General features: G+C 36.3%; 4 protein-coding genes across 8 annotated transcripts; 2 read left to right on the top strand and 2 right to left on the bottom strand.

Moving 5' to 3' along the window:
* Positions 1-11,744: 11,744 nt before the first annotated feature.
* Positions 11,745-41,787, bottom strand: kdr (kinase insert domain receptor (a type III receptor tyrosine kinase)). The gene is made up of 30 exons (XM_051875330.1): positions 41,476-41,787; positions 39,027-39,123; positions 38,609-38,823; positions 37,348-37,469; positions 35,957-36,125; positions 35,537-35,673; positions 33,687-33,879; positions 33,375-33,492; positions 33,085-33,257; positions 32,852-33,008; positions 27,462-27,573; positions 26,780-26,888; positions 26,336-26,680; positions 25,070-25,216; positions 24,017-24,148; positions 21,240-21,346; positions 20,696-20,831; positions 19,344-19,448; positions 19,142-19,255; positions 18,801-18,889; positions 18,352-18,520; positions 17,226-17,317; positions 16,991-17,113; positions 16,785-16,896; positions 16,575-16,674; positions 16,175-16,280; positions 14,198-14,340; positions 13,876-13,960; positions 13,664-13,749; positions 11,745-13,581 (listed from the first exon to the last, which is right to left on the bottom strand). The coding sequence occupies exons 1-30, from the start codon at positions 41,537-41,539 to the stop codon at positions 13,365-13,367; spliced, it is 4,074 nt and encodes a 1,357-aa protein (XP_051731290.1). The 5' UTR covers positions 41,540-41,787; the 3' UTR covers positions 11,745-13,364.
* A 10,215-nt stretch (positions 41,788-52,002) lies between these two features.
* srd5a3 (steroid 5 alpha-reductase 3) lies at positions 52,003-53,935 on the top strand. Its single transcript, XM_051874120.1, has 5 exons — positions 52,003-52,352; positions 52,457-52,608; positions 52,888-53,079; positions 53,296-53,421; positions 53,605-53,935. The coding sequence occupies exons 1-5, from the start codon at positions 52,018-52,020 to the stop codon at positions 53,862-53,864; spliced, it is 1,065 nt and encodes a 354-aa protein (XP_051730080.1). The 5' UTR covers positions 52,003-52,017; the 3' UTR covers positions 53,865-53,935.
* Positions 53,936-54,491: 556 nt separating this feature from the next.
* tmem165 (transmembrane protein 165) lies at positions 54,492-65,179 on the top strand. The gene is made up of 6 exons (XM_051874121.1): positions 54,492-54,810; positions 55,641-55,872; positions 58,011-58,186; positions 58,300-58,485; positions 63,654-63,759; positions 63,868-65,179. The coding sequence occupies exons 1-6, from the start codon at positions 54,670-54,672 to the stop codon at positions 63,942-63,944; spliced, it is 918 nt and encodes a 305-aa protein (XP_051730081.1). The 5' UTR covers positions 54,492-54,669; the 3' UTR covers positions 63,945-65,179.
* clocka (clock circadian regulator a) lies at positions 65,034-143,467 on the bottom strand. Of its 5 annotated transcripts, none has more exons than XM_051874118.1 (24): positions 143,021-143,467; positions 128,764-128,862; positions 106,335-106,396; positions 105,384-105,617; positions 104,354-104,446; positions 95,019-95,078; positions 94,401-94,549; positions 92,799-92,890; positions 92,589-92,678; positions 91,515-91,635; positions 91,205-91,318; positions 89,332-89,450; positions 88,930-89,012; positions 85,675-85,781; positions 85,393-85,540; positions 85,122-85,197; positions 83,356-83,500; positions 83,145-83,245; positions 82,878-82,967; positions 80,842-81,000; positions 80,526-80,765; positions 79,921-80,102; positions 75,790-76,063; positions 65,034-73,343 (listed from the first exon to the last, which is right to left on the bottom strand). In XM_051874118.1, exons 5-24 carry the CDS (start codon positions 104,371-104,373, stop codon positions 73,026-73,028), a joined length of 2,688 nt encoding a protein of 895 aa, XP_051730078.1. In that variant the 5' UTR covers positions 104,374-104,446; positions 105,384-105,617; positions 106,335-106,396; positions 128,764-128,862; positions 143,021-143,467; the 3' UTR covers positions 65,034-73,025. The 5 variants fall into 5 exon arrangements, with proteins under 5 accessions (XP_051730078.1, XP_051730079.1, XP_051730075.1 ...); XM_051874119.1 differs by having other exon boundaries at positions 79,921-80,105; positions 80,842-80,976; positions 143,021-143,462; XM_051874115.1 differs by having other exon boundaries at positions 79,921-80,105; positions 143,021-143,459.
* Positions 143,468-144,179: the final 712 nt, after the last annotated feature.

Below are 144,179 nucleotides of genomic sequence, written 5' to 3'. Positions count from 1 at the left end.
TGAGTAAATTATCAGGAAATTTTCATTCAGAAGTGAACTAATCCTTTAAACGTTACATTATTGAACCCTAAGCTTTTTCCTTGCAGTTATGCTATTTTAAAATACATTACATTCTCCAAGCATGTGTTTTGGTGGACCAACAGTCTTTCATCCATGCAAATGCACACTAAGTCAACGTGCCTCCATGACGTATGTTTATACCGTAAATTACATTTTTCAAACGAGATAAAGAAAATACACAGCCACAAAAAAACATCCTCTAAGGCATCCTGGTTACATGCAGTATATTGTAGACTCATCAGACACACTCAGAAGAAGAGTGTCACCTTTTATCATATCACTGAGCATTCTTATAGAGATCATACAAACATCCTGTTTCTCTGGATCCACACAGGACAAGGAAATCAACTTTCCTTCCTCCACAATCTATTCACAAGCGGTCCACCATCACAGACGCTAACACACGAGCACAAATAAACATCGGAAGAAAAACTTCTCATTCTTGTGCACGCACATGTTACTAACTCTTCAGCCAGTAAAAAGACATTTCTTTTCACATAAATTGCAGGGTTACAGTCTATAGATGTCTAATTTTTCTTGAAATCTCCGTAGCCCTTTTTCTTGTCATAAACAATTGACTTGTTCATCCATAACAAAGCTAATCCAAAGAAATCAGTATAACAGTCTCACACTCGCTTCATATTCAAATTCCTAGTTGTCACATCCTGCTTTGCAAATGCAGAACAAAAAAAAAATCTTATTGTTTCCAGTCCATTCATGCTCAAATAGAGTCAGTTTCTGTACTCACAACTCACACAAATGTCTTTCTCAAACAATAAGCTCTTTTTTGTCTGCTAACAGTTAACCCACATATGTGATTAGTCTTAATGACAAATAAATTGTACTTGGCAGCGATTACCTCACCAACAACTTTCACACACTGACAATGGTCTCACAATGCCAGGCCATGACTAACACGCAGAAAAAGCTTACATACACAAATCAGAAATGAGTTTTCATGTCTGTTCACTGTCTAATGCCTAGTAAAATCAGTGGATCTAAATAAAACAAGGGAATTTACTCAATTGTCCACACACAGAAGGTCAAAAGAGTGTGTATGCGTATAAGCGGAGCTGTGGGGGAGGGCTATTGTCTCTTCATTAGTTTGCTTGTCTTTTCCGTTCAAGATTGTTTTTCTCAAACACAGCTGTGGATGAGTGGAATGTGACGTGGGAGACTCACACTCGTGGAATTGACAACCTGAGAGCTACCACTTCCTGTACAGCTGGAGAGGCACTGCACAAGCACTCAATACTCACACACACACACACAGGTATAAGCTCCATTCACTATGTCCGTTTGTCCTCAGGGAGAGACTGACTGTTCATTTATGAATTAAAAACAAACATCCTGAAATCCAACAACTCTCTCCAGATCCTTAAAACCTTATTCAGATGTATGACATCATATTCAAGATTTGAATCTTATCACTGACGAGTCTTATCACTCCCTACAGACCTCCTCGAACCAGCTGTGGCAACACACTCCCGAAGCCGAGAGAGAGAGGACACATCCTGTCCAACTCGCTGCACTTACTGTAACCTGTGGATTTGTATTGTATGTGGAGCATAATTGCATCAGTCTGATTGAGGTAATCCCTAGATCGCAGCTGCTGATAGTTGGAATAACACGAATTGTTTATAGAGAACCTAATTAGTTCAGTGTTGTGACAGATATTCAATGTGATGTCATTGTGTTTACTATAGGCTATAAAGGAGATCTGAAATCAAAATCTGGCCATTTTTATTTGAGGTACACAATGTATTGGACGGCAGCTGATAAGTTATTTATTAATAATTGTCTTCTAATTTATCAGCAAATAAGAAAGCAGACATTTTGAGGTCACTTATATGAATCGTAAAGTCCAGATTATAAGATTAAATGACACCGATATTTTTTTCCAGGATGACAATGTCAAGATTCATCAGGCTCAAACTGTGAAAGAATGGTTGGGCGGGAGCATGAAGAATTATTTTCACAAATGAATTGGCACCTCTGAGTCCAGACCTTAAATTTATTGAAAGTTTTTGGGATGTGCTGGAGGAGACTTTACAGAGTGCTCACCTCTTGCATTGTCAATACAAGATCTTGACCAAAAATTGCTAACCTCTTGATGGAAATAAATGTTGTGATGTTATTTCTATCAGGAGGTGCATCAATTTTTGGTCAAGATCTTGTATTGACAATGCAAGAGGTGAGCACTCTGTAAAGTCTCCTCCAGCACATCCCAAAAACTTTCAATAAATTTAAGGTCTGGATTCAGAGGTGCCAATTCATGTGTGAAAATGATTCTTCATGCTCTCTGAACCATTTTTTCACAGTTTTAACCCTGATGAATATTAGCATTGTCATCCTGGATTATGGCCATGATACATATTCCAACATGGTTGTTTAAGAAATGAAAAGCTACACACTCCATCTTTTAGGGTTAAAAGAACCGTTGCCAAACATAAAAAATGCTAGAAACATAATAATCACTGTAATAATGATCGCTTCATAGATTCTTAAGTATTTGCCTATTAAAATCCAAACAGTGACCTTTTTTTTTGGCGGGGCAGTGTGTATGAGTTATATGTTTTTGTTTTTTTATTTGAAGTGGTGGTTCATTATGATTTCACTTTTTTTAACTTTAGTTAGTGTGTAATGTTGCTGTTTGAGCATAAACAACATCTGCAAAGTTACGACGCTCAAAGTTCAATGCAAAGGAAGATATTTTCTTTTAGAGAATTCGCTGTTTAAGGACTACAACAAACAGCTGGTAGGGACTACAACGAGCTTCTTCCTGGGTTGGTGGCATCACTAACCCTAAAATTTACATAAACCCTGCCCCTGAGAACACACAACAAAGGGGATGAGGCCATGTTGGGCTGCTTTAGAGAAGAGGTAGAGTTGTTGTAGTAGAGTGTTGTTGCCATGCCGTCATTTTACGCCGGACTACTTCACAAACTGGTACATTGCTCAACTGGATGGATCCCATTGGGATTATTATGATTCAGGCAGCTATCATAAAGCACTGTTCGCTGTTGGCCAGAGGAGAACTGGCCCCCCGACTGAGCCTGGTTTCTCCCAAGGTTTTTTTCTCCATTTTAACACCTGTTTGCCACCTGTTTGCCACCTGATGTCATCTGTTGGAGTTTGGGTTCCTTGCCACTGTCGCCTTTGGCTTGCTTAGTTGGGGACACTTGACATTTGATATTCAACAGTGTTTTGATCTGCCTGCACTGACACCATTGTATGCGAACTGAACTGAGCTGGATGATGACATCACTGTTTACTCCAGTGATGATATAGATAAATTAACTAAATTAATAACTATTGATTCTTACATCGGAATGAGTCAATACTGAATTTACTTAAGATGGATAATGACACCATTTTCTTTAAGAGCTGCTGTGCAGCCAAAATTATATACCAGTTATCACTGTAAAGCTGCTTTGACACAATCTGCATTGTTAAAAGCGCTATATAAATAAAGGTGACTTGACTTGACAAACGAGGGTCAATTCAACACTGGATTTGCACAAAAGATTAACATGACGGCACATGCTAGTCGATGAGTTGAATCAACTCCACAGCAACTACATAAATTTATCCACTAACCATTCAGAAACATCCAGTTGAATTCTAAAAGTTGACTCTTCCTGAGTCTCTCCATCAGTGTCTGACTCCGGTTTGAACAATGTAAGGCTGAACACTGTTATTGACGATTGTCAAAAGGGGCATTATAGGTCCCCTTTAAAACCATGCCACTTTTGAAACTGAAGTGTGTACAGAGGGTAAAGTCCCAATCATACATAATTAAAAACATCACCAAAACATCCCAATGAGTAATAGCCCATTAAAAGATAAAACCCTGTATTTATCTGAAACCATCTGTCCATTGCTCCATGTTGCATTCCCAATTTAATATCTTTTCCAATTTAGCTTTTGGGACTTATTCAATTATCGTGTGATTCATGCAGTCCTAACAAACATTAATGTCAGGATGTCATTTGAAATGTATCTTCTTTGCATCATGTCTTCAGCTAAAAGATTGTTACTACTGAGATACTGTTTCTGCTTTTTTTTCCATCATACAAATTAATATTTCCATATCAGTGACTGATTATTTTAATTTGACATGATGGATGGAACGTATTCCTTTTACATCTGCTAGTTTTAAAGGTTTTGCTCAAGCAAAAACAAGCATTTTCACTTACCAACATAACAGGGAGGCTATGGAATAAAAAAGTGAGTAGTACTTTGCTGGTCATGCGAACATGGTGCTCCATTAAAAAAAATAAACAGCTTTTATTAAGCTATATTATAACGGGAGTTATATGATGTGACATTAAATATTTTCAAAAACACTTCATTTCTTCGTGTGTAATACTAAATGCAGCTCGAAATTCCATTTGTGGGTGAAAAAAGCAGATTAAAAGATGGAATATTTTTCAGTTTCCTCCACAATGTGGTTTTGACTATAAAGAAGCCGACGGAGTGATTTCCATCTTAAACTCTTCAAAACATCACCTTTTTACACTAGGCTGCATTCTAAACTCTAAACAGACCATCACAATGTGGAACCATAACACAACTGAGTCAAGGTGCAGTTTCTGGATGATACCTCGAGCTTCACATACAAAGTGAAGAATTCAGGAATATTTTAAAGGGGTTTAGGTCCTGTTAATGTACAAATATTACTTTGGAATGGAATTTAATTTGCATGCTTTTATGTTAATATGGCTGAACAAGGGAAGCCTCTAATAATTCATGGTGATAATCATCTGCAGTCTTGCCTGTTTCAGAGTTTAAACTGGTGAGCCACTGTTGGATTAAAGCTTTAAATTGTGTCTGTTTCTGTCTACATATTTCCCAGATAGTTTTACAGATGGTCCTCATGGCAGATCAGTCTCTTAAAGTGGATAAAAAGAATATTGCTTTGGGCAAATTTTTTAAAAATGATTTATATCGTAATGCATGTAAACGTTTCTGTTCTTGATGTGAAAAACAATCCAAGAACAAGTCTGCTTATGCAAAACATTAAAGCTCAACATAATTCACATATCCTCTTGTGTGTTCTATAGTGTCTTACAAAATTTGCCTAAAGGTCTTGGTGTGTCATCTTCTGTGCTAATGTAATACTCATATCTGAAAAAATTAGGAGCAAGACTAGCTCTCCATGCACAGCATTTCACTGGAGTAAAGAAGCCTGCTGTGGAAAGTGAGATACAAACTCCCCCTAAAGGCTGCAGAATGTTTGGCTGCTGCTCAGGCTGAGCTCCGCATCCATCTTGGCATCTCTCACCACCTTCTTTTCATTTTTTTATTGTTTATCTTCATAAACTTTCTATGACTACTTTAATCTTGTCCATATAGGTGTGCATTAACACAACTATTATCCAACATATACTTTTAAATTACACAGGGCTGATAACAGGTTGAGCGTGTATGTGTGCATACATGGACCACCCAGCATAATTACACATTACACATGTCCCTATCTGCTTTCATTCATTCATTCATTTATTCGTTCATTTTCACTATAAAGAATCCGACAGAGTAATACCATCTTAAACTCTTTTAAACATTAATTCATTCGTTCATTCAGATGAAAAGGAAAGTAAGTGAAAGAAAGCAGGATTTGGTCTGATAACAGTGACTTTCATTTTTTGCTCTGAGGCATGTCACGTCAAAGTCTTTTATGTCTTTGCTGTCTTGAATGGAAGAAATGAAATACGTTGACATGAATTACGTAGGAACAAGACTAGTGGCTTCTCTGTTTTTCAACCGACTTGTTTTACATTCCTTACACAACAACAGCAGTGATTTGTTTTATGCCAAAATTGTAACCTGTTATGTTGAGCTCATGAATGATTTATTAAGCTACATTTTAATTTTCAAATTCAAATTAATCATTTTCTTTTATGCCCTTAGTTTAGCAAAAAAAAATTGAAAATTCTGTAATCATTTACTCACCCTCATGTCATTTCAAATGTGTATGACTTACTTTCTTCTGTGTAGCTTTTTTTCATACCATGGATGGATGTCAATGGTCACCAGAATGGTCACCTGATTGCCAACTGTCATATATTCCCCATGTCTTGTCTGGACTTTTGTTGTATTTCCTGTCTTAGTGCCATGTTTGTAGTTCATTGTAGTTTTTTTATTATTATTATTAGTCCAAGTGTATCTTGTTTCCTCGGTAAGCTTGTTTTTTCCTTGTGTATATATAGCCCTTGTGTTTCACTTGTTACTTTGTCAGTTGTTGTACATGTAATGGTTCCTTCTGGTATCCTTGTGGTTTTGTTCTTTTGCTCCTTGAGTTTTTTGTTATCTGTCCACTGTGTTACTTTATTAAAAACACCTGCTTATTACACTGACATTCTTCAAAATGTCTTTTTTTGTGTTCAACAGAAGAGAAATACAGGTTTTGAATGACATGACGTTGTGTAAATTTTCACTTTTAGCTGAACTATCCCTTTAAGGGCATAAATGAATCATTTGATTACAATTCTAAAATGTAGCTTAATAAATCATTCATGACTTCAACACATGGTGAAGCAAGATGTGAAAAGAATGACATTACAAAGTGGCAATGGCAAATGAGTGCCCCTCTGCTGCCATCTACTGGTTATAGTGGTAATTTCTTAATGTCATTTTCATTTTAAAAGTCTTTGTTTTCCACCAGGTGACAGAAATCGTCCACTAAATTAAAGCTTGGCATATTTCCCTTATCTCCATGAATGAAAATGAGAATTGTAGATCTTTAAAGTTAATTTTACAAAATTATTTTATTGTTCTGGGTCCAAACATCAGTGTTTGCGGTTTTCCCACAGAATTGGGCTACTTTAACACTGTTGCCGCAGGTTGTTTTTCATGTCCGCAGGTTAAGGTGACCCCAAATAACATGATATTTATCCCCTGGAATTCAAATTTTGCCAGGGGAACCCTGCCAAAAACGGGACTTTTACCCCAGGAACGTGATTTTTACCGGGGACCCCCGAGACGTGATTGGGCTAGATTTGAGTAACAATTTGGCGGGTTTTGTTGTGAAAACCTGGCAACCTTGCCAAACATCCCAAGTGTGCGCCATAGAGGAACGGCCCCGATTGCGCAGACCTCCGCGATTGAAGATAAAAGAGTTCAGCATTTTAGCATGAAAAGGCAGCTTAATTTGCTGGCATTTTCAGATATCCGAAAAGAAGCAGGTATACTGATGATCTGAGTAATATTACATCTCTGATCTGTTTTAGCCTAGGCTACTCATTTGTAATACAGTGAGTCAATTAATTAATACCTTAAAGTATTATTTTTGGGATAAGGGGCTAAACAGACAGTCTAACTAATGCTAACCTGTGGTAGTTTTGTAACCTGGTTTAAAATTATATCAAATTGACCGATTTCACATAAAAGATCTACAAACAGTTTATCAGTATAAATAAAGATAGTGTATTGTTCTTTTAAATAATTGACAATATTGATTTAAAACATTTACACATTTGTCTACGAAACTTCTGGTATGCAAATGAAATAAATTCTTTGGGCAACATAATAACCTGAAAAATTATTTCAGACCAGAGTTGCACCACTGGTTTAGTTCATCTTAAGCCACCATCAGCTCTGCTAGACCGTCAAGATGATTCAGATACAAACAAACACGTCAACAACATGCCTGTATACCGCAAGGAGTCACAACAGTCCTAGACGCAGTCAGGCCCGCCCTAATTCACAGAAAGTATTATGACTGCCCCTGTGGCCCATATAAGATGAAAATCTTATATGTCCTAAAGCAAAAAACCTTGATAGTGTATTTAGGTTATCAAACACCCATACTGAAATGATATTGAAATGATATAAGTATTTATCTTTGCTTCTCTCCCTCAGCACCACGTCCACCACACGGTATTTTTGTCTCTTCTGTTTTCGTCCTCCATCTTTTTGTAAATATATATTCATAAACTCTCTGGTGGTCAATTTTTTTGTTTTTGTTTTTTGTTTGTTTGTTTGTTTGTTTGTTTCTTTCTTTTTCTTTCTTCTTTCATTGAAATTATTCGAGGCCTGTGTTAGCTCACCAACGATTACTTTTTAGAAAAGTAGGCTAAGAGCGTGGCTAGTGTACTTCCCGCCACGGAACTACTAGGTAGATCATATGTACACTATATTTCATATTAAAACACTTAGTTTATTTATTTATTTAAATGTATTTTTGCTGTTTCGTAGAAGGACTGCTCCTGCCGTCACCCAATGTACCACTTGGTGGCGGCAGAACTTAATTTTCTTTCTTTTCTGTTTTCCTCCTTTTTTAGAACCTGGGTGCATGGATTTATTGCTCCAAGGAAAAAGTGCTTGTGTATATACATAATATATAACAAATAAGATCATCTGATCATATTAGTTGATTATATGGATCACAAATATTAAAGAGGTGGTACAGTTTGTTTTGTAGGAATACCCTATTGTTGTTTTTCAGTTAAACCCTACGTTATGGTGACAAAATGTCCTCACAAAGATGGCAATATCTGATATCCTTGCCCTTGTGGGGACTTTTTTTTTTTTTTTTTGGTCCACATGAGGAACACAGCTAATAAATCATAGGCCTACTTTTTAATCTAAAAATCTATGTTCTTGTATATATGGTTTATGACATGGGTATTACTTCCTTCAAACGGCTTAAAAAACATACTAAACAGTGTTTTTTTATTATTATTATTATTAAAAAAAGAACAATACAGAAGTTTTCTGTGATGGGTATTTAGGGGTAGGGTTAGTGTAGGGGGAAAGAATACAGTTTGTACAGTATAAAAACCATTACACCCATTACAAATATTCAAGTGTGTGTGTGTGTGTGTGTGTGTGTGTATCCACTGCTTTCCACATTACCCACTTGTGCCAGTTTGTGTTTAAAGATATTTCCTGGCATTGCAGATCATTGCAGGACATATCCCCCATTCCAAAGGAAATGAGATTGAGTTCCTGCAGCTAAGAAGGATACACTTTTATCATGAAAGATAAATATATAATGGCAGTTTTTGATCATCCCCAACTATTTCAATAATCTCAAATACAGACTGGTTTTAAAAATGCAATGTTACTTAAAAGAGCAAACATCCATACTGAAATAATATAGGTACTGTATTAGGTACACAGATTTCCTTTATAGCAGCATGTGGAGCCATTTCTAATCTCTAGGTGGTGCTAGTGAGAATATCATAACTAAAACATCTTAACTGTAAAAATGAGTGCTCGCATCATACAGCCTAAATACAGCAGGCTAATGGAAAAGAAATCAGTCTTCTTCTTTTTTTTTTTCTTTTTTTTTTTTTTTTTTTACATATTTGTTTTGTCTCCAAAGATTTTTAACATTTCATTTTTCCATCTTAATTGTGATCATTTTGCTCTGGAACAAAACATGCTTTGTAAGTGTATTTATGTGTGTGTGTGTGTGTGTGTGTGTGTGTGTGTGTGTGTGTGTGTGTGTGTGTGTGTGTGTGTGTATTTCAGGTAAACCCTATGTTTATGAGGACAAAACGTTATACAAAATCCTTGTCCTTGTGGGGACATTTTTGGTCCCAATGAGGAAAACAGCTTTTGTAGCAGTTTGTACAGTATAAAAATCATTATGTCTATGGAAAGTCCCCATAAAACATGAAAACCCAACATGTGTGTGTGCATGGCTCAAGGGCAACCACTGTAAAATCACATGTACTTAAGTGTGCCAGTATTTGGCAGTGGGACTGTGGTTAGTCCTTTGATGTTGAGGTTCTCAGGAGTTGCAGGCACCAGTTAAGAGTAAGTTAATGTAAGCACAGCTTCCTCACACAGTGGGAATCAGAGCAGCTCCAATTCAGTTACACAAACACCAGATATCAAATGCATACAGAGGTTGACAGGGTGTTTTAGGGACATTGAAAATCTAAATAATTCTCATTACAAAATGTACACTGTGAAACATTTCATTTATACCAGGAAATAAAGTTTTAAAATTTTGAATATATATAGAGAGAGAGAGAGAGAGAGAGAGGGATGAATTTAGGTTGAATTCAGGTTGAATGCTCGATTGGATTGAGATCTGGGGAATTTGGAGGCCAAGTCAACACCTCAAACTCGTTGTTGTGCTCCTCAAACCATTCCTGAACCATTTTTGCTTTGTGGCAGGGCGCATTATCCTGATGAAAGAGGCCAAAGCCACCAGGGAATACCATTTCCATGAAAGGGTGTACATGGTCTGCAACAATGCTTAGGTAGGTGGTACGTGTCAAAGTAACATCCACATGGATGGCAGGACCCAAGGCTTCCCAGCAGAACATTGCCCAAAGCATCACATTGCCTCCGCCGGCTTGCCTTCTTCCCATAGTGCATCCTGGTGCCACGTGTTCCCCAGGTAAGCGACGCACACGCACCCGGCCATCCACGTGATGTAAAAGAAAACGTGATTCATCAGACCAGGCCACCTTCTTCCATTGCTCCGTGGTCCAGTTCTGATGCTCACGTGCCCACTGTTGGCGCTTTCGGCGGTGGACAGGGGTCAGCATGGGCACCCTGACTGGTCTGCAGCTATGCAGCCCCATACGCAACAAACTGCGATGCACTGTGTATTCTGACACCTTTCTATGAGGACCAGCATTAACTTCTTGAGCAATTTGAGCTACAGTAGCTCGTCTGTTGGATTGGATCACCTGGGCCAGCCTTCGCTCTCCATGTGCATCAATGAGCCTCGGCCGCCCATGACCCTGTCGCCGGTTCACAATAGCCCTTGTTAAACTCCTTACGCTTGCCCATTTTTCCTGCTTCTAACACATCAATTTTGGGAACAAAATGTTCACTTGCTGCCTAATATATCCCACCCACTAACAGGTGCCGTGATGAAAAGTACACGTGTTATTCACTTCACCTGTCAATGGTCATAATGTTATGCCTGATCTGTGTATATATGTAAATATATATGTGTGTGTGTGTGATAAATGTTGTTTGTGAAATTAAATATATTTTAAATATTTTAAATAATCAGTACTATTACTATTATATACTACTTCTAGGTCACCATTCACATTTGTGACAGCTGGTTATTTGATTCTTTGTACATACAGTAACATGTTCTTGATTTCACTGAGGCTCAATATGCTGTTTTGAATGATCTCAAATCATGCTGGAGTAAACTTTTACATGAAACATTTCACCACCAAATATTATTTGATCAAAAATGTACATTTTTAAAGAAGCATTTTCACTTATATTAATAAGTTTGTTTCCACCAAGGGAGAGGCACATAAATCCAACTGACCTAGGTTTTCATTAACATTAATACAATAATAAATGTAAACAATAGCTGGATGAAAAGTCAGGCCCAAGGCGCAGAGCTCACTGTGCTTTGATGGCCTTGTGCATGCTATTCTGGGCAGCCATTTTGAAACCAGGACTCCTAGGAAAACAACCAAGGCTGCGTGAGCATTGTTTCCTCAGGCCCGATTGTTCACACCCACACATACACAAAAATATAAATGCATGAAACCCAAAATGCAAAGTAAGTCCAGTTCACAGGCTAGCATGCATTGTCCCGTTCTCTCAGACACACAAATAGCGTGGAAAATAACTGGAGATATGCGTGCATTGTCTCATCAGGGTCACTGAGAAACAGATAGAGGAAGAGAGGGTCACAAAAGATCAGCGCACTCTTGTGCATTCAAACACGCACACATAAACAGTGATTTTAACTGGCAAGAGTGTTTATTTTAAAAAACTAATTACATTAATGGACGTGTAACTGAAATAATAATCATAATAGCAAAATACTGGCATTTTTCTTACAAAGACAAAGAAGGCCCTCATTATAAACTGTACAATCAAAAGGCCAACCAAGAAACAAAGCTGAAAAAAAAAAAGAATTCAGACAGACTGTTGCTTGGGGAGAATAAGTCTGGTCACGATTCGTTTAAAGACAATACAAAAGATGAAGACAAAAAATGGAAAACATTCACACACTCAATTGTCTGACATTCCAGTTGCTATTTCCTGTGCAGTAGGAAGAGGGCATGCCTCTGCTCAGGAAGTGGCGTGGACACACTGAGAGACCACTCTTGCTCCGCAGTCTGTGTAAACATGATTGTATTGCTAAGGCTTTCTCACTCTCCAAACTCCCCTGACATTTAGAAGAATAATACTAAAACATACATCTTATCCGCTCCAAAACAGTCTGTTCCAACACAATATATTACATTTATTTCAAAAAATGAGTATGATAAAAGAAACAGTTAACAGTTCCGATGAGTCAGGGATTTCTTTACGCACACAATTACAAACGAAGTGACAACGGTGCACCTTAACTGAAGCTCGAGGGCCAATTAAACTCTTTGTTGGTTTTGGATCATGCAGTCATGTGGTTGCGATACTGGAGTCATTATGAGTAATGGCAGGAAATACCTAATACGGGACGAAAAGTGAGAAGGTTGCTACTCATTTTAGGTAGGGAAACGGCTGCTCTGTGGCATGAGCATGAAAGGAAAGTTCACAAAAAAATAAAATAAAAAAGTAATCATTTGCTCACCTTCATTTTGTATTTTTCCAGGAAACCAAAAAAAAAAAAAAAGCATTTTACTAGACAATGAAAGTGGATGGTGACCAAGGGATGGCAAGCTCCAAAATGAACAAAAACATCGTAAAAATAGCCCATAGGTCTTGTATTACTTTAAAGTTTAGTTTAAAGTTAAAACTTTAAAGGGTTAGTTCAAACAAAAATAAAAATTCTGTCGTTAATTACTCACCCTCATGTCGTTCCAGACCCGTAAGACCTTCGTTCATCTTCGGAACACAAATTAAGGTATTTTTCATAAAATCCAATGCCCCATTGCCAGCAAGACAACTAACACTTTCAATGCCCAGAAAGCTACTAAAGACATATTTAAAACAGTTCATGTGACTACAGTGGTTCAACCTTAATGTTATGAAGCGACGAGAATACTTTTTGTGCACCAAAAAAAACAAAATAACGACTTTATTCAACAATATCTAGCGATAGGCGATTTCAAAACACTGCTTCATGAAGCTTTAAAGTTGACATGAGGGTGAGTAATTAATGACAGAATTTTCTTTTTTGAGTGAACTAACCCTTTAAGTTGTTGTCCTATGATCATGTAGTGGTCACTATTCATTTTCATTGTTCAAGTGCAGCTTGTACATTCTTATAAATAACTCCTTTTGTGTTGCACAGAAGAAAGAAAGTCTTCTGAGGGTGAGAGAATGATGTCTGAATTTTCATTTTTGTCTGAACTATTACATTAAAATTCTGAATAACATAAAGAGGAAGACTGTTTGAAGCTCTATAGATGTTAAACTGGAGGTGCACTATAACGGACCTCTGCACTGAACTTGTCGTTTCTCTTGGGCAGTGGAGGTTTCTTCCGAATGTCTCTCTTCAGGATCATCTCCTCGTTGGCATATATCGGGGCTTCGGCATCATCAGAGTGGTAACCAGACTGATAACCACTGGTCTGATTGGACGATTCAGAAGCTAAAGACTCCTTACTTTTGCATCGCAGTAGTGGGCTGTGGATGAAAGCATGAACATGTTTGCATGACTGTGGAATTGTCCTGATTTGTAACTACTGAGATCAGGATGAATGGTCACCTGAAATTGATTGGTCTTTGCACCTGCCTATCCAAAGCTTTCATCTGCTCACGTGATAAGCCCACTCCACAGTCCATGTGACCATTCTGTAGGAAGGAAGATCATTTAAAATTGACTAAATTGACTGCTTTCATCATTAAAAAAGGATTTCTGGGACGCAAGAATACTCTTTTAATGGATTTTTGACCTAGTAGTACGTAGAGTTTATTTACCATTACAGCAGTGTGCTCCAGGGGAATGTTCACAAAAGTCATCATACTTATTGGCACACCACAACTGTCTAACTGATGTGGGAACCTGTCAGAAGAGACATGGGTGGGACCATTGTTGCATTAGTTTGTCAAAGGAGAGGTTAAGCACGTTATATCCTCAAATGTCAGCTCTTTAGTGTTTTGTGGACACAACAAAAGTCAGATAACTCAGGCAGGGATAAGTATTAGTGCTTGCAAGGATATAATTAAATCTGATTAATTTGATGTCTATGATGCCAACAACAGCACTAAAACACCAGACAGAACAGTTATTTTAACTAACCCCAGAGCTGGAGCATTGTCATAGTGGAGCTGGGCCTCTGTGTTGCCTGCACAGTGTGTTCTTTTAGATGTCACACTGACGTGAGGAGCCCCTGATTCCTCTTCCATCTCTCCGTTTGTCAGTGGGATGTAATCCTTTCCATCCTAAAACACAAGCAACAAATTATAGTTCAATTCAAAGATTTAAATTTGTCACATGAAAAATGTAATCATGTTCCATTATGTGGAAAAGTCACTTTCTTAACTTTCTTAAAAACATTTTTGTCTTGTTTTCCAGTAAAGATATCTAACTGTCCTTAAACGTGAGAAATTTCATAAGATATTATAGTAACACTTTACAATGCTTCATTTGTTAACATTAGTTAAAGGTGGGGTATCCATTTTTTCAACTACACTGTTTGGAAATTAGTCGGGCCGATACCAACAACAAATGTCTAACCAATCAGCGTTAGGGGGCGTATGACGGTCGCGGAGACAGAACGAGCAAGAGGGGGATTTGAAAAAAAAAAAAAAAACACGCAGAAAGAGAAATGATGAGAAACAATACAAAAGACCTCAAAAGAATATCACTGGAATGAAGGTTTATGACAGGGCAAGTGCTTTAGGACCCGCGTTAATATTAGAAAAGCTTTCAAGCGCTGGAGAGAACAAAGTGGGAAGGCCTAAAAACAGACGCAGAGGCTCCTTTGACTCCTTCTCATGTGAGTAACACCGGGTTTGAGTGTCATTGATTGTCTGGAGCTGCTGTGCTGTTGGCAACCAACAACAAACACTGTTTGTATTTACTCTTGTGTACTGTACGTTCATGTTTTGTGCTTCCTTGTCGTTCGTTCATCGACTGCGCTTTATATTTCGTGAAGCATTTTGTTGCGCGTCAGTTGTGATACACAGACATCCACTCTCGTATTGCGTGTGTAACAGTGGCTAGATAGTGAGAGTTGTGCAGGTAAACCACTGCACACTGACGACCGCTAGAGAATGCGGTGTTTAACGTCATTGATAGTGCACTGGTCTCGCATGCCAGCAGTGAACGGGCTGGGGTTCGAGACCGACTCGGAGCAGGGTGGTTAGGATTGGAGTGTAAGTTTTGGAGGCGGAGCAATGAAGAGAGGGGTGGGTTTGTTTGGGTTGATTTCAAATATCAACAATGTCCAACAGCGTAGTTGAAAAAATGGATATCCCACCTTTAACTACATCAGTTAATATGAACTAACAATGAAAAATATTTCTAAAGCATTTATTAATCTCAGTTCATTTTAATCTCAACATTTACTAATACATGATTAAAATCAAAAGTTGTATCTGTTAACATTAGTTAATGAACCTGAACTAACATAAACTAACAACGAACAGTTGCATTTTTATTAAATAATGTTAACAAAGATTATTAAGTACTGTAACAAATGTATTGCTCATTGTTAGTTAATATTAGTTAATGCATTAACTAACCTTGACTAATGGAACCTTATTGTGAAGTGTTACTGTTATTATTTTTTCACAGAACATATCTTTATTTGTACATCTAACTACAAAGGTTTGCAAAGGTTTAAAACTAACTGAAATAAGTTTAAGTTCAAGTACCAAAAGTACTAAAACTAAAATAAAAATAAATATATACATTATATATTTATATATTTAAAGTATAAAAATAATACTAAAATAACTTGCCAAAACAGGAGAAAACCATTTGCCAATGTAGTAAGGAAAATAATAATTCAATTTACAAATTAAAAAGCAAGTATTAATATGTACTTATGTATTATGTATATGTAATATGTACTCAAGTAAATGTATCTTGGTTTAAGGATGTTTAGAGATTTTTTACTGGAAAACAAGATAAAAATACCAATGAAAAAAGTTTTTTTTTTTTTTTTTACTTTGACTGAATACTTAAATTACTGATTACTAAATACTTAAATTACTGATTACTAAAACATAAATTAAAGAAAAAATGTATATACTTGGAGTCAAGTCTAACCTGTTGAGCGCTAGCCTGTAGCAGATTGCCCAGATGCTCAACTAACTGGGTAAATGTTGGCCTGTCTGTAGGTCGATCAAGCCAGCAGTCCAGCATGGTCTGGTACCTGGAAGAATTTCACATTAACATGGAAGAGTTGATTACATATTTTAGCTTTCAACTGGTTGCTACATCTCTGATTTCATTATTAAGAATAGGGCCCAATTGTACAAAAAAATAAAAAAATAAAAACAGTATGAAAATACTTCTGTATTTCCTACAGAATTAAACAAATTTACTTACACCTATTCTCTGTTGGAAACACTATGACTGGCCAGGACTACAAAAACCTAGATTAACTATCGTCAAAGATGATTTTCACAGATTTTACATCAATAGTAAAAATGTGTAGTGTATTTACATCTCAGGTGTGGCGTAATCTGGAGCTCTCATTCTGGTTCCCTCCTTCAGTCGCCTACAGAAAGACTCATCAATGCACACACCTGGGTATGGAGACGCACCTGCACCAAAGTAGATGGGCCATCAGAACATGTCAGCTAACTAGAGTAGGTTTATTCTAGTATCTAGTAAGTGCTGTGATAATATTATGTTTATATCAATATTGTGTTACCAAGTGAGAAGATTTCCCATAGCAGTACGCCAAAAGACCAAACATCACTCTGCGTGGTGTACACGCGGTCAAAAATGGTCTCAGGAGCCATCCACTTGAGAGGAAGACGAGCCTGTAATGATAGAGAGGAAATGCTCAAGTGTAAGTTGGTCTGTTTTGATAAACAATGGAACGAAGTTGTCCATGCTTGTAATAAGAGTCCTCACATCTCCTTTACGGACGTAATCAGGGTCTTTATAAACGTCTCTAGCCAGCCCAAAATCACATATCTTCACCACATTGTTCTCAGAAAGTAGGATGTTTCTGGCTGCCAAGTCCCGGTGGATACACTGCAAACACAAAGTAACATTATGACTGAAGCAATTATCTTTAATGAATAGTAAATGCTCAAGATCAATGTATACACACACAAGTAGACCCTGATTGTGTGTTCAGTTTTACCTTTCGAGAGGCTAGGAACTCCATGCCTTTGGCCACCTGAAAGCTATAGCTGATGAGATCCTCCATTGTCAGGTGATCCCAGTCTGAACTCTCTATACACAAGCAGATGACACATAATATATATAAATCTTAGATCTAGTAAATGTTTTTAATAATCTTTTTGTGTTCATAAATTAAATTAAATAAGTATGTATATATATATATATATATATATATATATATATATATATATATATATATATATATATATTAGTATAAATGAGGGCTTGATTATGGGAGTAAAAATATTCCATACAGTTTTTCAAATAATGAGCTTATTGAAGCTGCTTATTAATTAGAATAATTATTATTAATAATAAAATAATTATCTTGTTTATTTTATTTATTTTTATTATTAATTTATTTGCAGTTATTGCAGTTTGCAGTAATTCTATTTTAATAGTTTTTAATTAATTTACCATGTTACAAATTAATTTTAAAAGTACAAATATTCCATCTATTTTCTCAAACAATATGAGCTCATTAAAGCTAATATTTAATATTTAATATCTATTTAATATATTTAATATTTAATATATATATATATATATATATATATATATATATATATAATATTTAATAATAATAATAATAAATAATGCTGTTTATTTATGTATTTATTTGTTTGTTTGTTTATTTTGGAGTTAATTTTATTTTTCATTTCTTTATTAATTCATTTATTTATTAATTTAAAAGTACAAATTTCCATGTAGTTTCTCAAATAATGAGCTCATTAAAGCTGCTTAGTAATTAGAATAATTATCTATCAATAATAAAATAATTTTCCTGTTTATTTATCTTATCTTTTTTATTTTGCTGTTAAATAAGTTTCAGATGAAATACAGCATCAAACACTCAAATGTATTTCATGTCACTTACAATAAAAAGGTTTTTGTCATGTAACCTAAAAAATGTGCTTCATGTGGTAACATCTGAATGACAAAACTAAATGACAATACTAATTAAAACATTTTACATAGTTTCCATAACTTTACTGCCATCTTTGGCTGTAGTAGCTGTGAGTACATAAACTTACAATAAGTGTCCAAAGAGAGTACAGAGTATCCAACAAACTAATGTACTGTACCTTGTTCATCTTGAAGCTGGGTTGTGGAGGTCTGTTCTCCCATCCTGGTGCACACTGCAGTGCCAGTGCAGATGTCCAGTCGAGTGCTGGTTCCCAGACCCAGATCCCCCTCATGTAAATCCTCTTCCTGTTTTACCTCCCTTTTGCACGGCATCCGTGGCATCCGCTTCTGAGAAACAAGACACGTGTGGATCAGTTTCCGCTGCTGTCAGGGTAGTTTAAGTTAGTAGGGTTGTCAGGGTCAAGTAGTGACACATTCACAACACCTTTAACCTTGAACAACATTTACAGGCCAAGCCAGGTAAGCTCAATATGTCTTACATAAGGCTCTTGAATCAATCTGACCACATCAGAACACACCAGAACATTGTTAAAAGGAAGAACTGAGATCTTCGAAACCACATCACAGCTTGATTTTACAAGATACACTAGGTTATGATGGAATTTACCTTGTAGGGACTGTACTCTCCTCGTTTGCTTTTTAAATAGCTGGAGAGGTTACCGTGTTTACAGTACTCTACAATCACCATCAAGGGTCCTGAAGGAGTAAGAAAGAGAGAGAGGAAGAAGAGAAGAGGCCTTTAATGTTAGCACATTGTGTTTTTCTCAACAATGCACAACAATGCATTGTTGTTTTTCTCAACAATGTTTTTGACACATTTCTTACTATGACTGTACATTTTGTCACCTATAAACATTTACACACTTCCTGAACAGGAAGTTCACAGGAAAGGAAATATTACAGAAGTCATTTCTGTCAATATCTGAGGGTTTTAAAATGGGAACTCACCCCCTGGTTTAGTGCAGGCGCCTAGAAGGTTGACCACATTGAGATGGTGACCAATATGGATGAGGATCTTCAGCTCAGACATCAGAGCACGGTACTCGCTGGAAGTAGCGCCCTCTGTCGGAGATTGAGAATACTGTAGTCAGTTGTGTTATATGAAAGATATCTGAAGTCAGTTTAAGGTCAGTGAACAGATGCTTCATACCCTTGAGCATCTTCACTGCTACTGTTGTACAGGTGGTGGCCTTCTCAATACCATATGCGGTCGCCTCCACAACTTGACCAAATGCTCCTCTGCCCAGAGGCTCTCCTGGAGAACATGGTATACATTTGTGAACACTTGCGTCTCCATGTATGGTAACATTTTTGTACAAAGATTTTAGCTGTTTGCAGAGGTTAAATTGGTACTTTAAAGATGTTGAAAGCCTAAAATCTGATGGTGATTCTAGGCAAGTTATGATATGCTCCCCTCCCCATGTTCCAAAACATTTTGACACCCTGTTATGATACTAAATGCATATATTTGCTTATATGAAAAAATAGAATAAATTATAATTCAAAATTAAATACATGGATATACAGATAAATATAGATAAATAAAAACATATCACTTAAGTCTGTTACATATCTGTATACATTGGTCCAGTGGTAGATTCTTCCTTTTCATGTTAATGTAATGAACTTCAAATATAAACTCATTAAATGAAGACATGAGTGTTTCTAACTGCAGCATGAGAATCATGTTTTTTCTTTTTTAAATCAAAATTACTGAAAAGTCATTCAGGATTGTTCCTGTCCAATTTAATTTCAAGGGTTAGTTCACCCAAAAATGAAAATTCTGTCATTAATTACTCACCCTTATGTCGTTCCAAACCTGTAAGACCTTTAAGATATTTTTGATGAAATCCAAGAGCTCTATGACTCCTCCATAGACAGCAATTTAACCACCACTTTTTGTGCGCAATAACAAAACAAAAATAATGACTTTATTCAACAATATCTTCTCTTCTGTGTCATTCTCGTACACTGTTTACGTTGTAGCACTTCTAGGTTCTACGTCAAATCTCCAGCTCAGTATTGGCCGACGTTGATCATGTGAGCAGCACGACACATGCGTGTGATGCTGACACAGGAGCCGGCCGTAATAAGTCGCCGTTCTGACGTAGAACCTGGAAGCGCTGAACGTAAACAGCATATGAGAAGATATTGTTGAATAAAGTAATTATTTTTGTTTTGTTTTTGCGCACAAAAAGTATTCTCATCGCTTCATAAAATTAAGGTTGAACCACTGTAGTCACATGGACTATTTTAATGATGTCTTTAGTAACTTTATGGACCTTGAAAGTGGTGGTTAAATTGCTGTCAATGGAGACAGACAGCTCTCGGATTTCATCAAAAACATCTTAATTTGTGTTCTGAAGATGAACGAAGGTCTTACGGGTTTGGAACAACATGAGGGTGAGTAATTAATGACAGAATTTTCATTTTTGTGTGAACTAACCCTTTAATTTAATATATTTGGGTTTGTTTTATTTCTCACGTTTAGCCAAGTCTCACCTAGCTTCAGTCTATCACGCGGGAATTCCCACTTGCTTGCATCATAGGTCAGTCTCTCACAGTGCTCATCCATTGGCATATCATCTGAGTCCAGAATGATTGACAGGTAGCCAGTTTTCAGATCTCCATCATTAGGCTGTGAGAGAGGGAAGAGGGAAGGATGGAAAGGGTGAGTGTATGACATAATGGAATGAGGGTCAAAAGGGGAGAAAGAGCTTGTCTGAATGAGACCTCCACCTCTATCCTGCTTGAGTCTCCCAGAATCAAGCCCTCATTATAAAGACACCCACTAATGAGTTTCTGGAAGCCACTATCATACTCGGAGACAGAATTAAGGCTGGGGTACAGTGGGCACTGGGGCCCATGGCTGGCTGGTGTACGTGACGCATTGCAGCAGAATGTGTGCTGAGCATACAATAGAGATGGCATAAGCAAAATGCGGGTGGTCAGATCTGATCAATCAGAGGACAGTGGAGAGTGTGCCTGTGTGTGTAAAAGAGAGAGGGGGAGAAAACAAGAAAAAGGGAAAGAGACGGAATGTTACCCGCTTCCTGTTGCGGATGACAAAGACGATGAGGAGCCAGAGGAACATGGCGATGACCACGGCACCAATAGGCATGATCAATTCCACATTCATCTTTTCTTCTGCACCTATGGGATGGGTCACATGATCAATCAGAAATCACAAAGATGACACACAAAGGCATTTTAAAAAAAAAGATTTAACCCATATAACCTAAATAGAACGAGAGATGGAACGACCCCGATAGATAGATAGATAGATAGATAGATAGATAGATAGATAGATAGACGGGTGGATGGATATTTTAATAAATATTAATACTGAAGATATGACATGAATTGACATATTTGTGTGCTTGTTTGGTACCAATTTGCCAAAAAATAATTAGAAAAATTGTATTTAACCAGATAAATATTTTATTTTGAAGAGGAACTGGAAAAATGCTTCTTCGTTTTATGTTATTAGCAAAGGAAGGCTCAAATTGCCTGGACAAACCTAGTTTACAGGAAATATTTGTTGTTGGGCGTGTATGATGGCTCCAAGTGCAAGGAATGTGAATTGTTTGCTGACCTGATATTACATCCAATCAAAATAAGCCAGAAGACCAACATGAAGCCAAAGTCCACCAGCAGGAATTAGATAAAAAGTACCATGTTCTCTTTTCTAACATAGAACAAGCAACTGGTCAATCGATCACTACATGTAGATTATTGAGTTTATTTCTCTCTCCCTTCCTTTCTTTTACTCTTTCTTTCTCCTTCTGGGAACGGTGCTGTCAGTGAATACGACTGCTGCCTGACAGTCGTATATGCAGTGACAAGGAGAAACAGTGATGCCGAGAGAGTAGTCACGTACACATGGAGTATGTCTTTGTTATTTGTGTGCCTCAATGCTCTCTGTCCTTCATGTGTGTGAGGCAAGAGGCGGAACCATACCAAGATGTGTGTGTCAGAGAGTGTATATGTATACATATATAGTGTATATATATATATATATATATATATATATATATATATATATATATATATATATATATATATATATATATATATACACATACATACATACAGAGAGAGAGAGAGAGAGAGAGAGAGAGATTGAGAGGGTGGGTGGGACGTCCCTCTCTTTTGTGTTCTGGGATTTTGCTTTGTTTTCTTTTAGCACTCCCTAAAGGATGTACACTAACAGAGCCCCCTTCCTGGCTGACTAAAAAGAGAGCTATTTTTGCCACAGGGCCTTGATTAAAACAAAATCTCAATGAGGATAAAAGTAAGTGGAAGACTGAGCTTGCCTCACACCCATGACTTAAAATGGGATCTTTAATACTACGTGGCTACTACGTGATGTTTTGCATTTCCCTTCATAACTGACAAACTACTATGAATCTACCTGCCATCTTTTGGTATAAGAAACATTTACACTACTGTTATATATATATATATATATATATATATATATATATATATATATATATATATTAAAGTTAATTAATACTTTTATTAATCAAGGATGCATTAAATTGATAAAAAGTGAAAGTAAAGAGCGTGTTTTTAGAATGGCGTGTCATGCGTGAGATGCTGCAAATGATGCAAGACACAAGCGCAACGGTCAAACACGTCCACATGTTTACATAGAAAAACAATGGGCCCTATTTTAACTATCTAAGCGCATGATCTAAAGCGCACAGCGCAAGTGCACTTAGGGCGTGTCCGAATCCACTTTTGCTAGTTTAAGGATGGGAAAAATGGTTGGGCCGGCACATTGTCTAAAAGGGTTGTTCCTATTCTCTTAATGAGTCATGGGTGTGTTTTGGGCGTAAGATGCAATAAACCAACCAGAGTCTCATCTACCATCTCCCCTGTTGCGCTCGCGCCATGGCGTATTCGCTATTTACAAGGCGGAATTTGCAAGTGGAATAACTGAATGCGTCTATAGTGAGGAAACGGATCTGCTCATGCGCGAGGTTAAAGCATGCGAGCAGACCATCTACGGGAAAAGTCTTATCTTTATGCACACAATAATAATCTTTTACATTGTAATCCTTTTATTTTTAATATTTGGCATGTTTGTGTGCTGCTGCGCTTCCCTGTGTGTATAGTAAGTAGAATGTACACACGTTGTGCACCCGCATATAGGCACATATTACTAACGCGCTCTTTAAATAACAAAACAAATATTGCGCCATTGACTTCACACCAGGTTTCAATTAGTCAATGGCGCAGTCTATTTCAGTTGCCTCAAAATAGTAACGCGCCAACAATGCACCTGAACACACCTCGTTTTCAGACCAGCACGACCATGGGTGCACAAATTGGCGCAAATGCATTTGCTGATTAAACAACGTGGTGCAGGACGTGAAAATGATAACTGCGTCGGGCTGAAACTAGCAAAAAACACTTGCGTCACACCTGGCACCACATTGCACCAGGTGTATGATAGGGCCCAATGGAAAAGCAGCGCAGAATGTGAATGCAAAAATGTTTTCTGTGTGAAAGGATGCTGAGTGAGTATGAGAGACTTCTTTCATAACATTAAAACAATCTTACAACCCCCAACCTTTGAACGGTAGTGTATATGTGGCAAAAATAACTACCATTAATAGATTTGCAAAAATAAAGACTAAATCATAATATCAAGATCTAGGAGTGTTAGATGTCAAGGCCAATTGTAACATTCTAAAAATAAATTTCATTAAAATTCTGCACAACTTTACAGAAAAAATGTCTTTTAATCTCCTACAAACCAAAACTAAAAATAAAATAAAATAAATCAAGAAGTGACATTATTTACAGACTCACCATCCACAGTGATACGAGCCTCATTATAGTCACAGCCTTGCTTGTTACAGGCCGTACATACATAAAGTCCACTGTCCTCTTTTTTCACCCGTTGGATGGTCAAGACACGATTTGACTCTTTCAGAATCACACCTGACAACAGAAAAGCATGAACATTACTGTCACTGTTCTGTCAGCTTAACATGGTAACGTAAAATGACCTGGTTTCACTGGATACACCTGACTATTTACACTAATAAAAGTCATTACTAGTCACTAAACTAGTCACCTCACAGAGACAGTTACAGTCATTCATTTTTGTCTGTAAAGCAAACACTAACACCAAACTGATTTTACGATGAGACTCAGTGTAACTTTGTTAATTGCTGTTTCAAGCCTGAGAACAGTGGTAAAACAAAAATAGTTCAAATTATTTTAAATCAGATTTGCCTCCAACATGTGAAACAGAGCTGAGAAGCAAACTGGAATACACTACATGAATGAACTGATCATACACTTACTGACTTAGAGAACTTATTTACCGGTTACAGAGAAAAACTGGGCATCATACACTAAACGACCAAAGATAGCACACCACCATACTTTAAAGTCGTCCCAAACACAGCAAACTCATGCAGAAACATATGCATCAGGGCAAGGAGATGCATGACAAATGAAAACAATTTCTGTTTTAAAATCCTAGCAAAAGATCAAACATGTTGAATATCCTCCAACTGTATGGATTCATAGACTAAAGATTACAATAGAAAAAAATAGTCTTTACCCATCATACACTCTCTCAACAATCTCTCAACTCCAACTCTTCAAAAATCTGCAGACTGGCTCTGGCTGTCGGCAACTAGTGTCGACTCATCCACAGTGTTATTTTAGTATTATTCATATAGCATTATGATAGCACTGCTTGTTCATACTGTAAATTGGGGCAAAAATCCATGCAAAAGCCATGTAATGTATTCCAGCCTTAAGAGATTTGTTAAGGACAAATCTTCAGGACAATCCTGAGGGTTGTTTAATAATGTTTTTGTACTTCTATAGATGTTTTGTTTTGCGCACCTGATCCCTCCATGACGGTCTGGTTGTCTTTAGTCCAAACTACAGAAGGGGTTGGTGTGCCGGTCACCTCACACACTAGTGTGGTAGAGTCACTCACATTCACTCTCTGGTTAGTCAGATTGGTCACAATTCTTGACATCTCAAGAGCTGCAGAAAGATATAAACTGATGTACATTCAAGCATGCACATGACTTCTGCAAAATATACCATGTGAACAATCAAACTGAAGCAAGCGCGAACTAAATATAGTCCATTAGAGGGATAGTTCACCCAAAAATGTAAATTATCCCATGATTTACTCACCCTCAACCCATCCTAGTTGTATCTTCTTTCAGAAGGCTCTTACAAGCTTTATAATGGTAGTGAATGGGAGGCCACATTTTAAAGCCCCCAAAAATGCATCCGTCCATTATAAATATAATCCATACGGCTCCAGGGGGTTAATAAAGGCATTCAGAAGTGAAGCTTTGGGTTTTTGTAAGAAAAATATACATATATAAAACTTTATAAACTAAAATAACTAGCTTCCACCAGACGACCATACGCATACTGCCTGCAACCCCTGGCATGATGTATGACGCAGGATGTAGGAATAGTGTAAGATTAGACACCTCTCGTGGTTTAAACAAATAAGGCTGTGGAACAAACTGAAGCTCCTCTACTCTTATATCGAAATCCTCAGAAATTTCTCTTTAAAATTTGTTGTTTTACACTTATAATTCATGACTAGTGTTTTGTTTTGCTCTATCCTCTGCGCTTCCGCATTCGTCATTACACAGAGGTTACTCTTCCGTTGCAAATTGATGTGTACGGCCGGTTATTATAATAGATAAAGTTTTACATATGGATATTTTTCTTACAAAAACCCATCAAATCACTTCAGAAGGCCTTTATTAACCCCTGGAGCCGTATGGGTTATTTTTTTATGATGGATAGATGCATTTTTGGGGGGCTTTAAAACACCCCCATTCACTACCATTATAAAGATTGGAAGAGCCAGGATATTTTTAAATATATCCCCGATTTTGTGTGTCTGAAAGAAGATCGTATACACCTAAGAGTCATATATACCTAGGATGGCTTGAGGGTGAGTAAATCATGGGATAATTTTAATTTTTGGGTGAACTATCCCTATAAGTGTGTAGTTTCTACACCACCAGCATCACCAAACTAGTTAAATTACAAAAATAATGATTTCAAACATAAATACAAAATAATTTTCAAACATGTTTCTTGAACACTCTTTATGTAAAGCTATAGACTAACCTCTGAGCCTGAGGTTGTGAAGTAAGCAGGTTCTCTCATTGTTGCCCACGTTTTCCACTTGGCAAGCGTACATGCCTTGGTCCATCAAAGTGGCATTGGGTATGGGTAGGTCCAGCGTTGCATTGGTGCCCTGCAGGCCTGATATGGTGACATTGGGCTGGTGGAAAGGTGACAGGGTGAGGGTATCACAGGGCACGGCCGCTGGAGGGGCCTCAGGGTTAGCTACGTTTGTTACCCGATACCAACGTAAGTTAGAGTACAGCAGTCGATCGGCTACACAGCGCATTACCACGTCCTCTCCCTCAATAGGGCTGCTGGAGGGGAGGACGCTTAGGTTGAGGAAACCTATGAGGAATAACAAAAAGTTGAGATTTGATCACTTCAGTTGCAATAGTTTAATTTGGGATGTACAGTGGAGATTGTCCCTGGTTTGGAAGCACTCACGAGTTACTTGAAACACAATGACTCGCTCTTCTTCTCCCATCTTATTGGTGGCAAGACACCTGTAGAGGGCATGATCAACTGCTTTCTGGATCTTCAGTGTGCTGATGGTCTATGGGAGAACACGCAAGTACATCAAAACAGCATCAAAGGCAGTGGATGATTTTAATAATATAATTATAACCAGATTCACAAAGATTAATCATTAATTCAGTGGGGTCCAAAGGTCTCAGACCACTTTTGCATTTTTATTACAAATTGAAAAATTAATTTGAATTTTTTTTTTTTAAATGTCTTCATATTTGTTTTGTCTTTTGGCTTTTATAACAGCTGCACTCGAGCTGCGTGAACTCAACAAGTTTGTGTAAAACCTGATGATCATGTTTTCCAGCATGACTTGAGATTATCTAAAGAGCCTCTTGAGCTTCGATTGAAGCAAGTACATCTTACTGTCTGTACAAAGCAGAATACATTTACTTGTTTGATTAATGACCTAGAAATAGTGCATGAGTCTTAAATATTTCTTATTTACTTAACATCTTAATTTGTTTCAGGTTTATTACCAGGTTTAAATTACATTTTGAATCCCAGTATGAAACATATACCCAACTGTATATTTTATGCTTATTTTTTGCATGTTTAAATGCTAAGCTAAACACAGCACAGTACTGGTATTAATGTTTACCTTAAGAGACCGTTCAATGACAGATGTGGGGCTGATGATGGGATTCTTTCCTGTGTTGTTTGATATCTCCCTCCACTTGTCACACTTCACCACACTCTGGTCTGACTTTGGTCTGTGAGTAACAGTTTTTACACAGTCAAAATAAATAAATTATATATATATATATATATATATATATATATATATATATATATATACACACACACATACATACTATATTGCCAAAAGTATTGGGACACCCATCCAAATCATTGAATTCAGGTGTTCCAATCACTTCCATGGCCACAGGTGTATAAAATCAAGCACCTAGGCATGCAGACTGCTTCTACAAACATTCGTGAAACAATGGTTCGCTCTCAGGAGCTCAGTGAATTCAAGCATGGTACTGTGATAGGTTGCCACCTGTGCAATAAGTCCATTCGTTAAATTTCCTCACTACTAAGTATTCCACAGTCAACTGTTAGTGATATCATAAGAAAGTGGAAGCAATTGGGAACAACAGCAACTCAACCACGAAGTGGTAGACCATGTAAAATCACAGAGCGGGTCAGCGCATGCTGAGGGGCACAGTGCGCAGAAGTCTCCAACTTTCTGCAGAGTCAATAGCTACAGACCTCCAAACTTCATGTGGTCTTCAGATTAGCTCAAGAACAGTGTGTAGAGAGCTTCATGGAATGGGTTTCCATGGCCGAGCAGCTGCATCCAAGCCTTACATCAAGTGCAATGCAAAGCGTCGGATGCAGTGGTGTAAAGCACGCCGCTACTGGACTCTAGAGCAGTGGAGACGTGTTCTCTGGAGCGACCAATCACGCTTCTCTGTCTGGCAATCCGATGGACGAGTTTGGGTTTGGCGGTTGCCAGGAGAACGGTACTTGCCTGACTGCATTGTGCCAAGTGTAAAGTTTGATAGAGGGGGATTACGGTGTGGGGTTGTTTTCCAGGGGTTGGGCTTGGCCCCTTAGTTCCAGTGAAAGGAACTCTTAATGCTTCAGCATACCAAGACATTTTGGACAATTTCATGCTCCCAACTTTTTGGGAACAGTTTGGGGATGGCCCCTTCCTGTTCCAACATGACTGCGCACCAGTGCACAAAGCAAGGTCCATAAAAACATGGATGAGCGAGTTTGGTGTGGAGGAACTTGACTGCGCTGCACAGAGTCCTGACCTCAACCCGACAGAACAGCTTGGGATGAATTAGAGTGGAGACTGTGAGCCAGGCCTTCTCGTCAACATCACTGCCTGACCTCACAAATGCGCTTCTAGAAGAATGGTCAAAAATTCCCATAAACACACTCCTAAACCTTGTGGAAAGCCTTTCCAGAAGAATTGAAGCTGTTATAGCTGCAAAGGGTGGGCCAACTCCATATTTAACCCTATGGATTAAGAATGGGATGTCATTAAAGTTCATGTGCACGTAAAGGCAGGCATCCCAAAACTTCTGGCAATATAGTGTGTGTGTGTGTATATATATATATATATATATATATATATATACAGTACATATAAGTAATGTATAAAAATATATATATTATTAGTAGTAGTAGTACTAGTAGTTGCTTATGGTCCTCTGGTGCAAGTCACTTTTATAAAATTGTCTCTTAAATGCATAAATGTAAATACTATCGTTCAAAAGTTTGGGATCGTTAAGTTTAAAAAAAAAAAAAAAAAAAGAAAATTAACTTTTATTCAGCAAGGATGCATTAAATTGATCAAAAGTGATAAAGACATTTATGTTACAAAAAAAAAAAAAAAAAACTTATTTCAAATTGATGCTGGTCTTTCTATTAACTTTTTATTCATTAAAGGATTAAAATAGTCAATGTGACTACAGTGGTTCAACCGTAATTTTTTTGTAGCGACAAGAATACTTTTTGTCAGAGCGCCGGCTCATTATTGGCCGGCTCCTGCGTCAGCATCACACAAATGCATTGTGCTGCTCATGTGAACAGCGTCAGCCAATACTGAGCAGGTGTTCGGATGTAGAACTCGGAAGCGCTGCACTGTGTTTACTACGTCAACACCGTAGGAGACTGACAGGGAAGAGAAGAAACTGTTGAATAAAGTCATTATTTTTGTTTGTTTTTTGTGCACAAAAAGTATTCTCGTCGCTTCATAACATTAAGGTTGAACCACTGTAGTCACGTGGACTATTTTAACGATGTCTTTAAAACCTTTCTGGGGCTTGAAAGTGGTAGTTGTGTTGCAGTCTATCGGAGGCCAGATAGCTCACGGATTTCAATAAAAATATCTTAATTTGTGTTCTGAAGATGAACAAAGGTCTTATGGGTTTGGAGTGACATGAGGGTGAGTAATTAATGACAGAATTTTCATTTTTGGGTGAACCCTGTAAGCCAAAAAAAAAAAAAAAAAATCATTATGAAAAAAAAACAAGCATTTTATATTATAACATTTTAAAATTGAGGATCCATATCTCAAAAGAGAAAACACGCTCAAAAATAAACACCTATATCTATCTACATATCTCCAGCAGGAACAGGAAAAACGGAATTGAATCCTAAACAACAATGCATCTATTATTAACGGTCTAAATTTAGACCATCCCATAACTCAGTTCTCAGATCTACAGTAATTTCACTTCTGCCACACATATTTATGAGCAAAGGGAATTAACATAAATGTCAATAAACAGACATTGGGTTTATACTTAGGTTTAACATCAGCACCTCATGTAGGCCAGCCAGAGAAGATGAGACAGAAAGAGGAAAAAGGAAAAAAAGAGGGGGAAACAGACAAACACAAAAATAGGTCACATAAAAGCTGTAATGAAAGGTGAGGACGAGGCTGAACTCTTGTTAGTAGGACACAGTGACAGACATTGTGTTATTTTCATGTCTGATCAAGGACACAAGTTTTGAACGCGTCTGCTTTTAGAACAACAGGAAGTTGTGATGAGGACTACGGAAGTAGTCCTCGGGGGTGCAATCTGAAGATAAGGATTCGCGTAATGCCTGGCCCTGAACACTCATTGCATGATCACAACATCTTTGGAAGTGATGTTCTGTGAACGCAGGCTGCCAATCAAAGTCACAAGTCAACAAAACTCACAGTAGCTGATTTCTTAGTCCTCTCTAACCCAAGCAGTCATACTTTTTGGCCCAATCACAACAGTTGTTTCAGGATGAATGCCCAATTAGAGCACAAAATGCTAATGAATTGCACTGTGGGACACACTTGAACAGCAGAAACAAATATGCTAGCACAGTTCTCATACGTCTTCTATTGGAATGAATAGACCACACAAATATGCCAAAGCACTGAGCAAACCGGGACCTGCAAACATTCTTATTCAGTGCATATTTTGCCAGCAAAAACAATGACTAACGATATTTTCATCAACCTAAATAAAACAGTAAACGACTTCCCATACAAATACAGGAAGAAATATTTAATTTTTAGCTTTCTTTCTGCATGACAGGTTGGTAAATGCCGAATTGTTTCGTTTCTGCTGCGTCCTAGCAAGCTGTTTTTTGGGGCCATGAGATAATTTCATTTCAGCATTTGCATTACGTTTCATCAAGGAATGTACAAATAAGGAATTTCACAAACAATTTGTCATACAAGAGAAAAAATATTTACAGTAATATACATGCAGAGTAGATGTGAAAATGCAGGAAAGCAAAGAAAAGAGAGAACATGAAACATACTCTACATATGTTTAGGTATATTGGTACATACACAGATCAGGCATAACATTATGACCACCTTCCTAATATTGTGTTGGTCCCACTTTTGCTGCCAAAACAGCCCTGACACGTCGAGGCATGGACTCCACTAGACCCCTGAAGGTGTGCTGTGGTATCTGGCACCAAGATGTTAGCAGCAGATCCTTTAAGTCCTGTAAGTTGCGAGGTGGGGCCTCCATGGATCGGACTTGTTTGTTCAGCACATCCCACAGATGCTCGATTGGATTGAGATCTGGGGAATTTGGAGGCCAAGTTAACACCTCAAACTCGTTGTTGTGCTCCTTAAACCATTCCTGAACCATTTTTGCTTTGTGGCAGGGTGCATTATCCTGCTAAAAGAGTCCACAGCCACCAGGGAATACCGTTTCCATGAAAGGGTGTACATGGTCTGCAACAATGCTTAGGTAGGTGGTACGTGTCAAAGTAACATACACATGGATGGCAGGACCCAAGACTGGACCCAAGACTCACACTGCCTCCTCCGGCTTGCCTTCTTCCCATAGTGCATCCTGGTGCCATGTGTTCCCCAGGTAAGCGACGCACACGCACCCGGCCATCCACGTAATGTAAAAGAAAACGTGATTTATCAGACCAGGCCACCTTCTTCCATTGCTCCGTGGTCCAGTTCTGATGCTCACGTGCCCACTGTTGGCACTTTCAGCGGTGGACAGGGGTCAGCATGGGCACCCTGACTGGTCTGCGGCTATGCAGCCCCATACGCAACAAACTGCGATGCACTGTGTATTCTGACACCTTTCTAACAGAACTAGAATTAACTTCTTGAGCAATTTGAGCTATAGTAGCTCGTCTGTTGGACTGGACTACACGGGCCAGCCTTCGCTCCCTACATGCGTCAATGAGCCTTGGTCGCCCATGACCCTGTCGCTGGTTCACCACTGTTCCTTCCTTGGACCACTTTTGATAGATACTGACCACTGCAGACCGGGAACACCCCACAAGAGCTGCAGTTTTGGAGATGCTCTGACCCAGTCGTCTAACCATCACAATTTGGCTCTTGTCAAACCTGTTCAAATCCTTACGCTTGCCCATTTTTCCTGCTTCTAACACATCAACTTTGAGGACAAAATGTTTACTTGCTGCCTAATATATCCCACCCACTAACAGGTGCCGTGATGAATCACGAGACAATCAGTGTTATTCACTTCACCTGTCAGTGGTCATAATGTTATGCCTGATTGGTGTATGTACAATATGTCACACAGTATTATTTTTTACCACAGCATAAGATGTTAGATATTTTTGTATTTCTTTCATAATATAATACAATACAATTAAAGAGAACTGAAACAAATATATGTTGGTAAATAACAAAAAAAAACAAAAAAAACATGTATTTTAAAATGACATGTATGTATGTATGTATGTATGTATGCATGTGTGTATAACATGTAAAACGTGGTGACGTGCAATTGATATCTTAAGGATAATTTTTTTTACATACTTTATCTACCCTTAAAATGACTTTCATTTGACTAACCTAATTTATTCATGTTAATTGAGTTATATTAATTAATATTTTGACTTAGTTTATTTAGATGAAGCATATTTATCTGACATTATCTGGGAAAACCATTTTTTAACCATCTAAATACTTAGCTGTATTAAACAGGTTACATTTGAAACAAAACAAGAAGACAGCATCAAATCATGTGGCATACGACTTACAGAAATCTGATTGGGCAGTCCTCTCTGGGCATCCACTGCCATTTTATTGTGACAGGGCTGGATCCTCCGCTAGCAGTGCATCTGAGTGTAGGGCTACTTCCATACATATGAACATCACGATCCAATGGCACTTCCTTCTCAAAGATCTTAGGGTGAACTGTACATATAAACACACGTTAAAACAGTCAGAGAAGAAGAGAAGAGAAGAGAAGAGAAGAGAAGAGATTCACTACCATGAACCAATAGTTGAAATGTTCTTTTCTGCTCCTCCTTGGTAATCTTATTTGTCATGACAACAGTATAATTCCCAGCATCCTTCTCAGTAACACCATATATAGTGAGAGATCCTCTGTTAGGCTTCATCCTGTACTCATCCTTCCACACTATCTGTTGATCATTCTTATACCTGGATGGACAAGAGTGGAAGAAAGCTTAATGAAAGTTCAGTCTGATTTGCACAGACAGTTCTAATCTATTTTATTTTATATAGTCACACTTTATTAACCACTCATTAACCACTTACCACTTGACAGAAGGCTCTGGATAAGCATCATATTTAACAAGGATTTTTGCCTCTTCCTGGCCAGCATTAGCCTCCACAGTCTGCAACAACTGATCATTGAGCGCTACAAATGGTTTCTCTGAAATATCAATAGATATGTTAGCAAATGCTAGTAAAACATTGTATTTTTGTATTATTTGCATTGTAAAACATATGGTCTTTATGCTACCATATGTTTATGCTGCCCTTGTTGTGCCAGCATCACTAATGTTTTACATTACATATAATGCTCCATTTCATTCCTAAGTTGTGGTTATTCCTAAAAGCACATACCATAGACGATGAGGGATGCTCGGGCAATTTTGTGCATCTGACCACTAGAGGCTGTGCAGATATACTCTCCAGTGTCATTTATGGTCACATTCTCTACAATGAGGGTATTGGACAGTTCTAAGGAGTTCCACAGCTTCTTCTTGTAGGACCTGGTCTCATAGCGTGACCTTGGCATTGAGCTGTTGACACTTCTCTGCAGGAGGTGAGAGAGACGGTTTAAAATTCACCAGAGAAAAGCAAGATGTTATTTATGAAATTGCAGTTCAACAAAATTAGCTGAACTGGTCTGGACTGGACTGATTTGAATTGAGCTTTTGCTTCTAGTGTCTTAAAGGGTTAGTTCTCCCAAAAATAAAAATTCTGTCATTAATTACTCACCCTCGTGTCGTTCCAAACCCGTAAGACTTTCGTTCATCTTCGAAACACAAATGAAGATCTTTTTGGTTGAAATATGCAAGCTTTCTCTCTTTCCCTCTATAGACAGCTACAGAATTACCACTTTGACGCTTTAAAAATTTCATAAAGAGATCGTAAAACGAATCCATATGTAAATCACTTTATATGATGAACAGATTTAATTTAGGCTTTTATTCATATGTAAACTTTGATCAGCAAACATAAACAGAAGCTCAACTGAAACTGCTTGACGCACAAGAACAAATCCCTTCAGGAAGCTCAAACGTGCTGCATAACACGAGAATGAACCTCTTTGTTCCTTGCATGCATCAAGCAAACATGCTTGAGCTTCCATTTACCACAACGGCTGTGTTAGTTGATGAATGATTATATGTGAATATAAGCCTAAATTCAATCTGTTCATCATATAAAGCGAACGAGTCTCTTCAGAAAATTTGGACTAAACCACTCAATTCATGTGGATTAGTTTTACGATCTCTTTATGAACTTTTTGAAGCATCAAAGTGGTAGTTCTGTAGCTGTCTATGGAGGGACAGAAAGCTCTCCGATTTCATCAAAAAGATCTTCATTTGTGTTCCGAAGATGAACGAAGGTCTTACGGGTTTGGAACGACATGAGGATGAGTAAATGATGACAGAATTTTCATTTTGGGGTGAACTAACCCTTTAAGTAAAACATAAATGCCAGCATAACTAAGTAGCCAGATATCGACAGTCACACAGAAGATTGACTGATGTGATGATCCATTTTAAAGGATGATTTGGGGTCAGTACAAGTCAATTGTGTTGCATAGTGTCAATTACCACAGAAATAATAGAAAGAAATAGAAATTAGAAATGCTTTCCATTAAAAAGAAATGTGACAAAAGATTTCTATTTCAAATAAAAGCTGTTCTTCTGAACTTTCTATTGATCAAAAAATCCTTTAAAAAGTATAACATTTTCCATAAAAATATTAAGCAGAACAACTGTTTTCAACATTGATCATAATAAATGTTTCTTGAGCACCAAATCAGCATATTAGATTGATTTCTAAAGGACCATGTGACACTGAAGACTGGAGTAACGACAGCTTAAGATTCAGCTTTGCCATCACAGAAATAAATGACAATTTAAAATATATTAAAACAGAAAACAGGTATTTTTAAATTGTAATAATATTTCTCAAAATTACTAATTTTACTGTATTTTTGATACTAACCAAAACGTTTGTCACACACCTGCTATCAAATAAAGACATAGCAGACAGCTTTTGTTTTGACTGTTTCTGGCTGTTTTTCATCACCGGACATTGCAAACTTACGTAGAGAACAGGAAGGAGACAACAAGAAGAAAAAAACAGGGGCTGGTCTAGTTCTTTTCTTTTGTAATCAAGATTGTGTCACAAATACTGTCGATTGAGGTTAACTGGTATTGAACATTTCAGTCACTGACCTTCTCATGTGGGAAGGTCCACTGAAAGTCGATTCCCACATTGAGCTCGGTGTGAGCGGTGCAGTTCAACATTAGCCTCTCCCCTACCGTCAGCCTCTCATGAGCTGGACTCAGGGTGAGGTCATGGATCTTGTATCCTGCGGAAGAGGGAAGGGGTGTAAGGGACGTGCCGGGTGGAGCATTGTTCTCTTGAGACCAGGGCAGCTGATCTCACACCACACTGTTCTACAGTCTCAACAAATGATTCTGAAACATGCAATCTCGCCTCCTCAAAAACAAAAGTTTTATCAATTTCTGACACACTTGCAAAACTGAAATAAATGATAAGTCAGATGCACAAAACATGTACTTCATGCAACATTCACTTGCCCAAATAAAATAATAAAAAAATAAATACTTTTTTTTTTTTTTTTGGCTTACCTACAACAGCCACAATGTACGGTGATGACTGATAAGTCTCGTTTCGAATTATGGTTTGGCAGTAGACCACGCCAGCATAGCTGACCACATGACTAGGCAGGATGAAACCCCTCTTGCTATCCCAGATGACTTCTTTCCCATCAGTGGCCAGTTCTTTTACTGGATACTTCTGTTGAAGGCAGACACCATAAACATTCTTCACATCATATCACCAGCAGTGAATCACACAACACAGGGATGAGTAAACATTTAACGTTTTATAGTCATACATTTCACATTTATTATGGATCTGAAGTCAACAGAAAAGACCTATAGATAATGTCCATGTCCTATACATTCAATTCAATTTGAAAAGAAAACCAAAAACTCCCCATAAAAAGCAATTTTCACAATGTTCACTACTGTTCAAAAGTTTGGGGTCAGTTAAAGGGATAGTTCACCCAAAAATGAAAATTCTGTCATCATTTACTCACCCTCAAGTTGTTCCTAACCTGTGTACATTTTTTTGTTTTACTGAACACAAAGGAAGATAATTGGAAGAATGTTTGTAACCAAGCAGATCTCGCCCCGCATTTACTACCACATTTTTCTAAATATCTTCCTTTGTGTTCAGCAGAACAAAGAAATTTACACAGGCTTGGAACAACTTGACGGTGAGTAAATGATGACAGAATTTTCATTTTTGGGTGAACTATCCCTGTAAAATTGTTGTTTTTCAAGGAAATAAGCATTTGTATTCAGTAAGAACGCGAAAATGTTACACTGTTGCAAAAATTTCAAATAAACGCAGTTCTTTTGAACTTTCTACTCATAAAAGAATGAAAAAAAATGTATCATGCTTTCCACAAATATATTATAATATCATAATATCAACATTGATAGTATAACTAAATGTTTCTTGAGCACCAGATAAGCATATTAGAATGATTTCTGAGGGATCATGTGACACTGAAGACTGGAGAAATGATGCTGAAAATTCAGCTTTGACATCACAGGAGTAAATAATATTTTAAAATATATTAAAATAGAAAACAGTTCTTTTAAATTGTATTATTATTTCACAATATTACTGTTTTAACTGTATCAAATAAATGCAGCCATGGTAAGCATGAGACACTTCTTTCAAAAACAATAAAATATCTTACAGAACCCAAAATTCTGAACAATAGTGTAGTTTGTATGATTTGGATGATTCTGAACTCACAAAGTTATGTACACAACATAACATTTTATTTATTATTTAACATCACTGAATGATCCTAAATACCAACAAAACTCAATTTAGAGTTAGCTCAAAAAGAAATAGCTCCTTGGAAATAGAAGGTAACATTTGCAGATCACCACTTTTTACAGTATAGGGTAGGGGAATATGTCTGTGTTGAAATACTCACTGTGTACAGTGTGACATTTAGATCCTCCAGAGATACCAGACAGGGAATAACCACATGTTCTCCCTCCCGAATGAACACGACATCATAATCTTGAGCCATTCGGACAAATGGCGTACGATAATCTAAAAACATAGATATGTCTGGTATTTATATTTAACCAACAACCAGATATTTACAAATCACATGCAGAAATGATGAAGTTGCCATAATCTAGTATAATTTGACTGGTAACACTTTAGTATAGGGAACACATATAAACTATTAACTATGACTTTTCCCTCAATTAACTCCTAATGTACTGCTTATTAAAGGGATAGTTCATCCAATAATGAAAATTCTGTCATCATTTACTCACCCTCAAGTTGTTCCAAATCTGTATAAATTTCTTTGTTCTGCTGAACACAAAGGAAGATATTTTGAAGAATGTTTTTAACCAGGCTGCTTTGGGGCACTATTGACTTCCATAGTAGGAAAAAAAATACTATGGAAGTCAATGGTGCCCCAAAACTGTTCCGTTTCCCACATTCTTCGAAATATCTTTCTTTGTGTTCAACAGAACAAAGAAATTTATACAGGTTTGGAACAACTTGATGGTGAGTAAATGATGACAGAATTTTTCATTTTTGGGTGAACTATCCCTTTAATAGTTAGTAAGGTAGTTGTTAAGTTTATGTATTGGGTAGGATTAAGAATGTAGAATAAGGTCATGCAGAATAAGGCATCTATATGTGCTTAATAAGTACAAATAAATAGCCAATATTCTAGTAATATGCATGCTAATAAGCAACTAGTTAAAAGACATTAAAATAAAGTGTTACCATTTGACCTATCTCTACTAAATACACTCTTTAGATAGCATAAGAGATATAACACTACTTACAAACAGTTATGAAACCTGATTATCAAAAGTGCAAGTTCACACAACCACACTTACACTAACCATTACTTAAAAACCATTAACTCAAAACAAACCAATTCCTATATTTTGTCTGTCTGGACAAACAGTTTACAGCTATAATGATGAAAATGGGAAGTCAAATGTGGTGGTGCCACCAGAATGAAGAGGTTATGAAGAATGAAGAGGTCAGAAGGTTATCCTGAAAGACAACAAAGGAAGTATGCGCCAAACATTTTTGTAACATTCCCACTGTCTCTCCCACTTTCTCTGGAAGACAGTGGGAGAAAGAGTCGAACACTATGAAAAATGTGCTTATCTTTTTGTTGAAAACTTGTCCAACAAAATTACACGTGAAAATCATACCTTGTATGAAGACATACACAGCTACAGAAGTCTTCCCATCCTCTATAGGCAGGCTTTTATAGAAGCAGCGGTACTCTCCCGTCTCATTGGCTACTGCTTTGGAAAGGGTTAAAGTGCTACAGAATAGTCCATCACCACTACAGTCTGATGTGGTGAGCCGGGTTTCAGAACGGGTTCGGTTGTGAGGTGTAGACCACTCCAGGATCTGCCGCCCCCTGTGTAACAGGCAGAAAAGACTAGCGTCAGCAATGTAATCTGACAAAAAAGACAGTCTGTTTTTACCATCAAAAATCAAATAGTTAACAAAAACGGCACCCTTTTCTTAGCTTGTGAGAAAAAAGTGCTGTAGCATCACAATGAAAATGAAAGTTAATTTTATTAGAAAACAGAACTGCTCTTCTCCAGAAGCAAAGCTTACTTGCATGTGATCTCCAGTGTACTTGAAGCATTGATTTTGAGAGTTTTCTCAGTGATGTTTAAGGTTGGAGGATCCGGCACAAACCTGAGCTCTATTGCTACAAGAAAAAAAATACACCCAGAATGCTTTGTTAAAGAAAAAGCTGCTTATATTCACATGAATACTTGCAAAAAATATAAAATCACTGTGTGATTTAAATGGATTTAATGGATATGATATTCACATACTCTTACACTGGCCTAAATCCTGAGAAATTTATTACTGATGCAAATAACCTATTTTTTATATAATATATGAATATTATGCTATAAAATGCTATGTAAAGAAACAAATGTTACCAGATTTCTGATGTTTATCTTATTAAATTGAATTAAACCAACTTAAACCAAAAAAGACAAAAAACATCCAGTGTAAATTTGAATCTAGACAACATATAACAATATTTCACATTAAAACTAAACACTGGATAGTAGGACCGCCATCTTCAGAGCAATAAACCTCTGAGAATACAGCTGTAATATATCACATTAACATCAAGACTAAATAAATTTTAAGAGGTACAACATGCACCTTTCCTAGGATCTCCCTAAAGTACTTTCAACATGGTTAATATTAATCCCAGAATAATTTAGCTTATTCACAAACTCAACTTTATCTCCATCTTCATCTGAAAGCAGCTCCCTTTTCTCTTTTTATCTTTATGTAAGTCCACTTATAACACACACAACGTGAGCCATCTTGACAGCTTTAGCTCGACCATCAGGTTAAATCTACAGCTTCATTTTCAACAAACCACAACGATTTATGTCTTAAAAAGGTGCAGTCAAAAAATTGTGCTGCTCAGCTCAAACCACTGCTTCTCTCTGTGCATAAGCATGGATTCCCATAGTCAATCAGGAGTTTGGGACAGCACAAGATATAAGGGATGCAGACGTGTAGAACAACACAGAATGGCACAGTGCATTGTGGCATAGAGCAGTGTGATGTGGGACCCTGGGATATTTTTCCATTGGAGCTGCAAGTGCAGCACAGAGGCCTGGATGTATCAAAACAGGAAGCCTGGGCAGATGGGCCAGGGCTAAATGGCCCCACGCTCCAAAGCCTGAGGTGGGATTCCTGCTCCAGAGGAACTAACTGGGAACACACATACTCGAATCTTATGGGCACACACAATAATGCTACACATGCACTCCATGGAGACTAACTTATTCAACTGTTTGTTTTAACATTTAAACGGCCAGACACTGAAAGCACTTGAAACAACAATGGTGGTGAGGGCTTGATTGTATCTGATGAATAAGAGTGAACTGAAGGAATTACAAGATAAGGGCAAGAAAGAATAGGAAGATTTGGTAACACTTTATTTTAGGGCCGTTTAACTAGTTGCTTATTAGCTTGCATATTACTAAATTATTGGCTATTTATTAGTACTAATTAAGCACATATTAATACCTTATTTTATATTCTTAATCCTACCCTATACCTAAACTTAACAACTACCTTACTAACTATTAATAAGCAGTAAATTAGGAGTTTATTGAGGGAAAAGATGTAGTTAATAGTTTATATGTGTTCCCTATATTAAGTGTTCCCAAAGTTTTATTTAGATCCCATCTTGTATACAATTTTTAAATTTTATACTGAAACAACTCTTAGTCTGTATTGCACATTTATTACATATATAAATGTTAGCTCCTAAATCTGTTAGGCCTATATAAATTTAAGCTCTGGCTCTTTACTTTAAAAAGCAACGATTTTGCCACTATAAAATGTACTGATAATAATATTGATTAAATTATGTAAAACCAAAATATGACATATCTTATCTAAACTGACTTCTAGAACTGAAACCAAACATTAAGACAGAGCACAATGTTCCCACACAAACACAAAACACCATTAGAAAAACACAACACTAAAATAATGCTATAGCTAAATAACATAAATGCAACATAAAACAATAACTGTAACTCATAAGAATAATCTAAACAAATGTTATAATTTGCGCATGGAATTCTGGGAATGCTTATTCCCGTTATTTTATCTGTAGTAAATATTTTTTTGAATAGTAAAAAAAATAGACTATGAATGACCGATTTTTAAAATAAATAAAAAGTATAAATCGCTTTATAATGTAGGCATATAGCAATAGGAGCATTTACATTTTTTTTTACTATTCTTAAAATATATACTATTTAGCCTACTACAGATACAATAACGGGGAAAAGTGAGAAAAAAATCATAGCTACAGTTGTTTCAAATCAGTAACAGGTGTACACTTTAACATTTTAATACGAGTTTTTTTAATGCGTAGCTTATGACGAACTGAAACTCAGCAATCGTGAGATCAATTATCAATTAACAATGAGTTGACTGTAGCTAATGATGAGAAAGATAATGATAATGTGAGCATTTGTAGCTTATATTTGATTAGATGTTCATTTCATACCTATAACCAAGTTGATGGTAAAGAGGATGTCGACGAGAGAAAGCACATAAGATGTCTTTGCCATCGCCCGACAGTAACGCTGGACCGTCCCGGCATGAAACCAAAATTCAGACTCCTTAACTCCTCATCACGATTATACGACACAGCTGTGCACTTTAAGATAGATTTTTAAAAATCCTTAACCCTGAAAAAAAGGATAAAGAACAGACTATTTAAAGAACATAAATCCTTGTGCTGTTCTGAGTTTTTTCCCTGATAGAGACCTGTTGCGCGCTCACTGATGGATTCGTGCGCTGGATGGGCGCGTGACTGAAGTGCGCTGATAGGGAGGAAGACGAGGGAGGGGCGCGAAACACACTTACTAATCAAACACATTACCGTTCATTTAATGTCTATAGACTCCAGAGGCCGAAGGTCCGAAGAACATAGACCTTCAGGACTTAAAGGAACAGTCACTTTATCAGAGAGCAATTACGATAGGGACCTAACTCAATCAAGAACAATTTCCACTAAACAAACTGCCTTTAATGCAGGGTGAGAATTATAGTGGGTGTGGGTTCTAACCCCTAAATTAAGGCTTAATCCTTCACAATCAAAAGAAAGTTGGATATAGAGTCTTAAAAGTATTGCAATGGATTTTTTTAATGGAGAATGACGTGTATTCTTCAAAAGATTGTTATTAAAAGTGAATATGGATTATGGAAATACTGTTTTATTCATTTAATCAATTCCTATTTTAATCTTGAAAGTTTTATGTTGCAATTTTTGAAAACTGCATCATATGACACTAAAAATCTGAAGTTGAAATAATGGTTTTTGGATGCTTATCAGGCATTTTAGGGAGACATAATAAGTCGATAGGAAAGAAATTATATATCAATATTTCTATGATATAAGAGATATTATGAAAATGTTGCAAAGTTATTACTCTTATTATTATAGCTACTTCTTTTTTCATTACATATTGCCCAAAGAACATATTAATATGCAAATTAGAGTCAATGAATAGATACATTGTATATAATACGTCAAAAATGGGCCAAGTTTAAACACATATTGTGTAAAGTGAAATAGTAGGCCTATGTCAAATCATTCTCTAATATCTTTCATGCCATAGTTGAAAATCTACTTTGTACAAATCTTTGTGCATAGTTTGATTCAGTTGGAAGTTTCCTGGAGCTGTTGGAGTTCTCAAAACCCTGATTTACATTACAGGCACTATAGGATGTGTACAAATACAGGCACTAGTACGCGTACAAAATGCAAAATATAAACATTTCCAGCATTATTCTCATCTGAGGAGAAGTTATAGGAAAATATAGCCTGGAACCTAAAAATTGACTGGTATACTGAACATAATAATAATAAAAATAATAATAATAATAATAACCTGGTTTTTGGTTATAGAGTCTTGTTTTTATTTTCTTATTAACTGAGACCTGGTATCCTCTACATAGGATGACATATAAAATATTGCAAAAAAAAAAAAAAAAAAAATCATATTTTTTTTCCTGCCATTTGTTTCTTATACTCCAAACAATGATGTATAAAATGTTATGGCAGTTTAATGCCTACAAAAACGACCGGTTTGGACTACAACGAGCTTCTTCCTGGGTTGGTGACATCATAAACCCTGCAATTAACATAAACCCTGCCCACGGGAACACACAACAAAGTGGCCATGTCGCGCGGCATTATGAAAGCGGAAGAGTTGTCTACACTGGATGCGCGCAACGCGTCAATAGATAACAGAACCCATTATAATCAGTGATACGGTCTACACTGGATACGGCGCTGAAGACAGCTTCCAGAATCTACACAAGTTCAATGCTGAATTTGCACAAAGGCTATTACTGAAAGATGAAGCAGTTCCCACTTTAAAAGCAGAAGCTGCTGCTTATGGGCCCCTAACTGTAAGTACTTGAAAGCTAACAAACAGCAGTAACATTTACAAGTGACAGCATATCTAAACACTTTGACACAAATACAAACGGAAATACTTACCATTCATAAACGTCCTTTAAAAACCGTGCTTGCAAAGGTTCTGCTTGACCCTCTTCATCATTACTGTTATCTGGGTCTGATTCGGGCTTTATTTGATACGGCAATATAGACGCCGTTATTTACATTTCCACTGAAGCACATGTAACAACTAATGGTATAAACATTTCCAGCATTATTCTCATCTGAGGAGAAGTTATAGGAAAATATAGCCTGGAACCTAAAAATTGACTGGTATACTGAACATAATAATAATAATAATAATAATAATAATAACCTGGATTTTGGTTATAGAGTCTTGTTTTTATTTTCTTATTAACTGAGACCTGGTATCCTCTACATAGGATGACATATAAAATATTGCAAAAAAAAAAAAAAAATCATAATTTTTTTCCTGCCATTTGTTTCTTATACTCCAAACAATGATGTATAAAAAAAAATCAATTTACAAAACTTTTTTTTCTATGTGTCTCAGGAGGATAGAGCTAAAACATATTAATTCTGAAAGACAAATATTTATGTCATCCTAAGTCCACATTCTTTAACCAAAAACACAAATTATTCAAGGGATTAAAGATTGGGCAAGTCCAAGCTGGGGGTAACGGGAGACCACTTCTGGTCAGATTTTTTTAATGGAAATTTCTATGACAGTATATTCTGTGCGTAAAGAAGCACGAAAATAAAAAAATAAATACAAAGACGCAAGATTCATTACAAGTTTTTTGAGTGTGCGAAATACTATATTTTGGCTTATGTGTAAACGACTATTAATTTTGCAGAGGAAGACACTTTGACCATTCCATTGTCTGTAAACAATCTGTGTGGCCATGTTTCCTGGACTGTAAAGTGTTACAGGACAACAATCATTAACAGTATTTCTTTTCCCCCTCTCTGGAGGTAAGGAGGCTGGCGGAACAGTGGTAACCTCCCTTGTTTTTCCAGCAAGCTGAGATAGAATGTCCCAGAGAAGCTGCCAGTGGGATATGGGTGTATCCAAAGGATAAAACTGGAAAGGGGGGGTGGGGGTGGGTACCTTTTGTTGTGTAACAGTAAGCCGCCGTATGACACAGGACATCTCCAGGCAAACAATGCACTAAGGCCAAGTATTGTGTAAGTGACGGACAAAATCAAGTCTTGGGTCAACTGTTGGTTGTTTACAGTGCTTACACAATATATGGAGAACAGTGGTACTTGTAAACATTTACAGTTATGGCAACCTTACATTTCCCTGTTATTGTTGCTGTGTGACTGTATGGATCAGTGAAAAGTTGTGCATATGTAATGGGAGGCTTAATTATGAAGACACTCTTTAAAATAAAGGTTCCAAAAAGTGGTTTCACAGTGATGCCATAGAATGATCATTTTGGGTTTTCCAAAGAACCTTTCATTAATCAGTTCTTAAAGGGGTGGTTCATTGCGATTTCACTTTTTAACTTTAGTTAGTGTGTAATGTTGCTGCTTGAGCATAAACAGTATCTGCAAAGTTACAGCGCTGAAAGTTCAATGCAAACGGAGATATTGTCTTTTAAAGTTATGGCAGTTTAATGCCTACAAAAACGACCGGTTTGGACTACAACGAGCTTCTTCCCAGGTTGGTGACATCATAAACCCTGCAATTAACATAAACCCTGCCCACGGGAACACACAACAAAGTGGCCATGTCGCGCGGCATTATGAAAGCGGAAGAGTTGTCTACACCGGATGCGCACAACGCGTCAATAGATAACAGAACCCATTATAATCAGTGATACTGTCTACACTGGATACAGCGCTAAAGACAGCTTCCAGAATCTACACAAGTTCAATGCTGAATTTGCACAAAGGCTATTACTGAAAGATGAAGCAGTTCCCACTTTAAAAGCAGAAGCTGCTGCTTATGGGCCCCTAACTGTAAGTACTTGAAAGCTAACAAACAGCAGTAACATTTACAAGTGACAGCATATCTAAACACTTTGACACAAATACAAACGGAAATACTTACCATTCATAAACGTCCTTTAAAAACCGTGCTTGCAAAGGTTCTGCTTGACCCTCTTCATCATTACTGTTATCTGGGTCTGATTCGGGCTTAATTTGATACGGCAATATAGACGCCGTTATTTACATTTCCACTGAAGCACATGTAACAACTAATGGTTGTTACATGTCTACTGTTGTTTTCCTGTTACATGTCTTACTGTTGTTGTCACTATGGACCCTGCTGTTGCCCTACTATGCCTGGAGCAGAAGGACCGCTCCCTGGAGTCACACACCATGGATTTTTTGGAGTTGGCGTGCCGTACACACTATCCTCTGGTCCTCCTTGTCAAGATTTCGCAGCATGTGTGGAGTGGGTGCTGATAAACAACAACTCGGCATTCTCCATCGGCCCAGCAGAGCCTATCAGCACCTCTCCACCTAAGCCAGCGCCCAGTCAGCTTACACCCTGCCAGACGGAGCTAAAGCCTGATTCTACTGCAGACACGGAGCCTGCGCCTGCCGCGGAGAAAGTGCCAGCGAGCACTGCTGAGCCGTTTTTCACCCCGGAGCCTGAGCCCAATATGATGTCTGACCAGGTGCGCGAGTCGGCAACAACGCCCGTCCCCGAGGGAGATTTAGTGGAGCTTAAGGACTTGGATGGAAGCCCCGCCCACACTCCCACCACTGCGTGTGAGTACAATATGGACCCTGGGAAACTATTTGGTTATTTAGAGGAGGATTTAATAGACTGGTTTACTGAGGCTATTTCTGCAGACACCCCTGTATCTCCTGTGCTCTAAGTATCTCCAGCGCCCCCTGTATCTCCTGTGCTCTAAGTATCTCCAGCGCCCCCTGTATCTCCTGTGCTCCAAGTATCTCCAGTGCCCCCTGTATCTCCTATGTCTGCAGATTGCCCGCCCAGCCTCCCTCTCCCCCTCCTTTATTTGACCAGCTTATTTCTACAGCTGCTACTACTCCTCTGGTTCCTGTCTGCCCCTCATCTCCTCCTCAGCCGTCTCTTCGCAGTACTGCAGATTCGCCGGGGGGCTTCCAGTCTCCAGCATGGCCTTGGCGTGAGGATCCCCTGTCTTCGTCCTTCAGCCACAGAGCCCCAGACTCCACCTCGGTCCTTTGATCCATCGGTTTCGCCCTGGCTCAATGTGCCCTCAGCGCCACTGTGGCCCGTCATCCCACCACCCGCTCCACCAGCCTTCCTCATCTCACCGGCTGCGCCTTGGTCAGGCATCACCCTGGTTCCACCTTGGGATTTCTGGCTGCCGGTTGCACCTCTGCCTTCCATCCCTCCGGCTCCACCGGGCTCTGCCTTCCCTCCAGTTCCTTCGTTATCCTCGGTCGCACTGGCTCCACAGCAGTCTTCCGTATCCCCATCTCCGCCTCTGTCTCATGAGCCGTCAGCTCCACCTTGGCCCTCCGGACCTTCGGCATCACCCAGGCTCTGTGTCTTTTCGGCTCCGTATGGTTCTCCACCGCACCGCAGCACCCCTGGTTCATTCCACCAAGTCTCCTCCATGGCTCCTCCCTCCTGCGCCGCCACCAAGGAACATCTTGCTGACTGTGGCCTGGGTCATCATCTGGCTCCCTCTGCTCCTGGCTGTCCCCTGGCTCCTCCCACCCTCCACTCCCCCTTGGACTGTTTTTGTTTATGCCTTGGACTCTAGTTGTTTTTCCTCTGCCCTTCACCCTCCTCCAGAGCCCCCACCCCCCTCCTCAGTTGGACTCATTACGGCACAAGGAACCGCCTTCCCAGGAGGGGGCAATCTGTTACATGTCTACTGTTGTTTTCCTCAGTTTGACCTAGTTTTCCCCATTCTGTTTAATTAGTCATTTCATTCACCTGTGTCCAGTTAATTATCTTGTTAAGTTCCCTTTGTTTGCTACGTATATTTATACCCTGTGTTCTCCTTCATTCCTTGTCCGTTCTCGTTGATGTTTAGTTGTGTATATTGAGTTTCCTGCCTGTTTCTGTGATTAAATTCTACTCCTCATATTCTCCGTCGTCCTTGAGCCTTCATATACACACGTGTTGTAACAATGGTAAGGGGCGTGGCGTTTCCAGACTTTTCAGCGAATCACAATACACTGGGCCAGCTAACCAATCTGAGCCCATTGCTATTTCGGAGGGAGTGGTATCATAGAATCAGGAAGTCAAACCGGCATGGAAACACCGGTGTAGAACAAAGGTAAAATATATTAAAAATACAGCATTTTTTAAAAACGAAGCATTAAGACATGTTAAACTGCGCCCCATAAACACAATCAAGCCCAGAAAAAAAACAGTGAACCACCTCTTTAAAAGAACCATTTTTTCTTATTGTGAAAAACATTTAAATAATCCGAACAACCTTTTTCCACTATAAAAAAACCTTTTGTGCATTTAAAAGATTCCATGGATGTTAAAGGTTCTTCATAGAACAATAGATGCCAATAAAGAACCTTTATTTTTAAGAGTGTGCTTAACAATATAGTAGAAAAATAGACAGCAATTGGTGTCCAGAAAGTGTTCTATAAATGTACCTGTGCATGTGACAGCAAGTTAAGTCTTGTAAGAAAGATACAGAATAAGGATTTGGTTTCAACAAACCACTAAACTTATAAGTATTGCATTAAAATGAACCTTCTCTGAGAAGATCAGAACAATTTCTGAACCTATGTCTGTTTTATACTTTAAAACCAGCAACTTTACAGTTTGGCATGCTTATTTAGTCTCTATTCGGTTGTTGTTGCAGGGACTGTGAACTGATGCATTATGGGTTATGGCTGTTCATTTGGGGATTTGATTGAAAGGGTTAGAGTTTGAGTCTCCAACCACCACATGTTTCCTGTCCTGGTCATTTCTGCTGGGAGTCGAAGCACCTAAAACACTTCCCCCTCTGAGCAGGGGATCAGGAAAAAGAAAGCACTTCCTATCTTTTGGACTCGTGCTAACAGCAGGCATGGAAAAGCCCTCAAAGGGAACTCTTTGTGTTGGTTTGTTCAATATAGGAAAGAGCAAAACATTATTATAAAAAAATAATGAATGGTGTATAAAAAACAGATAGAGTAAAATGTATAATTTATTAGCATAAGTTCATGTAATATTTTAAGAAAGATGCAGGTGAGCATATGATGGGTTATAAATCTAAGCTAGGTTAGCTCTAAACAAACTAAATTTATTTCTTTGATATTAAGATTTTTCTATCACAGTTTAATAAATAAAGCTACAAGTAAGCCATTAAGTTGATTTGTCTAAAGGTGTAAATATTGTTTATTTGAGCTTTATTTAAAATTTAGTGTTTGGGAGGAACTATTTGTTTTTCCAACCAATGAAAGATGGTGAAGTCTTTTGCAAACCAGTTTGAAACAATCAAATCAATTTCACTTGGTGAAACAAAAGGTGCAGAAATACACACTTCAGTTTCAAATACATTCAAAATCTCCTTTTAAGTTTCAGATTCTGATCTGACTATGTTTAAGTTAAAATATTCTTTCTCTCTATCTCTGGGTGTATTTTTAACCATGATACAATAATTGAATACTCTATTGCCTACCACATCCCAATGGGTCTGGCCAAGGTGTGCCAGTTCCTGCTCTGTCATCAGCACTGGACACTGGAAAAGAAAACACAGGGAAAGCCATGGAAAATCAACCTATTCAGCCAACCAGAACAAGACAATAAAGAGTGAGAGAACAATATGATATACACAATCTAACCATATTAGCACTTTAAATCACTAATGAATCATATAAATGCACAATTATAACTACCACGTTTATGTTCTTATTAAAAGGTTAGTTCACCCAAAAATAAAAATTCTGTCATTAAGTACTCACCCTTATGTCGTTCCACACCCGCAAGACTTTTGTTCATCTTCGGAACACAAATTAAGATATTTTTGATAAAATCCGATGGCTCAGTGAGGCCTCCATTGCCAGCAAGATAATTAACACTTTCAGATGCCCAGAAAGCTACTAAAGACACATTTAAAACAGTTCAAGCGACTACAGTGGTTCAACCTTAATGTTATGAAGCGACGAGAATACTTTCTGTGTGCCAAAAAACAAAATAACGACTTTATCTAAGACTTCATCCGAGTTTGGACACACCTGATCTATAGCATAGTGCCATAGAAATATGACGAGGACCAGTGACACAACTTGACCCACGTTAAGGGAAAAAATGTGTTGTGTTGGGGAATAATTAGAAATGAGGAAAGACAAGTGGTTTGGAGGATGGCTGGCTGGCTGGCTGGCTGGCTGGCTGGCTGGCTGGTTGGATGGATGGATGGATGGATGGATTCCATACTGTAAAAAGACAGTTTTGTGAGAAATGGTGTTAGTGTGTGTTTGGGGAACACAAAGTGGAAGATGCAGAAGAGGCCATGGAGAAATGGGTGGAGGAGCAGCATGGATGGATGGGCAGGGGGACAAAATAGAAATAGGAGAGAAGTGAAAATGAGTGTCAGAAAGGGATCTTAATTAGGGTCCAGCACTGGGTACAGTGAGGAAGAGTCAGGAGGGGGCAGGAAACACTGCACACATCCTCAGATAGGAAACCTGCCTTTTCTATGATCATCCTGGAGTCAAATACTTCAGAGGTTTTGGCTTGTTCTCTTTCACACACACACACACACACACACACACACACACACACACACACACACACACACACACACTCTTTATTGACTGAACACATATGGTATAGTTAATGGCTCAAGTGGGGAATGAGGCTTCCTTGCATTGAAGGCAAACTGTGCAAGCAAACAGACAAATGCATACTGTCTAGTCTGGTTATTGCTTTACTTCCTGTTATAAATCATAACCCCATTAAAGGTAAAAGACATTGAGTGATATATAGACACACACACAAATGATTGAAGGTGTAATACATATAAAGCATTGGTGATACGTTTTTTTTTTTTATCACAAATACTATTATTTATTGGATGGGTCATGAAAATACACGTGCAGCAAAATAAGACTTGGATTGTACATTGGTATGTTTTTTTCCCCACATGACACATTTTATCCCTTAATGTGGGTCAAGTTGTGTCATTGACCATTCATGCCATATTTCTATGACACTATGCTATAGATATTTTCTTCTAATTTTATAGTAGACATCCTGAAATATTAGTGGATTTTACCGCCATTTAATTCCTTGTCGCCTGGAGGACAACTTAAGTAAAACGTGCAGTTTACCACACTCCTCTATATGCTCAGACTATTGTGAGTCAAAACAAAACATCAAACACCAGATACATCCTCAGATTATGAATCGCATGCTTTAAACATGGTATCAGACTATATGAAACTATCTAAAGCAAGACAAACATATAGTTGGGAAATTATATATTTTAATACACTTTAGATGTAATTGTGTATTTTAGCAGTGATTTGTTGGGATCTCAAGACACAGGCGCTCCCCTTATTAAAACATAATTATGACTAAAAAGCTTTTTTATGTAAGGGAGAAGACGAAAGAAAAACATTTTTTTTTAACTAATTTATCCAGTGAACCAATTAATTTCTAACAAAATATATTTTGCCTGCTGCCCCCTTGTGTTCGTATATAGAACTGCAAATTGTACCGTACTTGCACGGGTGGTTTCCCGGACAAAGATTAAGCCAAGTCCTAGACTAAAATGGCCTTTTAAACAGATTAACAGCAATCTGGTTTCTTCATCATGGTTTTAAATAACCCTAAACTAAGTCTGGTCCAGAGTTTAATAAAATGATTTCCCGGATTAAGACTAGAGTTAGCCCTACTCCAGGACTAAATTGAGTCTTAAATTAAACCTACAAGGAGGCGGGTTTAGCTTCAGATTGATGTTGTTTTTCAAGACACATGGATTGCTTGGACTATGCCAATGAAGATCACTATAGATACACATACAAACGCGCGCGCGCGCGCACACACACACACACACACACACACACACACACACACCTATAGGCCTATACCGTGATCTTTATATGTGTCCCCTTTAAAACACAAAAGAATCACAAATTTAATTTAAGCCTCAATTTAATCCTGGAGTAGCTCTTCATCCAGCTCTAGTTTTCCTCCAGATAATTTCTTACCTAAAGTTGTATTGTTCTTGTAGATGCTTAAATGTTTTTGTTTAGACAGATATCCAGGCATTCCTTTTCTTTGATTCCACAGCTGATGTGTGCAGATTTTCTTTGCTATTTGCTTTAAAAAAGCGTTTTCTCTTGTTAAGTTTTTTTGTTTGTTTGTTTTTTATTGCAGTCTTTTTCTGCTGCCATTGTTTCCTTGGATTTGCTTTTCAGTTCCATATTATAAGCTTTTCTTGGTTAATTCCATGTTTTATTGGCCGTGCTAATTCAGATTAGCATAGTTGGTTTTAAATTAATCTTGTTTATACAAATATAAATATAGTTTAGAAACTTATAGTATTATGTAATGTTTTCACTATCAGTATCGGGGGTTTCTGATCCACAGAGTGGAATAAAATCAACGAAAGCTTGTTTTTAATTAAACATTCATTTTCATATAGTTTAAGATTATGAAATGATTTTGTATACAGAGCTATGCAGTAATGTTCTTCTTTGTGGGTTATCATGGCAGATGGCACATTACCTGATCATGCAGTGGAGGGGTCTATCAGCGAATTCCAGTTAGTGGAACTTAAAATATCCAGTATTTGTTTCCGTCGGAATAATTACACGAGAGGACGGAAGTATGATGATGCTGCTGCGATGCATACAATAGCAATAGTTAATATTATATGGTTTTTGTTAGCACTATGTTTTATTGTAGCCTTTTGCCTATATAAGTTTTCGTTGAAACTACCTAACAGGCTCGAGGACGTGTTTCAGGATTTAATCCGATATGGAAAAACTAAGGAACACATCAAACGCCCAAGCTGGCAGCTCTTTTTTAACGTATCAAAGAGGTGATTTGGGGTTAATTGTAGTTCTGTATATTCCCCAGATATCATGGTTTGAGCAGGTCAAAACGATTCTGCAGTAAACATGATTTTTCTGATATTTTCTTTAGGTGTTTCTCTCATTTTTATGCGGTGTCTGTCATGTGGAATGGGCTGCTCCTACTATTCTCCATACGTTCTGTCGTCATGAGGGAGACACTCCCTGATTGGCTAATTGACGCGCTTTGGTGTTTGACTGGCAGACCAAGAGATGCTTGGAACGGTACTTGAAATAGCAAAGAAAGCTTGCTTTTAAAACACGGTGACCAACATGTTATACCATATTAAAACCGTGATAATGTAGTAACCATCTATGTCATCTAAAAAATAAAAAAAAAACAATCAGAGAAAAAAATTCTGAAAGCTCCATGTGATCACTGTTAATGTTAGACCTCATATTTTGTAATATAAATTAATTTCTTATGTATATCTATTTGCTTTTATCTGTTACCTTACATTTACCAAATTAATATTCACATGCTTATTTACGTGTGATTTTCAGAGTTACATCTGTCCATTCTGCTTATACAAGTGCTACTATGGGTCCATTCCTTAAGACGGCTATTGGAGTGCCTGTTTGTCAGCGTGTTCTCTAATGGTGTGATCCATATAGTCCAGTACGCATTTGGTTTGGGTTACTATGTCCTACTTGGACTAACTGTCCTGTGTATAAATGCCTCTCTGCCACAATCAGGTTAGTAGTTTCCTACTTTCTATTCTATCACCACATTATCATATTTATTATTATTATTATTATTATTAAAATGCACCTCCAAATTGCAAACTCCAAACCTAATTCATGTTAAATTGACAAAAAATATTTTAATATTTTAGAATATAGCAGCCCAGTCTGGATATTTCCCTGAATTGTACTAACTATTTATATATTTGTGTCTCTCTGCAATGTCAGGTGCTGTTCCTTTCTTTAAACAGCTCACATGGTATCATGCAATCGGGACTCTTCTTTTCATCTGGGCATCACTCCTCCAGCACTGGTCCCTCTCACTGCTGGCCAAGATGAGGACTGACAACTCGGGTAGGAAGCCGCTGGAGTTCCCTTGAGAAGAAAAAACAAATCTAAGCTAATTCTAATAGAAAAAATGTTTCAATTATTCTTCTAACTGTAACTGTAAAGTGCAAACAATACAATTTTATGTGTAAAATTATAACCTAATTTTTAATAAAAATATTAAATCTTTGTTCTCTATATGCAATATAGGTAAAGTAGAGACTCTGGCCCACAAGATGCCACGTGGGGGCTGGTTTGAGCTGGTCTCTTGTCCACATTACCTGGCTGAGCTTCTGATTTATGTTGCCATGAGTGTCTGTTGTGGCTGCAGTTCATTAACCTGGTGGCTGGTGGTACTGTATGTACTCTATAACCAGGCACTGGCTGCACAGCTCTGTCATGATTACTACAGGAGCAAGTTTGAGACATATCCACGTCAACGCAAAGCTTTTATACCTTTTGTCCTGTGATTTACTGAATGTGTTTTATATGAAAATATGAACCTAATGAATAAATAAATTATTAACAAAATGAAAATATAGATTATCTCATGTGTACTCTCTAACAAATTGGAACAGCTGACACCATGGTTCATGCATGATTAATGTGTAAGAAACAGGGCAAGGATGAGCAGGGCAGCATGACCGAAATGGACTGTTGGCCTGACACAGACTGACCTCAGAAGGTGACTGACAACAGCTGTCAGCAAATGACTTAAAATGGAAGTGGCTCCAGCCCCATAAGAACTATCTGAAGCCGACTTCCCCAACAAGAGGATAAATTCAAAAACACATTTTCTGCCATTATGCACTTGAACTAACCCGTATGTACTACTATTTCCACTCAGCTGCTAATAAATACATTTCAGAAATGTGCAAATTCGCTTAACAATGAGAAGCCAAACTCATGTCTATAAATTATTCTGGTCTTTGAGAGGAGTTTCTAATCTCATATTTCCGTTTTACGTTGCAACTCTAACTAACTTGAAGGTGTTTCTTCATACGTCATTAAGACCGACGTTTAAACCAATAGTCTAGCTCAATTTCAGTGACGTATGCGTCTCCTGTACACGTTTATCTCCCAACTGACCAATCACGGTCAGTTTTCAACCGACAGTTTTGCTTTATCCTTTGGCGTCAGTCTCTTAGAAAAAGATGACTACGGTGGGCTAGCAAGATCGGAACGACAAAACGTTAATGTTTATAAATTAGCGGTTTTATTAGCTTAATTTGCAGAGTAATAACACAAAAGAAGCTGCGTTAGCCATCCGTTAAGATGCCTCTCCGGGCCGGCGAGCGGCATGGCGGTGGCAGGTTTAAATGCTTCCTTGTTCTACTTAACATCGTGTTGTTTTCAACCGGAGTTACAGCAACTCAAGAAGAGAATAAAGTCATTCACGTAGAGCAGCCCGCGGAGGTACGTAAAAATGTGTCCTCTTTGCTAGGTAACATACATAAGAGAGTTTATTAAAACTATAAATGTGTCAAAGAGGAGTTGTGCTAAAAGTAGCTAGGTAAGGGGTAGTGTCATTCAAGGGAAACTAGTTTGACCACACGCTCTCTAACAGATTTGTCCACTTGGTTATTTTGCTGAAATAAACGGATGAATGTACTTTTGACAAGAAGGGATCATCAAGGAGATTCTGCTGTAGAAAATGTGCTTTTTATATCTTAGTATATACATGTTCCAGTGTTGGGTGTGTAATTAATTATTAGGTAATCTAATTACTGTAATTTAATTACTTTTCCCTTGATAAAGTATAGGGATTACTCTTTATTTTTCTGTAATTTACTTAGTTACTTATTATGTAATTGCATTAAATACGGTGTAGACTATACAACAATTCTGTATAAAACAGTAGTGGATTTAACATCAACATTTAATCTTAAAATGTATGTTTTTTTTTTTTTTTTTTTTTTTTTTAATGTAACCTTTTCCCTTTACACACTGGTCAGTTCAAGAATAATTTATGCAATTGTATATAGTTTTAATTTACGCTTTATATATATATATATATATATATATATATATATATATATATATATATATATAATGTGTGTGTGTGTGTGTTTTTATTTTTTTTCCCCTAATATTGAAATGTATCTCTAAATGTTGTTATATTTTCTGTTTTTCCATTTTTTTATTTTTTTTTTTTTTTTTTTTTGTAGAAATTGTTGCTTGTAAACACTTGTACAATTGTTATTACTATTAATTGAACTAACATCTGAATCATAATTTGTGTCTAGCTGCAGAAGGCAACCACCGGTCATGCTCCCGGCCCGGAAGTGATCATCAATGAACCCAATAATGGAAACCTTGGGTTTATTCATGCCTTCGTGGCAGCTATCTCGGTTATCATTGTCTCTGAACTGGGAGACAAGACGTTCTTCATTGCAGCCATCATGGCTATGCGCTACAATCGCCTCACTGTTTTGGCGGGTGCCATGTTGGCTTTGGGACTCATGACATGTCTGTCAGGTAGGTGAAATACAGTTGTTCTAAAGCACCTTTACTTTATTTTTTTAAATTAACTACAAATGTTGATATGCTTTACATCATATCTTCCACTTTTCAACAAAACCTAAGAATTTTGGTGTCGCATGACTTCAGAGTCACAAATCCCACGTTTTTGCTTATTACATGTTGAATAAACTATTATTTGACATAAAATTAAATGTAGCAAGTTTTAAACAAAATCAAATACCCCCACCTCCTTAACTTCTGGCCTGTCCCATCTCAGAGGTCTTGACCTTCTCAGTTGTATCCAGCAATTAAAATTATACAACAGTATTATAATTGTGACAATCTACATAATTACAAATCTCCATTTAGTTTAAAAAGCCAAACTAGACAGCTCAATTTATGTTACATTTGCAATCATTTTACCCATTCTGACCCATTCATTTTTTTTTTTTTTTTTTTCTATGTGTAGGAATAGAACATAATACTTTTTTTTTTTGTTTTGTTTTTTTTTTTTTTTCCAATTTAGACGTCCCAAATTTTGGTAATTTTGTCAGTTTCGCTCTAGCGTTATTTAATTTGATCTTGTTTATGTGCGTTTGAGCTTTTTGTTTCTCCTTTTTTCTCTATTTGTCACCTTTTTCAAATTCTCTGGATTCCTATTAGGGATGCACTGATGTATCGGCCAATAATTGGTATCAGCCGATAAAAGCAATTATTTTTACTAACAGCCGATTGTTTAAAAGCAACCGATGATCAGGGCCGATTATATCCTGTCAATCAAAAGGAGGCGGTAAAAGTGTCAGACTGCATCTCGTATTGTGTGTGAAGAAAATGTCTCTTGTGTTGAATTTAGGGCTGTCTACCTGACAATAACGCATTAGCAATTAAAAAATAGTGATGCAGTAATGTAGGCTCTATTTGACCTTAAGAATCACCTGTAGTTCAAGCCAGGGTTGCTAGGTCCACATTTTTTCCCTACACCAAACATTATTTCTAGCACGCCTCTCATCCAATAATCGCGAAGGGCTTTATGCTTTGTTACTTCTGATAAGAAACAAAGTCTCATCTTTCAAATTCTGTCCATTTTATCACAAAGTCAAACAATAAATGGCATTTTGACGCTTTTAAATGTGTCAGATCACTGTAGCACCTCATTTTAAGCGACAGTGCATTATAGCACACAATAAACATGAATGCACATCGGAAGGTATGTTGAAAGATATAGTACAGCTTACCAAAATGTAGCATGTATCATGTAGTTGCTCAATCAGTGTTTCAACCACAGAACAATGTCACTTAACATTACGTTCACCTCAGGAAAGTTATCCAGAGTTCTCCATTCCTTAGTTAGTTATATTAAAAAAAAAAAAAAAAACACTTAGAGAGGAGCTCATTTACTGTTAATGATATATGTATGTTTGAATAAATTTGTCATGAAGACAATGTTTATGAAAACTACTTTGTGCAACTAAGGTGTACACAAACATTTCATTTTTTACTTGAGTGTAATTATTATATGTGAGAATAAATAGCAGTTGTATGTAATAGTTTGGGCTTTGTTGTAAATTTTAACCTCTAATATAGTAATATACCAAATGCGAGGGTTCCCTGTATAAGTTTTTAGCATTAATAGGGAGATTTTTTTTTTTTTAACTAAACTATCGTTAATGGCAGATATTATTCTGAATAATGATGTCTGCTATTCTGAATTTGGCTATCACATTGGCGGAAAAATGTAGTATCGGTGCATCTCTAATTCCTATTCTTGTCTTTCATGTCTTTCTCATCTAGCTTGCATTGTGTCAGTAAAAGTCTTATGAGATATTTATAGGTTATCATTCATCATGCAAATTTCATTGTAAATTTGCATCCATCCAAAACAATATCATCATGCATTACTGGTCTAACATATTTCTAATGACAGGGTTTTTTTTTTTTTTTGTCTAGCCAGCTTTATTAGTGTCTTATATAAGTATTATATCTTAAAAGTTTTACAGAGAATAGCACATAATTCAGCACTTAGGCCACTGAGTTTGCTTTTTTTATATAAATAATGTCTAATGCATTAAAAGAGAGTGTTGATCTACCGTGTGTCTTTTATAAAATCATCTCAATGCATGAATGACCTATTTTTCTGTTTGTCTTCACATTAGTCCTGTTTGGTTACGCCACCACCATTATCCCACGGATCTACACCTACTACATATCAACAGCGCTGTTTGCCATCTTTGGGGTGAGGATGCTGAGGGAGGGACTGAGGATGAGTGCTGATGAAGGGCAAGAGGAGCTGGAGGAGGTCCAGGCTGAGATAAAGAAAAAAGATGAGGAGGTAGAAGCTTTGTAACTGATGTTTGTCCGCAGGTATCGCTATTTATAACACCTCCTGAATATTTGAAGCATCTTATCTGACCTCTGATTGGCTGATTCCCTCTCCTCCCACAGCTTCAGCGCTATAAGATGGCCAACGGCGCACCAGATGTGGAAGCGGGGTCGACGGCGAACTTGTTGCCTCAGAGGAAGTGGCACAGTGTGATCTCACCCATATTCATTCAGGCACTCACCCTCACCTTCCTCGCCGAGTGGGGTGACCGCTCTCAGCTTGCAACCATTGTGCTGGCTGCAAGAGAGGTATTGTACAAAATTAGACTTTAAAATTATATTTTATATTTTACTAAAAATACTTCTGCACTTTTTACTGTTTTAAATATTCTTAAAGCTCATGAAACCGAATGTGATATATATTTTAAAGGTAGGGTAGGCAGTGTTTTTCATAAACACTTTTTGTTATACTGGTTGAAACTCTCCTCACATACTGATAGCAATCAATAATATTCTGTGGAAGCCATGTCAAAATTACCATAATTAAGATACGACAACCCGTGACACTCTACTCGTAGCTTTAAATGTTAAAAGGACAAAGACATGAACATTCAAACAAATTTTTTGATTATTAATATAAGATTGACCTGAAGAATATAAACTCACTCAGGCGATCTCTCTCTCTCTCTCTCTCTCTCTCTCTCTCACTCATAATACTCTACATATTACAGTGAGTTTCAATGAAGCGACTCAACGTTCCTTCATTACTAGTTCTAAATAGAGCCCAACTGATATGGGTTTTTGGGGGCCGATACCGATATTAGGAAGTAAAAAAAGTCCGATATCGATATATCAGCCGATATTCTTTGTGTATATTATAGTTCAGTACCTGTCAAAAGTTTGGACACACTTCCCATTTGAGTGTCCAAACTTTTGACTGGTACTGTATATTGAATACCATATACACTGTGTTCCAAATTATTATGCACGTTACATATCAGTAAGATTTCAGCACAATAAACATTCAGGTTTTACTTTTTCAAAGAAAGTGTTTGTTTGTTTTATTTTCCATATCTTTTTAGATGACTGGTATCTATCTCAGACAGGTTTGTTGAGGTTTAGTTTGACAGATCTACTTGGGTAAATGGAAACCCTATTTAAAGAGGTTGTTCCTCATTATTAAGCAAGTCACAGTTCTCATGCAAAATGGGGAGGAAGAAAGATCTTACTGAAGATGAAAAGCATGAAATGGTGCAATGTTATGCAAAAGGCATGAAAACAACTAATTACACTTGACATTTGATATTCAGCAGTGCTTTGCATCTGCCTACATTGACAGCATTTTCTTTAAGAGCTGCTGTGCAGCCAAAATTATATACCAGTTATCACTGTAAAGATGCTTTGACACAATCTGCATTGTAAAAAGCGCTATATAAATAAAGGTGACTTGACTTGACTAATATTGTGTGAAAACTGAATGGAGATTATTGAACTATCATAAGATTTGTGAGTGATTTAGAGCACAAGATAACTCGGTCAGATAAAGGCTTATTAATGAAAGTTTCTCTCAAAAAAAAAATTAATTGTATTAAAAGGACAGCTATAAAAAAAAAAGCTAGTGTTGAGCAGCAAACAGGTATTTGAAGCTGCTGGTGTCTCTGGAGTCTCAAGAAGCCCTCCATGCAGGCTGGCAGTTGTGCATAAAGTTGCATTTCAGCCACTCCAAACCAAAGCCCACAAAGAGAAACATTTACAGTGGGTCATTAACCCAAGTAGACCTGTCAAACTACTCAACAAACCTGTCTGAGATTGATACCAGTTATCTAAAAAGATATGGAAAATAAAACAAACAAACACTTTTTTTGAAAAAGTGAAATCTGAATGTTTATTGTACTGAAATCCTACAGATGTCACTTGCATAATAATTTGAAACACAGTGTACATAAACAGAATATATATACATAAACACATTTTTTTGTAATGATCACTCAAATGTGGTGATCAAACACTTATACTGACGTGATAAAGATATGTAATGAAGGCAGGGTATTTAACAATTTAACAATAAACTTTATTATCCAAAATAAGCCTGGCATCACTGCACTGAACACTAAAGTTCACTTACTATAAATAACTTTACAACACAAATAGAGCTATAATATATACAGGTGCTGGTCATATAATTAGAATATCATCAAAAAGTTGATTTATTTCACTAATTCCATTCAAAAAGTGAATCTTGTATATTATATTCATTCATTACACACAGACTGATATTTCAAATGTTTATTTCTTTTAATTTTGATGATTATAACTGACAACTAAGGAAAATCCCAAATTCAGTATCTCAGAAAATTAGAATATTACTTAAGACCAATACAAAGAGAGGATTTTTAGAAATCTTGGCCAACTGAAAAGTATGAACATGAAAAGTATGAGCATGTACAGCACTCAATACTTAGTTGGGGCTCCTTTTGCCTGAATTACTGCAGCAATGCGGCGTGGCATGGAGTCGATCAGTCTGTGGCGCTGCTCAGGTGTTATAAGAGCCCAGGTTGCTCTGATAGTGGCCTTCAGCTCTTCTGCATTGTTGGGTCTGGCATATCGCATCTTCCTCTTCACAATACCCCATAGATTTTCTATGGGGTTAAGGTCATGCGAGTTTGCTGGCCAATTAAGAACAGGGATACCATGGTCCTTAAACCAGGTACTGGTAGCTTTGGCACTGTGTGCAGGTGCCAAGTCCTGTTGGAAAATGAAATCTGCATCTCCATAAAGTTGGTCAGCAGCAGGAAGCATGAAGAGCTCTAAAATTTCCTGGTATACGGCTGCGTTGACCTTGGACCTCAGAAAACACAGTGGACCAACACCAGCAGATGACATGGCACCCCAAACCATCACTGACTGTGGAAACTTTACACTGGACCTCAAGCAACGTGGATTGTGTGCCTCTCCTCTCTTCCTCCAGACTCTGGGACCCTGATTTCCAAAGGAAATGCAAAATTTACTTTCATCAGAGAACATAACTTTGGACCACTCAGCAGCAGTCCAGTCCTTTTTGTCTTTAGCCCAGGCGAGACCCTTCTGATGCTGTCTGTTGTTCAAGAGTGGCTTGACACAAGGAATGCGACAGCTGAAACCCATGTCTTGCATACGTCTGTGCGTAGTGGTTCTTGAAGCACTGACTCCAACTGCAGTCCACTCTTTGTGAATCTCCCCCACATTTTTGAATGGGTTTTGTTTCACAATCCTCTCCAGGGTGCGGTTATCCCTATTGCTTGTACACTTTCTTCTACCACATCTTTTCCTTCCCTTCGCCTCTCTATTAATGTGCTTGGACACAGAGCTCTGTGAACAGCCAGCCTCATTTGCAATGACCTTTTGTGTCTTGCCCTCCTTGTGCAAGGTGTCAATGGTCGTCTTTTGGACAACTGTCAAATCAGCAGTCTTCCCCATGATTGTGTAGCCTACAGAACTAGACTGAGAGACCATTTAAAGGCCTTTGCAGGTGTTTTGAGTTAATTAGCTGATTAGAGTGTGGCACCAGGTGTCTTCAATATTGAACCTTTTCACAATATTCTAATTTTCTGAGATACTGAATTTGGGATTTTCCTTAGCTGTCAGTTATAATCATCAAAATTAAAAGAAATAAACATTTGAAATATATCAGTCTGTGTGTAATGAATGGATATAATATACAAGTTTCACTTTTTGAATGGGATTAGTGAAATAAATCAACTTTTTGATGATATTCTAATTATATGACCAGCACCTGTGTGTGTGTGTGTGTGTATATATATATATATATATATATAACTTGAATTAAGAAAATAAACAAGGTAACTGTGTGGGGCAAGCAAGCTACTGCCAATCCAACAGGGGCAGGTTTATGCAGTCAATGGCTTATTTTCTGTTAATCAAATGAACATGCAGAACATGAGGATCATATTTAAATAGTCTTTTTGCAGTTTAATATTCACAGACACTAGTCTACATTGCGATTTGATTTAAGTGTTCTGACCTGTTTTTTATTTATCCATCAAAAATATGACAAATTCGTGTTATACAGTAAAATCGCCACCACTGCACTGCGGTCTATTGGACTGCAGAAAGATACTAACTTTTCAATCTGTTACGTTAATTGACTGTACTGACAAACAAACTATGCTAATTTAGGATATGTGATGTGAGCGATGTGATATGCATGAGCGACATGGCAGTTTTAAGGGGCGGGGCTAATGTTATATTGGATGGACTTATATTGAAAAAGGAAACTTGTGGGGGTCATTGTTTATTAACTTTACAGTTAGAACTTACAGTCACAAACTAGTTAGAAACTTACCATTAAGACAACGCTTTGACTCACGTGAAGACACCGCTTGACTGCTTGCCGCTGCCCGAAAAAGAGACCACTTTACTGAAGTGAAAGGGTTGGCTGGTGCCAGTAGCGAACAATGGAGTGCGCTCCGCTGGACAAACTACGTAATCACACCATTTACAACCATTTTATCTGTGTTATATGTTCTGTAAAAATAAATGTTCATATCGTTGCATATCGGCGCCATATACGCCGATGCATATTTATCGGCGACAGGCTCATATCGCCAATAAAATCGGCAAAACGATATATTGGTCGGGCTCTAGTTCTAAAGCGACGTTTTAGAATTAGTAACGGAGGCTTGGGCTCAACTGTTAAACTGTCAACCTGAGATTTGAATCTGTGGCGGAAGGAAGTAGTTCCTCACAAAAGAGGGTTTTTAAAGACACTCCGTTGTTATTATTTATTTACACGCTTGTGTTGTCGAACTGTATAAACGCAATATCACACTCGTAACCATGCAATATGGCTTTATATCAGCACACTGTGATTGCCTACAGCCGAATCACTGCCGTGCTAATATACAGCCATAATCGGCTGCGAGTGTGATATTGCTCATAAATACACCAATCAGACATAACATTATGACCACTGACAGGTGAAGTGAATAACACTGATTATCTCTTCATCACGGCACCTTTTAGTGGGTGGGATGTATTAGGCAGCAAGTGAACATTTTGTCCTCAAAGTTGATGTGTTAGAAGCAGGAAAAATGGGCAAGCATAAGGATTTGAGTGAGTTTGACAAGAACCAAATTGTGATGGCTACACGACTGGGTCAGAGCATCTCCAAAACTGCAGCTCTTGTGGGGTGTCCCCGGTCTGCAGTGGTCAGTATCTATCAAAACTGGTCCAAGGAAGGAACAGTGGTGAACCGGTGACAGGGTCATGGGCGGCCAAGGCTCATTGATGCACATTTACCTAGCTCTGTAAAGTCCTGTAGGATGATTGTAATGGACTCTGTATTATTGTTATTGTTGTTGTTATTATTGTTGTTGTTGTTGTTGTTGTTATTGTTGTTATTATTATTATTATTATTATTATTATTAGCAGCTAGCAAATCACCTGTTAACTGAATAACCGGCTGGTTTTTGCTGTAGAATCCATTTGGAGTAGCAGTTGGGGGAACTTTGGGACACTGTCTGTGCACAGGACTGGCTGTTATCGGTGGAAGGATGGTGGCTCAGAAGATCTCTGTCAGAACCGGTGAGATTGATGAGTCATTTACTACAGTACTAAATTTCTGTTGGTTTACATGAGCAGTGATCTATAACCTGATTTATTTGCTGATATTTCCTTTTCTTATCTCTACAGTTACAATCATTGGTGGGATCGTTTTCCTTGCCTTCGCGTTCTCTGCCCTCTTTATCAAGCCCGATTCTGGATTCTGATGGATGAAGTGACTCTTTGTTTCATTTTGTACATACAGTCACCACAGTACAACACAGAAGAAGTGGAACAGAGAGAGACTGCGGATGCACAAAGACTGCAGATAGCTTGTTTGTTTATTTGAGTGAATCTCTTTTGTGTGAATGAAAGTATGACTGACTGAATGAATGAATGAAAAACAGTTAACTGCTCATGTCTTAATGAGCATTTCAATTTTTTGCTTAATCCCTCATTTTTTGTCTTTCTTTACTTTCAACCAGACATTATTCTGTTTTTAGGTGATCTTTATTTCTCCAGTATGCCACCTAACAGTATACTTGAACTTGCCAGATGTTTGTCGTTGGACATAGTAACATTTTAAATAACAAATCATGAATCTTGTTTCTATATTGTTTTACCTCTGTTTGAGCAGTGCACTATGGATAAATGCTGGCCTGGGTCCAGTCTATTTTATTTCAGTTCAAGCTTACTTGACTACAACAGATGTGAAACTACAACCAAATGAAGACGAGCACCGTTACCCTTCCCTATGACATCTTGTGCCGTCTACCCACTGCACAGCAGTAAATCTACTCGTGTCTCAGGAGTATTTAGTGGATAAGAACCTCAGCAATATAACAGTCATATTCCCTCATCAATGACAAACTACAGTTCTGAATTGAACACTGAAGAATTCTTTAGGAACTGCCTGGTGTCTTAACTGCCTGTTGATGGTTTGTCCTTTATTCATACCATATTACCAAAGGCTCGAAATGTAGTATAAAATGATGTGGGTTCATCATCACATTACATCACATGTGGCCTTTAAACCCAGTCATGGTATTTACTGGTCATCATTGTGCACTCATAAATGCATCGGTGTTCACTCCTCCCCTCTGCGTCACTGGTCATAAAGTGCTAAGAACAGTCATGCTTTCACAAACTTCCCTGAAAGAGGCACACAGCATTTAGTGTGCAGTCTCTTTCTCAAGAAATCGTAACTATCATTTCTGAAGTCTGCCCTTTTCCTCAGAACTGTTTTTATTTATTCTACTGTGGAGCACAGATACTGATATTTTGTCATGGTTGAAGAATTTGTTCAGTTGAGAAGATGGGGGTTCTTTTTTTTTTTTTTTTTTGTAACATTTTCAGGGTGACTTTGTCAATATTTGACAGGGGTTAAAAAGTGTGATGAACTTTAGAGGAACTACAAAAATGTTATTCCTGTAAATATTGAATAAAAAGGTCAGTCTCAGTCTTTCAGATGTTTTTTTGTTGTTGTTGTTGTTTGTTTTAAACTATGAACAATTTAAACCAAGGAGCAGATGTAAAAACCTACAAGGTTATGAAGCACATTTTCCTGAGATGTTAACAAATGTGGTCTCAAATTGTTTTTTGACACTTAAGTCGTATGTACAATTGTATGAATTTCTTTGCATTAGATGCAAAATATCAAACCATGTGGCAAGCTTTTCCCTGAACTAAATTTGCTTTTTTGAGCCCCCTTTTAACCAACTGGAAAGTCACTTTTTGTGGCCATCAACTTCACACAAGTGTCCTAGCACCACTGTAGTTCCATCACATAAACATATGAACATGTTCCACAATATTTGACAAATACAACATGATTTGGGCTATATTGTTCAAAATAAGACAACCTATTGCTTCATATGCTGAAAGCTAAAAAATGTAAATGTTTTGACTGAAAAGTGTGCTTGTGCTATGTTTCCACAAAGTTCAGTTTGATATTCACAATTCAGTCAGTGGTCAAAATATCCTTAAAATCTCACTTGTTATTGTCTATTATTTAAAAAAAAAAAAAAAAAAAAAACAGGACAATACATTTTTGTATGTTTTTGTTTTTTAATTGTGAGTTTCAAATACTATTATTATAATTAATAATTATATTTGCGGTTTACTATTTAATACAATTCACCATAAAAAAACATGAAAAATAGCAAAGAGTAACCATTGCAAATACACTATATTGCCAAAAGTTTTGGGACGCCTGCCTTTACGTGCACATGAACTTTAATGACATCCCATTCTTAATCCGTAGGGTTTAATATGGAGTTGGCCCACCCTTTGCAGCTATAACAGCCTCAACTCTTTCCACAAGGTTTAGGAGTGTGTTTATGGGAATTTTTGACCATTCTTCTAGAAGCGCATCTATGAGGTCAGGCACTGATGTTGGCGAGAAGGCCTGCTTCTCAGTCTCCGCTCTAATTTATCCCAAAGGTGTTCTATCGGGTTGAGGTCAGGACTCTGTGCAGGCCAGTCAAGTTCCTCTACACCTCCACAGTCAAGCTCATCCATGTCTTCATGAAATATGCTGAAGCATTAAAAGTTCCTTTCACTGGAACTAAGGGGCCAAGCCCAACCCCTGAAAAACAACCCCACACCATAATCCCCCCTCCACCAAACTTTACACTTGGCACAATGCAGTCAGGCAAGTACCGTTCTCCTGGCAACCGCCAAACCCAGACTCGTCCATCGCCAGACAAAGAAGTGTGATTCGTCATTCCAGATAACACATCTCCACTGCTCTAGAGTCCAGTGGCGGTGTGCTTTACAGCACTGCATCCAACGCTTTGCATTGCACTTGATGATGTAAGGCTTGGATGCAGCTGCTCGGCCATGGAAACCCATTCCATGAAGCTCTCTACGCATTGTTCTTGAGCTAATCTGAAGGTCACATGAAGTTTGGAGGTCTGTAGCTATTGACTCTGCAGAAAGTTGGCGACCTCTGCGCACTGTGCGCCTCAGCATGCGCTGACCCGCTCTGTGATTTTACGTGGCCTACCACTTCGTGGCTGAGTTGCTGTTGTTCCCAATTGCTTCGACTTTATGATACCACTAACAGTTGACCATGGAATACTTAGTAGTGAGGAAATTTCACGAATGGACTTATTGCACAGGTGGCAACCTATCATGGTACCACGCTTGAATTCACTGAGCTCCTGAGAGCGACCCATTGTTTCACAAATGTTTGTAGAAGCAGTCTGCATGCCTAGGTGCTTGATTTTATACACCTGTGGCCATGGAAGTGATTGGAACACCTGAATTCAATGATTTGGAGGGGTGTCCCAATACTTTTGGCAATATAGTGTAACAAACCGCAATACAATTGTACAATAAAATGACTTAAAAAAAAAAAAAACACATTACAAAAATAAAACAAAAATCAGTACATCAATATATATATGATAGATAAGTGTATTTAACTTTTTTTAAATATATATATATATATATATATATTCTAATTGTATTTAATATTTTCTTCACAAACTATGAAATACACTGTAGCCTATACAGTAATTACAATTTTTTAAATATTATTTCATGTTTGTGCTTTTGGAAATGGATCTTTACCATAGGCGTAATTAGCGGGTGGGACAGGTGGGACAGGTCCCCACCACTTTTCACCAGGGTCGATATTGTCCCTACCACTTTTTGAAACATCTTGCGGCATGGATGTACCTAATACACATGAAACATCTCCAGTTGAATAGCAAAGCATTCATTTCATTCGTTTGTTAAATAAGAGGTGATCTGGTGCTGGAATGTGTTGTTTTTGAAATCATGCTGAGAGTTCATTGATGTTGCCACTGTTATCAGTGGCATGCAACTGTGCTCTCTTGGCGCTCCTGCACACTCCACACAGAAGAGCGCTTTATCACTGAACGCTGGTTTTAATGAGGGAGGGGTCGGTGAACTTAAAAAACGGTGTGTACTGATGTTAATTCATGTTTATTACTAGTAGGAAGAGATGATCGGTTCATGTGTCGCTTGAACTGAAACACAGCGATCACACACACTCATGTCCCACCCACTTTTTAAAACAAAGTTACGCCACTGATCTTTACTATCCCTAATTGGGCTTATTTTGCATTTTAGGTTCATTTTGAGTGTAATTGTTTGGTTGTTTTATTATTATCATTATTATTTATAGCCTACATATCGGGGTGTTTACGTTGTATAGGCCTAGTTAAGGTGTAAATGAGGGAATTACTGCGGTGTAACGGCGGAACTTTCGGGAACGTTTACAAGTGTGTACAAAACATGTAAGTTATATAGTAGATTCATAAGTGGTACCCACAATTTAGCAAAATTGTCCCTTCAGCATCATAAACTGAACTCAGCTGGACCATTGTGATTCGGAGGTAGGCTCGAGGCCGGTGTTACGGTTTAACTGGTTACCGTGTTATCTGGTGACTTCTTGCGCTTAATTCCAGCTGTGAAACGATCCGCGGCAGATTCGTCAATTCTGCAAACATGCCCATTACAATTAAACGTTCTCACATACGTGATGTTGGTATCATTGTAAAAGTAAAAATAAGTGATTTCATAACTTGTAACGGCTAAACTACGTTTAAATAAAAAAAAAAAGTTTTCAAAGACTGGTCGTTTCGGGATTCGAACTCGTTCAAAAAGAGCGTTATCAATCACCGTTGTGGCGGGTTAATTAATTGGGCTATCTTGTGATTTGTTTGAGATAGTTGGTTGTTATCCAAAGCTTTCACAATTTTTCTGTTACATTATGAGAATGGGCTGGGCTCGTGTTAACTTGTGCGTTACGCTGACAAGCTGACAATCTTAAATTGACTGGCATTTTCTTGTCAAAATGCTGCTCCCTCAAACATTATTGAACACATTAGCCTACTTTATAAATTCAGTTGATTAATAATATTATATATAGGGCTTAATTAATAATATGGCCCCGTGTGTTTTTGTTTATTTGCTTTTTGTTTTTCGTGCATCAGAATGTGCATTTTCAAGTACCAGATAACACGGTAACCAGTTAAACCGTAACACCGTAATTACTATTGCGGATGTGATTATTGCTTATATACAAGAGTTCAGCAAACAAGGAGTTAATATTGAGTAACTTACATTTTAAATACGTTGTTAGCTACTTGGTCTGTTGTCCCAACATAAAAATGATTTCAAACGAAGCCAAAGAAGCATCAACCGCTGTCTCCGAGGAACAGTCAATAGTATCCAGATTCCGGAAAGAATCAATAAGGTTTTTAAACGAATCGGTTGAGTTGATGATTCATTGACAAAAGAATCACTTGTCGCCACCTACTGGGGTATTGATGTAACCTGCAAAAAAGATTCACAGAAAAAGCCCCTAATCCTTAAGAAACTTAGAGGAAAAACTATCAGGCCGAAAAGAAAATAATAAAAACAGTCAATACAATGCATTTTTTTTTTTTTTTTTTTAAATAATTTTATTTTCAAAATTGAATAAGGGGAGTAAACGGCACTGTTTGTTTAAAAAGGTTCCATTATTTCTTTGTTAAATGTAAGAATGGCCTGGCTCACAAAATGAACCCAGTACAGCACACTGTTTTCTGATATTACGGATTTCTTTTTTTTTTTTCTAAAAAATGAGTTTAGGAAAACAGAGCTATGCTCTGGTGCCCCCTGATGGAGCTCTGAAATTTGAGAAATCTAACAAACGGTGAAAGTTTAAACCTATTTATAGGTATATTTAAATAATTTGTTATATTTCCTCTGTATTAACATGTACTGACCAGATAAATTTCATGAGCCAAACACGAGTGCTCTGCAAAGAACATCACACGTACAAAGATTAAATGATAGCAAGAGAACACTGATAGACATTCAGAACTTCTAGTGCGTACATCAGAACTACAGAACATTTAACATGGTTCACCACCTCCTTTTCCACTGGGCGCTTTTTTAATGTTTCAAAAGCAAATTTAACAGGATTTCGGCATGTTCTCTCATCTTTCCTCACAGCTCTTTGGGTTAATTACTAAACGCCAGCTGACATGAAGTTGTATTGAGCACCACAGACAATCCAGAGGTACATAGAGGGCAACCATTATGACAGATCCTGTTTTTTTTTTTTTCGTTTTTTTTTTTTTTTGTGTGTGTGGTTCTTCATGGTAAATGCAGAAGAATGTGTGTTATTGAATAGGTCACTATCACAAGATTAAATGAGGAAGAGAAAGAAGGGGGGAAGGGAAGATTGATGTCGGTTTGATTATTCTGAACCAACCTGAGGAAGCCGTAGTATTTCTCTGTTACCTTAGGGCTGACATAATACAAATCAGTGCAGAAAACAGAAAAACAACCCCTTGTACTCCAAAACATCATCGCATATGTCAACAACTGACATCTGATGCCAGTGCGAGAGGATGCACTATGCATCAGAACGCCATTTGTGACCCAGACTGGTCGTCTTACTTTTTAAGCAAGACTTTTTTTCTTTTCTTATTTTTAAATGAATTACCTTCAAATACTCCAAAACATAAGTAGGAGTCTGTAGCATAAATCAATGACCTCTCTTACTCAGACAAAGACCTTAAAATAACCACTTCCTGAATCCAACTGCATTGTGGGGAGAAAGTTCAACTGGTCCTCCAGTGTGTCACAGTTTGTTTAAATCCTTCATTTGAGGTTACAATGTGGAGTAAGCTTGATATTCTGTTCCTTTCCTAGCAAAAGGTTTATAACAGTTGTTTTATACATCATCTATAGCCTATCTGCATAAATTCTCTGTTCTGATCTTGCTGTAGAAAAATAAGAACATCTATTTTTTCAATATATTCCTCTTTAAAAGTTACTATAAAGCTAAGTGACAGTTACATTCAATCAATAATCTCGCCTTGCTCATTCTAGCCATGCTGTTCGGTCACAATGTCTGTGGCACTGAAATGTACAGCCCACCATTACTTCTACATGACCACAGAAACCATAACCAACACATTAATGACCGTCATATACTATAGGTGCGACTCGAAGGGTAACGAACAAAAGTATGATTTAGAATATATACTGCATTATCATAGACCACTTGGGTTATTCTGCTATTGGGTGGATTACTGCAACATGAACTGCGATTGGACCAGCACTCCAGGTGGGAGGCTTCAACATCCCGCACAAACCGAACATTCAGACTGGCACTTTCATATATGGTGAGGTCTGATATTGAAAATATTGAAATGACTATTTGTAGTGACCTGAAAAGGCAATATTGCTCATTAGTGCACTAAAATGTGACGATTAGAATAATAATTAAAACAATAACACAGTCTTGTCTCACAAGACCAATACATCAAATACAAAACTGTTAAAACTGCTACTCTCAGCTTTTATAATATAAAATGGCCACACTTTATATTAGATGCATTTAACTACTATGTACTTGCACAAATAAGTGCATTGTATCAAATTATTTATTTAAATAGTAGTTAAAGATGATATAAAGTTAGACCAAAAAACATTTTAATGTTTAAGGTATCTTAAAAAATAAAAAGCATATAAATAAATTGTGTGTGTGTGCGATAATTATTTATTTATATGATTTTAATTTATGTTGACCCCTTTAAATGCAGGAAAACATAACTATTACTTTTGAACATTCATGAAGGCTAACTGCTAACAATGTCTGATCGAGCAACTTTGAGGAAACTGCAATTCTAGCAAGGACTGTCTTGTCAAACAAGCATAAATATAAATCTCAAAATCCTGAAGGCGCAGTTAATCCGTTTAAATATCAAATTAATCTACTATAATCTGGCATATTTTAACTGTAATACTACAGGGGCCAATAAACAGAATCAGATTGTCAACACTAGGCTTGTGTTCTGTGCGTTGGGCTAAGAGCTAGAAGTTGCTAGTGACTTTGTCAGCGTTACAGAGGTACTAGTGAACCTATACATTCCTGCTTTTCAAGAGTGTCTATGAGAGTGGAAGAAGTTCGCAAAGTCAAGTCGCTATCACTGAAATGTCATCGTTTGACGATGAGCGGAAACCCGAGAAAGGCAAGTGAAAGTACTCCTGCATTAAAGCTGTGCAAATATGTGATAATCTCTAAATGATTAACAGGTTTGGTTGTTTATATTTCTGGTTATTCAAACCTACTTAATGAACCATACCGAAAACACTGTATAACAGTGTAAACAACCATGTAAAACTAAAGGAAGCTATGGCTTAGCCTTAAGCTAATTTACCTGTATTGTTTAAGATGAATATATTTTTCCTCATCATAACCCTGCTTATTTAAGCATCAGTTCCAGTTTAGCAGAGCACCATTTCTATATTTTTGCCTAACTGCAAGATATACTAAATCTGAAGCCTTCTTTTTAAAGTATTTACAAATGTAAAACATCTCTCTAAAATATTCATATCTATATTTTTTTGAAATTACTAAGGTGTCACTGCATAAGATGCAAAACATCTAAAGATTGCCTGTTCCTTTAACAGTTTTACTAAAATATGAAGGCCGTTTTTAAACCAACTGTGACACAATCTGTGGATCCAGCATCGCCTGCTTGGCAGACACACATACATACGAACACGTGCGCAAGCACATACACACACACTCACCCCTATCCCACTGGAAAAAGGAAGTCTGTGAAGAGATCAGCCATTATGTGTATTAAGTTTTGCTTTTTTTCCTTTGAATATTAGAAAAAAAAGTATATTCAAAGCTACAAATAACAGACTACGCTTTTCATCTCATGCATCATATAAAATATTAGTTTCTCTTTCCTTTTGTCCATATATTTACACATTATTTTACAGGTGAACTGTACAATAAAAGTGGAATCCACACGACATTCTTAAAAATATTTTCTGACCCATAATTACTTCGACAAGTAAAATGAGGAGGAAAGATGAAGAGAAAGAGAGGCAGAAAGAAAGAGAAGCGCTGTTTGTCCTGTGGGACTTCTTTGAAGTCTTGAAGCACTCAATCTGCATAAATTAAACCTGTGAAAGAGGGATGACGGCACACACTGGGCATACGAGACAAAGGGGATGTGATGGTGACAGCTTGCGGAAAAATCCCTTGCCAGCCAGCAGAAAGTTCGGCGTTCGTGGTCGGACCTCTCCCAGAATTCAGTGCAAGCAGCCGTTGATCAACTACCTATAGGTCGAAGAGGGCATGGGGTGAAAAACGACACCCGATTAGGTCTGGCCCTTCACCTATAAGCAGTGGAAGGATATCTGAGAGGGTACAGTACAAATACTGCTATTTTTTAGCTTCAAACATTCCCCTCAGAAGCCTCCTAGCTTGCAAGACTGCTCAATGGAGATTTGGTTGTGTCTCTCTGATGTGTGGTCAGCTACTGAGGTGGTGCATTGGACCGGTCCGTCATGCTGTCTGAGCGATGAGCTGCCAATTGCTGCTGTAGCTGCTGCTGTTGCTGTTGTTGCTGCTGTAGCTGCTGCTGTTGTTGTTGCTGCAACTGCTGCTGCTGTTGTTGATGCTGTTGTTGCAGCTGTTGCTGTTGTTGTTGATGCTGCTGCTGCAGCTGTTGTTGCTGCTGTTGCAGTTGCTGCTGTTGTTGTGTTGCAGTTGCAAAGGTGCCTTGCTGCTGCAGAGGAAACGCTGCCTGAAGGATCAGCTGGGCAGACTGGTTGCCATGTAAAAGCCGAGGGGCCTGCAGGAGGAAATGCGCAACATAAATATTCATGTAGAGATATAGCGATATTGAAATCCTGCTGATAACAATAAGACAATAAATATTTCAATGTCATGGCTGATAATCAATACATGATCAACATTATGAATCTACTGCTAATGCGAATTGTGAATTGAGGCATCACATCATTATAATACACCATATGAAATATGAAAAAATATTCATTTTGAAACAAAAAAAGTGCTCATAATAATAGAGGAAGAACCTCTGGGATGCAGAATAAGTTGTTTTTGTTAGATTGTTGTAGTTAACCAAATGATTTGAATGATTATTTGGGTTTATACAAGAGAGTTTATGTGTGGTACGAGTAAATGAGTTTACTGTGCATTTCAATTACATTCAAATTAAAGCAATAAGCCCGAAGAAGCTATGGTTTACAGTGAATTTATAACAGCTAAGGGGCGTTATAAATAAACTGTAAACCACGGTTTCACAGGGCTTATTGCTTTTATAAAACGGTTATTATTATTAAAGCAAATATATGTATATATCGATGCAAAAGCCTTCCTTCCGCTGGAAAAAATAGTCCCCGACCGTGAACGGCAACAGAATGCGTCATCTCATGAAGATCAACTAAAAAACGACTAGGAAAAGTCAGATGATGGCAAAGACTGTTTGAGTGAGTCAGTCAGTAGTGAAGACTTTTATTTTGAAAGGACTGATACTGTCGTCAACACTAGAGCTGTCAAAGTCAGGGAACGGGAAATCCCCTTAATTGTTAAAAGGACAAGATATTGCAGCTGACATTCAAACTGATTTTTTTATGAACATAGGACTGACCTGAATCAAAATGCTATATAGATGCAGGTAATACAAGCTTCAGTAAACAGTATCGATGAGAACAAACATATGTTTGCGTTGCTAAGGGTTGTTGCTGAGGGTGTTGTGTAGTGATACATATAACCGTTTGGTGAAGCGGTCATAGCCGTGTTTTATTGTGAATAAGAATCAGAATCAAGGACCGGAACTAACCGTTTTATAATCAAATATATACACTAATGTTCAAAAGTTTGGGTCAGTAATATTTAAAAAATAAATAAATAAATTAATACTTTTATTTAACAATGGTGCATTAAATTGACCAAAAGTCAAAGAAAATACATTTCTAAGTTCTTATGAAGTTTCTATTCATCAAATAATCCTGAAAAAATAAGGATTATTTGATCACCGTTTCCACAAAAATATTAAGCAGCACAACTGTATAGCTCTCACAAAAATTTTCATCAGTTAAAATAACAATTTTAAAATAATAAAATAATATTTTAAACATTTTTCGACTTTCATTCGATTCAGCAAATCAAGATGCAAAGCACTATAAAAGTAGTCTACTGAACTTGTTTGCTGTATTCCTCGTCTTCTAGAGCCATTTAAGTCATATATGTGTGGAACAGACAGAGATTTAGGTCATTATTCACTAAAAATCTTTCATTTTCATGAAAGTTCAAGTCAGTATGCTCACGTTTTCATCATCGTGACATACATACACGTGATGGCACATGATCGAACGAGAAAAACAAATAGGACAGGACTTGATTTTGTCCATTTGGAATTGATCCGTTTGTTAATCTGGAATTGATCCTTGAATTGATGCAGAATTGGATCATAGAAAGTGGAAACTAAATGGACAATTGCTGGTGCAGAGAAGAGATGACATAGCGAGAGGGCAATTATATATTTTTAGCCACTGACAGAATTTTCCCGCAATCCATGTTTTTTTCACTGTTATACGGTAGGGGGCACTATTTTGCATCTTCCGATACAGTACAGAATCTTCGGATCCAAAAACAAGCGAAGCAGCAGCAAAAACAAGCGATAGAAGAGTTAATTAAAGATTACAGGGGCACGTCTTTTTTCTTCTATTTTTTTTTTTTTTTTAAAAGAATGATGTGCACTGACAAATCATTCATAATGAACACTGCAACATTCAAAAAAAATAAAAAATAAATAAAAAATAAGAATAAGAATAGTGAATTTTGATTTTATGGTGACTTTAATGAGAAAAGTAGCATTGTCCGATTTGTGAAAGAATCTTTCACACTGCTTTTGTGAACCACATTATTAGGTTCATTAAAAAAAGATCTGACTTCAAAGAATGACTCTTTCACAAATCAGACATCACTACCCCTCTCTTGAAGACTTGGAATGTGTCACATGAAGAATTTTTTTGCATTCATTTTGAAGCTTTAAAGCTTTAGTCCTCATTCATCCTAACTGTCTGGAAAAAACAACCAGCCAATTCTTCCAGGTTTCACTTTTTGTAAAGTGAGGGTGAGTATGATGACAGTACATGATGTACATTTATGGCGGAATTATATCCCTTTAATCAGTAAATCAGTAAGCTGACCAAAAATATGCTACTGTCACTACATGCTGACTGCTCAGGTTCACAGTTCTCGCGTAGTACCTGTAGGAATTGTGTTTGCTGCTGGGTGAGCTGAGCCTGGGCCTGTCCTTGCTGTTGGGCTGTTCCTGTAGCTGTCTGTGACTGCGTCTGAGCCTGCTGCTCCGGCGTCTGTGCAGACGGCTGCTGAGTGATGCTGATTGTTTGAGCCTGGCCCTGCTGCGGGGCAAACGCAGTCACCACCTGCCCCATGAACATGGTGGTAGGCACCATGACTGCACCACATGCCATTGGGCCGGTTACTAGCTTAGTGAGGAGCTGTGGGGCAGCAGGGAACCTGTGTGAGGCAGGAGGACAGGTTAGTAGTTAGCTCAGTTTCTGTTTAAATGTTGGGATCAGTTGTACTGGGGGTCCCCAAGAGTGTTTGAAGAATGTTATATATATATATATATATATATATATATATATATATAGTAGAGATCGACCGATATGGGTTTTTCTATAACCGATGCCGATGCCGATGTTTAGAGGTCAGGGTCAGCCGATGGCCGATATGCACTGCCGATTTTTAGGGCCGATATCTTGAAGTTTTCCCCTTCATTTGCATGCTAAAATGTCACACTAATAATAAGTGGATGCACAACATTTCTAAACTTAACATCATTTATTGAACACTGACTTGATTTACATAAAAGTTTTAGAGCATTTATCAAGCTGAATTTTTCAAGTTTGTTGGAACATAAATGTAAACTTAAATATACATTTAAATAAAATAAATACAACTTTATAAATAAAAATCAATTAAAAACTTTGTCATGTTGCACAGCCTTGTATGCAAGGACAGTGCTAAACTCTTAGTGATTTCTGACATTCTTGACAGTTAACGTTAGACAGGTTTAATGAGGATAATAACTGTGCGACATATATATATAGTCATTGGTCGGAACACATCACTTTATTAGGCTGATGTCCATTTTTATTTGCATTACACAGTTGATGGAAACACACGCAGATGCGCATATTCTTGAGCTGAATTTTCATTAATGCAAAGTTGGATGGAAACCCGGCTATTATCTGCATCAAACCATGCTTCCGAACAAATGTCATACACTTCTGTGCAGTGGCGTAGCGCAAATCCGCGGGGCCTCCCCGCGAGCCGAAAGTCCGTGGTCCCCCGAAGGAAGGTTCAACCAAGAAGGGGAGCCAGTGGATATCACACAAGAAGCAACGTGCAAACTTTGCGGAAAAGTTATGCCGGTAAAAGCTTAACCTCGGTCAGTATTCAAAGTGAAAGTAAAAGTGACGGAGCTGCCTGACGCTGCATTAACGGAGCATTTTCTCTCAGAGACGAATTTCAACATAATATGCTGATAACGGTATATAACTGTCTTAATTTATTCCATTATTTCCTTTGTGGCCCGTACATATAGTGAAAAAAAAAAAAATGAGAAGAATAGTATTATTATTATTATTTTTTTTTTTAAGTTGGTGAAATAGCCTAAAGCTGCTCTTAATTTTCATTTATGACTGCAGTGTTAGGAAATATTATAGACTGTTAATAATTTTAATTATAGGTCTAATTCATTGTATAATAGACCTAAAAAACGTTTAAAACATTTTCAAAGAGGAGCTGATAGCCTAATCTTTTATTATCCTCATAGCACGTCAGTTATGCGGTGATGCGCTGTGAAATTATTGCGGGGCAAATTTATTATAATATTAATTTAATAATAAAAGTAGCTTACCTAATAGTAATAATAATAGACTAGAAGAATGTAACATGCTTACATTAATTGGAAATGCCAAATCCTCTTCATATTGCCAATATTTGTCGGAGTAACGTAGCTCTCAATCATGCTGCAGTATTTGTCAGAGCTGCCGCCTTCTCCACCCCAAGCACAGAGTGAAATTCTCCGACTCCGATACAGGAAAAATAAAACAGAACTTATAACATTGGGGCTAATATATTAGCAAGCAAGCTGCTGGTAGTTTTGGACTACAGTCCTTAAAGTTAACTACAAGTAAGCGAACCTTCAACCAGCTGTAGCATTATGCCAGTTCCCGACGGTTCTATGCTATCCGTTGTTTCTTTCACTAAGTGAAGCAACACTTCATAGTTTACTAGTAATATATAGTAAATATATGGCCATAGGACTTTGAAATATCAGAATTTAAGCCTTAGGCTACCTTTATCTCCCAGGACTTTGTTGAATCTTCCAAAAGTTTCAATTCACATGCGGTGGCAGCAGCACATTCCACCACACCAATAACACAGGGCTGCCCGCGGACGTGCCTGGCTTTAAATCGGCGCTACTAAACACGGATATCGGCTGATGCCGATATATTAAAAAAAGACAAATATCGGCCGACCTCTAATATATATACACACACACACACACACACACACACACACACACGTGCATCGCAATGAATAAGAATATCTTGAAAAAGTTTTTTTCCCCCTGTAATTTAATTCAAAAAGTAAAACTTCAATATATTCTAGATTTATTAGACATAAAGTAAAATATTTTCAGACTTTTTGTTTTCATTTTGATGATTACAGCTTGCTGCTTATCAAAATCAAAAAAATCAGTATATCAAATTATTAGAATATTTAATTTCAAGCTCTATTAAATTACCATTCTCAGGGTATAAATACTGGGTTTAGGTCAGTAATCCCAACAGCAGTCATGGGGAAGTCTGCTGAATTGACAGTTGTCCAGAAGACGATCATCAAGACCCTCTACAATGAGGGTAAGCCACAGAGGGTCACTGCTGAAAGAGCTGGCTGTTCACAGAGTGCTGTGCCAAAGCATATTCATGGAAAGTTGACTGGAAGGAAAAAGTGTGGTAGGAAAAGGTGTACAAGTGAAAGGAATGACCGCAGGCTTGAGAAGATTGTCAGGCGAAGCCGATTTAAGAACTTAGGAGAGCTCTAAAAGGAGTGGACTGAAGCTGGAGTCAGTGCATCAAGAGCCACCGCACACAGACGCCTTCAGGAAATGGGCTACAACTGCCACATTCCACGTACCAAGCCCCTTCTGAACCAAAGACAACGTCAGATGCATCTTACCTGGGCTAAGGAGAAAAAGAACTGGACTGTTGCTCAGTGGTCCAAAGTCCTTTTTTCAGATAAAAGTAAATTTTGCATTTCATTTGGAAATCAAGGTCCCAGAGTCTGGAGGAAGAGTAGAGAGAGGCACAGAAACCATGTTGCTTGAAGTCCAGTGTGAAGTTTCCACAGTCAGTGATGATTTGGGCTGCCATGTCATCTGCTGGTGTTGGTCCACTGTGTTTTCTGAAGTCCACAGTCAACTACCAGGAAATTTTAGAGCACTTCATGCTTCCTTCTGCTGACAAGCTTTATGGAGATGCTGATTTCATTTTCCAGCAGGATTTGGCACCTGCCCACACTGCCAAAGGTACCAAAAGCTGGTTCAATGAACATTGGTGTTACTGTGCTTGATTGGCCAGCAAACTCGCCTGACCTGAACCCCATAGAGAATCTATGGGGTATCGTCAAGGGGAAGATGAGAGACACCAGACCCAACAATGCAGATGACCTGAAGGCCAAAAGCAACCAGGGCTTCCATTACACCTGAGCAGTGCCACAGGCTGATTGCCTCCATGCCACACCGCATTGATACAGAAATTCATGCAAAAGGAGGCCCAACCAAGTATTGAGTGCACAGAAATGAACATACTGACATTTCTGTTTAAAATATCCTTTCTCTGATTGATCTTATGAAGTATTCTAATTTATTGAGAATTGTTAAATGTGAGCCAAAATCATCACAATTAAAAGAACCAAAGACTTAAAATACTTCAGTCTGTGTGCATTGAATTTATTTAATACACGAGTTCCACAATTTAAGTTGAATTACTGAAATAAATTAACTTTTCCACGACATTCTAATTTATTGCGATGCACCTGTATATATATATATATATATATACACATATATATATATATACACATATATATATACATACACACACACACACACACACACACACATACACACATACATACATACACACACACATTCAAAGGAAATGGAGGATACATGAGTGTAATTACTCTCTTAAGTTAGTCTAGTATTCTAGTAATGTGAGTATTTAACTGCATATGTGCGCTTCACGTTTATAATGAGTCAAAGTCTCAGTGTGTGTTTGTAATAGTGCTACATGTACCGTATCTGCCGGTCTTGTGAGAAGGTGGCAACCGCTGCTCCGCTGGGGCTGCTGTTCTGGGCCAGGCTTGTGGAGATCTGCACAACATTGGCCTGCGCCGGCTGAGAGATCATCATGGTATTGTACAAAGATGCAGGAAGTGCTCCCTGAGGAGACTGCAATGTGTGAGATGACCTCTGAGACTGCTAAGAAACAGACACAGACAGAAACACTTTACATTAGATTATATTCGATTAGATGTATCTTATTTTATCTCAGCTTTATTTCAATTAGCAAAAAAGATTTGTTTTAGTTAATGATAATAACCTTGTAATGCAGCACTGTAATCAGTTTTCCTGTCAATAAGTAATGTAATTGAAACTTCATAAGTGCATTTAAATATGCTGAATATAGATTTTAATATAAACGTGTGCATATAAAAATATTATGACATGCGTTAACTAAAGGATTTTGATTATGGTCAAATTAAAATCAAAATTTTATGTTGAAAAACATTTTGATGAATGCATGCGCATGATCTTAAGTTTTACAAGTAAATGTCTCTGTCCATTTTTTATAGAAAAGTGAAACTGACAAAGCTGGCAGCACTAGTCACTCTGTATCACCTGATTTAGGGTGGAGCTCTGATCTCTGAGAAGGTTCTGTTGCTGTGGCGGTGCCTGCTGAGGATGCTGTGTAACAGTGTGTTGTGTCCCTGTATGTGTGGATTGCAGGCCGCTTTGCAGGCTCCCCGCCGGCACCACCGCCCCCTGCATAGACAGAGCGCTCCCTGGCTGCACGGACGATCCCTGGGTCAGCTGTACTGAGCCCAGGTTCAGACCACCGCCTCCTGGCTGCAGGAACATCTACATACCCGAACATAAGGGTGTCAATTTGAGGCAGAGAGTGCACATTTAAACAAAAGCAAGATGACGCTCTCACCTGTAAGCCCTGCCCTTGCACCCTCTGCAGCTCCTCCTGGATTTGCCGCAGTTCCTCTTGTTGTCTCTGGATGTTGGCCTCAATCATGCGTGTTCGCTGTTCCAGCTGCTCCTTAAGATGCTGCATCGCATCCATCTGTGTGGAAAATTGAATCACTGGCTGCAAAACAATGAACAGCACCAAGTATAATCATTTCAATAAGCCTCAAATGTTAACACTACCAGCACAATGCAGGTCTTCAAAACTTATTCAATAAATTAGCAAATATCTAAAATTCAGATATTTTAAAATTCAGTTTTATTCATTATATTTTATTATATATATATATATATATATATATATATATATATATATATATATATATATATATATATAGAGGGTCATTGACGAATAAGGCTTTTAAAAGTGTAAAAAAACATAATGGAGATATAATTAATTTTGAAGTTTTATTAAGTGTTAACAATGAGATTATGTGGTTTTTATAATCAATTATCACGGATTTTGTCAATTTTTACAAGGTGGACAAAATTTGTCACCAAAAACGTCAAATTTTGATTTTATCCAATTACACTTTTGGTTATACCGAATGATGATATTTTCAAAAAATGCTAACAGGCTGATATCTAGCTAGCTAGCAAAAGGGCAATCAAACATTTTATATTTAGTACAAGTTTTTAAAATATTACAACATTTTCCATGTTTTATAGCGGTTGTACCGAATGACCTGATGTTTCAGGACATGTGTATGAGCAAGTGAAAACATGAATTTTTCAAATAGGTAAGAGAGTTAGTTACTTTGCTTCACAACTATGTGGCCCTTTGCAGGTGTCTGAATGACGTCACATCCTGTCACATGATATTGAACGCATAACTTGATCCAAAATGGTCCCTTTATATTGGTTACTCCGAAAGAAATCAATGAAATTCATTTTTCCGGACATTCTTTCTCATAACAAAGCAATGACTAATACACATAATTTTAATACCATTTTGCACTATGTTGATATATGATGTTATAAAATCATGCCAGAATATAAACTATATACATTTATTACATTTTAAGATATTTTAATCACAAATTAATTGGCTTTATTGGTCTTTTGGACGGTTAAACCGAATGACCTTTTGACACTTCAAAATCTTTAAAAGCAAAATATAATATATATATATTATATATATATATATATATATATATATATATATATATATAAGCTTAAATATATTTTGCCTCTCACGTGATATTAATACTTTAAAGATATATAATGGTTTAAAAATATATAATGGTTTAAAAAGAATTATCATATGTTTACCAAGGCTGTGTTTATTTGATCAAAAATACAGGAAAAAAGTAATATTGTGAAATATTATTTCAATTAAAAATAACCGTTTTCTGAATTTTCAGTCAATGTTGAAAAAAGTTTGTGCTGCTTAATATTTTTGTGGAAACCGTGATCCATATTTTTTCAAGATTCTTTGATGAATAGAAAGTTCAAAAGAACAACATTTATTTGAAACAGAAATATTTTGTAACATTATAAATGTCTTTAGTCACATTTGATTAAATTGATGCATCCTTGCTGAATAAAAGTATGAATTTCTTTTCTTTTTTTTTCTTTCTTTTTTTTTTTTAAATGGTAGAGTACATTACACTTGGTAAATGTAAATTGTAGATGATTTATGGTGATTACCACTGACATCAGTGTTCAAAGTCAAACTATAATCTTTTATACTAGTACTTCTGTGATTATTTATCAGTATTTATCACTGTTTATTGTGAAAATGATTGTGTGGTTGAAAAGACTGTTTCATTCATTCAAATGACAACTGCTAAGTCAGTCCCTTTCTCTGGGTCAGTGGATGACCAAAGAATGCCATACACCTCATTGATTACATGTGTCAGAGGTTCATCAGATATGTACATACATACATCGACCACAATGCTCTCTCTAGTGGCACCAGGCACTGAAAGACCCGTATTAATCGAACACTAATTAGCAAGAGTGATACTAGTGAATGCAGTGCGGATGTTGAATTACCTGCACAGTGGGCTGAAGTGGTTGAGGCTGCTGAGGCTGAGACACAAGAGATGTGGCCATTGTCTGTCCTGTGTTCTGAGAACTCATCGACTGAAGAGGGACGACACACAGGGTCAAAACTCACACATACATAAGAGTGGACAATTTCATTTTATGTTAAAATTTTCTTTTTACTTTTTTATCCTAAATTTTAGTTTATTTACATAAAAATAAATAGGTTTTGTGGGTGTATTTCAGAGTTCACTTATGCTGACAAAATGTACCCACCTGACTGCTAATGGAGGACCTCCGCTGTGATGTCATCTCAATGGCTGACACTGATTGGCGGGGTGGTGTGCTATGGTCTGTCTGCAGCTTTGTCTGTGTGGCTACAGACACACAAACATACATGGGTCAGTCACACTACTGAAATATGTGTAAACATCTTAACATGCAGTGGCTGTGTTGCTTACAACCATCTTTGGTATGGAATACGTACACGTGGGGTCCGAGACGGCGGTGTGTGAGGAGGACTTGCGGGAGCTCCGCGATGAGGCGGAGGGTGTGCGGCTGTGATCGAATCGCTCTAGGGCCTCCTTCAGGCTAGAGGTGTTTAACTGAGACTCAGAGCCGGAGTCCTGAGACTGAGCAGAGTGAAACAAAGTGAGGTTAATGGATTGTTCTGGGTTCAGTGCAAGTTGAGATCTATCAACAACTTATGTGGAATAATGTTGATTACCACAGAAAATAATTATGGGGGGGGGGGGGAAGGGTAATGGAGAGGTTTATTATTAATCTAATATAATTTTAAAAAATTACTTTAAAAAAATTCACTGTTAAAAGATTAGTCCACTTTTAAATAAAATTTTCCTGATAATTTACTCACCCCCATGTCATCCAAGAAGTTCATGTCTTTCTTTCTTCAGTCGAAAAGAAATTAAGGTTTTTGATGAAAACATTTCAGGATTATTCTCCTTATAGTGGACTTCAATGGCCTCCAAACGGTTGAAGGTCAAAATTATAGTTTCAGTGCAGCTTCAAATGGCTTTAAACGATATAAGACGAGGAATAAGGGTCTTATCTAGCGAAACGATCGGTCATTTTCGAAAAAAATACAACTGTATATGTTTTATATAAACAGATGATCGCCTTGAGCGTGCTTCCGCTTTCCGCATTCTTCAAAACGCTTACGCTGTATGTCCTACGCCTTCCCTATTCAACTTACGGAACGAACGCAGCGTCAGTTACATTTTTTCCGTAAGTTGAATAGGGAAGGCGTAGGAAATACAGCGTAAACTTTTTGGAGAATACGGAAATGCGGTTTTGGTGGAAGCACTTAGAAGGCGAACATTTGTTTATATAAAGTATATAAATTTTTTTCGAAAACGACCGATCGTTTCGCTAGATAAGACCCTTATTCCTCGTCTGGTATCGTTTAAAGCCATTTGAAGCTGCACTGAAACTGTAATCTTGACCTTCAACCGTTTGGAGGCCATTGAAGTCCACTACAAGGAGAATAATCCTGGAATGTTTTCATCAAAAACCTTAATTTCTTTTTGACTGAAGAAAGAAAGACATGAACATCTTGGATGACATGGGGGTGAGTAAATTATCAGGAAAAGTTTATTTGAAAGTGGACTAATCCTTTAACAGGCAAATATGTAAAATAGCATTACTTTATAAAAAAAAAAAAAAATATATATATATATATATATATATAAACAATGCTATTTTACATATTTGCCTGTTAACAGTGAATAAATAAAAAATAAAATATGTAAATATCAATAAATGTATTCTATTTATATGAATAAATGTGTAATAACAATGTTAAATAAAATAATTTAATATATCTAATGAAATAAATTTAAATTTGTATAAATATATTTACTTAATATTTTTCATATTTGTCTATTATATTTGGTGGATGAATGGGAAATTTAGAATTGAATATATATTTACTTAATATTATTTTTCATATTTGTCTATTATATTTGGTGGATGAATGGGAAATTTAGAATTGAATATATATTTACTTAATATTATTTTTCATATTTGTCTGTTATATTTGGTGGATGAATGGGAATTCAGAATTGAATAAATAAATAAAATAGGAACAAAATAAATTTATATAAATGTATTAAATATCAATTAAAATAAAATAAAAATTATATTAAAATAGAAGATTTTTTAATATTTTACATATTTTCCTGTTATATTTGGTGGCTGAATGGGGATTCAGAACTGAATTCAGTAACATCTTACCTTGTCTGCTGAGATCTCAGGAGGCGATTCCTCAATGCCCAGCTCCCTGCGCTGTTCAGCCCTCACTTCAGCATAACTGAGACAAAAAATAAATAATACTAAGAAATTCACTATAAACAGAAGCACCATGTTCTGCTTTACTCTTTATCGTGTTGTGCCTAGTTAGGATTCAGTGTAAAACCACTGCCAGAAAAAGGCAGATAAAATGACAGTTGCTCCTTTCTTGTTAGTAGCTGATCCAATTCAACTTTACATGTTCTGAAAGTCTCACCTGACCACAGTGTGTGTGCAGACAATGAACTCCGGCCTTGAGTTCCACTGGTGGTAGGTGATATAGTAGTGAGTCTGAAGCCAGATCCATTGCTGACCTTTAGTCAAAAAACGGTAATAGCACGACTTCCCCTTACCATACTGCATCACTGTTGAGAGAGAGAGAGCAAGAGAGACATCTTATTGTTACAAAGTCAAAACTCAAGACAATGTCATTCATTCATAAACTTCAAACTACGAGGGAACACGAGTATACACAAATACAAACAGTAGTACAACTCACAGTGTTCATGACACTTGGCCAGAGTCTCCAGGTCATCCACGTGATAGTAGTCGTACCCTGAAGTACCCAGAACCTCAAAGGGTAGGTAACCTATGATGGGAGGCGCCCTGCAAAACATAACACATGCAACTTCACATCATCCGCATGCATGTATTCAGTAGGGTCATTCTCAAAATATGACAAACATGTTCATTGACTTATCAGTCACAAAAAGATTTCAAATAGTCAAGAAACTCTATATAAAAGACATAATTCTATAACCTAACAGCTTGTTAAATAATATGAAACTGTTTGACTCTTTTGTGTTTTGCACACTTTAACACAAAAATCCTTCAAAATTATTTGAATTTGTTAAGTGTCTGAAAAAACCCTTGCTTGCTTCATCTGGTATATCACTTCTATGACACATAATTGTTTATTTACATTTTTTCCAGGTTAAAAAGTTGTACAAAAACTAACAAGACTAACAAAATAAGTTTAACTCTTTGGCAATTGATATCTTGTCATTGGTGATATCAGTGTTAAAAACATGTTCAATTAAATGTAAAAACAAATATTTTCAAAGTTAAAGCTCAGACCTCAAAGAAGCTTCAAATGTGCACATGATGATTTTCCCACCATGCTGAAGTTAATAGAGTTATTAATTTACCTTTAAATGTATTTGTGTTCATATAGTTCATGTACATGTGTCATTGTGAAAGATTTTCATTGAAATGTAATGATTTTAATACATTTTAAATATTATAATTTATTGATTTTAATCTGATTACTCTATTATTGACTGGTATGTGTTATATTGAGGTTATATTGACACCCCGTCAAAAAAAAACAAAAAAAACATTACAAGTGTCTTCTTTATGAAATAAAATAAAGCAATAAAAAAGCACAAAAGCCAACTTTTTGATTAGAAAACTAAACTGAACTGAAATGAAAACTTGGAACAGATTTTCAGGCATTCCTTGAGTCATATGCAAATGTTTTGGGATAAAAACATCTGAAGCGCCACTAGCTTCTGCTAAACAACTGATAATGTGGAAAATGTTATTCAATCACTTTAATATCTAGCATCTGTGCCGATTAAACTGAAACCTTGATTTGAACTATATATAGAGTAGCAGCAGCGCCAGCAGCTATTTCTCCAAAACGACTCGTCTAAATTCAGTACAAACCTTTCCAAGCATAACATTATTAGATTTTATAGAGAAAATGATGTTCATGCTATTCTAGATCTACAAGCCTTTGAGCCTGTGGGATGAATGTAAGCTATTGATAACTCTGAGACATACTGTGCGAGCAAAATGCAAGCATGTACAATAAACATCCTCAAAAACTGAGAAGAATCTCAAGGGAAGCATCAAGCATTCAAAGCATACTCCTTTGGCCGTGAAGGCGGAAAGACACGTTCGGCACTTGCACACTATCTAGTGGACTTTGTTTTCAAGCACTCAAGTCACTCACACATGCACTGTTGTATGCGCACCATCCACGTACAGTCAAACCAAAATTTATTCAGACACCTTGAACATTTCATTCATTAATACAGTTTATTCACTATAGTTTAAAAAATGGTTATAAAATATGACAAGATCTCAGAGTTAAACTGTGTCAGAAAAAAATTAATCTTAATTATGTCAGATAACACTTAAGCAAAACATGGTCAGATCAAAGTGTCTGAATAATTTTTGGTTCCAAATTTTTTATCAGTTTTACTGGTAGTCCACTGTATGAAGAATTTTTGGGTATAATATGTCACAGTTTACTTTATTTTGCTATCCTCACTTACATACATGAACTATAGTGTCCTGCACCCACTAGTAAAAATATATCAAAAATGTCTGGATAATTTTTGGTTTGACTGTAGATACAAAAATTAGCCTGCACATGGACAGTGATTTACTTATATTTTGTACTCACAATTTCTATTATTTTAGAGCTTTGCATAACTAGAAAATGTATAATATACAATCAAACAGTTGACGGTACCCATTGACTTCCATAGTATGAAAAAAATACTATGGAAGTCAATGGCTACCGTCTGTCTGGTTACCAACATTCTTTAAAATATCTTCTTTCGTGTTCAACAGAAGAAAGAAATGTTTGGAATGGTAGGCTGAATAAATGATGACAGAATTTTTATTTTGGGGTGAACTATCCCTTTAATAGAGGGAGATGCTGAACAGATGAAGCAGGTAATTCACACATGCATCTCTCATCTCCTCTTTCTCTTGATAATTCATTCAAATAAATGCTATAATTCATTCATTAATATATAAACATAATCTTACGCACTACTTTATCTCTGTGTCTTATTAAAAGCAGGCAGAATGCTAGATCTAACGAGCCGTAACTGATGAAAATAACCGTCATTTTTACCATTCCGGTCAAACATTGCACTGCAAATATCAATGACATCTTTAAGTTGCCATTTCTGGAAAAATGACCCTTGTATACGCGGGATAATCCACGGCTATAGCCGATTCACGTTGGGTGGTTCTTTGTCTCCACGTTGCACATTAAAATCATTTAAAGCCGTGGATTACCCCTTACTTGATTCTTAGCTGTTTGGCCATATTTTAATGCTTGGTTAAAATTGAGAACCACTGCACTAAGGCTGTGTTTACGCCTGGCATTAAGATCTGAACTATATCTGCTTCATGTTGAGTGATAGTAGAGTAACACTGCATTGCAGTGTCAATATTAATCTGTTACCAACTCACCTGTCAATCAACCACTGTGCTAAAAAAATGGGGTTTGAAATGTTGATGGTTACACACAGCTTAGAAAAACAAAACAAAAATACTTCGAAGACACACCTTTGAGGCACGCACATGTTAAGATGAGTCACATGATTCGCTTCTTTCTTTCACATTCCTTCCTTCCGTCCTTCCTTCCTTCCATCTTTCCAACCTCACTCCTCATTCTTTTCTTCTTCCCTTCCTTGTGTCTTTCTTTCTTTCTTTCTTTCTTTCTTTCTTTCAGTCTTTTGTTTCCTTCTGTCTTTCAAAAACTATTAACACACTGACAAAGTGATGTAGTAATAGATATACAGTCATGAAATCAGAGACCCTGTCCTTGAAATCTAAACGCAAATAGTCACAGGTGACATATTTGATTTAAAATCTGTCTCGTCTGACCTCTAGTGATCAGATCACCTGAGACAGATCATAACATCCAGTGTACACAAGGCCTAAGTGGAACAAACTAGCAGAGGTACTCTTTAGTTTTACTTGAGAGGGAAGGTGATGAGGGTTGTACCTGTGGTCCAAGAAAAGGAATTTCCACTCTAAACTGTGTCTGGAGGTGAATTCCTCATTGGGCTCCTCCACAGTACACATTTCCTGTCGAAACAGAGATTATAAACGACTATTCGAACTTATGAGCATGTCTTGCAGACAAAAAATGAGAACAGAAACCAAGTGACCTACTTCTCACACTGAGTGATTTGTATGTTGGTCATTTATCAGTGTCTTCAAAAACAAAGCTATTTCTTGCACAAACATGTACAGTGTCTATCAACACACCCACACACACATTCATCCTTTGTCATGATGAACATATACACAGCAGATCTCATGGAGGTTGTCACTGTCTGTCAGGCAAATGTTAGAAGTCACAGGACCAATGAGAAGGTGCCAAGTCGGCTTTGGCACAACCTACCTTGATAAACTGAGGTTTGGCTAACCTCACGGTTGCTATGAAACACACTCTGTCTTCAAACGCCGGCCTCAGCGATCGCTGGATCACTCCCTCAAAGCCATTACGTGTTGAGTTAGGCACTAAAGACAAAAAGACAAGCGAATCTTCATAAATGGAAGTTTTTTAGAGAGAGAAACGATGAACAATGAACAATAAGCTTATTTTCTTTAGCCTACCACTAGGGGGCAGCACCTGCGAGGAAACGTCTTAAACGCTTTTTGTATTTAAAACAGCAAGCTCCTGCAGTGTTCATTTTAACAGATACTTTGTTTTTTTTGTTTTTTTTTTTTATGAAGATGTCTGTTAAATTTAATCAATATTTCAATTTCATATATATATATATATATATATATATATATATATGAAAAAATGTATCTTAATTATGTCAGATAACACTTAAGCAAAACATGGTCAGGTCAAAGTGTCTGAATAATTTTTGGTTCCAAATTTGTATCAATTTTACTGGTAGTCCACTGTATGAAGAATTTTTGGGTATAATGTAAGAGTTTGCTTTATTTTGTTATATATAAAAAATTATAAAAATAAAAATATAAAAAATGATATCTAGTGTCTGAATAATTTTTGGTTTGACTGTATAAATATATATATATATATATATATATATATATATATATATGAAAATGAATATGACATATAAATGTGTCAGACAAGACACATTTATACCTCTATATATGTGTGTGTGTGTGTGTGTGTGTGTGTGTGTGTGTGTGTGTGTGTGTGTGTTTATATGTTTGGGGGCACTATGATTTTTTTTAAAGAAATTTTTAAGAAATTAATGTTTTAAGAATTTTTTTTTTTTTTCAGCAAAACATTTATCTACATCTACAAAAAAATGATGTTAATAATTTTAACATAAAATTAAAATAAAAAGTGTCAGTCTCTTCAAAAATATTTATCAGCACAACTTTTCCAGCATTGATAATAAGAAGAAATGTTTTTGAGCACCAAATCAGTAAATTAGAACCATTTATGAAGTATCATAATTCACAAAAATAATATTTTAGTAAAAATAACATTTGAAAAAATGACAAAAATGTGTCAAACTGACACACTGAACTTTTTCCATGATTTAAAAAAAATGTTTAAACATTTATTAACTCGAGCATTAATAATATGTATTAGTATTTGTTAACATTAAAATTGTCATTATGAAAAAGTGAACTCCTGAAATAATAGCATATAATTAGTATCCTTAGGTAAGATCTACTTTTAAAAGTTTAATTAAAATGGTTTAATTGTCATTGTGGTGATTTGTTTTTGTCTTATCTTTATTGTTGCTGAAATAAATAAAAAAATGCTTCCTGTATTTATAAAGTACATCTTAAAGGTGATGTAATTTTTTTAAATGTTTAAATACACCCCCTCCCCCCATCAACTATAATTAAGTCACACATAATAGGTCGATTCCCCTGGAAAAAAATGTGAACACAGCAGTTCAAAACATTGCTCTTGTTTGATCATCCCAACCAATATTGGCTCCACCAATGGTGTGAGTTTGGGGTGAGGCTATCTGTTTTCAAGACCATTAAAAAAAACTAACTTCATTATTTTTGTAATTACGTTTACTGACACCAGTCAAATTACACACTTCACCTCGAGCCACAAACAGTCAACTTTCTGCCTTGAAATCTGGGTCAGAAGCCTGTTTCTCTGGCACACTGGCTTTTCACAACACTTCCTATTGAAATAATGATCCTTGCTCCATCTACTTTCATAAGAAGCACAAGCAATCAAGCACTTGGCTGGGTAATTCAATAAATGGATCCATATGAAAGACTCGGCTGATGCCGCGGGTGCTCGTTCTGACACTCACCAGTGTTGAGAGACTTAAAGTTTCCGATGAACTTGACATACTCATAAACGGGCGGCTCTTTCGGGTCGATCGTGCCCCGGAGCATGTGGCAACAGAACTCTAACTGGTTCTTTGCTGCAGGGAAGCAAACAAAACAAAACAAAAACAAGAAAACAGCATTAATGAGCTCTAGTCTTGTGATCTGTGCACACAGAAATGAGACAATAACACAGAGAGAGAGAGAGAGAGAGACCAGAAGAAAACTGAATTAGAATGAAACAAATGATTTGGTCATGAGGAGATGATAAACATGTATGAGAGTGATTCTTACTCTTTAGGTAGTCTGGGGTGAGGGTCTCTCCTTCCAGCATGTGTGTGGACAGGGCTTTATACACCTCCGAATGCTCACCCCGTGGAAGGAAATTCAACAGATTCTGATCCACAAGATCAGACTGAAAACACAACAGATTTTGTCAGTATCTCTCATACTTACACAGTAAAGCTACAGTCACACAGACAGTGTTTAAATTGCTGCAGGCAGCAGTTATTTTTTTCTAGTAAGCATGCTGTATCAACCATTGTATTCGTAACTGTATCAGGTGACGGACAATTGCACATCCATTGGTGGTTGCCGCATTGTGCCACTGCTCATTTGCATGTGTTTGTCGCTTAGCGGTCATTATCACTCAATCACTCTAATTGAAAATAAATTATGTTTGGTTGCTTTGTTGCTGCAAATTGCTGTCAGTATGAACGCCCCTTAAGAATAGGTCAGGATTGTCAACTGTCCACCCAACTACTACTAGTGCTAAGGTTGTTAAATTTAAATTGTTAAATCTAAATTTTGCTCTCATTTTCATTTTAATATTTTTAGTGGCCAATGATTTAAAAGGAATATATTGAGAGATGTAACTTCTTACACTGTAAATATTTGGATGTAACTGTCAATGCTATCTCTGAAAAGTTACAGAATTATTCAGTTTAGGTTTAAAAAAAAAAAAAAAAAAAAAAAAAGTGATCAAAAGTGACAGTATAGACATTTATAATTTAAAAATATATATATTTCAAATAAATGCTGCTTTTTGAACTTCCTGTTTACCAAAGAATCCTCAAAAAATGTATCAAAAATGTATTTAAAATAAATACATTAGAAACAAATATATTAAGCAGCACAACTGTTTTCAACCTTGATAATAAGAAATATTTCTTGAGCCGCAAATCAGCATATTAGAGTGATTTCTGAAGGATCACGTGACAATGAAAACTGGAGTAATGACTGAAAATTCAGCTTTGCCATAACAGTAATAAATTACATTTTAAAATATATTAAAATGGAAATCATTTTCACAATATGGCTGCTTTTACAGTATTTTTGATCAAATAAATGAAGTGTGTTCATACTCACAGGTAGATGTTCTAATAAAGACGTAACACTTTCTGAGACATAGATTATGTTGCCGTCCGTCATGATGGCCAGAAAGAAGCCATCAAGTGCCTAAATGAATAAAGCAAAGAAGAATATCAATAATTCTGTCATTTTAGTGTTTACTGAATGAATACACATGAGTAGGGGCTTTAGGCAAGTGTGTGTGTGTATGAGAGAGAAAGTCCTCACCTCCAGCATCAGCTGTGTGAACTCCTCATTGCTAAGGAATGGCGGCTTCCAGTCCTGACGGATTTCACTTGACTCAGACTGCGCAGCAATTTCTGATGGTAAGACAATACAAACAACAAGGGTTCAGTTTCAAATACAGGAAGATGAACTAAAATATACAAGCTTTATTTCATCAGGTTAATGTCTGATTAATTATAAAATGTTTACTTTATATATAACAGAATAAACTCAAAGAACATAATTATGTACTTATCAATATTAGCACCCTAAAACAGGGTTTTTATAGTTTTGAAAATGTATTAGTTATTTTAAATGTAGATTTTTTTTTTGCATTTTAAAATATGAGTTTAGTCAGTTTGATACATGCTCTGAACCACTGATTCGAAACAAAAGATCCGTAAAGCTTCAAAACAGTGTTTTGAAATCGCCCATCACTAGATATTGTTAAATAAAGTCATTTTGGCGCACAAAAAGTATTCTCGTCGCTTCATAACATTAAGGTTGAACCACTGTAGTCACATGAACTGTTTTAAATAGGTCTTTAGTAGCTTTCTGGGCATTTGAAAGTGTTAATTATCTTGCTGGCAATGGAGGCCTCACTGAGCCATTGGATTTTATCAAAAATATTTTAATTTGTGTTTCGAAGATGAACGAAGGTCTTATGGGTGTGGAACGACATGAGGGTGAGTAATTAATGACAGAAATTTCATTTTTGGGTGAACTAACCCTTTAAGGGTGCATACCATTTTCATTTTTATCTTATTAATCTTATCACTTATTTTTTAATATATATTATTTTATTTATTTTTTATTTTATTTTATTTCAGCATTGCACCAAACTGTTCAATCTCTGTGCATGACAACACACACACACACACACACACTATTTATTTCAGCAACAATAAAGATAAGACAAAAACAAATCACCACAATGACAATTAAACCATTTTAATTAAACTTTTAAAAATAGATCTTACCTAAGGATACTAATTATATGCTATTATTTCAGGAGTTCACTTTTTTATAATGACAATTTTTATTGTTATTTTAAACTTTCAAAAACTGTATCATCCATGAAAATGATACCAAAAGCAATCCATCCATTTGAGGAAGATAGTAGCAACTAAAATATTTTAGAGGACTAATCTCTTTGGTGGTGTCTGTTCAGACTTTTGCTTTGATTGCTGCACTAATACTTGAATTTGTTGTAAGCAGACTATTTGTTGTATCCAGTCTATCAATACGTCTATATCAGAAATATCTACTCCTATATGTTGAGTGAGAAAAACAAACTGTGGTGGAGGTTTTACATGTCATCAGACGGCTCCTTCCTGTCTAAGTGGGTGGTTCTTGGCCAGAATACATCGATAGTAAATAGTCTGGCTTGTGAGATCAACTTAAGTCAACTAAACAATTACAGAGATACATTGTTGGATACATTATGGATTGAAAATATGAAAATTGTTTTCTGTAGTTTTTTTTTTCTTCTTTTCAGTAGAAGAAAATATTAAGTTGATTTTCATTTTCAAACTGGTCTAAAACATGACAAATTGCGATCTAATAATATATGGTTACTAATAATTGGTATGGCACAAGAGTAACCTTTGTGCTTGCGCAGGAAGTCGATGCTCTTCTGTAGGATGGTTGACTTGTCCATCTTGCGGGTGTTGCCCGGCAACATGGTGCCCAGTTCCTTGATGAGCACATTGAACTGGTCTCGCCTCTTCTTCTCCGACTTGTTCCTAGATACTCTGTAGGTGGAAAAACATGAGGTGGAAAATTCCACAGTGGAAATCAACCGTTAACTTTAAGATAACATAATTTCACTGGCATTTCAGACATTTTCAAAGTCACAGTTATCTTAAATTTACTCCTAAAAGTGATAATGACACACTGTAATCTGAGAAAAATCTTGCGATGCTGAGAGAAACCATTTTACGGTTCTGTGGTTGTATATAGAAGATGAGGGTGAATATGTGCACTCATGTTTAAACTGTTATAACTAGGTCACACTTAAGTTTCTATTCTTGGTGCAAAACCACTTTAGATATACAACCATGAAAAAGGACTTGTCTACACAAACCTCTAGTGTAATGAATCATGTTTAAACCACTCTTGCATGAGATAATGGAATGAGGTGTTGGGTCATAATAGAAGTTTGTCTTGGGTAAGAGAAAGAAATTCCCTTTGAGCATAATCATGTTTTCTTTGTCTGATCACCTTTTTGCTTTGTCCTTCTCATCTTCTTCCATCAACCCATCAAAGATACTGCTGTCATCCCTGAAAAGAGACCAATAGTAAAAGCGGTTAGACCAGCTTGACCAATGTGAGCTCTACCTAGCTGTATGCCCAGCCAATCAAAGACAGCTTCATATAATAGATTTGTGTGAGAAACAGACTGAAATTGAAATCAGCCGCGTTTCCACTGAAATCACCCGGAACAATTTGTCCCAGGAACATTTTTTCCCCCAGACCTGTTTCTGTCTGCGTTTCCATCGTGGTCTAACGTACCGTGAAGATTAATCCAGTGATGTAGGACTGCACGCTACTTTCCAGTTCCCGCTGGATTTCGTCCTCCGCATATAAGTTTAACACTACAACAGCCGGGGTCGTTGTCTACTTTAAACCGCCAGCGGGTAAAATTAACCCATGCACATGATTACTGTTTTGATATGGCTAAAAAATTTCTTATGTCACTGTATTATGCCACTGTCTTCAAAGTTATGTCAAGAGTCATAAAATGATTATTTTTAGTCATCAACTATGTTTTTGTCCTGTTGTTTTATGCTATTTTAAGCAGGCTACACTAATCACTTTTGGTGAATATAGGCTAAACCAGCCTGCGATGACAACGAGAATTAGAAGGAAATAAATACATATTTGGGTACTGTAATATTATTAAAAAAATGCCATTAATCACATATTAAGATAACCAATGTTATTTAAATTACTAAAATACCCTAAATAGACAATAAAGGGCAATAATAATTCACCACACTGCATAGGATCTATGATGCAATGACAAATTCAAGCGCACAGTTTCACCTAATTAATTATTCATTTGTTTAGTTATATAATTTATGATTTGAATAAGAGAACACCACCAATAAACTTAGGGTAATTATTAAAAATTGTTTTATTAATTACATCATAGATCTGAAATATTTTTTTCAGGAAACAGGCAGACTTGAATAGCCCTAAATAGTAACACAGTAGCAAACAATACACGATAAAAATGGCAAAACAAAAATGAATAATTAATCCAGAGTTTAAACATTTGTAGGCTAAAACATCTTCATTTGAATGTGCGTTGTGTGACTGTTTACAGTAAGCCTACACGTTGCTCAAACACAGCGTGAAAATAAAGGAATTATATAGGGGTAAATTTGACCTGCTGGCAGTTTTAGGTATAAATGGCCCATTTTTTTTTAATCTGGTTTTATCTAAACAATTTTTAACAACAGGGCATTGTAAATAACACAATTTTAGTGAAAGTCAATGACTGGGAGACTTGGATATTTTATTGAAAATCTGTTTATGTACATTTTAAAAAACAGCCATGGGTAAATTTTACCCCATGGCGGTTCTAGTGTTAATAAAGCCTAAATCTCATTGTCAGTCCAAAGGTCGTAATTTTTAAACTCCGCAACAGACTTTTAAAAATGGTGGTTGAAATAAAATGGAGTCAACCAATCACAATGCTGTGTGAACTCAACCAATCAGCATGCTCACTGCCCAAGTCCCACCCCTGAAAGTTCCTGAAGTTTGAAAAGGTGCTACTTCGCGAGCAGGGACTTTCTGAGGGGGAAATTTTTACCCGGAATTTCATTTAGACCCTGGTCCCTGCGGTCGAAACACACAGAGTACCACCAAAGTCCCTAGTTCCTGGGGAAAGTTCCTGCGGTGGAAATGCGGCTATTATTCATTGTTCAATGTTCACCCAAAAATGAATATTCTGTCATCAATTACTCATGTTTTTCTAAACCCATACGACCAAAACTTTCATGCTTCAAAATGTTCATAAAAACATTGTAAAACTAATCCATATGAATTGAGTGGTTTAATCAAAGTCTTCTGAAGGGAAATGATCACTTATATGATGAACAGATTTTATTTAAATTTTATTCACATATAAACACTGATCAACGTTAATTCATAGGGCACATTAGATTTTATGAACTTTTTGATGTTTTGGTGGAATGGCCTTTCAATGGAGGGACAGAAATCTACCATGTTTTATTAAAAATATCTTAATTTGTGCTTCCAAGATCAACAAAAATCTAAGGATAAAGGTGAGTAAATGATAACAGAATTTTCATTTTTAGGTGAACTATCCCTTTAACTGCTAGAACTGAATCGCTGAGTCAGAACAAAAGAATTTGTGAATAAATCATTCAGAATGGTTTTGTGAACTGCACAGATTCATTGAAAAGATCCAACACAAAAGAACAATCAATTCCCAGAATCAAATATTGTTGAAGCTTGAATTGCTATTTTGATGTCCTTTCTGTCCCCATTCATTGTAACTGCATGGAAAAGAGTGTACTGAACAATCTTCAACATGTCTTTTGTGTTTTTTTAGCGAAGAAAAACAATCATACAGGTTTGGAACGACATGAGGTTGAGTAAATGAGTGAGCAAGTTATAAAAACGACCAAACCAAGAAAATGTCCAAGCCATTTCTTTTAAGGCCCCACATTATTTCATCATAATCAGGTCAGGCAATAAATCATTGATTAAACAGGCAGGCAGTAGGTCAGCAGTGGAGGTGGCAGTGAGAGGCGGATATAAAGGTCTTTAGGGGCGCTGTGTGTGTGTGTGTGTCAGTGTACTGTATATTTAGATACCCAGTGTTCTCTGACTCAGCTGCTTTGTGAGCACAAGACAGAAAGCGAGACCAGCTGGTCATGGCAGAGGATCTGAGAACAGTTTGTAATGGTCCTGAATTCATGACTGATGTCATAGCAGCTTCTCAGATCCAAAGAAAGTTGTATGGGTTTAGGAAGACAAGAAGTTGAGTGAGTAAATGACAGTTTCTGTATGATCTTTTTAAGTTCATCTCAACATGACATGACAGCCACTCTGTCTTTTTTAGCCTTGAGATAATTGGTCTTTTGCACAGGGTGTTCAAATATGTGTCTGTCTCTGGAACTGCAGAGATCACAATGACCTTTCATTTATTGTGTGTAGATAGAGTGGTGCGTGTACACAAGTGAATTAGCGGTTTTTGTGAACTATATTAGTGTGTATTTGCAAAGTTACAAGAAAAATGAGTGCAAACAACTGGCTGGGTAAATAAACCAATGTGCATTTTGCTCTGCCACTGGGTGTCCATTACCAACATTTTTACATAAACGACCCAGAGTTTGCCCCAGTCCATTTGCATCAATGGTTGTGGGTGTGTGACTGTGTGTTTGAGTAAGAAAGCACCCACTGCTCTAATAATGCCACATTATATGGTCAATATTATTTCTGCATATGAAAACTGCATTTTCAATTTAGAATACAGATGCAATACGCAGTTTTACAGGAAACAGAAAATAAAGTTAAAAAAATAATGAAAATGTCTAACACCTATTAGCGAGTTTAAAAATACACTGACGTCAACTGATTTGGCTGCCAAACAAAAAGATATTTATATCTGCTCTGTGAATACAAAGCCATCTGCTCAAAATGGTGGCCGCATACAATACGAAGAGGTAAGATTGGCTAAGAAAATTTAAACAGGACAATTAATAAGAAAAGAGTCAAAAATAGCCAAATAATTTCAGTTTACATTGTGAACACAGAAAAACTAAACGAGTAATTAGTGTAAAAAAGCCCATAAAATAGCTTGACGAGTAAAATATTTCCTGTGTTGATTTTTTTTTTTTTTTTTTTAAATATAGCCACTACATTTTAGTTTCCACTACTGTTCAGAAGTTTAGTGTCAGTAAGATTTTTTAATGTTTTTGAAAAAATTATCTTATGCTCATTAAAGCTGCATTTATTTTCATAAAAAATATATAGTAAATAACTGTTTTCTATTTAAATATAATTTAAAATGCATTTAATTCCTGTGATGGTAAAGCTGAATTTTCATTACTCATCTTCAGTGTCACATGATCCTTCAGAAATCATTCTAATATGCTGATTTGCTGCTCAAGAAACATTTCTTATTAGTATCAATGTTGAAAACAGTTGTTTTCAGGATTACTTGATATTGAAAGTTCAAAAGAACAGAATTTATTTAAAATAGACATCTTTTGTAACATTATAAATGTCTTTATTGTTACCTTTGATCAATTTAATGTGTCCTTGATGAATGAAAGTATTAATCTCTCTTAAAAAAAAATGGCAAAGCTGAATTTTCAGCAGCCATTCAGTCTTCAGTGTCACATGATCCTTCAGAAATCATTCTAATATACTGATTTGCTGCTCAAGAAACATTTCTTATTAGTATCAATGTTGAAAACAGTTGTGTTTTCAGGATTATTTAATGTTGAAAGTTCAAAAGAACCAAATTTATCTAAAATAGACATCTTTTGTAACATATAAATGACTTTGTCACTTTTGATCAATTTAATGTGTCTGATGGATGAAAGTATTAATTTCTTAAAAAAAAAAACCTAACTGACCCCAAACTTTTGAACTTTAGTGTACATCATAGCTAGTTACAAACCATGATTGGCTACTTTCTACTGCTAATCAGGACACGCCCATTAGTGCAAGATGAGTCATCGATATTTTTTGTGCGTTTTGCTAGAAGAGAAAGACTGTATATGTTAAATGCATATACTGTATATGCTTAAGTAAACTTTTAGGAGTATACTAAAATACAGGTATCAATTAATTCATTCATCCATCACAAACAGAAAAGAGGACACATATTTATTGAACATAACATGCATTTAGTACGTTTTCCAGCCTTGGAGTCGTAATACCATCACATCATGTATGAATTGCATTTAAATGCTTCGGTTGCATTTTAAGCCACACACCCCACCTTCATCATTTGCTTCCAAATGTGTCATTGCGTCTGCCACTACAGCCTCGTGCGTGACACACTGCCAGCATTAGAGATTGTGTATCGGCTCATGACTGAATGACCCCATTCCACACCTGTCTTTAGGCTTAAAGTTGCTGCATCTAAAAGACCCTCCACAAAGTGACACAAGACACACACTCACACACATTAAAGTGAGAGGAGAGCTGTAATTGTTTCGAAGACACAAACAAGTCCATTAGTCACTGCACGCTCATAGTGTGACATTTTTTTTCTCACAATCTATCTGACTGCTTTACAAACGACTTGTTTTGAACATGCGTCTCATTTAAGTATACTGAAACTGAGCTAATTTGAACAATTAGAAGTAGAAAAATGTGATGACCTACATTTATACTACAAAAACAATGCAGTGCTTGTGTATTAACATTTCACCATTCTCTCTCCAACACACGCACATAGAGGATGTGGATGGCTGATCATTAACTTTAATAGTGTTTGTGTCGTGAGAGACAGAGTGACTGTTTTAGTCACTAGTCCGCTATCTTCCTGACTCCTGTAAAGCAAACACCAACAGTTGACCACAACAATGCAATAAAGATGTCAACCGATGCCAAAGATCTAGTTTCAAAGCACAGTACTGATCACAAAGCATACACAGAGGTGCAACATGTCCTGGATTTACCCTTCGCCGGGAGTTTGATTGACAGGCGATCTGACTAACCATAACGTCGTATCCACCATTTTGTCTGCCAAACAAATGTCAGTGGACTTGAACTTGAAAAAATGTATCTGAAAACATACCTTCTGATGTTCATTCATGTCTATTTCATGTTATAACTATGAGATGAACAGTTTATATGCCGCTTGAACTGAGGCGTTACAGCGATCTGCTACAACACATTAAAGAACAAGACGGTATTACTTGAATTTCTTAAAAAAAAAAAAAAAAAGTCAAAATTTGAAAGCTTAAACTTAGTTTCATACCAAAAGTAACCTCCTTTGTTTTGTCTGTCGGTGCGTTGTCAGTGTCCTCTTTGCTCTGCGATGTATTTTTCACTGCGTGAGAACATGATGTGTGGCGTGAGAGCACCATGGCTTGTCAGAAGTAGCAACAGTCACTAAGCATCTTTGCGAAGAGTCAATTATCCATGAATGTTTATTATCAAATGTTAATTTTGCTAAGGGTCGAGGAAGATATATAAGTATATCTTATAGTGCTGCATGTTTACCAAAAGGTATCAATTACTGGCATTGGCAAATATGAAGAGCCAATATTTGAGCTAGAAGCCAAAAGGAAAACATATTTCAGCAGTGTTGAACAAATAAAGTAGACTTCCTGATTGGCCATTGTTTTTCAAAATAAGATCCAAATGGCAATGTAGGATAAATTTAATTGAATAGTTTATCCCAAAAAAAAAAAAAAAAAAAAAAAAAAAAAAAAACCCACCAATTCACCAAGGGATCATTAAATGTATTTACGCTGTTAAAAAAAAAACACCTAAATGCTGTTCTTTTGAATTTTATATTCAACAAACAATCCTGAAAAAAATGCTTCAGTTTCAAAAAATATAAAGCATCACAACTGTTCAACATTGATAATAATAAGCACAAAATCAGCATATTAGAATGATTTCTGGAGGATCATGTGACACTGAAAAGTGGAGTAATGGCTGCTTTGCCATCACAGGAATAAATTAAGCAATAAATTATGTAAGTAATGTACACATAATTCTCAATAAAGCTTAAGTGTTCCACTTCATCTGTATTCACCCTAATTGTAACTTTTATTCAAGAGTTTTTAAAGCAGCCCAGAACTGTTCAACACACATTTGACCTAGATTTGCTCAATTAAATGTTTATCAGTGGATATCAGATATGTGGACTTGACACTCCTGAGTTGAACTCAAGTCGCAACATTGAAGTCTTATTGCTTGACCTGGCAAACATTACAATACTTAAAACTAACATTTGCCAGTTTTGACAATCACAATTACTCAAGAAGTTGTAGACTGGGTTTCACCCAAGTTTCTGTCAGACGGTGTTCGGAAAGTGTCAAATATGTGTGTGGGAGAAAAATATAAGGTATGACAATTCAAAACATCATTAACTACATCAGACATCCCAAAGAACAATGTCTGAACAAATTTGGTTGTAACAACAAGAAAAGATGTTTGATAACTTCATAATACTGGAATGTACAGCAAAGAGCCTGCTGGATGTTTAACAAGTAATGCTGAGACTAAGTTTTAGGTTTTTAGTTCAATTTAATCTGACATGTGCTGCTTTACTGATATTATTTTACTTGCCCCACTTATGCGCGTATTTACATTTTAGCATATTTTAAAACATAAGCCTGACATAAACTCTATAACATGAGATGTGAGAACTTGAGAATTAACGACAGCTAAAAACCAGAGAACCGTGACTAACAAACTGTGACATGTCCCAAAGTCATAGAGGTTCAAATGTGTAGATATTAACAAAGGCAATCATGATAGATGTCACTGTGTGGTGAAGTCTAAATGTTACCGTTTGCACTTCAAGGGCTTGGTAGTTTCACTTTGGCTTAACTGTGCAGCAGGTAAGACCAGTCCCATCACTTCAGGAAGGGCGAATATGAGTATGTAACAGCTTACCACATTATAAAAAGTTAATTAAAAACTCTTTAAAAAAAATTCTTAAACAAAAACCCTTCGCACGTGACTCGTTCAATTAAAAAAAAAATTAAACAAATTGCACTACTGTACTACTGTACTATGTACTATTATGTAAATTAAAGATTTCCCATAATTAAAAAAAGAATTAAGAGTTCCAATAGGGTATGTTTTTATATTATATAATGAATAATGTTAACTGCTACATATTAAATAGCAAAATTCAAATTTTCTGATGGTGTGGAATCATATAATATTTAATATCCAGTATATTGGACATATAGATTATAAAACGCATGAAATCTGGTATATAAAAATGCTTGTTTTCTCCAGAGTTACAAAATAAAAAGCAAACAGCACATTTATTGTGTTAATTATCTGGCTACATATAAAATATTAGCTAAATAATTAATAATATGTGTATAATAAATTTGTAATTTCTACATTATGATAAACTAAAACTACTAAATAAATATTTAATATGTAATTATTTCCTTAAGCAGCTTATACAATGTTATTAATACACTGATATTATAATACATGCAATGCATGTAATATATAGTCAAACCAAAAATTATTCAGACACTAGATATAATTTTTTTACTAGTGGATGCAGGACACTATAGTTCATTTATGTAAGTGAGGATAGCAAAATAAAGTAAACTGTGACATATTATACCCAAATATTCTTCATACAGTGGACTACCAGTAAAATTGATAAAAATTTGGAACCAAAAATTATTCAGACACTTTGACCTCACTTAAGATGAATTTTTCTGACAGTTTAACTCTGAGATCTTGTCATATTTTATTACCATTTTTTTTAAACTACAGTGAATAAACTGTCATAATGAATGAAATATTCAAGGTGTCTGAATAAAATTAGGTTTGACTGTAGACACTAGTATTGATAATAACATCAAATATTCAAAATTGTTAAATTACAAGAATAACAAATATACAAAAATATTTTAGATAAAAAAAAAAAAAATGGGAAAAGAAAAACAGGCACTTCTCATTTCTCATTCTATGAGGTGTGGAGCTTCATTCTCACATGCTGACTTTTTTTTTTTTCACTCAAATCAATCAACAAAAACCGTGAGCAAAATTTGTAAAGTTAAAATGACTGTAAAATGCATCTGAAATCCCCCTGTGTTCTGTCTAGATGTGTTTGAAGGCAAGAACATGTCCTGTGTGAAGGGCCACTTACAGCTCACGCATGTCTGAGAGATGAGAGGATTTATGACTCTTCAAAAGATAATGATTCACTGAATAAGGTAAGAAAATACAGATTGTGCAAGCACCATATGGTGATGGTTTTAAGTCCCTGTTTTTGACCGTAGGTGCCATCTCCAGTTACTTCACCTGGAAACCTTTGAGAGAAGAAAATGGAGCTGCTGCTCTATTCAGCGTGGCGGTAATCCAGAGATTAGCCTGAAAAATTCCACACTGCTGCCACACAATGGCCCATCTCACTGTCACTCAACAGGCCCAACCAGTTAGAAAAAAGCCAGGCGCATCGAGGCCAGCCAGAGTGGGCATGTTTAATGTCATTCCATTCACTGTTGTCTCTATAGCAACCGGCCATGGGTGTGTTACATTTGCATGTTAGAGGGAAGGAAAGCTGTTTATGAACATAGATATTAAGATTGTTTAATATGAGTGCTTCGTCTCTGCTGCACCGTAACTGTAACCATGGTTACGGTGTCAGGCAAAAGATGCAGGACAGGAACTGCCTTGGTTTCAAATGAACTCTGAATATCATTTAACAAACCAACTGACTGATAATAATGGAGATGTTTATCAGCCATTTTATTGTTGTACTGTGCTTTTCTGATATATGCTGGAGATTTTGACTATTGTTAAGGGAATCGATTCTTCAAAGGATGGTTTAGGGTCGACCAAGGACTTACCGGTCTATGCTGGAGGTCATTTTTGTAGTGTGTTCAGGGTCGCAGTTGTAGAGAGAGGATCTTTAAGCGTGAGGTAGACATTTGTACATTAGCCTGGGCAACAAAATGACAACAACAACAACAAAAAACATTTATTTAATACAATTTAAATGTGTTTATTTAACAGGCTTAAATCTTCTCTACTTTTACACTTCTACTGTTGTATTAGGGCTGTCATGATACCAAACATTCGGCAGTCAAGAAAAAAAAAATAGAATAAAGACAAAGTAGATAATGCTTAATATTTTTCAGGTATCTAACAGCATAACAGTTTCAGAATTAATTAGAAAACATTTAAAATAATAATAATAATAAAAAAAACATAATATCTATTTAGTTGTTCCATCTGTTAAATTCACCATGAAAACAAAATTGACAATTCTTATTTTTTTATGAAATAATTTATCCATGCACGTCATTTTTTTTTTAAATTCCCCTCCCACTTGCAGCAACATCTCTTCTCTGGTGACGTATTTGCTGGCATGAGGGCGGGGCAACCTGTCACTCACATGACATCACAGCAATAGCAAACACAACCACCCAATGATCCAATCAATTCCAGGACATAAAGTCCCTTTCAACATTTTTTCTTGTTTGAGAAGTCATTTCACTCTGATATACGTCACAATAGCGAAGAAAAGATGACAGCTTCCTTTCTATGCCGACTTTAACATAAGACAAAATGACTGTTTATATACTGTTTACAGCAGAAAGAATGACAGTATTTTGTTTTACTATGCCATTCATGTTTTTTGTTTTTTTTTTACTAATACTTTTTTGTTTTACTAATACACTACTGGTACTTTTGACATCCTTATTTTGCACTACAGTGGTTACAATATTGCCATCTCTTGTAAGATGAATTGCTTGCATTTTTCCTCATTTGTAAGTCATTTTGGATAAAAGCACCGGCTAAATTATTTAATTAAAATGCAACCATGACCCATGTGGAATAAACACAATTCAATAATTCATTCAAAAGCAAACTTACCTCCAGCCCTGCTTGCTCTAAGGAAGGAAGAGAAAAGCTTGCCACAGGATGTAGGATGAGGACAATCGGTGGGCAAGACAGAAGGTGCGTGTAAATATGAATGTTTTTGTGTGCAGGGTCAATCGGAGGATTCTGAGGTCAAGGTAGAACAGCCTGCTGTGGGTCCCTGTGGGGTGTATGTGCTTTCAGTCGGGTGCAAGACTGGAGGCACCACATGTTAGCACTAACCCCCTCCTGAGAAAAAACAGAAACAATCTGCATTATGATCACACATTTTATATGTAATGAAAGTAGCATGTTCAACACATATTCCTTTAATCATTTTAGGCTTAGGAGAAATTATGCTTATTTTAAAGGGTTAGTTCACCCCAAAATGAAAATTCTGTCATTAATTACGTCGTTCCACACCCTTAAGACCTTCGTTTCTTCTTCAGAACACAAATTAAGATCTTTTTGAGGAAATCCGAGAGGTATATGACTCGTCCAAAACAGTCAACGTGACTGCAGTGGTTCAACCTTAATTTTATAAAGCAGCGTGAATACTTTTTGTGCACAAAAACAAAAAATAAAAATAATGACTTTATTCAACAATATCTTCTCTGCTTTCTGAACCTTGAAAGTGTTGATTATATTGCTGTCTATGGAGGAGTCAAATACCTCTCGGATTGCATCAAAAATATCTTAATTTGTGTTCCGAAGATGAATGAAGGGTCTTATGGGTTTGGAACGACATGAGGATGAGTAATTAATGACTAGATTTTCATTTTTTGGGTGAACTAACCCTTTAAGAAAATATATGTCATATGAAATAATTGTCCAGACATGAAATAAAAAATGTAATTGTAAATCGTTCCCTTGTGAATAAATATGTAAGTATAACTAAATTATGTAGTGATTTTAAAGACAACTGAATTGTAATTTATGAAATAATTTGGGAAGATATAAACTCACTCATATCATTATTTCTGTAATAGCAGCAACGCTCCTGAACCCCTATAAATCTGCTCTTAAATCTGAAACACAAACACAAACAGAAATTAGTCACATAAACTGCAGGCTCCTGAGAAAACAACTTCAATTACATTAGAGAAACTAATAACATATTAGCATAACTGGTGCTAAGGAGTTTATAACCAAAATAAAATGAAATAAAAACATATGAATTCATAAAACTAGGCATTCAGGTTTCAAGATAAAAACATCAATCAGACCCAGTAAGCCTGGGAAGAGTCATGACCTTGAAGTTAACCTATCAGCATGGTAAACATTCTGCAATGCAGAGGGGAAAAAAGCATAATCACTGCCCAAAATCATGGCTTAACTGACATTTAACATTTCATCCCTGGACTAACAGTTCTGTCCATCCCAATATGAACTATTCAGCCAAATACTGCAGGATATTTTTACAAGGCCACAGATGTTGTGACGTACTGCCAAGCCTGATAGATGACTTGGCAAGTCTTTCTCCACCAAAGACAAACATTCAATACTGTAAAACCAGGGCTAAAGTTCAAACGTTCATAAGAACATACAAAATTCACTGTCATCACCAGTTAACTGCAGTCCGATGTGTACTGTAATAACTAGCCGGGTATTACAAAAAAAATAGATAGTTCACCTAGAAATAATTTACATTTACTTTCATTATATGAGGGGGGAAAAATTCAAAATCTCTTATTTTGGGTTCCACAGAAGAAAGAAATGCATATAGGTTTGTAAAGTTTGTTTTCTTTTAAAATTTTTGCTTTTGGTGTTTGCATGAAAATAAAATTGTGAAAAAATAAAATAAAATATAAAATAGAACAAAATAATTCGATTAAATAATAAAATGTATGAATGCCTCCTTTCATACAACTCTGGTAAAATAAGAACAGGCATTGGTTCTCTACTGGAAATCACCCAGCAGGAAAGAAGCCGTAAGAGTAAGCTGGGTGAGACATGATGAAGTTGTAGTACCCTGACAAGCTGCAAGATCTTTTTTTACAGTCTATGTGCAAGACGTGTCCAGTGTCCAGGGAAGTGCATGTGTCATAAAGGCACACACCCCTGAGGGCAGTCTATATATAGCGGTGGTAGTGCGGTATTGCCTTCACATCATTTATATTAAGTTTCCATGTCTTGAACAGGCAGACTACAGAGATCAATGGGCAACTTCTGAATAGAGACAACAGCATCTTGTTCTTTTCATCATAATTTTTATCAAGCTTTATCAATTTTTATCAAAAAAAAAAAAAGCATGTGATGTTCATATAACAATTTACACAACTTCACAAACAAAAGTAGCCGCTTTGACCCAGTTCTGTCCTTTAATAAGTATTGGGATCATGAAAAAAAGTGGGTCAAAGTGCGTATTCTTATCAAGATTACTACTATCAGAATACATCAGTTCACAGACTGTATATTGTCTACTGGCTAATGCCCACAAATACTTAACATTTAGGCTGTTTTTATGCATGGTTTGATTGTCTAGTCCAAACCAGAGTTTGATTTCATCCTATTTCCCCTGTAGGTTTCTTTTTACACTGAATAATTTGGGTCCAAATTATTTGGGTGATATGTCTGTACCAACGCTAAGAACAACTGCAGCAGCTATTAACGACTGTAACTAGTTAACAACTCTGCATATTACTATTATTATTATTATTATTATTATTATTAAGAAGCTTTTAAAATATGTTTTTACAAGAATGTCCTGGCCAAGATGGTTACTGTACAGAAAAAAGTTAAGATAAAACATAAAAAAAAATAATTGACAATTAACAAAATACAAATAATTAGACAATACAAATAAAATGTAATACAAAGCATCGAAAGGACAGTGAAAATAATAAAATAAAAATAATATAATATAAAAAATAAAATAAAATAAAATATTGCTTCCCATAAACCTCAGACCACCTTTATGATTTGCTAGTGCTCACCAAACTTCAGAAAACACTTTCACACCAACCAAATGAAAATCTCTGACGTCAAACAGACACAGGTCTTCTCTAGTGTGAAAGCATCCCTAAAGCTCCCAGACCAAGACACTGTTAAAACTCACATAAAGCTATTTGTTTTTTGCCTTCTGTCAGTCACACAACACCTTAGCTCATTAGCACTCATAAAACACAGCCTAATGATTGAACACTTTACTGTCTTTGTCCTTCTGCCAGAAACAGTTGGTTGTTCTTGTTTACAAGCTTGTACTTTATGGGCATTTCAATGGTCTATAAAAAAAGATAACAGCAAAGAGGTTGGCGTAATGCTAGAAGTTAGCGTGACTTATCAGCTACCACACAGTTTGAGCAACAGTTCTGACGCTGGTTCGTTTTTGTATGACATCCACAAATGAAGCAGAACGGACACGCATACCTAAACGCACCCACAGATTCTTATGAGCTCAAAAAAAATTACACACAACTGGGTCATTCTTCAATTGGAGCGGTGAGACAGAATTTGAAAAAAAGGCTTTTTTTTTATAATAAAATGTATTGCTATGTATTTAAATTGTGTTGTGTCATGTATGATATTCAGTAAAATAGAATTAAAATTTTAGTCAAATACTTGTGCACCACACTGGTAACATCACAGACTCTAAAACATGATGAAACTGTCCAAAAATTTGAAAAATTTATAAAAGATTAATAAGAAAGAATGAACTCCATTATACTCAAACTAGTCCAAATAGAATTCCCCTTTTTCTCAAAGGAACAACGTCCATTTTAATATCACAAAAGATATAAATGTGTGAACTTTTTCTTAAAATATAATAATTTACATATATTTTTAAAAACATTTTCATTTAATTGTACATGTTAAATAAAATCTATATTCACAATATAACCACTTTATTTATGTTAAAAATGTTATATTTTGGCAATTACATCCCAGGATAACTCTTCGATGTTTGGTGGGAACATGCAGATTTTGTTAAAGAGTAAAATCTCTCCAACTATTTTCAAACAACAATTCAACTTTTAAAAGTGCACAAATTGTTTAAACCCTACAGAATACAAATATGCAAACACTTTATATTGGTATTTAAAGTTTATTTAAACTGTTACAAAGTAGAGGGACACCACTTGCCACTACAAACGAAGAATGGCCCAACTGCCTATTAAATCCAGCTTCCAAAATAGGATCAAGGGTAATATCATAAACAAATGTCAAACAACATTTACACCAAAAATGTAAATAAAGATATCTAGATATAAATTTACTAATTGCATTTGAATGGTTTGTATATAAGCCTCATCAAATTCTATAAAGCTGGAATAACAACAAAGAAACCTCTGGGAAGGAAGTTTATTTAGTTGAATAGCTGAGTTAAATTAGCTGAAATGCACAGACGCAGTAGAGACACACTGACTCATGACGATCGATATAATACACTATGGTCCATTGTGCTCGGAGATGTGGTGACCAGATGAAAACAAGTGTGCTAATGATGGTTAACACTGGTATTAATGGAAATCTCAATTTTTACTATGAGTGTCTTGTCACATGCAGGTCTGGAGCTCCGGTCACGCCACGCTGCACACCAGCTATGTCCCCCTACTGATCACTACATGTGACTACTGACCCAGACAACACACACAAAGAAAATAAACGACATACCAACTCAGCTCAGACCCAATTCAGCCACTTCTGTAACATTTAGGACAAAGAAAGAGAAAGCCGACACAAACAACCACAAACAAGAAACACAACCAGACGCAAACTAACAGAATCCTAAATTACAATAAATGTAAATGAAGAAAGACAAAAACTTAAAATGAAAGACTTGGAATTTCTATTAGAATTGGGAATTATAGCTTGAAACTTTGGGGTCAGTGGGGTTTTTTTAACTAATGAATACTTTTATTCAACAAGGATGCATTAAACTGACCAAAAGTGACAGTAAATACATTTATAATGTTACAATGTTTCTATTTTAAATAAATGCTTATTTGAACTTTCTATTCATAAAGAATCCTGAATAAAAGTTACTGTTTTACAATATTAAGCAGCACAACTGTTTTCAACCTTGATAATAATAAGCAATGTTTTTTGAGCAGCAAATCAGCATATTAGAATGATTTCTCAAGGATCATGTGACACTGAAACTGGAGTAATGATGCTGAAAATTCAGCAAATTCACAAAACAGTTGTTTTAAATTGTAATAATATTTCATAATATGACTATTTTTACTGTATTTTTGACCAAATATACAGCCTTGGTGAACATATTTTGAATGTTGGTGTATAGGATTCCAACATAACAAAATAAAATCTTTTTAGCATATATTCCCAATAGGACTATTATGAAACCAACAGCATTAAATATCCCTGTAAAACATGAAAAGGGTTTTAAAACAAATCCGTCAGAATTTTAAAACACCCACAGCTCCTCTTGAGATTACCTTTAACTGTCCAGAAGCTAAACATTAATCTGATACAATGGAGTTCTAATAATGACTACACATTTGCAATTTAAAATAGAATTCTAAGAATTAAAAATAAATAGAAACACACAAACCTGGTTAAAATACTAGACAAAAACAAAATGGGAATTTTCTAACAAGTTTCTAACAACTAAAGAAAAATCACATTTTCTAGTACATATTCAAACTATTATTATTATATTATGAGCAGCAATATAATAAAATATCCTTGTAGAATATCAAAAGGAGTTTAAAGAAATTTTTTTCCTTAAACTGTCGTGGAGTAAGACATAAGTACAATTTTGTACTCCACAAAGACTACTAATACACATCCAGGACTAAAAATAAAAAAATCCTATGGGAATTTCAGTTCATCCAGAAGGATCATTTTGGATTCCATTAGGATCATTTAGGATTGGTTCCAAATTCTGACAGGAATGCTCATAAGTGGATTCAGGATTGTTTAACAAAGCACACCCTGACAGATTTCATAGAAATTCCTATTGATGTTCTACAATGTGTTTGTGGGCTGTAAAATGAAGATATCTGTCATCAAGATGCTTTCCAGATATGAGTTACAATAGCTTAAAATGATGGTGGAGTTTCAGTTCGACAAAACAGAATTGCTTCACTACAGGGAAAAGTAGGGAAGAGGAATCCTCTGACTCTGCCACAAATATTTCCTTAACACATAAAACATGTCATTTGCACATACAAAAATAGAAATCCAAAGGATTTCTTTGAATGGGGAGGTGACACAGAAAGGGGGAGGGACGGGGAGGATTCTGGGAAAAACATGAGAAGGCCACATGTGGAGAGGCGGAGAACTGGAAAAGGATGTAGGATACAGTGAAATATTTTCTGTTCACCAAGATATGGAGTCAATTTCACAAAATATTTGACAAAAAGCAAGGCATGTAAAGCCGTGAAGGAGGGTACGGGAGAGAAAAAAAGGGATAAGAAGGCATGCAAGAAGAAAAATGAGGGGGAAGGCTTGTGAAAAAAAAAAAAAAAGGATAAAACGAGACATAAAAGCAAAAGAGCAAAAGAAAGAGGAAGTAAAGCAGTCCCCAGCATTTCCTGCAGAGTGGTTGTGGCGTTTAACAGTAGGCTGAGCTATGGTTTTGTAACTGTGATGTCAGTAGATGCTTCACTGACCTGCTGACCCAGTGACCTACTTTTGCTTCTCTCGCTTACCGTTTCTCTCTCTTCTACTGAGACTTAATCACAGCTCAACAGGCAACTGCAGCCAATCATGCGGCAGGCTGAGTCACCACACACTCAAAGTCAGCAAATCAGGAAATCAGGAGTAGCTCACCACTAACAAACAGCAGCCAATAATATGCTGAGGAAGAAATAAAAGGGGTTTCCAGCCAATCAAACGCAGAGTCTACAAACTGTCAGCTAACCAACCGCAAGCAGGATAAAAAGCGAACAAGATCAAGTAAGGAAGGAAAATGTGAGATTTAGCAGAAGGAAACAGGCTAACAAAACCAAATCTTTCAGGCTTCTCCTTTTCAGAGTGACATTTACCTATTCGACCAAAGTCAGCCAAACCAGATCTGCCTAAAGCACTAGGTTAAAACCAGTTAACAAGCGCATGACAAACAAACAAATTCTTCCTCCGCTCTCTCTCTACACTCAAACAAATGAGGTTTCTCTCTATCACACACACCCACAACTACCCTTAGGTGCTCTATACACTATAGACTGCCCTATTTCTCAAATATTTTCACACGATTGAGTATATCTTGAATTGGACCCGACCCGTGCACAAGCAGTCACAGATGGAAGATAAACACATTTCGACTGTGTATATCACTTTTTTAGCTCTTAAAGGGATAGTTCACTCAAAAAACTAATTTAATTTACTAATATTTACTCACCCTTGTTTTAAACACGTATCACTCTGTTTCTTGTGTGAAACATAAAAGGAGATATTTATAAGTATGTCCAAGCTGCTCTTACGCTTATCACCATTTATTTTCAATGTATGATCAAAATTCACTTTTGAATATAGTGATGTATGTTTTTTCCCATACAAGGACACTGAAACATAACCTTATAATTAATCTTATAATGTTTTTTTTTTTTTTTTTTGTCAAGGACAAGCTGGGTCTCTCTTGTTGACATATGTTTGACACACTTTCAATTGCGATCCAGTCATGACATAATGCGTCACATTCAGGGTAATTTTAGTAGGGACGCACAATATATCGGCCACCATATTGGTATCAGGTATATGATCATTTTTAATGTTACCGTTATTGTCCGGATAAGAAAATTTGGCGGATATATTAAAACCAATAAATAATGGATTATTTCTTTCAGCTGAGATACTTCAGATGCACACCATTCTCCATGATGATCTTGAAATGCTTGAAATATGATTGAAATCACTTCGAAAAGGAAAATACAGTTAAGGGCAACATGTGCAGAGCAAATCTGTCATACAAGCTACATAAAATCATAATGAGAACATGACTGTAAAAGAATGTTGTGAATTCTTTGTGCTCCCGTGTTTTTGCGTGTTGTTACGGGAAGAGCGTATCCACCACAGAGTTACACCATGACTAGCACAGTCAAGTTTGCTTGTGCATTCACAGCCTTTTGTGCAACTGTATGTTGTAAAATTATGTTTATTGCATTTCATTGAGTTAATTAACCCACTAACAAGGTGCTCCAGTTTACCGGTGTTCAAACTGTAAACTATACTATTAATTTTAGATGTTTCTTTTCAAAAACACATAATGACATAATAATAAGTAGCACTTTTATTTTTCTTGTATTATTTTCATCAACAATATGGTTTAATTAAAATCATTTCATTATTGTCCGTGAGGCTATTCCATTTTATTTAACTACAGCGCATGCATTTTGATTCTTTATACTCAAGTAATGTTGTACAATGACTTGTTTGCATTTTTAGGCATTATTTTATTTCTTTGTAAGGCAATAGATTTTTTTATATATATATATAAAGTTGGCCAAAGAAGTGTAAAATTAATTTTAAAAGTTTTTTTTTTTTTATGTTTAGACTATATATATATATATATATATATATATATATATATATATATATATATATATATATATATATATGTGTGTGTGTGTGTGTGTGTATGTATGTATGTATGTATATATATATTTTTTTTTTTTTTTTTGATAAAGTTGGCCGTAAGAGTGTAAAATTAATTTTAAAAGCTAAGGAATCTTACACTGGTTCACTATAGGCTACTATACTGTATATTGTTTGATTTATGTTGAAGTGCTTGGGATGTGGCTTTTAATAGTGAGACTTTTGTTTTTGTAATCAGGCTCTCAAAATTTGGTTTTAGATTTAGATTGATTGGACAAAATATCAGTTATTGGCTTTCAAATATAAAGAATTATTGGTTATCGTATCAGCCACAATTTTCCTATCGGTGCATCCCTAAATTTTAGTATCATTTTTTTTATTATCATAGTTCTTATTCATATTTTGAATTAGTTCTTATTTTTAGATTTTCTGTTTTCATTTTATTTTAGTTTAATATTATGTGCTTTTGACATTTTTACTAGTTTTTGTAATTTGAAAATTGAAATTTTTATTTCAGTTTTAGTTATAATACACTTAGTCATTTTAGCACTTAAACTTATAAATAAGCTGCCAAGACAAATTACCTAATTTTCATTAAAGGATTAGTTTACTTTCAAATGAAAACTACCCCAAGCTTTACTCACCCTCAAGCCATCCTAGGTGTATATGACTTTGGTGTGTATTCTTTCTGATGAACACAATCGGAGAAATATTAATAAATATCCTGACACATCCGAGCTTTATAATGGCAGTATGCATTACCAAACAAGTATGAGATGAAGAAAGTGCTTCCAGCCACATCCATCCATTATAAACATACTCCACACAGCTCCGGAGGGTTAATAAAGGCCTTCTGAAGCGAAGAGATGCATTTGTGTAAAATAATATCCATATTTAACAAGTTATGAAGTAAAATATGTAGCTTCCGCCAGACCGCCTTCTGTATTCTTCAAAAAGCTTATGCTGTACATCCTACGCCTTCCCTATTCAACTTACAGAACCGACGCAAAGCCAGTTCCGTTTTCAGTCTGGCGGAAGCTACATATTTTACTTCATAACTTGTTAAATATGGATATTCTTTTTTTACACAAACGCATCTCTTTGCTTCAGAAGGCCTTTATTAACCCTCCGAAGCCGTGTGGAGTATGTTTATGATGCACTGTAAAAAGTAATACGCTATATCTACTCCATAAAATTTTGGCAACAGATTACAAGCAATATTATTAATCAAATTCAACAAATAGAATTGAGTTAGAATTAATCAAATTAATTCCTTAGATGTCAACCATTTAAAATGAGTAAAATGTAAGTAAAATTTAAACAAAATATCTGAATAACAGACAGACGTCAAAGATGAATTAAGAACTCTTTATTTTTTATTGAGAACTTTTAAGACACCTGATGATAACAAGCAGAATCACTGAAGCAAAGAGAAACACAAAAATTAACAGAGGTTTAGATGTTGATTTTATTGAAAATGTTTGGTCACTATTATGGTGATCAGTGTTTCATTTAGTTGGCCAGTTTGACTCTTTGCTTTTTATGTCAGTTTGTGGGTTTTTGTAATGGTGTTTGCAAATTTTACATATTTTAAAAGGTTGACTTTTAGAGAATTAATTAATAATATTGCTTGTAATCTGTTGCTACAATTTTATTGAGTAGATAGAGCGTATTACTTTTTACAGTGTGGATGGATGTGGATGGAGGCTCTTTCTACAGCTCATACTTGTTTGGTAACGCATTACTGCCATCATAAAGCTTGGATGCGTCAGGATATTTATTAATATAACTCCGATTGTGTAAGCTTGGGGTAATTTTCATTTGAAATTGAACTAATCCTTTAAGTTTCTCATATATACACCGTAAAAAATTATATCCATGATTTGTTATCACAACATTTTTTCTTTTGTCAAATCAACTTAGATAATTAATTTGGTTCAGATAACATAATATTTTCAGTTTCTGTTGATTAAACCAATCACAAAATTGTATTAACTCAAATTTTTAATTTTAATGAACTCAAAATTTGAAAGCCACCAGGTAATTTACTTTTTTAAGTTAAACCAGTTAAAACAGTTTACTAACAGTTTTTAACAGTTTTATTTTCAGTTTAGTTCATGATTACAGCACTGGTCGCATTCCTGTATCTCAACAGAGCAACCTAAAGCTTATGGATTCAATTCTTAGGAAATGCATGAACTGATAAAATGTATATCTTGAATGCAATGCAAATGTCTTTGGATAAAAGCATCTGAAATTGTAATGCATAATGATGTGTATTAATGTGTATTAAGATAGCTAAAACTTTTTTAAGATAGCTAAAAGCTTTTGTGTTTACACAAGACATTTTTGTTAAGTTTTTCTTTAAATCCTGAAAAAAATGTCTTATTTCAACACAAACTTAATCACCCACATTACTAACTGTATCCATACAGTCGAAATAACCAAACATGGCTTTTTCTGTTCTGTTCCTGTCCACATTCTTTTTATTTTTTTCCAATCGCACAGTCTGCTTTCCATTTTTAATAAATTCATGCAAGGTGCCTACACATTCTCACTCTCTCTTTTTTCCCTTCTCTCAGTCAGATCGAGTCTCTACAGGCTCGCTGTGTGTGTGTGTTCTCTCAGATGTAGGTCAGTAAAGCTCTGAGGATGTGAGTCACTCCAGCATGGATCTTCGGTGCAGCTCTGCACGCAGGGAGACGCCGGCATGACAACGGTGCCCATCGGCAATGCCATAGCAACCACTCTCACCAAGCAGGGTAAAAATAGATGTGCTGAATTCCTCCACTGCAGAGTTTCCCTCTCATATTCTCTCTCTCAGCATTTTCTCCATTACTCATGCGGCAATCTACACAATCATCTAGAAACGCTCTTCAAAAGAGAGGTTCTTTGCTATTTGCAAAACTCATGGCTACCTGGATAAATCACAAAAAAACAACACACAACCAGCTGAAACACAGATATTGGTTACATTTATACTTCTCCTCACAAAAAATGACCACAGCTGGAAAAAAATGGTTAATGTGAACTGAAAATCATGAGGAAACCCTTATGCCCAAATCTGCAGCGCAGTGATTCCCATGCTTAGGTATGAAGACAGGGTTTCCATTTATAGCACTGTTCTCCTCTTCCCTTTATACAGTCCACTTCAACACCATTTTCCCTGGAAACATGTAGATGTTCTTTTCTAGTGACATTGTGTTATCTTTAGGTGTAGTTACCATATAGATAACATTGGTTAAATTGTTACCACAGTGCAGTATGTAAGCCATATTTCTCGTTATCAACCTGAAACGTCTTCCCTCCTGGAAATCCGGAAAGGCAAGGGATTTCTCACTCACTCACTCAGTCAGTGCAAACCCCATTTACGTCACACCTCTGGACATCTTTTAGTAAATAATAAAATAAAATAAAATAAAATAAAATAAAATAAAGATTTGGGCAAGGCTGTTGTTGTTGATGATGACGACAATGATGACAGTGACGATGATGATGATGATAATAATAATAATAAATAATAATTCTGAAGACATTCTGAATTTAATTTGCTGCAAAAATCTAAAGTTTTATTTTATTTTTTTTTATCTTATCTAAAAATATTTATACATTTTATTTAAAAAAATATATTTGTATAATTATATGTTATTAAAAAAAAAAAAAAAAAAAACTTTTGGTTTTTGCAGCAAAATAAATTCAGAATGTCTTCAATTATCATCATTATCGCCATCATCATCATCATCTTCAACAACAACAACAATAGTCTTCAATAACCAAAACGGAGGTAACTAAAATTATCAAAATAAAAAATTCAATCATGTATATAAATATACATATATATTTTTAATAAAACATTTTTAGATAAAAATAATAATATAGTAATAATAGTACATTATTATTATTATTATTTTTATTAATTGTGATTTAAACAAATATTTATAATTGGAATTTTAAATAAACTTAATTCTGTTTTTTGAAAAACAAACACACTATGCAGCACAAAACATTACAGAAATGCCATGCGATGTGCAACACTGCAAAAAGGGCATGGAGGCCACATCTGCTGCTGCACATATACTAGGAAAAGGTGTGCTCACACTGCTAACAAACATACGCAGAAGCCTTCAGATAAGTTCAACAGTCAAGGACAAAAAGGCTGAAAGAAGCTACAACACCTCAAAGAAAACACCTCAACGTTTGTGAGAATGAGATGCGACAGAATAAAGTGTGACAGATTATACCCCTGTATTTTGATCTAAAGTGGCTGGTGAGAGTAAACAAAATTAAATGCAGAATCTTTATCCAAAATTCAGCAAAAATATGTATCCCTACACTGTAGCTGAAAACTTGAGATGCATCGACAATTGCTTTCATATCGAGAGTTTTCACAAACATGTTGATGGGTGTGGTAGTTGAAATGGTGATGATAGTATTAGTGACAGAGCAAAAGTGGCACTTCAGAGACAGGCTGGGATTGCCGTCTGTGTCAAACGCTCTCACAGGGCGGGAGCGGGGATGACTGCAACACCGTTACCATGGCGATCAGTCCATAAGCAACCACGGTCGACATTTAAAACCAGTCATGGCTTAGACGCACACACTGGGAAGTGAGGACCCAGACAAACACAAGCCAATTTTAGTCCAGCTTAGTGACAATACATTCACATACTGTACAATCCAAACCAAAACACACAGTTTATTAACCCGGATCAAATAATGCTCATCTTTTACACACAGCGAGAATGCTACTAATACAAACGCTCTCTTACAAGAGAGATGACCCACAGTTTAAGCAGAAACAAATTAACAGTACATTTTATGGTGGGAAATCACGCTTACTTTTCATTCTACAGCCATACACACACACGTCAGGTTGACAGTGAAGTGATGAGATGGTTCAGTAGATGCAAGCAGTAAACACATCTATTTAATGGGTTCTCTAAAATCCAAACACAGCGGAGAGGTGTTTATATAAACAGTGCCAACACTTCAGCCATAAAACAATGCACTGTCATTCCCAGAAACCTCTGCACACATTTTCCACACTGCATTCAATATATCAGACATATTAATGGGTCGTGATCCAAAAACACTGAATATGTTTTAATCGCTTTATAAGACCTCAATATATAGTCAGGATATATAGTTTGTGTTGATTGTGTCTGCTTTTGATTTGAATTTTATGAATCGCCAAGGATGATGTGTTCAGCTTAAAATCATAGTGTTCTACTGAAGAAAGAAAGTCACCTACATCTTGGATGGCCTGAGGGTGAGTAAACTAACAGCAAATTTTCTTTTTTGGATGAACTACTCCTTTAAAGGGTTAGTTCACCCCAAAAATGCACATTCTGTCATCATTTACTCACCCTCATGTCGTTCCACACCCATAAGACCTCTTCAGAACACAAATGAAGATCTTTTTAATGAAATCTATAAATCTATTTTATATAAAATAAAATAAAAAAATCAGTTGCCATAAAAAAAGATCTACTATTTCAGTCAAAAATAATTTCAGTCCTCCTTGTATTCTCTGGTATACTATCCTGAAGATCGAATCTTTCCCAACAGTCCTTGATTACCAATCAAGTAGGCATGAAAGTCTTTGCAAGACATGTGTTTAAAGTTGTATTGTGGACACATAAGCCCCTGCAATATGTTTCCATCCACCTATTTTATGCACATTTTGGGATGTCGCATAAAAAAAATAAAAAAAAAACGCTAGATAGAAACACCAAGATGCGCATAAATTCTAAAAATGCACATAAACGTATGTGCTCAACTAATTCGGATCATTATTATGCGACACAAAAACTTGCGCATAAACTACAATGGAAACACTTTTATGAATAAATTCCATGATGCCCATCAGAAAAGATGGGACTTTGCGATGGGATGGGATAACTGGACCAACCGACCGATCTCAAGGCTGAAATGCTGTTTTAGTCATTCTGTAATGCCTGAGTAAAATCTGTCATTAAAGTGGTTCTGTATAATTTCCTCCCAGAAGCGCCTCACAAGATTGCGTTCACAGCATCTGAATGCAAGATAACATGACAGCGTTTCTTGTGTTTCATCTGCGTGCTCTGAGGCGCAAATAATTTATTATATACAAAAATTATTATATACAGTGGCTTCTACTGGAGTAACTTCCATTTTTCTTAGCAATATTTTTCAGCACCAGTTTATCAGGAAGTGACGATTTTGTTCTCTTCGGCTCACTGGATGGAAACGCTGCTTCATTCGCAAAAGGTTGTATGCGATATTCCAAATTTGCGTATGAGAAGGAATAGCGACTGTAGAAAGCAAAAGCCGAACCCCTGACATTTTGGGTGATTTAGAAATCCTGGCCGGACGCATTTTTTTAGGTCCAAAAAGAGGACATATCTGGGAAAAAGAGGACGTATGGTGACCTTACATAAAAGTAATCCATGTGACTACAGTGGTTTAACTTCAATTTTATGAAGCGACACAAGTGCTTTGTTTGTGCAAAAAGACATCATTTACCACTTAATTTACAAAATATTAATCTCCAACAACGTTCATGCAACAACGTCTGCTCTCGCGTCAATACAACACGCATGAACGCGATGGAGATTAATATTTTGTTAATAAAGTGGTATATTATGCTTTTTTGTGCAAACAAAGCACTTGCTTCACATGGATCACTTTTATGATGTGTTACGGGTTTGGAACGGCATGAGAGTGAGTAATTAAAGGTGCAGTATGTAGGATTTCTGTCCGCTAGAGGTCGCTAGAGGCCTATTCAAAACAAAGGCGTAGCTTGATGACGCCAAGTTTGAGCGCGGAATCTTGAGATTGTGGTCTTCACCTCAACGGACGGTGCAAAAGAATAGGGATAGGACTCGGGAAGAAATCATGTTCATGGATGCCATTATTAACATATTGTAGTAAGAAGCAGAGCAGGACCGAGTGTTGTGGGAGCTGAACGAGGCCGATGGAGCGATTGCGCAACACACTGTGCGAGCAGCGGAACTTTTATTATGCCACAGTCGCCGACGTCGCTTCCACTTTTCCGGTCATGAGTATGAGGTAACGCAGCTCTGTTTATTATATTACATACATTTGAGTGTGTTGAAAATGATGTTTTAACGTTACTTTGTGCGTTCGCTCGGCGGCTGCTGTGAGACACTTGTTTGAGACACTGCAGTAAGATAGATCGATTTTAGAATATTATATTAAATGCTGGATGGCTTGTGTTGATAAATGGCATGCAATTCATTTTAAAACGTATTGTATGATGGAGAAAATTCTGTATTACTGTTACTAAAAATAAAGCTGCATCTGATTATGCTATGTTAGCTACTTGACAAAATAGTGTTTTTCTCTGAGGCATGGTAAAGCATGGTAGTCGCTAAAAATCAAGAAAATTAGATTTAAACAATAAGACTAAACTTGTTGAGCTATATAACAACAATTAGTTTTCTGTCTATAAATTTATCAAAGCAGTTGTTCCCTTGTCTATTAAAACGTGTAATATATTAAAGCGTCTTTGGTATTTCCATGGTTTCTACAAAATAAAACCTGGAAACCGAGGCAGACCAAGGGTTAACGCAGGTATGACGCAATTGACAGGCGACTCCTCACACGTCCCGGAGCAATTTTCTCACAATTTACAAATAGTTGCAAACATTTGGGATATTGTAAGTACTCAAGTGAACAAAATATATAACACTGGCCTAGTGGTTTTTGGATATTTTACTGCAAAAATCTTACACATTGCACCTTTAATGACAGAAATGTTATTTTTGGGTGAACTAACGCTTTAAAGTTAATCTTTAAAAACATATATACATATAATAATCTTTAGCATCTATTTTTTGTACTGTACATTATAATGTTGTGATGCCTAAATTCACTTATAGCTTATAAAACGAATTGATAGTTTATACCATTTTTATTTCCATTAATTTACACAAAATAGTATAGAATTTTAATATCAGTCATTTATTGGCCATAACATGAAAATAATTATTTGCTTATTGGTGCGTTAGTTTATTAATATTTTAATGCTGTCAATGCATCAATATAGGCTTACCAACTTTAATTTTTTTTTTTTTTTTTTTTGATGAAAATGCTTCCCATATTCCTATTGGCTAGAAAATTGATTTGCCACTTGGTACAAGCTAGTCAAATAAGGCAGATGCCCACATAGACGAGTTACGTTTGCTTTGTGAACAATCAGTTTCGTAATTTATCAAAGGTTTCACTTCCACAACATTACAAGAAAAACATGTTCAACTGTGTCAGGGATGTGCACTCTGGTCATTATGACTACTTAAGTAACTGATACATGTACCTCATGATAAAGGCAAGTTCTGGATACACTATTATTGGTCTATGCATCATATACACACCACATCGCATCTGTTAGTGCACACGAACTTTGCGTTTTTAAGATGTTGACAAGTTAAAAATAGTTTATCTAAAAGACGTGTGTCTTCTATTCAGACCCAAATTGCCACTCCCTTCTATCCCAAACGGATTGCAAAGCACTGTGTACAATGCCACAAAAAAAATAAAAATAAAATAAAATAAAATAAAATAAAATAAAATAAAATGCTGGACGATGCTGTACTTTTTGCTGAAACGTTTTCAAGCTTTACAAATATAAGTTATGTTGTGTTTTTCATTATCAATTATTGTTGTTATTTCCATGTTCTCATGGCCATCTCTAATCTCTGTGCCGATTATCTGTCCTGCACGTGATAACTACCAACTAAAGGTCATTTTTGTTTCCTCCTGGACACTTTATGCCACCACACCCTGATTTCCCTGGGTTAAGAGTCCCTTCTGTGGGCTTGCAGTCAACCTCAAGCCCCTGTGCCTGGATCTCACAAAAGCTCCCTTTGTTAGTATGAATGTCCAGCAGTCTGCAGACAGGAAAATGTCTGAGCAATACTGCTTTCCACTGGCAAGGCCTCACGACGCCACTGGCAGGGCCCCATGGCGCAGCTGGCAAGAGGCCCCACGGTGAAGTTGCTGCGGCTGTTAGTCTGGTCTTTCAGAGGAACGGCGAGAAGCCAACCGCTGGCACTGACGCCAAGTGGGTCAGCTCTGATCCCAGCCAGAGGGAGGCAGTGAGCACGGGAGAATGGAAGGAGGATTAGAGGCAAAATAAGGTGACTTATAAAGATGTCAAAACTGTTTATTAAAACAGATTTGCTGGAACTTACACAGAAGATCTGGGTCTGTTTATGCAGGTGATAGATTGATTCACCTCTATGAGCATATGGACCGGCATACTAAGGAAAGCTAATGCCTCAAAAACAGAATCAGGAAAACAGGTTTCCCGACCATTCCCCCCATCTGCCATTGGTCGGGCAAAAAAAGTCCCGCTCCAATCTCACACCATTGGTGGAGCAATGTGTTCAGCTGGTTGGTATACTCAAAAATGGCAATGTTTTGATACTGTCACAAAGTCACACACTTTTCAGGTAGATTTTGAAACAGTGAGTATTTTAATGCTTACGGATTTTCACAGTTCACTTTTAAAAATGAGAAATGATGTCTTTGTAACCAACTGAAATATGTATGTTTAAGTAGATGTACTAAAATTACTAAAACTTAAAATAAAAATAAAATGAAAAAAGTGACAAAATAAAAGATAATTCAAAATATTAATTAATATTTTAATAGTACATAAATACTAAAATAACATTAGACATTGCGTTATTCAGTATAAAGGCCTCACGTGTGTACCTGTTTGCTTCTATATATTGTTATGGCCAAGCTCACGTGAGCCTCTCCCAGTCTAAAGGCGGCTGATTGTGTCCACAGGTCAAACGTAGACAAACATACTATTTCCTCTCCCTTACTCACTTGTTACGCCTGAATGACTCAGAAAACACACAAAAACTGCACAATCATGCAAATACATAAACAATAGGCACCAAGAGGAGCTGAATAACCCACTAATCATTTATAAGTACCATATTTAACGCATCAAAAATCAAGCAAAATGATGAATGATACACAAAATAATTACTAGCCCAATTTGTCAGCACAAACACTTGAAAACAAACATGATAAAGATTTACAAGCACCACATTTACAGTTGTAATCCATTATGTTCTCCTCCCACTTTTCTCAGAAGTGACTATAATATAACTATGGTAATATACACACACACCATATATAAACACACACAAGATTTGAATGGAAAAAACTGCTTGATTCAGCTACTGGTTGGTTGTTTTATTGTTTTAAATTATTAATAATTAAGAAAAAAACAACCACTAGCTGAATCAAGCAGCTTTATCTCCCTTCAAATCTTTATAATCAGACTTTCCTCAAAAACACGACCTAGTTTCTGAGCTGAAATGATTCAAAGGAACAAAATTTCAGATAAATATGAAAAAGCAAAAACACAGGCAAACGGCATTCTTCAGTTGCTTTGGATACGAATATCTATTAAATTAATCAAACATTAAGTACTTCAATTAAAATGTGTAATTAAATGATTAATAATTAAATTATGCAAAAAGAGCAAAAGAATGTTAAATGCAAGTTAATATCTTAACTAACTGACATTTCAAAAGTAGTAAAGCCTTGGGGATATCGGACTACTAAGCTTGATTGAAATGTTCATCCAAGTTTATCCAAAACCAGAAAAAATGACTCCAAATTAAAAAAAAAAAAAATTACTTTAAAATACTTATTTTATCCTTAACATGCTAAGAAATACACATAAAGGGAGCAAAACAACAACAAAAAAAGAGAGTGAACCACTACACTGAATCTGAACATTTACATTTACTCATATGGCTTATACTTTCAGACTTTCACCCTTTTTTTGTTAACAACTTCTAATTGGAGGACTAATTGGATGACAAAAGTGTTACTCCACATTTTTGAGCAAATGTAATTGAATCGTCTAAAATGTCCAACCACAGGGTGCTCTATGTTTGGCCATTAATTGGTGCAGTCGCAATGGTACTTTTCTGAATACAACAGAATCCTACACTTTAATCAGGTAAAGTTTTGCATGTTTTGCATTAACATCATTTATCATATTTTAACAGTTGAAAAGGATGTTAATGAACAATATTTCCTGAAGACATGCACATTTAGGGGCAGTTCACAGAGAATGTGTTTTTTTCTTTTAAAATTAAAATTAAATAGCAGTGTACTGAAACACAAAAACACATTGTTTGAACTGGCTCTATAGGTCTGTGATTAGCTCTTATTGTCCTGTTTATATATATATATTTTTTTTTTTTTTTTTCTGTATCTACTGCAATCTTCTTTTAGCTCTTAATTCAATTATTTGGTGAAAAAAAAAAATCTTTTGTGCTTTTTATTACCAAATATTTAGAAATATTTGCAAATCTTCTTAACACTTTCCCGATAAAAATTCATTTAACTGTAGTAACCGGAATTTGTTTTCTGGAGCATCTATTTACAATGAGTGAAAATAGTCTGCCTTGTTGGTAAAGGCTATTTACACCAACTCTGCCCCCCAATGTCTGATTGGGCCACACAAAATTCAAAAAGAAGCCCGCCAAACAGCCACAGTGGCGTAGGGAGTATGGTGCGTGAAAGTAACTTCTGAAACAGAGTTCAATTCCGCCATGACGTACTACGCTATGTCCTACGCTATAACGCGTAGTACGTTGTGGCATTGTGTAGAACATCATGGCATATGGCTATCGCGCCGGAAGCTCGTTATTTTACTTTTAAGTTTTAAATAAGGATATTTGTCTTACACACACGCATTGATTCGCTTCAGAAGGCCTTTATTAACCCCCTAGAGTCATATGGATTCATTTTTATGGATGGATGTCTTCAAAATGTCGGCAGCCATTCATAACCATTATAAACCTTGGAGGACTAAGGATATTTTTAAATATATCTCCAATTGTGTTCGTCTGAAAGAAGATACTAATATACACCTAGGATGGCATGAGGGTGAGTAAATATGGAATAATTTTCATTTTTGGGTGAACTAATGTACAATTTTGTTTAAAGTACAACAATACTGAGGTGCAAATAGTATCTGCCACTATTTAAGTGTAAATAGCAACTAACTACTATTCACACTTATTGCAAAGAAAATACTGCTACTATCTATCTAGAATCTAATAGAATCTATCGCTATTTTCACACTTATGCTGCTATTGTCACTTAGTGTAAAAAGAATCTATTGCTATTTAAACTAAAATGGCATGTAAATGGCATCTATCGCTAAGAAAATATGCTATTTTCACTTAGTGCAAATAGCCGCTATCTTTGTTTTCCCCCACAGTGGTCAGAAGCGTTCAAAGAACCGTTAGCATACTATATACCCAGGCTACACTTACAATATCCTGCAGGTCTTTAGTGGCCAGTATATAAAATTAGCATTCAGCTGACAGGCTTGCTTTAGATGCCACAGACATGAAGGCCTGTCGTCAGCAAAGCCATGCCATCCTCTGAGTAAAAATACAGTTTTGTGGCTTCAAAAACGACACGCTGCATTTTTATGGAGGGCAGGCGATTTCTGCCAAGTCATACAGCCTCTCCAATTCCTCACTTTTCCCTAGCGCACAATCACCCCTTTTCCTCCTAGTGAGAGAAAAACACAGAAATGAGTGTGACGTGAGGTGGGCTGAAGCCTAGACACTGAGATCACAGGAAACCGTGTGTGTATGTGGGATCTCCAGAGAAGTTTTTTTTCCTCAGTTTCGAATCCCAAATCAGCACTGTAGCCTGCAGCCACATCCATCCACATGGAAATACAGAAGCAGCGCTTAGTGCTACATACGTCATTTACAAATGCAAGCATGCCATCTTCATGCAAATTACACTGCAGGTCTGAAAAAACACAGTCTACACAAACCAGCTGTGCGAAATCTGAATAACAATAAGAAAAGCATTCCCACTGCAGCAGCACTGGAATGTAAATGGACCATTACAATGTTTCCTTGTAAACTTGTTGCTTAATTAAGTCTGTTAACCACAATGATTTTGGTTCTTTCATGAAGTTTCTAATGTAGGCAAGTTTTTGACTGGTGCACTCCATAAAAAGAGTGATATATAAAAAAAATATTGGTAACACTTTACAACAAGGTTCATTAGTTAACTACATTAGGAACTGCACTTACACAGCATTTATTAATCTTTGTTAATATTAATTTCAACTTGTACTAATACAATATTAAAATGTTGTTAACATTAGTTAATGCAGTGTGAAGTATCATGAACAAACAATGAACAACTGTATTTTCATTAACTAATGTTAACGAAGATTAGCAAATACAGTAATAAATGTATTGCTCATGGTTAGTTCATGTTAGTTAATACATTAACTAATGTTTAACTAATGAACCTTATTGTAAAGTGTTACCAAAATATTAATAATATTAATAAATATATAATATTATTATTGATTAAACTTAGTTAATTGTTGTTCAAAGGTTTGAGGTCAGTAAGATTTTTCTCAAGTAATTAATACTTTTATACAGCAAGAATGCATTACATTGATCAAAAGTTACAGTAAAGACTTTTACACTGTTACAAAAGATTTCTATTTCAAATAAATGCTGTTTTTTAACTTTCTATTATAAGTTCCACAAAGAAACCTAAAAAAAAAAAAAAAAAAAAAAAAAACAGTTTCCATAAAAAAATTTCTTGAGCACCAAATCGGCATAGTATTGAACTAATATTTCACAATATTACTGTATTTACTGATAAAAAAATAAATAAATAAATAAATAAAAACAACAGCTTTGGTGAGCATAATAATAATAAAAAAAAAATATAAATATATATATATATATATATATATGTATATTATATATATATATATATATATATATATATATATATATATATATATATATATATATATATATATATATATATATATATATATATACACAGTCAAACCAAAAATTATTCAGAATTTTTTTATATTTTTGATATATTTTTACTAGTGGGTGCAGGACACTATAGTTCATTTATGTAAGTGAGGATAGCAAAATAAAGTAAACTGTGACATATTATACCCAAAAATTCTTCATACAGTGGACTACCAGTAAAACTGATAAAAATTTGGAACCAGAAATTATTCAGGCACTTTGACCTGACCATGTTTTGCTTAAGTCTTATCTGACATAATTAAGATAAATTTTTTTCTGACTCAGATCTTGTCATATTTTATTACCATTTTTTTAAACTATAGTGAATAAACTGTTTTAATAAATGAAATGTTCAAGGTATCTGAATAAATTTTGGTTTGACTGATATATATATATATATATATATATACACCGACCCCAACAATTGAAGTGTATATATTAAAAGTGTGTAATGTGTACAGTAGTAATTAACTAGTACTAGTCTCTTTAATGCTTCAAAAACCTGTTAATAATATCCCTAAAAAATCTGTTAAAAAAAATTATTGTAACTCTTTTGCTCTTTACTTTAGTTACAGACTGGTTGCCATTCTTTTTCAAAACCAAACTGTGTATATATAACCGAATAAATACATCCTCCTCACAAATCAACGCTATTCTCCATCTTTCTCCAGTTCAGCCATTTGTGGTTTCAGCTCCGGGGCTTGCAGGGTATTAAGCTATTAAGTGAGTCAAACCCTCAGCAAGATTGGAGTGCAGTCAACATGAAAATCACAACACTGCCATAAGCACACAGCCCATCATATCATAATAACAAGATAGAGGTAGCACAAAATGACCAAGAAGCCATTCACACAGGACACGTGAACTCTTTCTAACTTGCCATGCACGTGATGCAATGGACAAAAACAACAATGAACTGACTATTCAATGTTTATTCAATGCCTTCGTCTTCCACAATAAAGTAATGTCTTTGAATTATCTTCATTTGGGTACTGTGTACTGTTTTAAAAAGAATATTTCACCATTTTTCACCTTACCTTCTTTAGGTTGGAAAAGTTGCAGAAGGGTTCTTGTAGATTGTCATTGAGCACTTTAAGTCCAAACAAAATAACTCAAATCCAATGACAATGGAAACCCTGCAAAAGCAACAAGAAATTGTTAAGCACTCTTTTCTTAAGGTGAGCATACATCAGGTATATCCACTTTACCTTATTCTGACATTTAGAAATAAATGACAAGAACAAAAGAAGCTGTTTGAATGTACGTAACCTTAACCACAGCAGTCTCTCTGTGAGATTTTGGGAGTTTGTGCGTGCAAGCTTTAAGAATATTTAAATGAATCTTATCACAATTTGCTGACTATTATTCTGCAGCGAAATGTGTCAACAAACCAGGTCACGGTTTATATATGTGGTGTGCTGCTGTGTATGTGTCTAGTTCTAAAAAGTGTTCTGCGTCCACCCGCTAGTCTCTCCACTTGTCCCAGAGGTTCTGATTAGAGATGAAATCACAACTAAAACATCTGGGTCATTCTGAGTCTTCACATATACACAGACACACACCCAAATCATGGGCCTCCCATTGCACTGTGTCAAAATACTGTCCCTCCATGCAAACATCTTGCTGTTACTCCTTTTGCCTCTAAACATAAATTGAGTCCAACCCAAAAGGGAAATCTTAGAGCTGAAGAACACGAGCTGACAACTGGCTGGTAACACAGAAGGATCAGGTTCACTCCCAAGTACATTCATTCATTTTACAGTTTTTATCCGAATACAACAACAAAATCGATTTGTTCTAGGGAGACGGTAACAAGGACAGACAAAAGCTGAGGGTAAATTGACCCCCCATTACCACTGTCCCCAACAGTCTCTAGTGGGACATCGCACAGCAATTATAGTACTGTTAGTGGCACTGGATTAAAGTGTCTGGTGACTAAATATATCAGCAAACTGCCCTGGTCAAAAGACAGCTTGCCTATTTAAATTTAAGGGGTGACCTATGAAGGTTCATCATTTCAAATAATGTAGAAAAATAGCTTTGTCTTAGGAAGAGGTTTTTGGTTAGTGTGTTAAGGGCTCTTAACAGTCTATAGGAAAGTTAATCATTTAATTAAAGGGTTAGTTCACACAAAAATGAAAATTCTGTCATTTATTACTCACCCTCATGTCATTCCAAACCCGTAAGACCTTCGTTCATCTTCGGAACACAAATTAAGATATTTTTGATAAAATCTGATGGCTCAGTGAGGCCTCCATCGCCAGCAATAACACTCCCTTTTTCAATGCCCAGAAAGCTACTAAAAACATATTTAAAACCGTTCATGTGACTACAGTGGTTTAACCTTAATATTATAAAGCAACAAGAATACTTTTTGTGCACCAAAAATAACAAAATAACAACTTTATTCAACAATATGATGGGCGAATTCAAAACACTGCTTCATGAATCTTTTGTTTCGAATCAGTGGTTCGGAGCGTGTATCAAACTGCCAAAGTCACGTGAACTATTGAAGTTTCAAAACATTTATGACGTAACGAAGCCTTGTTTACTGAAATCATGTGATTTTGGCGCTCTGAACCACTGATTCGAAACAAAAGATTCGTAAAGCTTTAAAGCTTCATGAAGCAGTGTTTTGAAATCGCCCATCACTAGATATTGTTGAATAAAGTCGTTATTTTGTTTTTTTTGGTGCAAAAAAAGTATTCTCGTCGCTTCATAACATTAAGGTTGAACCACTGTAGTCACATGAACCGTTTTAAATATGTCTTTAGTAGCTTTCATTTTAATTTTTGGGTGAACTAACCCTTTAATGGCTGCAAAGGCAAACATCACTGTTATTACTGTTACTGAATCTTACTGACTGATTTTACACAACTTACAGTTAGCAAAAACAGGGTATTTTATCAGTACACCTGGAAATTTACCAGGCAGCAGAGTTTTGTTTGAAGAATTTACTAAGTTAACTTAGGGCAAAAATCTAACTGGGATTTTTCTGATAAAAAATTGTGATTGCGATTTAAAATGTAATTTAAAAAAAGCTTCAGGTTTGCTGTTCTTGTTTGTAGGGCTGCAAAATTTGGCCAAAAGAAAGTGATTATATCTCAGTATGAATATATAATAATAATAATAATAATAACAAAATAAAAATATTAAACAATATGAGAAGGGAGTTTATTATTGTAATATTTCAAGGTAAAAATAAAATAATAATACTTTACAGTACTAAGGTAACATTACAATACTTTATATCAATAAAATTTATGGCTGTCTTAATTTCTTCATTTTCAAACATTAAACCATCCAACTCTTATTTTGGTGGAAAACAGAAGTTGTGATAGTCTTTTCTCTGTTGTGACGTATATAGTGAAGCAACTTCTGGAATGAGAAAGAAAATATAGGGCGGGACTTGATTTCATCCTTTAGGAATTTATTAGATAGTAGGAATTTGGGTGTTGCTTACTAAATGAAGGCAGATCTGAATGCCAGTTTGCAGTCAGTTGTGGCGAATATTTAGTCCCACCCTCCGCCGAGACACGCGTCATGAAGAGAACAGACATCATTTATCAAAAACAAGTGCCGACCAATTGCAACTGACGCAGACAGGAGTAACACACTGATCTGACAAATCCTGACAAACATCTCCATTGCCGTTGGCCAGCATCGGTGCAGTGTGAATTAGCCATTAAAGTTTCTCTTTTGTTGACAACAGCAGGTTTATAAGTGCTTCTCGTTACAATTATGGGAAGATGGTTGAAACATGTTGCACCAAATGCACGTTATAAGCGACCCAAACTCAGAGCAGATGCAGAGATGTGTTTGCGTCGAGCAGCATGTACTGCGAACCGAGTTGCTCTGAGACACTAAAAACATCAGATAATAACTGTGTTATTATTTATGTTTTTTTTTTTCCATGCCCATCAATTATTGTGGTACAATCTATTTTAGAAGCCGCCCCTGAACAGTATGTAAAAAAAGAACTGCTTGTTTGATCTCTTCTTATCTAAGTAGGCAGTTCTTGACCAGAAAAAAAAAAAAAAAAAAATCAATGTAGGCCAGGCCTTTTGAAATTTAGTCAAAATAAGTGACTATTTAACAACACCATGCCTAACAACAACCACTCACAACTCCTCAGAAACCACCTACCAACACCATAACAACTAGATGTATGGCCTAGTAAACCTCTCCAAACACATGAGATTTAGCTTAGCAACTACTGGGAAAGCGGTCAATAAAAATTTTGTTTAAAGCTGTTCACTAGGACATTGAGATTTTTGTAATTTTCAAAAAGTGCAAATAAACTTCATTTGACTGAAAATGTAAACATCTAGTCATCTTTTTAAGTGAATTTTAAATTAAAGACTTTTCTAACAATACTGCTGTTCTCGACCCAGGTGGTTTCACTCCTGTTTACACTCACACAACAATTACAATTCACATCAACAGGGAAGTGACTCCTTCAATGCTCACAATTCATTTTTAGCTCATGAATTCCTAACATCAATATGAACGAAAGCTAAATGCTTGCAATATTCCCATCATCAAAATTTAATTTTGTCTTCAAACAACAAAAAGCCAAAGCGTAAAAGAACAAACCCTAGCTGACAAACCAACAATGACCCAAACTGATGAAAACACATGACTCTATATTTCTCTGCAATACGCCATCTTAGATTTACAAGCATTTAGGCTTTGTAGGTGATGGATCCTTGCCAGTTGGTTTACAATATTCAACAAACCATGCATCTGACAATTCAAACAACTGCTTATAGTGAACCAAAAAAGCAGTCATGCATCAAATTTAGAATAACAAAGATAAAACTGCTTTATTGAGCCATTGACATGACAGTAAATCAAATGTAACCAGGAAATAATAAGGAAGAAATCATTGTAAACACTGTTTTTAAAACTTCTAAATTGTGGCAACAAACTGAATTGAAAAAAACAAAAAAACAAGTTTAAACACGCCATTGACCAGTTAATCAGATATTCCTTCCTTAAACTCACACCACTGGTTGAGTTAAATTGCCAAACCACAGTTCCATTTGCTACCACTAGTGCGCACTTCACCATTAAATTCCACATGAAATGGAAATTTACCATTTTCTTACTATGAATGATTGATCTATGCATAAGTTGAATATTAAAAAAAAAATAATAATAATAACTATCTTGCAGACTATCTTAAAAACGACAAAACAATCAGTTTGTCCACATAAACCCCACCTTTCTTATAATCGAGTGCAAGCTCACATTCAGTTCTGCCTCCATCCAATCAACAATCGATGAATTGTCCCAGTCAAACACTTTCACTCGAATGTCCGTCAGAACACAAAAGAGAGGGTGTGTCGCTACTTCCATTACATTGCAACTTTTAAACAAAACTGGCTTGACCGTTAACATTTAAACCAGCATTAAACAGAAGTTGTGATAGCCTTTTTCCCTGACGTATATGAAAACAGCTTCTTGCACAAGAAAAAAACGTAGGGTGGGACTTGGTTTTGTCCATTGGGAATTGATTGGATCATTAGATCGTTGTCGTTTGCTATGGTTGAGATCTCATGTGAGTGGCAGGTTGTCCCGCCCTCACACCAATAAATATGGAAGTTATTTTGGTTACAGATTAGGAGGGGACATGCATTAAAAAAAATAATGATGTGCACAGATAAATCATTTATAGGGGTGTGACGAGCTCTCGTGCCACGAGATCTCGCAAGATTAAAATGTGACGAGATTTCTCATTGAGGCGAAAAGATAGCCTATTGCCATGATGGTGCATGAGGGTGAAATTAGAATAGAAGGATATAATATGCCTCCACTACATTTATATTACGCATCCACTGTCATTTTGCTTATATATATATATATATATATATATATATACACACACACACACACAGAATCTCACAGAATTGAGTACACCCCTCACATTTTTGTAAATATTTTATTATCTTTTCATGTGACAACACCGAAGAAATTACACTTTGCTACAATGTAAAGTAGTGAGTGTACAGCTTGTATAACAGTGTAAATTTGCTGTCCCCTCAAAATAACTCAACACACAGCCATTAATGTCTAAACTGCTGGTCACAAAAGTCAGTACACCCCTAAGTGAAAATGTCCAAATTGGGCCCAATTAGCCATTTTCTCTCCCCAGTGTCATTTGACTCGTTAGTGTTACAAGGTCTCAGGTGTGAATGGGGAGCAGGTGTGTTAATTTTGGTATTATCTCTCTCTCACTCTCTCATACTGGTCACTGGAAGTTCAACATGGCACCTCATGGCAAAGAACTCTCTGAGAATCTGAAAAAAAGAATTGTTGCTCTACATAAAGTTGGTGTAGGCTATAAGAAGATTGCCAAGACCCCAAAACTGAGCTGCAGCACGGTGGCCAAGACCATACAGCGGTTTAACAGAATAGGTTCCACTCAGAACAGGCCTCGCCATGGTCGACCAAAGAAGTTGAGTGCACATGCTCAGCGTCATATCCAGAGGTTGTGTTTGGGAAATAGACATATGAGTGCTGCCAGCATTGCTGCAGAGGTTGAAGGGGTGGGGGGTCAGCCTATCAGTGCTCAGACCATACGCCGCACACTGCATGGCTGTCATCCCAGAAGGAAGCCTCTTCTAAAGATGATGCACAAGAAAGCCCGCAAACAGTTTGCTGAAGACAAGCAGGCTAAGGACATGGATTACTGGAACCATGTCCTGTGGTCTGATGAGACCAAGATCAACTTATTTGGTTCAGATGGTGTCAAGTGTGTGTGGCGGCAACCAGGCGAGGAGTACAAAGACAAGCGTGTCTTGCCTACAGTCAAGCATGGTGGTGGGAGTGTCATGGTCTGGGGCTGCATGAGTGCTGCTGGCACTGGGGAGCTACAGTTCATTGAGGGAACCATGAATGAGCAAAGCATGATCCCCTCCCTTCAGAGACTGGGCCGCAGGGCAGTATTCCAACATGATAATGACCCCAAACACACCTCCAAGACCTTGTTAAAGAAGCTGAGGGTAAAGGTGATGGACTGGCCAAGCATGTCTCCAGACCTAATCCCTATTGAGCATCTGTGGGACATCCTCAAACGGAAGATAGAGGAGCGCAAGGTCTCTAACATCCACCAGCTCCGTGATGTCGTCATGGAGGAGTGGAAGAGGACTCCAGTGGCAACCTGTGAAGCTCTGGTGAACTCCATCCCCAAGAGGGTTAAGGCAGTGCTGGAAAATAATGGTGGCCACACAAAATATTGACACTTTGGGCCCAATTTGGACATTTTCACTTAGGGGTGTAATGGCCGTGTGTTGAGTTATTTTGAGGAGACAGCAAATTTACACTGTTATACAAGCTGTACACTCACTACTTTACATTGTAGCAGTGTCATTTCTTCAGTGTTGTCACATGAAAAGATATAATAAAATATTTACAAAAATGTGAGGGGTACACTTCTGTGAGATACTGTATATTATAAAAACCATTTAATTCAGTTGGATAACGTTCACTTCAATTCCATCCAGCTCATCCAACATGAGTAGCAGAACCGTACGTAGTGCAACAGGAATGAGAGTTCACTGACCTTTTACAGTGCTTGAGTATTGTTGTCTTTTATTGCATATGATAATTCATACTCAGAAAGTAGAACTGGATTGACATTCATTACAAGATGATTAGTTAAACCATTTCAAATGCACCTGCAGACTATTTTTCTAGTCATGTATTTCGTCATTGAGGATTTCTTAAAAATTCTATGAGCTAACGTCACACCCTTAATCATTTATAATACTGCAATATTCCATAAAAAATAAGAATTGTGATTTCATGGTGACTTTAATCGTAACATGCTTCTGATCTTACACACAACTCAGTCTTTTGAAGCAGAGTCCAATGCAAAACACAGAGAATGAGTGTGTAGAGCGAGCAGATGGAGGCATGCATACATGCGGGTTTGGGTGGAGTGGGTGGATGTTGAGAGCTCTGGGCATCCAAAAGGACTCGTCACTCCAACCCACTCTCCCACAATGCAGTCACATGTCCCTCTGGACACAAGGCTGGCACCCAGCACCGGGTCCTAGCATCCCACTGAGACTGCTAAACTGAACCGATATCAACTCCAGTTTCATCCCTTAAAGCACAATGATGAAATGTAGGATAATTGTGGAAAAACTAAAATACCAGGGAATTCCAGCCTGCCTTGGACCACCCAATAATATTACCATGAGTGGAAATTTTATTTTTCTGAACAGATCGGAAATTAAATGCATCAACTGCCAGGGAATGGGAAGCGGTACGGAAAACAAGCCTCCTGCGTTACTGTCACATGTCCTCAAATCACAAAAGCTGAATTGAACAGAAACTATCATTTCCATCGCTCTCTGACTGACGTAAGTTGATCGGATATGGGCACTAGACATTTGAAGATCTCTAAATGGAAAGTTAATTTTTCTTGAGGGTTTGGTATCTATGTGGGCTGAACTAAATGTAATTTGGTTGGCAGGAGAGACAATCTCAGAGAGTCTTATGAAATGGCGGCATGCAAGAGAACAAGAGCTCAGATGGCCTCTTGACCCAAAATCATTCTCAAAAGGAAAGCAAACATTAGAGAACTGCCGGTTAAAGACCTCACAAGCATAATGTGCATAAATATAACACAATTAACAATGTTAACAAGTGGCCAAAGTACACAAAACAAATGTGTCTATAAATAAACAGAAGGCACAAAGAGAAAAAAAGTTTCAAGGTAAGTTTAGGAACAAAGATTAAAAACATTATGAAGATAAAGACGGAAAAGAGAAGAAAAACATGAGATATGTAATGTTATTATTGCCATTGGTTGCCCCATTCAACAGCCACGATCAAACAGGAAGTGGTACAGTTTGAGGCTTTGCCTTGGCACTTGTCAGCCTCCATATCTCAGCTCCTCTTTAACTTTAAAAGCCATTTACACAAATTGAGGAAGTAAGATGCACCACATTGCTTAATTTAAAAGGTCTTCATCTATTTTCAGACATTTTGGCAACACTACATTTTAAGGTTCAATTTGTTAACATTAGTTAAAGGATTAGTTCACTTCAGAATTAAAATGACCTGATCATTTACTCAACCCCATGTCATCCAAGATGTTTATGTCTTTCTTTCTTCAGTCAAAAAGAAATTTAGGTTTTTGAGGAAAACATTCCAGGATTTTTCTCCATTTAGTGGACTTCAACGGTCACCAACAGGTTGAAGGTCCAAATTGCAGTTTAAATGCAGCTTCAAAGGGCTCTACGCGATCCCAGCCGAGGAATAATAAGGGTCTTATCTAGCAAACGATCAATCATTTTCTTAAAAAAAAAAAAAAAGATATACTTTTTAACCACAAATGCTCGTCTTGCACTAGCTCTGCGATGCACCACGCATTACATAATCACATTGGAAAGGTCACATAGGCGAAAGTACCGCAGTAGGGCGAAAAACCCTCATTTTCTCCTCCAACTTCAAAATCGTCCGACATCGTTGTTTTACCATTTTTTTGTAAAGGCCGTTTGATTTGGTCTTTGCACGTTCGCTTTGTAAACACTTGCTCAGACCCTTATTCCTCGTCTGAGATTGTGTAGAGCTCTTTGAAGCTGCAATTTGGACCTTCAACCCGTTGGTAGCCATTAAAGTCCACTATATGAAGAAAAATCCTGGAATGTTTTCCTCAAAAACCACAATTTCTTTTCAACTGAAGAAAGAAAGACATAAACATCTTGGATGACATGGGGGTGAGTAAATTATCAGGAAATTTGAATTCTGAAGTGAACTGAATCGAGTGTTTGAATAGAGCTGACAATTTCAGAACAGCATTGTGTCAGTGACTGCGTATTTTATAATGCCTTCCAAGTACAACAAGATATCTTTGCAGATCAAATAGGTTCATCAAGATCTGTTGTTGTGCACTTTGACAATTGCTGGGTGGCCAGAAGTTTGTATTTTTAAGGAACTTATGTTTCATGTTTGGACAAGAGAAATCAAACCACAACATCTCACTACATAAACAACTGTTGAAAAGTTTGGGGTCGGTAAGATTTTTGAAAGAAGTCTCTCGTTAAGGCTGCATGTACTTAATCAGAAATACAGTACTCTGAAACATTATTACAACTTAAAACAACTATTTTATATTTTAATATATTTTAAAATGTAATTTATTCCTGTGATGGCAAAGCTGAATTTTCAGTACATGATCCTTGAGAAATCATTCTAATATGCTGATTTGCTGTTCAAGAAATATTTCTTATTATTATCAATGTTGAAACGGTTGTGCTTAATATTTTTCTGGAAACTTTGATACATTTTTTTCAGGATTCTTTGATGAATAGAAAGTTCAAAAGAACAGCATTTTTTAAATCTTTTATAACATTATAAATGTATTTACTGTCACTTTTGATCAGTTTCTTGAATCTTTGCTGAACAAAGGAATCAATTTCTTAACTTTATTACTTTAGACAAATTTTGCAGCTTGTAAAAGTAATCCTTACTACCCAATATAAATTAAACACCAAACACATTATATCCCAAGAGTGTCACTCTTATTTCACATTTATTTTTGACAATTTGGACAACAGTTTGTAGATTATTCTTTACATGTGAACATTTAACCAATGTGATGCTCCTTGGACGTCAGAAAGTGTGACCCTGCCCTCAAGACCAACTGACCAGAACAACAAGGCTTTAAAAGCACACTGGCCACTCCGTATGGATGGGTTTGGTTTGCTCCTGCTATACTACAATGATTGCTTGTATGCCCAGGCTCCGTAACCAAAACCACAGAGTTCATCGTCCATAACACTTTTCCCAGTATTATAAAGACTTACTGACAAAAGCAAAACATTAACTATGATTTTGCGGGCATTAAACAATAATGCAACAAGAAAACTTTGATCAGCATTGTGCACAGGACTACCTAATGAGATCGTTTCTTTGATAAGTTCTTCATAATGAGTAACAGTAAACATTCATCTCAAATGAATCTGATCAAAAATTCCACATGTGAAGTGCTCTTAATGCAATTTCCATCTTTAATAAACAAATTTTTGACTTTCATTTAAGCCAAATTAGAAGAATGCTGAATGATTTAAAATTTGTGTATTTTATTTCTACCATTCTAGACCAGCTCTCAAATTTTGGAAGACCATTTTTGGCAGACCAAAAACTGCAGACCACCTAATGCCCCAAATCTATGAAGAATTCAACAATTTTAAGTAGTACACAAATTATACTAATTATCTCTCTTTAATCTCCATCCTTTCTGTTATGAATAAATAATTTTGCCAGTCTGTTGTTCTGTTTGAATGTAATTTAAATGAACTAGACTGCTACTTTTAGCTAATGAACCCAAATGAGCCAACTGTTAGTGAGCCACTATAGCTAAGAACTGGATAACTGTCAGTTCTTTTATTGAAGTGAGATAACAAACGCTTTAACATAACAATAATGTTAACACAATCAGTTAAAGGCATTATTTACTTGTTCCAAAACTGTATTACTTTCTTTCTTCTGTGGAATATAAAAGGCAATATTTTGAAGAATGTTGGTAACCAAACAGTTTTGGTCACTACTGACTCCCATATACGGACAAAAAGAACAACCACCACAATTTCTCATGTTTCACAGAAGAAAGAAATTCATACAGGTTTGGAACAACATGAGGGCGTTTCATTTTTTGGGGTCAACCATCTCTTTAAGCCATTGTTATGAGTTGATCAAATCAATGTTGGTGCTTTTTGTGTCTTTTTTTTTGTCAACCAATCAACTCGAAAACCACTCGGAATCCTTGAAAACCACAATTCTAGACTAACATCAGCAAACAGTGTCAAATGATACAAGACTTCAAGAGGGCACAGTGGCAAACCAAACCACTTAAAGGTCTTTATATGAATTATGAACTCAGTGACCTGCACTGACTCATCTGCTCTCCACACGGCCTTTCCTTCCTAAATTACAGTTTATATACTAAACATAAAAACACACACCTCATTTATTTCTTATTAATATTCTTGACCTTACACTTTGAGTGGCATACCTTTAGTACATAAAACAAACCCAGAGATTGGTTCGGTCTTATAAGCAATTCAGCCAAAGCGACACACTTGCAGATGTGATACAGTAGGGTGCAAGGTTGTGATATTTGCACATGCTGTCAAAAGCAGTATCAGCCAAACCTGTTAAGTCAGATGGGCATGACTTTGCTGGGGCGACATTGCAGCTGACTTGTCCCTGAATGCCCTCATAGACACCAACTTCATGACCAGTTCAATTACTAACTGAACTTGTTTGAACTACATAAAGGTTCTTACAATGGGGATATACAAACAATTCAAATAAACCAGTCACAGAAAAAGTCACAGGAAGAAGGCATCGCTTAAAAAAGCATCCGATAGTTTCACACACAACACAATAGTTAGGCTAGACTAAAATTGTAGTACCTTGGTATTAACCACTAGCATAAAAAATGCATTTCTTACACAGTCCAAAGAAGATCTGATATTAATTTCCCATGACAGTAAAAACTGTAGCATGCTTTTTTTGTGAAATCAATGGTTACTATTTTAGTAAGGGGAATAATGTACCGACAAATAACTGTTTTTACCAAAGAACAACATCACCAAAGAAAAACAACCTCAATCTTAAAGTGAAGGACTGGTGTTGATCAACATTGTGTAGGTGAAAAACAACCTGTTTTCTAGGATTCCTTTTATTGGGATCATGTGGCCATTGCGTTTATTTACAGAGTGTTATTCCTAACTCACGTGTACACACAAGCTTTTTAGATAAGAAATGCTGGGGTGATAAACTAACACACCTTATTCAGAGCTAACCTAAAAACAAAGGTTCAATTAACGGTGCCAGGTGGGACATATCTCTTATATTAAAATCCAGATGCAATGTGCTGTTTTTAACATTGCATTTTTGTCCATGTTCATGATATATAAGCACTGATATACACTGGCACTTTTGGAGTGTATATTTATTATATTTATTTATTTGATTTATTATATTAGGAAGTAGAACACCAAACCTCCTGAACTCAAAGTGAAAATGTTGCCAGTGGTCAATAAATCATATTTTGTCTTTGAATGCTGAGCCATGGATGTATCCACTGATCTACAAAATTCCACAACCAACAGTGGGAAATATGGGAATGAAGTTAGCAAATTGTTCAGCAAAAAAAAAAAAAAAAAAATCTAAAATACTCAGTGATGAGAAGAATTATTTTACATCTGAAAAAATAGCAACTAAATTGAGAAATGCATTTCTCGACATTTGCAATGTCCATAACATTACGCATAACCCCGTCATCAGTATGCTCTAAAAATGCTGGGTTAAAAACAACCCAAGTTGGGTTGAAAATGGACAAACCCAGCAATTGGGTTGTTTTAACCCAGTGGTTGGGTTAAATGTTTGACCAACATGCTGGGTAGTTTTATTTAACCCAACTATTGTTTAAAAATTACTATATGACTGGCTTAAAATTAACCTAAAATAGGTAAAAAATCAGGTGCATAATTGCTAGAGGCAACAATAATAATCAAAAGGTGAACATTTATTAATTAGCAATTTAATAAATGTTCATTGTTTAATTATTAATCATTAAACTTATTAATAAATGTTTATTTATTAAACATATTAATAAATGTTAATTTCCAACATATTTTGTGTTCCTTTTAAGAGATACAGTGATTTTTAAACAATAGTTGAGTTAAATAAAACTACCCAGCAAACATTTAACCCAATCTCTGGGTTTGTCCATTTTCAACCCAACTTGGGTTGATTACCCAGCATTTTTTTTTTTTTTTTTTTTTTTTTTGAATGTATGTAATATCTAATTTTAATTGCAATGAGCAAATATTCTGCTACGAACCCGGATTAATACATCCCTTTTTAATTAATTATCATAACATCAGTTTTTATTTAGCGTTACAATTGTATAAATACATTTTTGTGCATTACCTAATTAATATTCAAGAACTAGCCTAAGACTTCCCCGACGTCACAATCAACGTGTATGGACATTACAAGTGAGGAAGTGGAAAACGCCTAATTCAATTTAAAAATCATTAATTACTTCATTAGTGGCAGTTGTGTGGGGAAATATGTGAAACAGACAAAACCTAGACAGCTGTCAACCAAGACAACATTTTAGGCATTTAGGCACGCGCCGTTATAGGACACAGCAAGGCGTTTTTATGTTACAACAATTAGGCTATACCAACAATCATATTCGCTTATAGACATGTGATACACCAAATATAAAATTAAACGCGGGTAATCAGTTCCAATACAGTCCATAAGAGATAGCCTACATCTACATCAACGCCGAATATCCCTAATTCACCTTCATACAGAAACCGAAACACCTCTTAGTTGCTGTCAGTGGATATATAGACTAGATTTTACTCTTTTATTCTCGTAAAACTCAAAGCCCTAACTGAAACATACAGGCAGAATGTAGACTACCAAGACCTGTTTAAATAAAAGCAATTAATTACCGGTACTATCTTCTTTTTTTGTCGCTTCACTCCCCGGTCGCGTGATAATTAAACAGTCGAACGATGTGCAAATGCTGCAATAAAAAATACCGAAATCTCCGAGATATTAACTAATCCTGTGTGCGGCTGGTTACTCCAGACTGTGGTTAGTAAAAGGACGGTGTATAGCCTATCTATTCAGCCAAGCTCGCTACAGGTTGCTCTGCTAGAGCCGCGATAAAATGGTCAGGTTAAATTGGATTTAATTCCCATCCTCCGAGTCGCAATCCCAGCGAAAGCGTCCGGTTGCATGGTAAAATAAACAGCACACGATTACAGTCAGATATTCATACAACCGCTCGCTCAAAGCGATTTATTTTATTGATTTGCTCATTTATGTACAGATTAAAATATGACCTGAAGAAGCGCGAGTTTACAGTCTGACAAACGCGTGTCATCAGTATAAGCAGGGGTTATGCGTGCATAACTGATAAATATAGTAACAAAGTTTAAAATGCCAAGCCACAAAGATATAGCGTCTGCAGGGACTAAATCAAGCGATGCATAAGAGATGTCCGGGCTTTAAATCGGTTGCGAACATTTGGCAGCGCAACATCGTACACTCCCCTTGTCTCACTAGGGTAGAACAAATGTGGGTCACCGGGCCTTCGGATTCTTCTCAGGCAAGCATTAAAAAACACACCACCGTATTTTCACCGCAAGTACGCTTGTAACAAATCCGACACAAATGCGACACTTGAGTTCCGCTGCTCTTTCTCAAAATAATGCTATCTTTAAAACCCGCTTGTTCCCTTACCTCGGTTATTTGCCGTCCAGGCGGGGGATTTTCTTGCGCCTTGTTTTGGTTGAGACGGCAGTGTAGGATTGAACTAGAGTTAGAAAAACAGCAGGGCCTACCCTAGGCTTCCCATGCGCATGCGCAGTATGACTAGAGCAGAATCCCACACAATCTGGCAACACACCGCAAGACCTGGCTGCTAGTTTGCATACGAGCATCTATGAGAGTTTTGTTTTAATTACTTGTCATTGTTTAGAATACAATTCATAAACAAGAAACAGAACGGTTATTCAACGGCAAGGAAATTAAATATATAGGTATATATAGCAGATAATGAGTGCCCAAAACGAATCATTTAGCCATAGGCTGCAGATAAACAAAGGAGAAATTCTATAACCATAATGAAATTAAGAAAAATACATAGGCATACATTTTTTAAAAAAAAAAAATACATAGCATACATATTAAATATATAATAATAAATAAATAATAAAAATAGGAGCAGCTGGGAACATACAGGACACCAAAAATTCATAAACAATAAACAGAAAGGTTAATCAGCGCCAAAAGAATTAAATGATAAAATATACAGTAGATAATAGAGAGTGCCTAAAACGACTAATGCTATTTATTACAGAAAAAGAAAAGAATAAAACTGTGCAACATTTTAGAAATTAATAAAAATGAATCATTTGAGAGAAACTGAATCATTAAAAAAGTTAATAACAGAAATGGCACAACTAGGAAAACCGAAAAACATATAGCCTGACACTGATATTTGACAATGCATTTCAGGTTTTGGCAACCTTTTTTTATAGAATAGCCTCACACAGCTTTAATGTGAATCTAAACATCAACATTTCAACATTTGACAAAATCAAACCATACATAAAAATAGGCTATTGCTAAAGTTTTTTATATAACAATAATCTATGAGAGTTTTAAAGTGAAGAAAATAGCTCTAACATAAGAAAGCGCATAAATAAAAATAAAAAAAATAAAAAAATGTAAAAAAAAACATATGTTGCTTGACATATGTAGCCTACTTATCAATCACGTGAAATAATTTTAGCCTGATTGGTCTTTCATGAAGTGCAAACAGTAGCTAATTTTAGCCTTTCTGTATGAAGTTATTACATTTCACTGCTTCCGTAGTGGTTTTAATGTTTCAATAACT

Source organism: Ctenopharyngodon idella, chromosome 20 (assembly GCF_019924925.1).
Source record: "Ctenopharyngodon idella isolate HZGC_01 chromosome 20, HZGC01, whole genome shotgun sequence".
In the NCBI taxonomy this organism is placed as follows: Eukaryota; Metazoa; Chordata; class Actinopteri; order Cypriniformes; family Xenocyprididae; genus Ctenopharyngodon; species Ctenopharyngodon idella.
This window is presented reverse-complemented; position numbering and strand designations above follow the sequence as displayed.

What these genes read in the sequence shown, in the direction of transcription:
- tmem165 (XM_051874121.1), top strand. Translation starts at nt 54,670, where the DNA reads ATGCCTCTCCGGGCCGGCGAGCGGCATGGCGGTGGCAGGTTTAAATGC. An exon ending in ACGTAGAGCAGCCCGCGGAG is followed by an intron (nt 54,811 to 55,640) that starts GTACGTAAAAAT and finishes ATTTGTGTCTAG; the next exon opens with CTGCAGAAGGCAACCACCGG. An exon ending in ACTCATGACATGTCTGTCAG is followed by an intron (nt 55,873 to 58,010) that starts GTAGGTGAAATA and finishes TCTTCACATTAG; the next exon opens with TCCTGTTTGGTTACGCCACC.
- clocka (XM_051874115.1), bottom strand. Translation starts at nt 104,373, where the DNA reads ATGACCTCCAGCATAGACCG. An exon ending in GGCCAAGTGTCATGAACACT is followed by an intron (nt 85,541 to 85,674) that starts GTGAGTTGTACT and finishes CTCTCTCAACAG; the next exon opens with TGATGCAGTATGGTAAGGGG. An exon ending in TCACAAGACCGGCAGATACG is followed by an intron (nt 76,064 to 79,920) that starts GTACATGTAGCA and finishes TGCCTCACACAG; the next exon opens with GTTCCCTGCTGCCCCACAGC.
- kdr (XM_051875330.1), bottom strand. Translation starts at nt 41,539, where the DNA reads ATGGCAAAGACATCTTATGTGCTTTCTCTCGTCGACATCCTCTTTACC. An exon ending in GACTGCCCAATCAGATTTCT is followed by an intron (nt 27,574 to 32,851) that starts GTAAGTCGTATG and finishes TGTTACTCACAG; the next exon opens with ACCAAAGTCAGACCAGAGTG. An exon ending in AGCAGTGAAGATGCTCAAGG is followed by an intron (nt 19,256 to 19,343) that starts GTATGAAGCATC and finishes AATCTCCGACAG; the next exon opens with AGGGCGCTACTTCCAGCGAG.
- srd5a3 (XM_051874120.1), top strand. Translation starts at nt 52,018, where the DNA reads ATGGCAGATGGCACATTACCTGATCATGCAGTGGAGGGGTCTATCAGC. An exon ending in TTTTTTAACGTATCAAAGAG is followed by an intron (nt 52,353 to 52,456) that starts GTGATTTGGGGT and finishes TATTTTCTTTAG; the next exon opens with GTGTTTCTCTCATTTTTATG. An exon ending in ACCAAGAGATGCTTGGAACG is followed by an intron (nt 52,609 to 52,887) that starts GTACTTGAAATA and finishes TGTGATTTTCAG; the next exon opens with AGTTACATCTGTCCATTCTG.